Genomic DNA, 144179 nt, shown 5'->3' with positions numbered 1-144179 from the left:
GGGGGGGGGGGGGGGCACACTTGTAGACTAGTCTGCACGGTTAGGGGCAGAGGAGCCAAAACGTGGTCCTGGTGCAGTACCCGGTAGTCTGTTGGTCCAAAATGGTTTTCGGCCTAATGATTCCCTCAGAACTCTTTGTTTCTGTTCCACAGCCCTGGCATAATTCATGGTTGAATCCAAATCTATCGGACCAAGTAATTTTACTTCCAAACGAACCGCCTCAGTCAAGCCCGCATTAAAAATCTGAACATGTAGGTGAGGAGGAACAAATTCACTTGCACGGGCCAACCTTTCTTGAAATGTTTTCTGGTACAATTCTAAGGTGCCAACCTGTTTATAGTTGATCAATTCCCCCACTGGGTTGCTACTAGCTGGAGGTCCAAACCTCATCTGGCAAGCATGTTTAAAATGTAGCCAATCCTGAGTGGAATGGACATTTTGGTAGTGATGGAACCACATGAGCGCTTCATCGAGCAGGTGGTAGGCGGCCAGTGTGACCTTGTCCACATCCACCATTTGTTGATGATAAAAAAATTGCTCACATTTCATGAACCAAAGTAAAGGATCTATAGATCCATCATATGTAGGAAAGTTGAGTTTAAAATACCTGGGAACCGTAGTTGGTCCCTGTGCATGAGCAGCCATGGGGATAGGTTGTTGGTGCAGTGGTGGGGGTGGTGGTGGTGTGAAGTGTGGGTGATGTGCTGCCGGTGCTTGAAAGTTGGTTGCTGGTGGTGGTGCTGGCGATTGAAGTGTAGCAAGTTGGTGGATGACTGTTTGGAGAGATGATTCCAGCATGTGTAATGTATTATGGATGTTAGTAATTTCAGTACCTTGAAGAGTGAACCTTTGTTGAAGATCTGAAAGTACTTGGCGTATGTCCTCTGGAGAAGAGGAGTCGCCGAGGGTGGACCTGTCTGATACCACGTTGTTAGGATCCTCACGAGTCATGGATCTTGTCACCCTCCTCTCTTCTCTTCCTTCCATTGCCTTGTTTGACGTTGAGGTAGATTGATGGAGTGATGAAGAAAGAATTTCGGAAAGGGGAATTGGGGAAAACGGGGCAGAGCTTGAAGGAGCTCTCGACCTATTAACTAATTTACTCTAGGCTAAATTATAACTCAATTGATATCTTTCAATAACCTAGTCGTCCCCTTATATAGGGTTGAGGACACCAAAAACAATTCAGACCCTTGGGTCACTGGTTCAAGCCAAATAAATTCTAAACCAAAACAAACCAAAATCAATTACATGAAAATTGAAAACCACATTAATTAACTCCTACGTCTGCTGGTAACTCGTGATGCTATTGAGTCCATAACATAGTAGTTCGTCCTTATCGGTACCCACACCTACAAATGGATGAAATTGAACATCAATGCAAACTTATGCTGAAACAAGGCCTCATCCAACCGAGTAGGTCCCCTTTCTCCTCTCCCGCTCTTCTGGTGAAGAAAGAGGACAACACTTGGAGGTTTTGTATTGACTACAGAGAATTGAATGCCAAGACGATCAAAGACAAATTTCCAATACCTGTCGTGGATGAGTTACTAGACGAATTACACGGTGCTAAAATTTTCACTAAATTGGATTTGAGGTCGGGTTATCACCAAGTCAGTATGTATTCTCCGGATATTGAGAAGACAACATTCCGCACGGACCATGGCCACTTTGAATTTTTAGTAATGCCTTTCGGTCTATCCAATGCGCCATCCAACTTCCAGGCCTTGATGAATAAGGTATTTAGTGCCTATCTCAGAAAATTCGTTTTAGTCTTCTTTGATGATATTTTAATATTCAGCAAGTCTTGGAACCAGCACTTAGAGCACTTACGTATTATCTTCCAACTTCTTCGAGCACATCATCTGTACTTGAAACGTTCCAAGTGTTCTTTTGGAAGACCTCAGGTGGCATATTTGGGTCACATAATCACAAAAACAGGGGTGACAGTGGATCCGGAAAAAATTCACGCCATCACCAATTGGTCCCAACCGACCGACATTTCAGCACTCTAAGGATTTTTGGGTTTAGCTGGCTATTACCACAAGTTCATTCACAATTATGGTCCATTAGCAGCTCCTTTAACAAGCCTTCTCAGACGTAATGCATTTCGGTGTACTAAAGCTACCAACCAATCATTCAAGGCACTCAAGTAAGCTTTAGCCTCCGCTGCAGTTTTGTAGCTACTAGATTTTGACAATGTATTTGTAGTGGAATGTGACGCTTCAGGAGGAGGTATTGGAGCGGTGCTTCAACAATCACAGCACCCTATTGGCTATTTCAGTCATGAACTAGAAGACCACCATCACAAATTACCAGTGTACGACCGAGAACTCATTGGATTAGCGAAGGCAGTTCAACATTGGAGGCCTTACTTGTGGGGCAGATTTTTTATTATCCGCAGAAATCACTACAACCTGAAATTTTTGTTGGATAAGAGGATTTCCACCTCCCCACATCAGCATTGGATTAGAAAATTAATGGGTTTTGACTTTACAGTGGAATATAAGGTGGGTACCTTGAACAAAGCAGCTGACGCTCTCTCAAGACATTCAGAGGAACCACCACAACTTCATGCCATCAGTCATCCCCAACCTCTCCTACTTGACTCCAACAAAAAGGAAATCCATCACACCCCCAAACTCAAAGACTTGTATCAACAGATTGCTGAAGGGTAAAATAATTCCAAATGGTCAATTCAAGACAAGATCATTTTATATAAGAGGTGCCTTTACCTATCCTCCTCTTCTCATTTGGTTGCAGAGGTCTTATCAGCCTATCACGACAGCACGCATGAGGGCCTTTACAAAACGTTACATCAGATTCAAGGTGATTTTTATTGGGAGGGTATGAAATCAGTAATTGCACAGTATGTGGCTGCTTGTCAAGTTTGTCAAAGGAACAAGGCAGAACATTTAAATCCAGCGGGTGTTCTACAACCACTCAATCTTCCCGCATAGGTATGGTCTCACATATCTATGGATTTCATTGAGGGTCTTCCTAAAACTTTGGGCAAGTCTGTCCTTTTTTTAGTGGTGGACCAATTTTTGAAGTATGCCCATTTTATTCCATTGGAACAGCCGTATATAGCTACAAGTGTGTCACAAGTGTTCTTCGCCACTACTGTTTGTCTCCATGGCATTCCAGAATATATTGTGAGTGATAGGGATGTTGTCTTTACCAACCATTTCTGGCGAGACCTTTTCAGATTATGTGGGACTAAACTCAAATTTTCCTTTACTTATCACCCTCAATCAGATGGCCAAATAGAAGTGGTTAACCACATAGTTGAAATGTATTTGAGGTGTTTTGTTAGTGACCGTCTCAAACGTTGGGTGGAATGGCTTCCTTGGGCAGAGTATTGCTATAATACGTCTTTCCATACTGCCGTACACGCTATCCCCTTCCGGGGTCTTATATGGGTGAGGCCCCCCTCATTTACTCTCCTATGTTCCAAGCTCCACAAGAGTTGATGTTGTAGACGAAGCCCTTGTGGACCGTGATCATGTGTTGCAAAATGTTGTCGAACACCTTCAGAAAGCTCAGGTTCGTATGATAGAATATTATGACCAGGGCCACCGAGATGTTCAATACAATCTTGAGGATATGGTGTGGCTCCCTCTCCAGCCTTACCATCAAAAGTCCATTGCTGATCGTCGCCAATAGTTGTCTCCTTAATATTTTGGTCCATTCACTATTCTTCAGAGTGTCAGGCCGGTTGCCTATAAGTTGCACCTTCCGCCTGATTCCAGGCTTCACAATATTTTTCATGTGTCATTTCTCAAGCCGTTCAAGGGTCCAGCACCACCTCCAGCCCCGTTTTTACCACCAATGGAAGAAGGGGCTGTTCTTCTCACTCCCTCCAAGATATTGGGTACTAGACAGCACCGGAATGGTTGGAAGGTCCTTGTTCAATGGACCAACACCGATGCCACGGAGGCCACTTGGGAGGTTGTGGAAGTCTTCCAACAAGTTTATCCTACTTTCAAGCTTGAGGACAAGCTCCGTATCCAAGGGGGGAGTGATGTTGTGGACTCGATAGCGGGACGAGTCATTTAGAGGCGACACGGATGAGTTATGCGGAGGAGTTAATAACTCAGTACATTTATTTTACTTGGTTTAAGTATAGCGTTAGGAGTATTTTAGCCATTATGGCATTCTTGTAATTTTTTAATTAAACACTCTTGCAATGTAAGGCTCTAAAAGGGCACACGGACTTAATGGAAGGACAAGCAGAATTTCAAACAAAAAACAGGATCGGTGTGCTCCTTCATTGAGGATCGGCGTTCTCCTTGATGAACCCAAGGGTACAGGTGTCCCCTCGACGAGCTGGATCTTCTCATTCTCTTCCATTCCCATTTTCCATGCCCTTCTTGTCATCATAGGTCACCCGGGTAAAGTAGGATGTCCTCGTTTAGCCTATGATCCTCTAAACGACCTCTCCCTTCGCCGAGTCACCAGATCAATGGTCCGGACCATAACACACTTTAAGTGATCAATCAATCAATAGTCTAGTTTTTTGTAAACAGGCATACAACGACTAGTTTAGCTTTGAGAAGTTATAAATACCCCACCAAACCATACATAGAGAAGTTAATGAGCATTTATTTTCAAAACCTTTGTGCATTTATTCTCAAACTTGAAAAACTTCTCGAAAGTGCTTTAGAGTGAAAGAGAAAGGCTTAGCCTTGAAAAATTCACTACTCTTTCTATTGCTTTCCTTGCATTGCATACTAATCAAGTTCCCTCACTCCACATTGTGCATATAAGGAAATGAAGATTGGGTCTCTCAAGGAACTCTTAAAACATGAAAAAACATGGCTTAATCAACGAAGTAAACGTCTAATACAAAAACAAGGAGAAGAAGAAAAAAGACAACAATTAAAATAGGTTGATAGAGAAGAGGGAGTGAGAAAAGAAGAAAGACAAAGAGAGAGGTCCAAAGAGCAGATGTGAGAGAGAAGCTTTGAGAGAGAGGGAACAAGAGAGACAGTGTGAGAGCTTACAAGAGAGGAGAGTTGGAGTTGGTAGAGAGGACAATGAGAGTATATTGAGTGGGGAGGGGGAACAAGGTTATCAAGGAGATCAACTTCACACCAAATGAGGGTAAGCATAAATAGAATTAATGGCGCAGAAGATAATTAATGGGCTTGACAAATGATACACTCAAATGCTCTTAAATTGAAAGTAAAGTAGAAAGTTTAAATTTTGAAAACATGGCAGCATAGGAAATCATTGGAAAAAAGGTGTACCTCTTCAAATCCGAATATTTACAAAATCTGAATCACTAAATTTTGATTCCGTTCCAAAATTACATCAAATAAATTATTGATATCCAAATCTGATAAGACAAAACTAAAATTTTCGGATCCTGGATCGAATCTGGATAATAACTAGATCCACTGAAACTTCTAACACTTTGCTTCATCGAAGAACATTTTTTTACCATCACCCTTCTCTCATCTATCAATCGAAGACCCCCATAATCAAAACCATCATCACCTTATTCGCCATTGCCACAAGGTCAAACCTTTTCTCTTGTTTATCTCTCGTTGCTCCCTCTTCTTCCTCTCTTATTTACTACTCAAATTTCTACCTAGATCTTACTCTTGAACATTCATTTTAGGATTCCTAAAATTCTCCCTTGACCTCGCATTTATTAAAATAGAACAAAGTTGCTTGATTGAAGACCTCCAATCATCATCTCTCTTCCCGTTGTTCTCACACACAGTAGTGTAACGTAATGGAAAACAAAGTTAAATAAGGGCAGAGGCAAATATATATCAGTTTTGGCATTTTTATTTTCACAACTCAAATTTATTTAGCAATGTGTTGTTAAAAACTTAGGACCTATGATCTTTTCAACAAATGTTGAAAGCATGAAATATCATCATATCCAGCAAAATAATATCTCCTAGGAAATTCTTTGTTTGAAGAGGTTGGAAGCCACTCCCCCTGGAAAAATATTGCTTTGAGCCCTCTTCCTCATCCATTCACTCCCCTGAGCCCTCTTCCTCATCCATTCACTTCCCTTCACCCTCCACCACCACCCACCTCCTTCCTTGGCCAACCACAGAAACCCTCCTCCGTGATTGTTGTATTGCATGGCGCGTGCAACCCGCTAGAGCTAAAAGAACAACCTAGAAACCCAACCGAAGCAAGGTCATAGCCGCGAAGGCCACTAGCCCTCCAGTCAACCACCACACTGAATTTAAAAAGTGTGACACTGAGTTCTCTTTCCACCATTGAGCTCCTATGTTAGGTCCCCAACAGTTGCTCGACATTCAAAGCCCATGCCCTCACGGTTCCACTCTTCATCAAGATCATTTTCAAGGTGTCCAATTAGGAGACGGAGTACCTCAAAGAAAACCTCTTTTGCAACATTTCCCCTCTCTTCTCACACTATCTTCAACCTCCAATCACTACACCTGCCTCACCTTCTTAAGAACCCCTCTTCCCTAGCACTTGCAGACACAAGTTTCCCCAGATCTCAAGGTTTTTTCATCAATACAATGTCTCTCTATTACAGAGCTAGAATGATAGCGTTCCTAATCAAAACCCATATTAGTTCAAAGAACTGGTGTGACCAATGGATCTTGATAGTTATAACTCTACAGTCACAAGAATTTCAATGACAATATACAACAATGGCTGCTAGGGGCTAGGAGTGGGCATGGGTCTCGTTGGGTTTGGGTTTCAAAAAACTTGACCCATCCCCGTAAATCAGACCTATCCTTGACTAGCCCCTACCTTTTTTAAAATCTCCATCTCATCTCCTCTGGTTGGGTTTTGAGAAACCTGTCCCTAACCTGAAACCCAATGGGTTTTCTTTTTTGCCTCATCCCACCCCCGCGAGTTGAAACTCAAAATCTATACCTGAGGTTATCGGGTCAGTTGTGGAATTGACTCTGCCCAGTGTTGGGAAAGCATTTAGAACTTTATTTCTTCTTCCAAATAATTGAAATGGAAATAATTATTTTACATGCATATGACTTGACTCATAAATTTTGGGCTAAAGATGTAAGTATAGCTTGCTACATTGTAAATTGTATCACGCCCATTCACAAAAAAATTCATATGAGTTGTATATGGGCACCCTTCCAAATATAAACTTCTTTAGAACCTTTGGATGCAAAGGATACATCTTAGGAAAACCAAAGGAGAAATTAGGGAAGTTTGACTCTATGGTCAATATAGGAATATTCCTAGTTTATTCATCTCATAGCAAAACTTATAGATTTTATAACAAAATATCTCTGAGAGTCATGGAGTTGGTACATGTTGTATTTGATGAGTCAGATTCATCAAGTAACTCATCAAGTACAACACCAACTCCAATTTCCAATGAGGAAGAGGAAGCCTCTCTTGATCCATCAACGGGTTCCCAACCTCAAGACCAAAATCTTGAAGAGAACCCAAAAGACACGATTAACCAAGACGAACCTCCTTCTGAGTCAAAGAACTATAGGTTCATGGTTGATCACCCTTTAGACCAGATAATTGGTGAACCAAAAGAAAATTTCAACTAGAAGGACAACTCATGAAGATATGGCATATAGTGTCTTCTTTTCTCAATTAGGCCCCAAATGCATTGTTGGAGCCGAAAAGGATGATTTCAGGATAAATGGCAACGCAAAAGGAACTAAATAAATTTAAAAGAAACCTAGTTTTGACTCCTCAAAACTCTCTAGTTCACCTTTATCAGTCAACAAAATATAATTCAATGCAAAGGAGTACCTTTGTGGTGGTTTGCTAGTTCTGGTAGATCTCCTGAGTTAAATCAGGGATGTCGTGATTTACTTTTGGAGGTATATTTTTTGGTCTTCCAGAGCAATATCCTCCATCTCAATAACTAGAAGATCTCTCAACTGAATCACTCCAAACTTCTTGGCTTCATCACTTGTGCTCTCAGACTATGTTCTCAACCTGTCTTTATACATGGCACGTTCATTGAAGATCACGTCCTTGCTCCTTATAACTTGACGACTTTGGTCATCCCAAAAGCAATAACAAAATCGGTACCACCATAGAAAATAAAGAAACATATCTTAGATTTAGCATCAACTTTATTTCAAATAGTAGAATCAATATGAATATAAGAAACACAACCAAAAACAATCAAGAAAGAGACCTCTTCTGGTATTCTGCAATCCAATGGTGTTGAGGAACCTTTGTTGATCAAATAGCCAGCGGTGTTAATAGCCTTAAACCAGAACATATTTGGCAATCCTACATGTAATCTCATGCTCCTAGCATGCTCGTTCAAAGTTCTATTCATCCTCTCAGCCACACCATTCTATTGAGATTTTCTAGGCATGGTCTTCTTTATCTTGATTCCATTATCAACACAATACCGCTTGAAATCGTCATCTATGTATTCTCCTCCATTATCTGACTACAGACACTTCACCTTCAAATTTGTCTCATTCTCAACCATTGCTCCCCATCTCTTGAAGGTAACAAAGACATCAAATTTATTTTTTAGGAAATAAACTCTTACCTTTCTGCTTGCATCATCAATAAATGTCACATAGTAGTTAGAACCACCAAGGGAAATAACAGTTGAAGGCCTCACACATCTGTGTGAACCAAATCCAATTTTGCTATCTTTTGCTCCTTTCCAGCCTTAGAAAAGCTAACCCTTTTCTACTTGCTGAAAATACAACTTCCACATAAACTATTATTAATAGTTTTCAACCCTGGTAGTTTCCCTTTGGTCTGCAACACTTTCATTCCCTTCTCACTCATGTGACCAAGCCTATAATCACAAGTAAGAATTAGTAACAACATCAACAATTGCAATTGTGTCTCTACAACTAGAAGTGATGTAAAGAGTTCCAGTTTTAACTCCTCGTGCAACAACCATGGCTCCCTTAGTGACTTTCTAGGAAGCACCATTAAAAGTCACATTATGACCTCCATCATCAAGTTGTCCTACTGAGATCAGATTATGCATCAGTTTTGGCACATGTGTCACCTTGTGAATTTTTCACATTGTCCCATTTGACATCCTCAAACTGACATGACCAATACCGAAAATACCCAAAGGTTCTCCATCAGCAAGATACACCTTCCCGTGATCTCCAACAACATAATTCTCCATGATCTCACGATGTGTGGTGGTCTGAAAAGAAACTCCTAAATTAACACCCAAGAGTCAATAGGGCTATCAACCGACTAGAGTAAAACATCTTGTACTTCTTCAGCCACCACATTTGCAACATCATTTTTTTTTCATCCTTCTTCAGTGCTCTACAGTTTTTCTTTATGTGACCTGACTTGCGACAATTCTAGTACTCCACATTCCTTCTGGATTTGGACTTGTTTCTTCCATTCCTTGACTTTCCTCTACCATGGCCCTTGTTGGAATTACTTTCGAAGTTCCTACCCCTAGTATCGACACTTAGGGCAGAATTAGATGTCGATGATTCTCTAGAGTTCTTTCAATGAACTTCCTCCGCAAGAATGGTATCCCGAATATCATTAAAGATCAACTTCCCACTACCTACAGAGTTGTTGATCGTAGCCCTCATAGGCTCCCAACAATTTGGTAGAGGCACCAAAAGAATTAAAGCAAAAACCTCATCATCAAATTTAATTTGAACGGATGTCAATTGATTGACAATCATGCCAAACTCATTCAAATGTAATGCTACTGATGTGTTTTCTATCATCTTTAAATTGAAGAGTTTTTCCATGAGATGTACCTTATTATTTGCGGAAGGCTTCTCATACAAGTTGGATAGAATTTTCATCATCCCCGCTATGGTTTTCTCCAGCGCCACGTTGTGAGCAACGTTCTTCGACAGTGTTAACCAGACTACTCCCAACACTTGTCTATCGAGGAGATTTCATTCATCATTTTTCATACTTTCTAGTTTCATATCTAGAAATGGTGCATGTAGCTTTTTAATGTACAGATAATCTTTGATCTACATCCTCCATAACACAAAATCCATACCATCGAACTTGTTGATTCCAAGTGTCGATACTTCTTTGCCAAACATTGCTCTCAATCACAAACCAAAGCTCTGATACCATTTGTTAGGAATTAGATGCCATAATTCCAACTAACGAGAGCAATAATAATAATCGTGGAAGAAGGAAAAGCAAGAAACTAAAATTACAACAAGATTTATAGAGGTTCGCCTCAAGTTGAGACTATGTCCTGTCTTCCGCCGCTGCAGTAATCCGCTATAAAGATGAAATAGTTTACAAGAGAAATCGTACACACTTATAGGTGTTTTCTCTAACTTCTCTCGGGCTACAACTCCAACTCCTTTTCGCTGAAGATAATACTCGTCAAGATGATAAAAATCTAATGACGACGCCCCCATATATACAGAGAAAATTAGGGCAACTAGATTACAAGTGTGAAATCCCCACACTACCCTTAATGACACAGCAGTCAACATATCAAGGTCGATCCTCACCAGAGGGTAAGGTGTTAATTAGGTTCAACGACTTAACAATCTTAAGGTACGGGTTGGTCCATGTTAATCCATGTGGATTAGTTGAAGAAGTCAAATGGTAGAGACTTAAACAAGTTTATCTTCAAACTAAGTAGCTCTAATAAGACAATGTTTATTCTTAGAAGGGTGACTGGATGTAGTATTCTTATTGTCTCTATAGATGATATTGTTCTCTCAAGTGATGATTATAAGACATTGCTAGCATAAAGAATCATCTTGGATAGTACTGTCAAATATAATTATGACCATTCTGGTATTTCATACAACACTGGTCTTAATTCTGTCTATATGCAGAAGATTCTGTTAATTTGCGCAGAGACTCAGTAGAACCACCAACAGTCTATTATGGACTCCATAGCATCAAGAGTGGCGAACCGGAGCAGAGGATAGATGGAGTAAACTTGTATTTTAGTATCTTAGGGGTTTAATTATAATTTGAAGTTCATTAAGGGTCTAATTGTAATTATGGAACCTTTGGCGTTTTCCCTAATCTATTTAGGGTGTCAGGTGAATGAAGGGAAACAAGCATTTGTCAATTAGTGTAGACAAGATCGGGTACTCTCTCAAAAGAGGCCTAAGGGTGGAGCTCCTTCAAAAGCTCATGTCCCTTCATCATTGGGCGTTCTAAAACCCCCCAAAGCCTTCCCTTCTTTGTCAGTTAATCTGGAAGCTAGAGGAGATCGCCGGGTGACTCAATCCATGGTGAGAGAACCTAACATCGTGGTATTAACACTATACCTAAAGCCTGCAACAGGCTTACCATTATCCTGCTATTATAATTTTGCGGTGCTTATCTTGTTGTTATCATCGTGATGACATTGGCATTCATCTCCTCATGCAAGGATGTGAATAACAGCATATCTGTTTCAGAAAGGAAGCTCTTCAATTTCACGAATAGCAGAGTATGTTACCTTCTGATTATCATTAGTTGTTATCTGCTGGATCCGTATCAGAATACAGGAACATAAACAACTCTATTTATCCGATGCAACAACTATCTGTTTTGACTTACCTGTTACCTGTTATCTACTTTTGTTCACTACAATGGCTGCATTGCCAACTGTTCTAATAGCATCACTAATCATCCGAGACTGTCTCTGCGGGTATTACCTCTGAGCATTATTGATATCATTATCTTTCAAACCAACTGGTGGATTTCATCTAATTTGGCTTAATCACGATACTGCATTCAAAACTTGCTAGACTTGGCTGAGAAATTTGGTTGATTGATTTCCGAACGCTACTACTTCTCCAAGATTCTCTTCTATCTTCATAATCTCATCGAGAAATCTAATTTCAACAACTGCCATCTATCTTCGGAAGTTTTTTTTTTGTCACAATCTGATTGCCATAAAAATTGCTATCTCTCTACTGGTTTCAAAAATTCCTGTAATTTTCATTGTTGTGGTACTATTTGTGGAGATTTACTGGTAGATTTCCACTATTCTATTTTCGGGAAGATTTATGCTGCTTCTCCGGGTTCGCTGGCCTTTCCTTCTCTAGCTTCAACGACGATGAAGTTGTCCCACTCTATTCGAAATCTTCGTGGGGAGGAAGATGAAGGTATATCTCAGGATTTAATTCCCCAAGTTAGGTAATGTTTTAATCTTGCATGGATTCAGCATAGGACCACTAGCTTGGCCCAATGACAATTCTGCTGACCCGAGGATCACTTGCTCTTGTTCTACCGAGTCAGGCTGACTCAACTCACTTATTTTCTGCCTTGGTTATACGGGTCTGGGTCAAAAGGTTTATACCTATTTTTCCTGTGACTCGGCTATATTAGTCTGATATCTTACTCAGTTCGACTTGGTTCTCTATCTCCAACTGGATTATTATTTTAGATTATTACTCGGTTCCAACATACTATTTGGTGCAACTTTCTTATTTACTGATGAACTCCCTGTAGACTATTTCATGTGTCCTTATTACCCATAAGTACTTCTATTATTTACCGATTATCTGCTACTATACAACTACACATGTGGTGCATATTATTTGGGCAATGGCCCATTTCCGGTACTGTTATTGTGTCTCTTTGATTGAGACTTTATTTTGAAAGAAGAACTCCTTGGTTGCTTGCCTTGGGTTCATTATTCACTGACTATTGTCGACATTGGTTTGTTTGATGTGGATTAGGAATTTCTTAGAAAAATAAAGCACATAGTGCCCTGACATCTTATTTTCCATTACCCATTACCATTTGGCAGTCTTTCTCCTACCATCCTTTATTTGACACTCACTTACCCTTATTGGTCAACCCTGTTAAAGCATTGATTTGGTTGATCCCTTTGATTTATATGGGTGTTTTAAGTCTATTCAGGCTTCTTATATATATATATACCCGTGGGTCTTTTATCACCGTCTTGTGAATGACAAACATTACTCACTTATCACCCTTTTCTACCTTTGAGAGTTGATACTCAGTTTAGGACACCGTGATGGAGGAGCTTGTTGGAAGAAAAGATCAAGCCCAAATGACCAAGGAAGGCCCACATATGTAAGATTATTATATAAGATGGGCCACATGACCAAGGAAGGCCCACAAGATGGGCCCAAACCCATAAGAAGTAGGACCCATAATGATTACCATGAGCTGACATCCTTATCACATCAGTTGGAGGGTCAAGGACTCACAAAAGTATCTTTATCTTAGGGTCACGACCAAGAAGAGTTTTAGTTTGAGTTATGTCTGTCTTTTATCTATATTGAGTTATTTAATTATATTAGGACTTATCTTTAAGTATTAGAGTTTGGGTGTAATTGGGACAAGGGTAGTTTTATTGTAATTGGACTCTACTACCTTTTTCTATTATAAATAGAGGTTCATGTACTTTGATTACAATAAATTATTGATGTCAGTGAAGTATTTCACTTTTCCATAAATTCAACAGAGCTTATTACTACATCTATGTTATTTGGTTCAAACTGGGATCGCTGCCATTACCTTCCAGCTTGAGGGGGAGTGTTGGAATATATAATGTACTTAGGGTGGCACTAATGTAATTAGTTTAAATTTCATGTCTCTTCTTCACTCTTATTAGAGTGAAGGGTATGCTTGTAATATTGGTAGTTTGGATACTTATAAATATGACTTATGGGGGAGGGTTTGGTTAACTCCATAACCTCTTCTTCTTCCTATTTTCTCCCATTGGGTGTCTCTCTCCTTTTCTTCATGACCTAAATCCATGGAGTCTTGAAAATCAACATAAATAAGGGAGAGGACTCTCTAAACCCTAATTTCTCCAATACTTTGCTCCTAAAAGTTTTCACATGGTATCATAGCTGCAATGATTGAGATGGATAAAGAAAATATGGAAAAGAAAAAGAAGAAAAGATAAGTTCTTTCAAAATTTTTCTCATAGATAGTTTATCTATCTCCAATATTCATTTCTCTATTCACAATTCCCTTTCTCTCATTTTTCTTAATGAAACTCAACAGTTGCTATGATCTGCTTCAACTACGCACCACCGATTTTTTGTCATCTTCATCAACTCTAGTCTCATTTCAAAGTATTGAGATTACTATTGTGTTCATCTCAAGCTCTTTACCAGATCGTCTGTCAATCTTTGTCCTCCATTGACCAAGTTTTATAGCAAATACAGAGGTGTGGCAATCTAGACTAGCTCAACCACATACTTCTGTAGTCAGCCCACTAGGCCCAACCATAATCGGCCTGAGGATACCAGTTCTCACACATCCCACTCCATCTAAAGCAGAATTTGGCTCTCCTCTTCTTGTCATCATGCTAGTGATTCTCTTGGCCTAGCAGTGAGCTTGTCATGGGAAAAAGTGTATTTTCAGATATCTTGCATCCATTGGTGATCAAATATAGTCAGGCACTGTCATGCACACTCAGTGCACAACAAGAAGAACAACATCTTTGTTGCCCTATCCTTGCCAAATCAATTTCGAAGATTTCAGTAGCTTTTTTTCTCTTACTCATCTTATTCTTCCTTGAGTTCATCATTAAAATATAAAAAAAGTCTCATCCAGTCTTCCAAGGTCCAGTTTTGATGAAACAACCACCGTAAACCAAGTGAATCTCTCAGAGCTTCAGATATGAGAGAACTTCTTATGTCCTCGGATGGGAAACAATTAACCTTTCACATGGCAGTAGTAGCCACGCCCCTGTCTACTCCATGGCAGCCAGCTCTTTCGTATTAGAGCTTCAAACTGGTCCCACAATTAATGGTCTCTAGAGGTGGATTGTTGTAGCTGCTATTGACAAGTTTTGCTTGAATGAATCAGGTGGAAATTTTTGTGCTATAGCTGTTCCAAGCGTGGGAAGAAGAATGAAAAATAGAGCTTGAGCTTGTTCCCTCAAGTCAAAAGCAAAATCAGCAATCACCATGTCAACTCCATTGGCCATGGAGTTGCACTAGACAATTCCAGCTCCTTATTTTCCCTCAAAGTTCTTTGTCCACATAGTTGAATCTCTCATGGTGCTGCCATGCAGAAGCAAACACCCCTGCCAACAATCCAAAGATTTTAAGAGGAAGAGGACATTCAAAAGTTGGTGCTGGGGTTTGTCTTAACCCATGTCAAATATCTTGAACAGATTTCATGGTCAATTTTTATTCCGCTTAATGGTCAATGTTCTACTCAATTCTGTGGTCAGTTCTTTGCTGGTAAAATTTTGTGATTAGTTTTTTGGTCAATTTGGACTTTCTCTTGGTGATTCAACTATTGTGGACTTATATTATTAACCACTTTGGATTAGTCCTGTTGCCATCTCAAACTGTGAAGATAGCTCTCTCTTATTTATTAAGATCAACTCCAAACTGGGGATTTCTTTTTCATGATGCACGACTCGGGGAATCACAATCCCCTCCCATGGTGGACGAAGGCCAATGCCGACTTCCGGTGACCTTGCCGGAACTTCAGATGCCGCTCAGGCAAGGTATTCCAAAAGAAAGGAGATAGTCAGGGGTGATGATTCCTTGTCTCCTCCCTGCCTTTCCCTTTTCTACTCTTAGGGAGGATCTCGAGAATCGTCTTGAGAAGGGGAAGACCAGCACATGAGCCCCGTGTCCCAGTGTCCCGGCCCACAAGCTCTCAATGGGAATTGGTCTCCCCTGAGACGATGCTAGTTGGTGATCTCTCCTACGACTCTAGACTTGATGGAAATAGCGATGGAAAGGGAAGGAGGAAGGTGTAGGCAAAGAAAAACATAAGGGGTCGCATTTCTGGGGGTTTGGGCACCTACCCCTGCCCCTTGGTCAGCTCTGCCATGAGGCTCAGTCCACAACCAATCTTCACTAAGCCAAACCCTCAACCTCATCTTTTCACGACACTTTTACAACACCAGTCCCACCAATTCTCCCAAACCCCCCAGCTTCACATCTTTCTCTTTCTTAAATCGTACCCACAATTTTTTTTTTAAAATGAGTACCCACGAATGTTGAAAGCATGAATACTCATCATTTCCAACAAAAGAACATCTCCTAGGAATTCTTCCCTTGAAAAGGCTGGAAGCCACTACCCCAAGAAAAATATTGCTTCGAGCCCTCTTCCTCATCCATTCACTCCCCTTCCCTCTCCACCACCACCAACCTGCTTGGCCAACCACAGTAACCCGCTTCCATGACTGTTGTATTGCATGACTCGAGAAACCCGCGAGAGCAGAAAGAACAACCTAGAAACCCAACCAAACCAAAACCATACACAGGGGGGGAGGCTAGCCCTCCTGTCAACCACCTCACCGACTTTAAAAAGTGTGACACTGAGTGCTCTAGCTACCATCGAGCGCCTAAGTTGGACAGTTGCTCGACATTTGAAGCCCATGACCTCACGGTTCCACTCCTCATCAAGATTATCCTCAAGGTGTTCAATCAGGAGACATAGTCTGGCATCAATGCCCTCCTCTCGCTCTACTCCCATCTCAAAGAAATCCTCTTCTGCAACCTCTAGTCCCTACACCTGCGTCACATTTTAAGAACCCCTCTTTCCTAGCACTTGCTATCACAAGTTTCCCTAGCTCTCAAGACCTTATCATAGATATGGCGAGCTCTCTCTTCCAGAGGTAGAACAATAGAGTTCCCGATCGAAACCCATATTAGTTGAAAAATTGGTGTGGCTGATGGGTCTTGATAGTTTTAACTCTACAATCACAAGAGGTTTGATGACAATCTGCAACAACGACTTCTAGGGGTGGGCATGGGTCACGTTGGGTTTGGGTTTCAAATACCTAACTAGAACCCGGAGTCCAAAACTAGAAACCTAAAAAATTCAAAAAAATCAAAACATCAAACCTGATCCTGGTCCAATCAATGTCCTTGTCTCATTCCCGTAAAACCTAATACAACCCATCGACACCCTGTCCCTATAAACTTGACCCATCCCCATAAATCCAACCTATCCTTGACCAGCCCCTACCCTATTTTAAATCTCCATTTCATCCCCTCAGGTTGGGTTTGAGAAAACCCATCCCCAACCTGGTTAGAAGATGCGCTCAAGCCCACACGAGTATGGAGAAGGTCCACACGTCCAAGAGAGGTGGCATGATGGTAAATAAGAAGTCATCTCATAAAGATGTCATAAGGGTTTAATTAGTCAAGGAGAACATGTCTACTTATGTCTTTTCTTATGTAAAGCTTGTAGCCCTAAGGGCATTATAGACATTGTAACATCCTCTCAAAAACTATAAATAGAGGCCCTTGGCTTGGGCTAGAGCATCAAACTCTCTCCTCTTCTCTCAATTCGTCAAAGCTCTCTCTCTCGCTCTCTCTCTCTCTCTCTCTCTCTCTCTCTCTCTCTCTCTCTCTCTCTCTCTCTCTCCTTTTCTCTCTTTTCTACCCGAGTTCTCTCTTTGCCTTCTCTTCCCTTCTTCTCTTATCTTCTCTTTTTCTTTTCCTCTTCCTCTCTAACTTTACTCGAGGTTTTAATCATAGAGTCCTAAATTCAATATGGTATTAGAGCATTGGATATAGGATCCCCATGTCAAGAAGATGCTCTAAAGGGTTTATTATCAAACCTACTCATGAAAGGCTCTTTGTGAAGCAAGATTGAAGCTTGTTGAGATAAGTTTTTCGTTCTTTTTATTATCACCTATTTATGGCTTCATGCTCTTGGATTTTTATCTTTGGAAGATGATTCTCATTATCCTATGAAAGTATTGAGATTTATATATCTCGGATTGGAAGAAGATTGTCAAAAGATGGAATTTTCAGTTGGTTTGCAAGTTTTTTTTACTGAAAATTGGTTTATGTTGAAATATTTTGCATGGGAAGTTATTGTTTGTTTTAATGAAGAGAAATTCTCTTGCATATTATGAGTTTAGATTCATTGGATTTCTAAAATTTAATCACCTTGGTTACTATGCTGCTCTTTTCACTAACCGATTCTTTAATATTTGAGGAGATGGAACTCCACTCGGCTTAAGTTTTTGAATGAGAATATTTTTCTTCATGGTCTCGGATTTCTTATGAGTTTATAGTGATATTAATAAGCTCATGCATGAATGATTTATCATGCCAAGATTCATCAGTTCTTTTGATAGGAGGATAAGTTGAAAGAAGAAGTAATTTTGAAAGTTCAACAATGGAACGTCCTTTGGCTTCTTGTTGGGGATTTCAATGCCACCCTTCGTTGCTCCGAAAAAAGCCTTGCAACGAAAAAATCACCCCCACTATCAGAGCTTTTTCATAGTTGATTAGCTGCCTTGAGCTCCTTGAAATTCTGCTATCGGGAAAAAAATTTACTTGGTCCAACGGACAAAGCCCCCATTCTTTACAAATTAGATCATTTTTTGGCAAATGATGACTAGATGCACCTCTTCCACAACACTTCTGGCCAAGTCCTCATCAAAATTGTCTCTGACCACTGGCCAATCCTAATTAATTCTCACCCCCCAACTTGGGGACACTCTCCAATCAAATTATAAAACTCTTGGTTCTTCAATCATTCTTTTACCCCCCCCAACTTAAGAATTGGTGGGAAGATTTCTATCATCGCCCAACCCCTGGGTGGTCTTTCCCACTAAAGCTCTAAAGGTAATGATCGAGCCCTGGGCTTGTAGCCTCAATGTTGTTGCTGCATCTGTGAAAAACTCTATCTGGCACCGCCTTTCTAAGATTGATCTCCTCGAAGAGCAAAGGTCATTATGTTCTGTCATTGCCTCAACATGTAGGAGAACTAACCGTATATGCTCCATTCTCAATGAAGGTGAGGAGATTACGTATATCGTCTCCATTTCTAATGTGTTTGTGAAGTTTTTTACAAATCTCTATACAGAGGAGTGTTTCAATAGCCCAATCCTAGACCAGATAGAATTCAATCGTATTTCTGCGTCTGATGTTACTCAGTTGGAGAGACGTTTCTCTCAAGAAGAAATTGATGAGGCTGCTCTTAGTCTTCCAAAGGATAAGAGCCCCAGGGCCGGACTAGTTCATCGGTGAATTTTATCTAAAGTCTTGGGACAATATTAGAAATGATGTACATGCCTTTGTAAACAATTTTCATCCAGTAGGTATCACCCATAAATCCATTGGTGCCTCTTTCATTGCCCTCATCCCAAAAAAAACCCAACTCAGCCCTCCCTCCAGACAGACCCATCAACCTGACCACAAGCTTGTACAAAATTTTAGCCCGCATCTTCTCCAAACGTCTCAAGGCTGTTCTCCCTAGTGTTATCAACCCATGTCAAAGTGCTTTTATATCTGACCGCAATATTTTGGATTCAACTATGGCAACCCATGAAATTCTTCATTCCTTTAAAAAATCGAACCAACCGAGAGTTGTCATCAAATTAGGTTTCGAGAAGGCCTTTCACAGGGTCAACCGAAAGGTGATTGACCACCTTTTCGGTGAAATGGACTTCACCACACACTAGAGATTCTGGATGAGAAGTTGCATCTCAAATGCTTCATATTCTATTCTAGTTAATGGCAAGCCATGCGGGTACTTCATAGACACAAGTGGAATCATGCAAGGAGATCCTCTCTCTCCTTTTATCTTCACGCTCATTGGGGAGCACTTAGCTACCATGGTCCGACTGGTTAAATGGGCAGGATGGCTTAGGCATACCTGCTTCGATCCGGCTCAAGACATTGGCCTCCTTCAATACGCAGATGACACAATTATTTTCTGTGAAGGCTCCCTTAGCCAAATTCACAACATAAGTGCCTTGCTTAGCTTATTTGAAATCTCATTGGGACAAAAAAAAGAGTTGGGCAAAATTATCCATTTCTGGATTCATCATCGAGCCAAGTTTGCTTAGCTCAATGGCAAGCTATCTTGGGTGCAAAATAAAGATGTTTGTTGGAACATATCTGGGACTCCCCCTGACCCCTCAGCTCCCTTCTAAGGCTTATTGGCACCCTATCATTGAGCGATTGGAAGGGCGTTTGGTCTCCTAGGGGAGAAATTCCTTTCAAAAGCTGGTAAACTGGTTCTGATTAAATCTTGTTTACTTGGAATTCCCAACTACATTTTTTACATGTTTTGTTGTCCTGCTTCAATCAAGAAAAATAATTGAGCTTCTCAAAAGAAGATTCCTTAGGGGAGGGCCAAATGGGGAGAAAAATTATCATCTAGTAAAATGGGAGGAGGTTTACAAACCAAAATTTCTTGGTGGTTTGGGTATTCAGGTTACTAGCACTACAAATTTTGCACTTCTCCTTAAATGGATCTAGAAATACAATCTATATCCAGCCTTAATTTGGAGAGCTCTTGTTGTGGCAAAAGCTAACAAGCATTCATGCTGGTGGACTAAGGGGGGATGATTCTATTCTCTCTCCCCTGCTTGGAAAAAAATTGTCAGACTTCTTCCTGAATTCAAAAAGGCAGTAAAGTGCTACACCAGAAATGGTAACTCAACCAAATTCTGGAATGATTGGTGGAATGGCCAATCCTGCCTCAAAATTAGCCATGAAACAATCTCTAACCTTTCAGTTAATTCTAATGCCTTCATCTCTAACATTTGGTCAGACAGTGGGGATTGGAATTTAAACCTCAGAAGACATCTCTCTAATCCAGAAGCCATTTTGACCTCCAATCTCCTTGAAAGCCTTCCCAAAATGAAGCCCAACAACACAGATGATACTTTAATTTGGACACCATGCTCAAAAGGGTATTTTCTCCACTACCTCTGCCTACAACTTCCTATGCAACACATCCACAACCCATCCAAAACACCTGTGGCCTCAGTCTAGAACCTCCTCGCCCCACCACATGCAAAAAATTTTCATTTGGACCGCTTGCAAAAATAAAATCCTTACCTCTAATTCTTTAATCCAAAGGGGTACCCAAATCCAAGAACTACTTTGCCCTTTCTGTAAAGTTGGTCTTGAAACAACTAACCACATTCTTCTATCATGCCAGTTTGCCATTCGGTTTGGACCTCTCTTTTAAATAAAATTGGGCTCCAATACTCTGTTGTTGCAAATCTATCAGCTACTATCCTCTCACTTATTGATTCCAGGCTCCCAAAGTTAGGAAAGATGATTATCATGTTGTATTGGTCATATCCTATGGATACTATGGAAAGAAAGAAATAGGAGGAAATTAAAATTCAAATCCTCCCCAGTTGGAGTTCTGACTGAGAATCGGGCCAAGTGTCTATTTGGCTCCGTCACCGAAACGAATTCAAAAACTTTAGCGGCACCAACTTCACAGAAAATTGACAGTTAGTTGCAAGTCTCTCTCTGCCCTCTCGCCCACTGATCATGACTATTTGGACCGCACCACCACTGGGATACTTCAAGCTTAACTTTGATGGGAGTTCTCTCGGTTGCCCTGGTCTTGCGGGCTATGGAGGAGTTTTACACAATGCAAACGGTGATCTCCTCTTCTCTTATACGGGCCCCCTTGGAAATTCTGATTTCACAATAGTTGAATTATCGGGACTGCTAAACAGAATCAATTTTTTTTGAAATCTCGGATCCACTCTGCATTGAAGGCGACTCAAAGGTGGTCATCAACTGGTGTGCCAAATCCATCAAGCCCCCGTGGCATCACTAGGATATACATTCGAGATAATAATGATAAAATTATTAAAAGGCATTAAAAATTATAAAAATGTTAACAAATCATATAACCATATACAAAAATTATATTTTTATATAGACATGGAAACTTACTAAATAAATTACAGGATATAGAATTCTGCAATTAGATAGCAAATACATGAAGAAAAAAACCCTCCCTTCTTTCATATGCATGTAGAAGCTCTTTTATGGTTTACAAGAATCTCCATTGCATGAGAGTATTTTGCCCAAACGGATGATGAGTTGTAACTCAACCACCCATGAGGTCACTCACTATTGTCGATTAAATTGGAAAACTTTGTCGAGTCAACAAGGTTTTGACCATTGTTTTGGTGTTGCAAACCCGTAACCCGAAGAAGTGATCAAGTCTTCAATTGGTCAGGTGTGTATTAGGGCTGTAAATAGTCTGAATTCGGTATGGATATTGTAAATATGGAACCGATATGTTTGTAGATATCTAGATATCTGAAAAATTATCCAAACTTATATTTTCTAGTTTTGTTCTATTAGATAATTTTTGAATTCAGATAATATTTGGATAAAAAATTTAAATAACAAAAACAAAAAATTAAAAAACGTAGTTCTTTGAAAGGAAAAAAAAGCTTAATAAAAAAGTAAACCTTAATGAGAAAAAAATAGAGATCAAACGCTAAGGAAAAATGGGGGACAAATAGAGAAATACAAGAAGAAAATTACAACAAAGAAGAAAAGAAACAAAAATAAAATAAAATAAGAAAAGGCTAACATGGAAGAGAGAATTAGAAAAGAAGAATGCTGACAAAGAGAGGGATCCACACAAGGGATGTGAGAGAAGCTTTTTAGTAAGGGGGAACAAGAGAGAGGGTGTGAAAGCTTACTAGAGAAGAGAGAATGAGATTTTATCGAGAGGGAAGAGGAAAGGGCTATCAAGGAGACAAACTTCACACCCAAAGAGGAAAAGCATAGATAGAATTAATGGGGCTGAAGATAATTAATGGGGTTGACAAATGATACATTAAAACACTTAAAATTGAAAGTAAAACAAAAATTTTAAGGGGTGTCATGTGAAGGGAAAGTGACGAGAGAAAACGGATTCTCTACAGAAAGTGACACATAAGTGTTAAGGTTTTTTTTGGAACCCCTAGAAAAGAAAAGAAAAGAAAGAAAAAGAAAAGGACAAAGAAAGTGATTTTTTTATTATTTGGCTGCAAAGAATCGTGGAGAGAAAAGAAAAGAAGATGGAAAACTATTTTCTCTTTTAGTTAAAAAAAATCTCTCAAAGAATCAACGAATTCAGAGAGAAAAAAATGAAATAGAAAGTGGGGAGGAAATTATGTCAGGGTCATTTGGGATCTCCGACATTTCATCCGTCCACTTTGCCCTATTTCATCCTCATTCCCTCGGACGAGCACGAGAAAACGCCATACCTCCAATGAGCACTCCTCTCCTTCGGCGATCTATAGGTATCTACCTCTCCTTCTTTCCCTTTCTCTTGTCTCTCTCCTCTCTCCCTTCCTCTTTTTCTCTCGCCTCTCTCCTTTCTTTTCTTTCTCTCGCCTCTCTCCTTCCCTTCGTTCATGTTTCAAATGACGTTATATGGTTTACTGATGGCTATTCGTTCATTGAAAAAGTTTAAATGGATTGATAAAGACAATTGTTCATCTTTTCTTCATATGTTTTCATGTTCTACTTGAAATACAAAGACCGTTTGGTTTTTTTCAATTGTTTTTAAATAGTGATACACAACTCCCTAAAGAAGTTAGATGATAAATACAATTTTTTCTTCAATTGTTCAATTATTCTTCGATTCGCAAAGATTGATTTTTGTTTTCTGCTCTCTCCTTCTGTGTGTGTTGGTTTCATCTCTATTCCTCATTTGGATTTCTCAATTTTTATGATTTTTAGACTGTGCATCTCTTGAAGATTTTTATTTTTCATGTACACAGGTTCTTGTCTGTGTTTGTGGTCTCTACATTTCTGTGTGATTATCTCTACTTCCATCAAGTAAGTTTCGTCTTAGTTCCTCATTTTGATTTCTTTACTTCTCTGATTTTCAATACTTTGAGAAAGATTATCTTACTTTTATATTATTCTATAATATTCTCTTATATTTGTTATAGTTTATTAGTTTTATTTGTTTATTTCCACTTCCATTAGGTAAGTTTTGTCTTTGTTCCTCATTTTGGATTTCTTTGTTTCTTTGATTTTCAATACTCAAAGAAACGTGCCTTTATTTCTCTATTATTTGTGTAGGACTCTATATTTGTTTCAGATTTAAGCTATTTAGGCATTCAATACATGTACTCTCCTATTTCCCATTTAGATATCTCTATTTTTGGACTTTGTTATGTTTGTTTTCGAGACTGAATGATTTTTCTCTATTTTATATTTTCTAAGAAATCAAGCAAAAAATGAGAACGATTTCTAATAATATGCATATAATCAAATCTAAAAACCATTCCTTGTACATTTTGATTTTCTTTTTGGTTGTTGACAACAAAACACCAAAGCAACAAATGAAATCAATCGAATTTCTTCTTCCCTAGTGAAAATCATTCATAGACTGCGGTCATTTTGTATTCCATCCTCCAACCATCTGTTTTTGCCCCAAAGTGGAGCCCCAAAGTAGATCTATTCTTATTACATATGCTAATCATATGAATATGTTAATGGGCCAGGTTTACGGCAACAATCCAAGGATGGGTTAAGTTTAAGTTGGGTTTACAAGAGCATGAGGTTTTAGGGATGGTGATCAGGTTGGGGTGAGGTTTTAACGTTTCGAGTTTTTTCGGGTTTGGGTTTTGTGATCAGGGATCGAGGTCGTGTTCAGATTGTGAGAAACTAGCACTAGAATGATCGATTAGCCTCTGCCAATGATCAATCATCTAGGAGTGTGCATGCCAAGACTATAAAGCATGAACGATCAACCATAGTCGATTGATCAACCATCTAGAACATGGCCATATCATCCCATTTGGATTGATCGATCATCCCATTTGAATTGATCCATGACTATCCAGGCAAGTGAAATTCACGTGGAATGATCAATCATCCCACATGATTGATCGATCAAACAAAAGCCTACCAGTCAGGGACATAAAAAATGATCAATTATAGGAAGTTCAACGATCGATCATACTTGCATTGCACAACCAGAGGAAATACTGATTGATCGATCATCCCATGGCAATGATTGATCAACTTAACTTTTCAAGACCAACAGTAACATATTGATCGATTAGTCCGTCGATCAGTAAGTCACATCCTAACACAAAAATAATCGTTATGATTGATTGATTGATCAATCACTTTAAGTGATCAATCAATCAACAATCTGATTTTTAAAAACGGGCAAAAAACAACTTGTTTAGCTTCAGAAGTTATAAATACCCAAACAAACCATACATAGAGAAGTTAATGAGCATTTATTTGCAAAACCTTTGAGAATTTATTCTCAAACTTGATAAACTTCTCAAAAGTGCTTTAAAGTGAAAGAGAAAGCCTTAGCCTTGAAAAATTCACTACTTTTTCTGTTCCTTCCCTTGCATTGCATACTACACAAGTTTCCCCACTCCACATTGTGCATCTAAAGAAGTGGAAGGTTGGATCTATCAAGGAAGGAATTTTTAAAACATGAAAAAAAACACGATTATTTGAGACACAAAAATGCTTAATCAGTGAGGTAAACCTCTAATACAAAAACAAGGCTGACAAAGAAAAGGGAGTGAGAAAAAAAGAAAGACAAAGACAGGGTTTCAAAGAGCTGATGTGAGGGAGAAGCTTTGAGAGAGAGGGAACAAGAGAGAAGGCGTGAGAGTTTACAAGAGAGGAGAGCTAGAGCTGCAACGGAGGAGAATGAGAGTTTATTGAGAGAGGAGAGGAAAGGGTTATCAAGGAGAAAAAATTCACACTAAATGATGGTAAGCATAAATAGAATTAATGGGGATGAAGATAATTAATGGGCTTGAAATATGATACACTCAAATACTCTTAATTTGAAAGTAAAGTAGAACTTTAAAATTTGAAAACTTGGTGGCATAGGAAATCTTTCGCAATAAAAGTGTAACTCTTCGAATCCGAATATTTACCAAATCTGAATCAATAAATTTTGATTCCATTCCAAAATCTCATCAAATAAGTTATTGATATCCGAATTTGATACGATTAAACGGAAAATTTTGGATCTTGGGTCAAATTTGGATAATATCTACATCCATTGACACTTCTAATGCGATGCTTGATCGATGAACATTTTTTTACCTTCACCCGTCTCTCTTCTATCAATCGAAGAAACCCTTGATCAGAACCATCATCACGTTATTCACCACTGCCACAAGGTACGGCCTTTTCTCTCGTTTCTCTCTTGTTGCTCCCTCTTCTTCCTCTCTTATTTTCTACTCAAATTTCTACTTAGATCTTATTCTTGAACATTCATTTTAGGATTCCTTCGATTCTCCCTCGACCTCCCATTTATTAAAATAGAACAAAGATGCTTGATCGAATACCATATTGATTATGCTGTTAGAAATAAACTTGATGCTAAATCTAAGATATGTTTCTTTATTGGCTATGGTAGTACCGAGTTTGGTTATCGATTCTGGGATAACCAAAGTCGTAAGGTTATCAGGATCAAGGATGAGATCTTCAATGAAGGTACCTTGTATAATGACAAGTTGAGAATAGAGTCTGAGAGCACAAGTGATGAATCCACGAAGTTAGTAGTGATTCAATTGAGATATCTTCCAGTTATTGAGGTGGAGAATATTTCTCAAGAAGACCAAGAAAACATACCCCGAGAAGTAAATACAAACATTCCTGTGATTGAACTCATGAGATCTACTAGAACTAGCATACCACCACAAAGGTACTCCCCTGCACTGTATTATATTTTATTAAGTGATAAAGGTGAAGCAGAGAGTTATGAGGAAGCCTTGCAAGTTAATGAATCAACCAAGTGGGAGTTGGCCATCGGGGATGAGATAGACTCACTGTTATCCAATCAGACATGGATGTTGACTGAGCTGCCAAAAATGGAAGAAGGCCTTGAAGAATAAATAGGTGTAACGTGTAAAAGAAGAAAATGATGGTAGCAAGCAATGCGAGGCAAGACTGGTTGTAAATGGATTTCAACAAAAAGAAGGCATTGACTACACTGAGATTTTCTCTCCAGTAGTGAAATTGACTACTATTAGAACAATGTTTGCACTAGTGCCAAATGAAGATTTGAACTTAGAGCAGTTGGATGTAAAGATAACCTTTCTTCATGGTGATTTGGAAGAAGAAGTTTACATGATGCAGCCATATGGTTTCAAAGTACAAGGAAATGAGAAAATGGTGTGCAAACTTTGAAAGACCTAGTATAGTCTTAAACATGCTCCAAGACAATGGTATAAGAAGTTTGACACCTTTATGAGTAATAATGGTTTCTTGAGGTGCAGGGCGGATCATTGCTATTATGTGAAGAAGCTTGATGAGTCCTACATCACTCTACTGTTATATGTTGATGAGATGTTGATAGCAAGTGCTCGCAAATAGGAAATAGATAAGTTGAAAAGGGAGTTGACCTTGAAGTTTGCAATGAAGGATTTGGATGTTGAAAAGCAAATCCTTGGGATGAGGATTACTAGAGATACTGATGTCTTGAAACCGTCGCAAGAAGAATATGTGAAGAAGGTGCTGAGTAGATTCAACATGAATGATACAAAAGTAGTGAGTACTCCTTTGTCTAGTCACTTTAGGCTATCAAAGGAGCAGTCACCTTCTACAGAGCGGAAGCGAGTCTACATGGCCAATGTGCCCTATGCTTCTGCTATTGGCCGTCTCATGTATGCCATGGTGTGCACTAGACCAGACATAGTTCATGTAGTGGGAGTTGTGAGAAGATATATGAGTAATGCAGGTAAACAACATTGGGAAGCAGTTAAGTGGATTCTCAGGTATTTGAGAGGCACGACAAACTCAGCCTTATGTTTCAAAAAGTCAAACCTGGGATTTCGGGGTATATAGATGTTGACATGGTTGGTGACATTGATGGCACACACGGTCAGTGAACTCCTATGGATCAGATCTCTTCTTACTGAACTAGGATTCTACAAAGAAGCTCATATGGTCCTATATTGTGATAATTAGACCGCAATACACATAACATTGAATCCAGTATTTCATGAGAGAACATAACATATTGAAATAGATTGCCACATCATCCCAGAAAAAATCACTACTAGAATCTTATCTCTCAAGCATACATCTTCTCAGAACTAGGTTGCAGATATTCTCCAAACCAGTCACTCAAAAATTTTTATCCACCATCTACAACAAGTTGGACATCTACGATGTTTTCTCACCCCCAGCTTGAGGGGGAGTGTTATAATGTGGGACCCACCATGGTTGCATGAGCTGGTGGGACCCACCATGAGGATGTGAGAAGTCAAGAGTAGTCATCACACACACAAACTGGCACGAGTTGGTAGAATTGAGGATCTAGTGGGACCCTCAAAAGATACCTCGAGCTGATATCTTTGATATATGAGCTGGAAGATTACATGGGATCCACAAAATATATTACACAAGCTGGAAAATCTAGCTCACGTCCTTATGGAAGACTTAGAATTTAAGTAAGTCACAACTTAAGGAAGTTAGAATTTGGGTAAGTTCTAAATTGAGTTGAATTATATTAGGAAAGTGTACATAAATTCTATTACTCCTCCACTATAAATAGAGGAGATTGTATTCATAATAAATAATCAAGGCAAGGAGTTCTCTCCTCTCCCGTTCTACCTGAGAGTGTACTTTCTCCTTCTTGGTTTTTCCCTTCTCTCTCTCCTAGCTCGAGATATTATTTATGGGGTCCTAAATTCAACAAGTTGTGTTTGTTAAAAACTATAAAAATGGTGTTTGTCATTATTTTGACATGAGGAAACTTCTTCTCTGGTGGCCAAACTTTATTTTTTTTCTCTCTCTCTCTCTCTTTTGGCAAAAATTTTGCAAAAACCTCATCCTCTCAACATCAAAAATACATTCCTAAATGGTAACCTACATGAGTAAGTTTGTATGAATCAACCATCTGGTTTTTCAATTGAGAGGCAAATGTATGAAAGTTAGAAAAGCCTATATATGGCTAGAAACATCATGTGCTTCAATTTGGTTTCAAGAGGTTGTAGTGGATCATTCTTATGTTTTTGGTTTTGATGGTTGTGTATGAGGCCTACATTATCCCCACTGGTTGTGGATCACTGATGTCAAGGCTACTATAATCAGCATATTTGCTATCATAAGAGAAAATATCCCCATCCCTAGGCTTTGCCATTTGATTCTCAAATACAGGTGATCCAATATGCCCACCGTCAATTAATTTGAGACAATCAAACTAACGGCCTATACCATTTCATTGCTCTTCTATGTGTTTTCCCTTTCGGCACTTGTTTCTTTTCTTTGGATGATAAAGTTTGCAAAGGGGTCCTAGTGGACAAACACCCTTTTCTTCGAAGTGTGGACATACACCCTTTGCTTCTTCCGACACAGAGAAAAATATAATTTGCAAAAATTTTGTACATAAGTTGCCAAAAATCTAGTTACCAGGATTACAAACTAATGACAAGCCGACATTCTCAACTATAGAATAAAATACAGTGAACCAAGTTCTACTTTTCTTCTCGACCTTCATATTGTGAACAAAGAGAGTTTAAGGGCAAATAATCATAGCAACCCAAAGAAAAACAAAAACTTCAACTAACACAATGAAACAACGAAAGATAACAATAAGGTCCTAATTCTTTCAGTGGGGAATCTACCACCAAGTACATCATAAAGAATCATGGCATCTGATGTAGTACATGTCTTACTAGTGGAAGACGAAATTCATCTAAAAAAAATTGAAAATATGTAAAAGATGGAAGAATGATTTCTATTTTTGGAAAGTTACTGTTTTAGGAAAGCATTCTATTTTGGTACATTCTATATGATTTTTTTCTCATGAGCTAGCTACTACTAGTTACAAAAGACAATTGAACATTCATGTCCTCCCTTAGGTACTAGAAAACCAGGAATTCCTTGAATTGAGAAGATAATGGATGGTTCCATGTTTCCAGCTTAGCATCCAACAGCCCCGAACTAGCTAGCTTGGGGAAGTTATCTGCCACCATCTAGGACAGATCTTGCACCCACCCTTATTTGGACACTAGACAGTTCATTGAATTGCAATGGAGGCATGATCTTTTGCACTGTCTCTTTCATCACATGTATCATTTCACAGCAGTCATCATCATGGAGGGGGACTCTAATGTGGTGATTTCAAGGGTAAAGGGAACTGCACTCCCTCCATAGCAGTTTCTTCGTCTCTCTATCTAGCCACATTTCTCTCTTTCATGGTTGCATGTGTATCATTTGGCTAATTTGATTGCAGATTGCTTGATAAAGAGGTCTGCTTTGATGCACACCTTGTTCTTGATCTCTTAACGGTGCCAACATAGCACATTTTGTTCCTAAATTCCATTTAATAAAATTTTCTCATTATTCAAAAACAAACCAAAATGACAATAAGCCTTGAACAATTCGATAACAACACTCCCCCCCCTCCCCCCCCCCCCCCCCCCCCCCCCCCCCCCCCCCTCCACACACACACACCCCTTCACCAGTTCAACAATAATAGTTATGCATTAAAACTTCTTACACATCAAATATTTAATTAAGGTTAACATCAGCCCATATACCATTATCAAGTGGTACAAATGCAAGTAAATGTACCTGATTCTCAGCTACCGATTTATGTTGAGGGTAGTATGGTAATTCTAACCCCATGTAATATAGTTTAATTACATTTCTTTACTTTAAACATGAGCTATTGTCTAAGATATGTAGTTATAGATTATTTTTGCCCTTAATGAAATACCCATTATTCTAAAAAAAAAAGTTAGTAGTGGGAATAAATTACATATAGGTTATTGTAAGAAAAAGTCATATAGTTATTAGTTGGGATAAGAAACCTCCAAACTTCGGCCAATCATTTTGGGATGATCCAACACCTAACTTTAACATGGTATTAGAGCAAGACCCTGCATTATCGGGTCTAGTTTATGCCTCATCTAGTTTTCACCACATCTCACTTGAGTAGGTTCAAACATGAAGGGGAGAATTAGGCGGAATAATTCCACACAGTTTAATTTTAGCAAAGGTTATGTGGTTAGTAGTTGAGATTTTTTGGAAAAGTCATTTTAGGATGGCCCTAGACCATCTTTAAAGAGTTATAAATTCATTAATTTATATTTATTAAATATTTTTATATTTTTATAAGTTAACAATAATAGTAGATTTCTAAAGTTATTTCTTACACTATTAACTATACATGTTTATCCACAACTTATCGGATAAATAGATTGGTAACGAAACACCTTTTAGCCATTCCAAACGAATCAAATAATAGAACACATAAAGGTAAACTGAATGGGTAACTAAACAACCATTACCTTTACAAGATTTAACCCATTTAGGACCATGCATGACAGACATCCACAAAAAAATGCAGTAGATCTTTATAGTTATGAAATAGAATGTGTTGGAAGATAGGGCCCAAGCCCGCATGACCAAAGAAGGACCACATATTTAAGAGTATTATAAGATGGGCCACATGACCAAAAAAGACCCACAAGATGGGCCCAAACACATAAGAAGTAGGACCTACAATGATTACCATGAGCTGTCATCCTTATCACATCAGTTGGAAGATCAAGAAGGACTCACAAAAGTATCTTTATGTTAGGGTCACGACCAAGAAGAGTTTTAGTTTGAGTTATTTTTGTCTTTTATCTATATTGAGTTATTTAAATAAGCTAGGACTTATCTTTAAGTTTTAGAGTTTGGGTGTAATTGGGACAAATGTATTTTTATTGTAATTGGACTCTACTACCTTCCTCTATTATAAATAGAGGTTCATGTGCTCTGATTATAAAAATTCAATGAAGTATTTTTCTTTTGCATAAATTTAACATGGTATCAGAGGGGATTCTATGAGTTGACGTGGTCAACCCACAGAGGTAATATGATCCTTTTCTCTAAACCCTAAACCCTAGGTCTAGGTTCGTAGTTTGCTTTGCATTTTTTTACCTCTATAAGGAGTTTTTAATATTGAAAATTATATATTTATGAAAATATATTTGAGTCTAATTTCCAAATAAAAATGATTTGATCCAATCGGAGTTATCTATAGAGAGATATCAATATTTGAATGAGTGAAGGTCAAATTGCAAAAAGGTTCGAGCAGCAACAACAATCTTCAGATTCTGTATTTTTTCTATCAAGAACTAGACTTCATATGGAAAAATATATACCAAAAGAAATATTTGTAATTCTATTCTTTTACCTATTCAACCAATTTTTTATCTGAGTTATCTACAAAGATAAATCGATATTTGAAGCGACAAATGTCAGATTGAGAAAGAGGTTCGTGCGACAGCAGAAAGCTTCAAATTCAGAGGTATTGTATGCTATCAAGAAATAGACTTTACATGGAGAATTATATATCAAAAGAAATATATGTAATTCTATTTTCTTACCTATTCAACCAGTTATTGGTATGATTTTTTTATAAGGAGATATTGATCTTGGAAGAGTCAATGGTCATTCTGGAAAAAAAAAGGAGAAACAGTACTTAGTTCGGCTAGATGACAGAAGCAGAAATATATCAGATTATTTATCTTCTGATAATTATATTTTATGAATTGAAGTTATACTTGGATTAAATTTTTTCAAGTCTATTTTCGTAAGGAGAAAATTTCATGTCCATCTGATCTATATTTAAAGAAATATTCGCATTGGTAGAATCAAAGGTCATGTTAGTATTCTGTTGTATTGAAAAATCTGAATTTATGCCCATTGTTTTGCGTCACTTTTTGAGTTAATATATCAAAGAATATCTCACTTCACCCTGGTTTGAGGGCTTATTTATACATCTATTATATTTGGTTCAAGCTGGGATCACTACCATTACCTCCCAACTTGAGGGGGGAGAAGTACAAGAAAGAAGTATTTTATTCCATATGTTGTGGATAAGTTTATGTGACCAAAATATTCAAGAAAAGGGGAACACAAAAGATGAAGCTTCTACATCTAATAAAAAAATATTTATATCGAATTATGATTATTTCATGGGTCCTTCTACAAGGATTATTATTTTGGTTCGTGTTATATGAGTTGAAAGATGGTCGTGTTCTATTCAGCTGCAACTATTATGTCTCATTGAGGACATTATTATTAAAGAAGAGGTGGCCTCATAACATCATTTATTTTACCCCATCAAAAAATATCACAGTTAGGAAACCATGACGGAGGATACCCTGTCAAAAAATATCACGATTGGGAAACCATGATGGGCCCTGTAAAAAAATATCATGGTTGGGAAACCATGATGGGCCCTGTCAAAAAATATCATGATTGGGAAACCATGACGGAAGATACCCTGTCAAAAAATATCACGGTTGGGAAATCATGATGGGCCCCGTAAAAAAAAATATATATATATATATATATCACGGTTGGGAAACCATGACGGAGGATACCCTGTCAAAAAAAATCACGCTTGGGAAACCATGATGGTCCCTGTAAAAAAATATCACGATTGGGAGTCCATGACAGAGGAATTTAATATTATATTTATGTTACTTCCCCCCCCCCCCCCCCCCCCCCCCCCCCACATTAATATCATATATTAGTACTCTACCACTTGAGAGTCGTTGTCCTGTGGATGGACACAGTGGTGGAGATGGACACTTCAGAGCAATGTCTTAGTGGCTAGGAGTGATTTACTCTCACTGATATTATACTAGCTGGACCTCATGAACGAGAGCACCAGCGTGAGGGGGAATGTTGGAAGATCTGCCACATTATACAAAAAAAAAAACTAAGATTCTATATATCATTTGCAACAAGTTGGGAGTTCTTGATGTTCTCTCACCCCAGCTTGAGGGGGAGTGTTGGAAGATAAGGCCCATGCCCACACGACAAAATAAGGCCGACATATCTAACAGTATTATAAGATGAGCCACGCGACCAAAAAAGGCCCACAATATGGGCCCAAGCATCCTTATCACATCAGTTGGAAGATCAAGAAGGATTCACAAAAGTATCTTTATGTTAGGGTCACGACCAAGAAGAGTTTTTATTTGAGTTATGTTTGTCTTTTATCTACATTGAGTTATTTAATTAAGCTAGGACTTACCTTTAAGTGTTAGAGTTTGGGTGTAATTGGGACAAATGTAGTTTTATTGTAATTGGATTCTACCACCTTCCTCTATTATAAATAGAGATTCATGTACTCTGATTATAAAAAGTCAATGAAGTATTTTTCTTTTCCATAAATTCAACATAATGGAAATGTCCCATATCAACCTAAAGAACTACCAGAAAGTGGCTCTAGGATGGTTAAGGTCACATAAACTATTGCATAATTGTTTGCCTTCTCTATGTTTGGGATTTAGGGATTTATGCACCTTATGTGCATCCAATGGGTTATATTCCAAAAGACTCTAGAGTGTGCACCTCCACCACCTCTAAGGACAACAACTCTCAAGTGGTAGAGTAATATATGATATTAATGGGGGTAGTAACATAAATATAACAATAAGTTCCGCCGTCATGGACTTCCAACCATGTTGGAAGATAAGATCAAGCCCAAACGACCAAGGAAGGCCCACATATGTAAGATTATTATAAGATGGGCCACATGACCAAGGAAGGCCACAAGATGGGCCCAAGCCCATAAGAAGTAGGGCCCACAATGATTACCAAGAGCTGGCATCCTTATCACATCAGTTGGAAGATCAAGAAGGACTCACAAAAGTATCTTTATCTTAGGGTCACGACCAAGAAGAGTTTTAGTTTAAGTTATATTTGTCTTTTATCAATATTGAGTTACCTAATTATGTTAGGACTTACCTTAAGTATTAGAGTTTGGGTGTAATTGGGACAAGGGTAGTTTTATTGTAATTGGACTCTACTACCTTCCTCTATTATAAATAGAGGTCCATGTACTCTGATTACAAAAAGTTATTGATGTCAATGAAGTATTTTACTTTTCCATAAATTCAACAAATCATAAAAACATCGAACCATAAAAAATTTGATATTTTTGACGGGGATGAAGTTCTTCCGTCATGGACTCCCAGCCACAAAACTTTGATATTTTTTACAGGGATAAAGTTCCTCCATCATGGACTCCCAACCACAAATAAATTTGATATTTTTTACGGGGATGAAGTTCCTCTGTCCCAACCACAAATAAAGTTGATATTTTTTACGGGGATGAAGTTCCTCCGTCATGGACTCCCAACCACAAATAAATTTGATATTTTTTACGGGGTTGACAATAAATATAATAATAAGTTGCTCCGTCATGGACTCCCAACCAAAAAAAATCTGATATTTTTTACGGGGTTGACAATAAATAATGGTATGAGGCTACCTCTTCTTCAATAATACTGTCTCATCAAAAGAGACACAATAGCAGCAGCTTAAATGGGCTTGGCTTGGGCCCACTTAACATGACCCACAATAATTCTTGTAAAATAACCCATGAAATAGTCCAATGCACATATCTAGACCAAATAATATGCTGACCAAGGAATAATCTGTCAATTCATCAAATAATAATCCAACCAGAGAAAAAAAAATTACCGAGTCACGCTGAAATCTTGGGCATGCATCCCGAGGCAGAAATTAAGAGGCCAGTGTCAGGTTGACTCGGTCCAGGTTAGTCCAACTTGACTACACCATGATATTTTGCATGAATTATTACATGAGCTTCATTGTCTTTCCAGGACAAAAGATTCTCCGACTTGGTTCAATTCACTATAAGATGGATGCATCTAATAAGAAACATGATAGAATCTCCGGAAGGATTTACTTGTAACAAAGCTCAAAGCTTCTTCATCATCATTATCGTCTTCTTCTTCTTCTTTTTTTCATGTCCACATGGATTAAAGCATTTCCCATACATGTTATGTTCTTGTATTTTCATTGATGGCCAATTTGGATTTACTTATATAAATCATACTAAGGCTCTAAATCTGCCGATGGCATCGAGTGGGATTAACTCGTAATAGAACTTGTATTTTCTTTTCTTTGTGTCCTCATAGTGTAAAACATTTCCCTTGGAAGATCATGTTGTTGTGTTCTTGTTGATGGTCAATGTGGATATTCTTGCTTAATCATACTAAGGATCTAAAATAACTTGTGTTGTAGTAGATGATGTTTCCATTTGTTTTCCCATTTGATGTTTTGTGATTGAAGTAGCTGATTGTGAAATGTAGTTTCAAGGCTTTTAAAATTGTACTATATGCATAAGAGAAAATGTCAATTGTCATTGATATTGCAGTTGGAAGTGACTCCACAAAATGCTTTGAGCCAAGAAGGTTGTTAATCGGCAAGGATGTGTATGTGAAGAAAATCCATATGTTTACTTTCAAATTCATATGTATATAAATTTACGAGAGAGAGAGATATGAAATCATTATGTAACTACTGCCATTATACTATGAAGACTTGAAACATATGGATGCTAGTTCTCGCATGTGTTTGCATGTACTCTTGTACAACCTTTGCTTTATATGCTGCATGTAATAGTTTATGTGAATTAATATTTTGTAACATATAAATTCGTACTGGTAAGGGAAACAAGCTTGTTAGGGATACAAGAAATTTGAAAGACATATTGGCAAGTGAGAAGGTCAGATGGAGCCTGGATACCATAAGATTGAAGTTGGCAAACAAGCAAGAGTACTGCCAATTTTTTACTAGATTTGGGAAGTGCAACAAGGAAAATAGGAAATGTCCATATATTAATGATCCAAATAAGATTGTAGTGTGCACAAAATTTCTTAAGGGAGTGTGTTTGGATCTTAAATGCAAGTTGAACCATAAGGTAGGATACTTATTTTTTAGGCAATTTGGTCATGATAGGCAAGCCTTCCACCCGCCTATTCTGGTCATGGGTGTACATAAGATCGGAAGGCCAATAAATGTATGTCCAAAATCTTGAATATGCTCCATTGTGCCCATAGTTTCCCTATAGTTGGTATCATTACATTCTAAATTGAAGGTTGATAGTGTGTTTATTGTCTTCTTGATAACCATTGAGTAGATTCTTAAGTCGTGTTGTCACGATGTTCTCTGTCCTCTCTCCTCTCCACACCCACTCACCTACTTAAACCCTTAAAATCATGGGCCTAGAATATGGATGGAGGAGATGTTGTGTAGATTTACTGAAAGCTACTCAGTGCCTTATATCTGTTTTGCTTTGTTGGGAATTATCAATTTATTTTCCTTGGTAACCTATGTGATGAGTTTTGTTTTGTAGGTCATTCCAGAAAGAATGCAAGATTGCTCTTATTTTTTGCAAGATAAGTAAGCACTCTCCACTGCTTCATACTGTGTGCCAATCATTGTTGAAGTTTCTATATGCAAGCTAGTTTGACACTTTCTTTACAGGGTTATGTGCTAATGGGAATTGTCCGTATAGACATGTAAATGTAAACCCCAGGGCTATTGTTTGTGAAGGTTTCCTTAGTGGTTACTTTCTTTACACATGAGTTTTTTGATTGTCACAACTTTGTTTAAGCTTATTATGAACTTTGCCATCAACACAGTAGCCCTTAAGGAAACCTTCAAAAACAGTAGCCCCGAGGTTTACATTTACATGCCTAATATGGACAATTTTCATTTGTACATAACCCTGTAAAGAAAGTGTCAAACTAGCCTGCATATAGAAAATTCAACAATGATTGGCACACAATATGAAGCAGTGGACAATGCTTACTTATCTTGCAAAAAATAAGACGAATCTTACAGTCTTTCTGGAATGAACTACAAAATAAAACTCATCACATAAGTTACCAAGGAAAATAAATTGAAAATTCCCAACAAAGAAAAACAGATATAAGGCACTGAGGAGCTTTCAGAAAATCTACACAACAACTCCTCCATCCAGATTCCAGGCCCATGATTTTAAAGGTTTAAGTAGGTGAGTGGGAGTGAAGAAGACAGACGAGAGAGAACATCGTGACAACACGACCTAAGAATCTACTCAATGATTATCAAGTAGACATTAAACACACTATCAACGTTCATTTTAGAATGTAATGATACCAACTATAGGGAAACTATGGGCACAATGGAGCATATTCAAGATTTTGAACAAACATTTATTGTCCTTCCAATCTTATGTACACCCATGACCAGAATAGGTTGGTGGAAGGCTTGCCTATCATGACCAAATTGCCTAAAAAATAAGTATTGTACCTTATGGGTCTACTTGCCATTAAGACCCAAACACATGCCCTTAAGAAATTTTGTGCACACTACAATCTTATTTGGATCATTAATATATGGACACTTCCCATTTTCCTTGTTGAACTTCCCAAATCTAGGAAAAAATAGGCAGTTCTCCTACTTTTATTGCCAACTTTAATCTTGCGGTATCCAAGCTCCATATGACCTTCTCACTTGCCAATATGTCATTCAGCTTTCTTGTATACCTAACATGCTTGTTTCCCAGTACGAATTTATATGTTACAAAACATTAATTCACATAAACTATTACATGCAGCATATAGAGCAAAGGTTGTACAAGAGTACATGTAAACACAAGAGAGAACTGGCAGCCATATGTTTCAAGCCTTCAAAGTAAAATGTCAATAGTTACTTATTGATTTCATATCTCTCCTAAATGTATAAACATATGAATTTGAAAATAAACATATGGATTTTCTTATAATACTCATCCTTGCCATTCAATAGCTTCTTAGCGCAAAAGATTTTGTGGAGTCACTTCCTGTTCCAATATCATTGGCAGTTAACATTTTCTCGCCTGCATATAGAACAACTATAAAAACCTCAAAACAAAATTTCACAATCAGCTACTTCAATCACAAAACATCAAATGGGAAAACAAAGGACAACATCATCTACTACAACGCAAGTTATTTTAGAGCCTTAGTATGATTAAGTAAGAATATCCACATTGACCATCAACAAGAACACAACAACATGATCTTTCAAGTGAAATGTTTTACACTATGTGGACACAAAGAAAAGAAAATTAAAGTTCAATTATGAGTTAATCCCACTTGATTCCATAGATAGATTTGGAGCCTTAGTATGATTTATGAGAGTAAATCCAAATTGGTCAACAATAAAAATATAGGAACATAACATGTATGGGAAATGCTTAAATCCACAAGGACATAAAAATAAAAAATAAAAAAAGATAATAATGATGATGAAGAAGGTTCGAGCTCTGTTACAAGTTAATCCTACCTGAGATCCTAAAGTGTCTTATTAGATGCATCCATCTTATAATGATTGAACCAAGGCGAAGGATCCTTTCTCTTGAAAAACAATGAAGCACGGGTAATAATGCATGTAAGAACACACGATGTAACAAATAATTAAGCCAATAAGCTATCACTTCTATTCCTTTGTATCCATAGTTTTTTATAGAAAAACAATTGAGGCCCAATATCAAAAGCCAAAGCCACACAAGCTTGTAAAAATAGCCTAATGATCCCTGCTCCAAATCTCTTTTTGTAGGAATATTACTTTACCAAAACATAACTAGCTAAATTGGTCATACAAGGATAGCAGGATAATCCCACCTGTAATCATCATGTCATGCATTTACGTGAAAGTTTTTAGAACTGCCAAAAGAAGAGGTAATACAAACAAAACCACAAGGGATGTTGCTTATGTTGATGGTTTTACCTTGCCATAAATTAATACCATGGGCAGAGTTACCAGTGGAACAATTTCCTTCAACTGTATATGAAACTATGGAAGCCACACCACTCTTCCATCACTTTTTCTGCTCTGATGCAACAAATGCATTGTAGCTTCCTACAAAGCAAAAAGTAGGGCAAAATCAGTATAATAACATAACACTCTCAAGTCATAATGCAAATATGAATCGGATGCCAACTAAAAATAAAGCAGCAACTCTCAATTTAAACACCCCAAAGTGATAACTTAGCAAGACCCATCTCCGTTTGGTAAATACTCTAAGAGTCATCATATAAATCCTTTATAGATGTAGACAATTCTCACTAAAAGGTCATACACTCCTAACTACAACATTCTAAGAGCTTTATATCAACTATACAAGTCCTCTTTCAATCAGCTTTCATTCTGTTTTCTCATAAGTCATCCAACCAGTACTGGAGAAAGCTTTCTCAATCCTACATTTCACCTCTATCAAATATGTTCACACCATCTTCAATGATAAAATTGTACTATCTCATATATTGACCCCATTTTAAGGGCTCTAATATGTTTGCATTTAATTTGTGTATATTCCAGACTCTCCACCTTTTTTGTTTTGAGAAGGTGAAAATTTTGGTCTTATATTGCTTTAAGAGATAATCAAATGCATAGAAGAGGGAGAGGAAATCCACAAACCTTAAATAGAATAGAAAGAGTTTCCGACAAAGAGAGAAGATCTTTCTATATCCTCTCTAGCTGAAGTATCTAAAATATTATTGTCAATGCATACCTCCATTTTGCATTTATGTGGGAGAAAATATCAATAATTTCATCAAATATGTAAGAGATCCTTCAAGAAGAGGAAGGGTTTCTCTTCATCTAGCCAATGGCATTAAATGAATCCCCTTCTACAATCAATGGTGATAGAAGTGCTTAGAAAAGATCTCAATTCTTTGAAAAAGGCCAGGTTTTTTCTTTGAATAAGTCACACACACCAAAGGGGCTTAGAAAAATGAGGAGCATCCGGCAAAGTGGTCTTTGATCTATGTACCAATACCAGTTGAGCATGGATTGCCCAAAGAACCCTCGTCAACAATAAGTTTAACTCATCCAACTGCTGGAGGGGTCTATGAAATGATTCTCTAAGGAGTGGAAATTGTAAAGGTAGAGAATAACTTCCAGTGTTTGCAAATGAAGGAGGTGGGAAATAGGTACAACCTCCCATTGGTGGTGGCTGAAGCAAATGTATTGTGAAACAGGCTTCAATCACACTATCTATGCTGCGGGACCTCCCTTCAATTAGCTTCTTATTTATCTCTTGCTATAAATGTTAAATATAAGTCTAGGGGTATTTTAGTCATTTACCATATTTTCATCATTAAATTTTTTCTCTTATAGTATGGCTATTAGATATAGAATGTCTAATTTTATCTCTAGTTAAACTTTCATTCAATTTAGACATGTATTTTAGGAGATATGTAATTTTGAGTATTGAGGGGCATTTTTATCCTTTTATAAATTTTTACTTAAACCCTGATTATAAAGAAGCATGAAAGGCCATTTGTCAACATTGCTACTCAAGTTGCATGAGAAACCTTTGGATATATGTTCACTATAATATAACACCCTATATCGAAACCATCCATCATCATTGCTACTCAAGTTGCAAGAGAAACCTTAGGAAGCATTTAGGTTGTTTAGAGAGATACGTTCCCTAGCTATGGTGAACCTTGACGGGGTTGCCATAATTACATTCTTCAAGCTTGTAGTTATACTGAAAATAAAGATCAAGACATGTCAATCCACGGCCTAGAAATATCGAGAGGTGTGAATCTGATACATTTGTAGATAATGTCCTAATTGATATGTATTGTAAGTGTCTTGATATTGATTGTGCTTATGAGGTCTTCAACAACATGCATCACAACAGCAATGTCCCTAGAAATTCTCTCCTCTGGATTAGTTCATGATGAGAGGTATGCAGAAGGGTTGCACTTATTAAATTTGATGCACAGATTAGGGTTAGGGGCAGATGCTATGACATTAGTGGATCTCCTTAAAGTGTGTAAGAATCTTGGTGAAGCAATTCAGTTCAAATGCATCCTATCTATTGTACTTCAAATGGGGCTTGATATTAGCATACTTGTGCGGTATTCCTTATTGGGTGGATATTCAAAATGTGAAAAGGTTGATTTTTCTTGAAAACTGTTTCAAGAAATTGGGCAAAGGATTTTGATCTCTTGGAGTATAATGATCCAAGGTGTGGCCCAATGTTGTATGCATGATGAAGCCATGAGGCTCTTCATAGAGATGATACTATCAGTGGAGAAGCCTAGTTCAGTTACAATTTCAAGCCTTATATAGGCTCGATCAGTCTCAGTTGTAGTGGAAAGGTCAAGTTGGTCTCTTGCTAAGGTGATCAAAACCAGGTTCCTAATTGATGTGGCAATTGGGACTGCCATTGTGGAGATGTATGGCAAATGTGGAGATATAAACTCATCCAGAATAATGTTTGAGGAAATGAATCAAAAGAAAAAAGTAGTATCATGGAGTGTAAAACTATTTTGTCTTTTACTTAAAAAAAAAATTCTCTCAAAGAATCAAAGAATTCAGAGAGAAAAGAAAAGAAATAGTAAGTGGGGAGGAAATTATGTTGGGGTCACTTGGGATCTCCGACATTTCATCCGTCCCCTTTCCCCTATTTCATCCTCATTTCTTCCGACGAGCGAGAGAAACCTCTGTCGAGAAAATCCCCTCCCCTCCGACGAGTGGGGGAAAACCCCTTCCCTCCAACGAGCGCTCCTTCCCTTCGGCAATTTGTAGGTATTTACCTCTCCTTCTCTCCCTTTCTTTGGTCTCTCTCCTTCCCTTCGATCATGTTTCAAATGACGTTATTTTGTTTACTGATGTTTATTCGTCTATTGAAAAAGCTTAAATGGAAGGATAAAGACAATTGTTCTTCTTATCTTTGTATGTTTTCCTGTTCTACTTGAAATACAAAGACCGTTTGGTTTTTCTTCAATTGATTTTAAGTAGTGATACACAACTCCCGAAATAAGTCAGATGATAAATACAATTTTTTCTTCAGTTGTTCAATTATTCTTCAATGTGCAAAGATTGATTTTTTTTTGTTGCTCTCTCCTTCCATGTTTGTTGGTTTCATCTTTATTCCTCATTTGGATTTCTCAACTTTTATGATTTTTAGACTATGCATCTCTGGAAGATTTTTTTTTTCTTCTACACAAGCTCTTGTTCATGTTTGTGGGTATCTACATTTCTGTGTGCTGGTCTCTACTTCCATGGAGTAAGTTTTGTCTCCTCATTTAGATTTCTTTACTTCTCTGATTTTCAATACTTTGACAAAGATTATTTTACTTGTCTATTATTTTGTAAGATTCTCTTATATTTGTTATGATTTATTAGTTGAGTTTGTCTATCTCCACTTCCAATAGGTAAGTTTTGTCTATGTTCCTCATTTTGGATTTCATTGTTTCTTGAATTTTCAATAATCAAAGAATCATGCCTTTATTTCTCTATTATTTGTGCACGACTCTCTATATTTGTTCCTGATTTAAGCTATTTAAACATTCAATACATGTACTCTTATGTTTCCCATTTAGATATCTCTATTTTTGGACTTTGTTATGTTTGTTTTTGAGACTGAATGCTTTTTCTTTATTTTATATTTTCTAAGAAAATCAAGCAACAATTGAGAACGATTTCTAATAATATGCTATAGAGGGACGGTCAGTGGATAGGTTAAGCTTAACTTGGGTTTACAAGAGCATGGGGGACAGGGTTGCAGGGATGGTGATCAGGTTGGGGTCGAGTTTTGGCTTTTTGAGTTTTTTCGGGTTTGGGTTTTGGAATCAGGGATCGAGGTCGTGTTCGAGTTTTGAAAAATTGGCACTGGAATGACCGATTAGCCTCGAGTGTGTTGGACAAGACTATAAAATAATGATCAATCAACCTGAGTCGATTGATCGATCATCCAGAATATGGCCATATCATGCTATAAGGGATTGTCAATCATCCCATTTGGATTGATCGATCATCCCATTTGAATTGATCGATCAATATAGTTCAAGCAAGTGAAATTCCCATGGAATGATTGATCATCCTACACGATTGATCGATCAGAGAGAATCTTGCTAGTTAGGGACATAAAACATGATCGATCATACTTGCATTGTACAACCAGAAAGAATTTTGATTGATTGATCATCCCTGGGCAATGATTGATAACCTTAACTTTTTAGGACCAGCGATAACATATTGATCGATTAGTCCATCGATCAATAAGTCACATCCTAACACAAAAAGAATCGTTATGATCGATCAATTAATAGTCTGGTTTTTGCAAAAGGGCAAAAAATGACTAGTTTAGCTTTGAGAAGTTATAAATACCCCACCAAACCATACATAGAGAAGTTAATGAGTATTTATTTTCAAAGCCTTTGAGCATTTTTTCTCAAACTTGAAAAACTTCTCGAAACTGCTTTAGAGTGAAAGAGAAAGCCTTAGACTTCAAAATTTCAATACTCTTTCTATTGCTTTCCTTGCATTGCATACTAGTCAAGTTCCCTCACTCCACATTGTGCATCTAAGGAAATGAAGATTGGATCTCTCAAGGAACTCTTAAAGCATGAAAAAACACGACGTAATCAACGACGTAAACCTCTAATACAAATATGAGGAAAAGAAAAAAGAAAAAAATTAAAATAGGCTGATAGAGAAGGAGTCAGAAAAGAAGAAAGACAAAGAGAGGGGTCCAAAGAGCAGATGTGAGAGAGAAGCTTTGAGAGAGAGGGAACAAGAGAGACGATGTGAGAGCTTATAAGAGAGGAGAGTTGGAGCTGTCAGGGAGGAGAATGAGAGTATATTGAGAGGGAGGGGCCAGGGCTATCAAGGAGACCAACTTCTCACCAAATGAGGGTAAGCATAAATAGAATTAATGGGCTTGACAAATGATACACTAAAACACTCTTAAATTGAAAGTAAAGTAGAAAGTTTAAATTTTGAAAACATGGCATCATAGGAAATTTTTGGCAATAAAGGTGTACCTCTTCGAATCCAAATATTTACAAAATCTGAATCACTAAATTTTGAATCCGTTCCAAAATTACATCAAATAAAATATTGATATCCAATCTGATATGATAAAACTAAAATTTTTGGATCCTGGATCGAATCTGGAAAATGACTAGATCCACTAACACTTCTAACGCTTTGCTTCATCGAAGAACGTTTTTTACCTTCACCCTTCTCTCATCTATCAATCGAAGACCACCTTGATCAAAACCATCACCACCTTATTCACCATTGCCACAAGGTACGGCCTTTTCTCTCGTTTCTCTCTCGCCTGCTCCCTCTTCTTCCTCACTTATTTACTACTCAAATTTCTACCTAAATCTTACTCTTGAACATTCATTTTAGGATTCCTTAGATTCTCCCTTGATCTCCCATTTATTAAATTTGAACAAAGATGCTTGATCGAAGACCTCCAATTGTCATCACTCTTCCCACTGTTCTCACACGCAGTAGTGTAAGGTAATGGAAAACAAAGTTAAATAAGGGAAGAGGCAAATATCTATTAGATTTTGCATCGTTGTTTTCACAAATTGTTTTAGCAATGTGTTGTGAAAGACTTAGGACCTGTGCTCTTTCCAACAAATGTTGAAAGCATGAATTCACATCATTTCCAGCAAAATAATATCTACTTGGGAATTCTTCTCTTGAAGAGACTAGAAGCCACTCCCCCTAGAAAAATATTGCTTTGAGCCCTCTTCCTCATCCATTCACTCCCCTTCCCCCTCCACCACCACCCACCTCCTTCCTCGGCCAACCACAGTAACCCGCCTCCGTGACTGTTGTATTGCATGGCCCGTGCAACTGGCTAGAGCAAAAAGAACAACCTAGAAACCCAACCGAAGCAAGGCCATAGCCGTGGGGCACACTAGCCCTCCCGTCAACCACCTCACTAATTTTAAAAAGTGTGACACTGAGTTCTCTTGCCACCATTGAGCTCCTATGTTGAGTCCCCAACAGTTTCTCGACATTCGAAGCCCATGCCCTCACGGTTCCACTCCTCATAAAGATTATCTTCAAGGTGTCCAATCAGGAGACGAAGTACGCCATCGGTGTCCTCCTTTCGCTCTACTCCCACCTCAAAGAAAACCTCTTCTGCAGCATTTCCCCTCTCTTCTCACATTGTTTTCAACCTCCAATCACTACACCTGTCTCACCTTCTTAAGAACCCCTCTTCCCTGGCACTTACAGACACAAGTTTCCCCAGCTCTCAAGACCTTTTCATAGATACAACGACTCTCTATTCCAGAGCTAGAACGATAGCATTCCTAATCAAAACCCATATTTGTTCAAAGAACTGGCGCGACCGATGGGTCTTGATAACTCTACAGTCACAAGAGGTTCAATGACAATCTGCAATAGCGTCTTCTAGGGGCTAGGAGTGGGCATGGGTCACTTTGGGTTTGGGTTTGAAAAAACTTGACCCATCCCCATAAATCCGACCTATCCTTGACTACCCCTACCTTTTTTAAATCTCCATCTCATCCCCTCGGGTTGGGTTTTGGGAAACATATCCCTGACCTGAAACCCAGTGGGTTTTCTTTTCCACCTCATCCCCAATGCGCGAGGTGAAACTCAAAATCTAAACCTGAGGTTATTGGGTCGGGTGTGGAATTGGCACTACCCAGTGTCGGGCAAGCATTTAGAAATTTATTTCTTCTTCCAAGGCAAGCCTTGTTGTCCTTCAGGAGACAAAGGTCTCTTCATTAGCTCATACAACTGTTCGGGACTTCTGGTTGTTTCATGATTTTGAGTGGTTGCAGTTTGACGCTATTGGCTCCTTTGGTGGTATCCTTCTTATCTGGGACACTCGGGTTCTTAAGGTTTCCGATTATGTTCAAGGGACTTTCTCCATCGGTGTCAAGGTCCTTGAAATATGTACGAGAAGCAATTGGTGTCTTTTCGAAGTTTATGGTCCAACCCGTTTTCATGACCATCAGTTCTTCTGGATACTGCCACGAGAATACCCCCCCCCCCCCCCCCGGTCGAATCAATACCTCTATGCGGCAATTTGCTGATTTCATCAGTGCTTGTGATCTTAATGAAATTTCTCTCACTGGGAAGTCCTTTACTTGGTCTAATGGTCGCCATCTACCACTTTTATCTAAATTGGATTGTTTCCTAGCTAATGAAGAATGGATACAACTTTATGACAATGTGACTGTAGAGTTCTTGGGTGCACGCTCACTGATCACTAGCCCATCATGGTCAACACTCATTTCAGTCATTAGGGCCCCTCCCCATTCATTTAGTCAACTCGTGGCTTAGTGACAGTAGCTTTCCACATTGGTTTCAAATGGCTGGAGTGACTTCAATGTTCATTGGCCTCATAGCGTCCCTCAAGAGCTCAAGGTTCTAAGGCAGCATCTCAAATCCTTGGGGAGTGCCGGTCTCGGTAGATTGATGAAAGAGCTCTCTCCTCAACCAACTTGCTACCCTAGACACAACCGAGGAAACCTAGTGTCTCTCTTCCAGTGAGTTGGCTCATCGTTTTTCCATTCAAAACCAACTTGAAACTTTTTCTCACAATTAGTTCATCCGGGGGAAACAACTGGCTCATTTCCGATGTCTCTTTGAGGGGACGCCAACACAAAGTTTTTCCATGTTGTGGCCTCTGCCAAGCATCGGGGTAAGCAGATTACGTCATTTTGTGTGATCGGTGAGGCAACTTCCCATCAATCCTCCATTACTAACTCTTTGGTGAGTTTCTTTGCAGATTTCTTCCAGTTCCCTTTCTCTGTGCATGAAATCGAAAAGGCTACCCTAGGACTACCTTGTGATCGTGCACCCAATCCTAATGGTTATTATGGCGAGTCTATCACCACTACTGGCCTACCATTCAAGAAGATGTTGTTGTCATGGTTCATGACTTCTACCGTGGAGGGATTAAGTATCATAGCATTAGGACCTTATTCATAGCCCTCATCCCCAAAAAATATAATGTTGAGCAACCCTCAAACTTTCGGCCAATAAGTCTCACCACAAGCACTTCCAAGATCCTTGCCAGACTGTTTGCCAACTGGTTTATAGTTGTCATGCCCTTGGACATTCATCACAAGCAAAGAGATTTCATCAAGGCCTAAAACATCCTCAACTTTGCCATATCGAACCATGAGCTACTTCACTATTTCAAGACGATGAAGCTCCCTTGGTTTATCCTTACATTGGATTATAAAAAGGCGTTTGATAAGGTCAACTAAAGGCTTCTTGATCACCTCCTCACCACAATGGGTTGGTGTTATTGCCTCTAGTCTTGTAACAGGTGCATATGTTACCTCAAAGTCTATTCCTTCTTCTTGGTTAATTTTTTTGCAACTAACATAGCTTCTTTTCTTACAATCTTGTTTTCTTTATTTGCTTTGTTCCTAAAAACTCATTTAGTTCCTATCACTTGTTGATCTTGGGATCTAGGTACTGGAGTCCAAACTAGGTTTCTTTCAAATTGATTTAGTTCCTCTTGCATTGCCATTTATCCTGAAATCATCTTTTTCAACTCCGACAATGCATTTAGGGCCTAATTGAGGAAAGAAGAAACTATTTGCCATATCTTCATGAGTTGTCCTTCTAGTTGAAACATTCTTTTGGTTGACCAATTATTTGGTCTAAAGGGTGATCAGCCATGAACCTAAAGTTCTTTGACTCAGTAGGAGGTTCCTCTTGGTTAATCGTGTCTTTTGGGTTCTCTTCAAGATTTTGGTCTTGAGGTTGGGAACCCGTTGATGGATCAAGAGGGGCTTCCTCTTCATCATTGGAAATTAGAGTTGGTGTTGTACTTGATGGATCTGACTCATCAAATACAACATGTACCAACTCCATGACTCTCAGAGATATTTTGTTATAAAATCTATAAGTTTTGCTATGAGATGAATAAACTAGGAATATTCCTATATCCGCCATAGAGTCAAACTTCCATAATTTCTCCTTTGGTTCTATTAAGATGTATCATTTGCATCCAAAGGTTCTAAAGTAGTTTATATTGGGAAGGGTGCCTGTATACAACTCATATGAATTTTGTTGTGAATGGGCATTATACTTGCACAATTTACAATGTAGTAAGCTATATATACATCTTCAACCCAAAATTTATGAGGCAAGTCATATGCATGTAAAATAATTATTGCGATTTCAATTAGTGTCCTATTCTTTCTCTCAACAACACCATTTTGTTGAGTTCGAGGAGCCAAAAAAGGTATGGTTTATACCTTGTAGAGTAGAAGAGTCCTTGAGAAATCTCAAATTCTCCTCTATGGTGACTCATAATTTTAACCATGCCACAACCTTGTTCCTTTTATATTTTTTCACATAATTTCACAACGGCTGACAATTCATCATCCTTGTTTGTTAGGAAATTTAACCATGTCAATCTAGAATAGTCATCCACAACCACTAGGGTGAGACGCCCTAATTCCAAACTAATGAGAGTAATAATAATAATCGTGGAAGAAGGAAAAGCAAGCAATTAAAGGGGGAGTTAGTCAACTTGACCCAGGAGATGAACTTCTGCCGCATTACTCAGTTCATCTCATGAGATCGTTAGTGGAGAGTCGGACTTCAAGTCATGTAGATGACTAAGATGACTTCAAAAATCATCTCCAAGGTGTAAGCGACAAAATTTGGTTTCTACCCATATTTTTCCTTCATCCGAATGAAGCGATCGTCGGGGTTCGAACCCTCGACGATTTTATTCCCCTCCCCCTCTTCTCTCTCCCGCACACCCTCTCACACTCTCTTCTCATTTCGTTTTTTTCGCCCTATCTCCCGCACCCCCTCTCTCATCTCCCTCCGGCCCCCAAGCTCTCTGCTCCCTCTCTCGTCTCCACCGTCTCTATCTGGTCTCCCTCTCTACGACCTCCATTTCTTGCTATGAGCGTCCTTTTGGCATCCTTCTCTCCATCTCGGACTCACTCTCCCTCTGAACCTCCCGCTCGCGTCTCCCCCTCTTATCCCTCTCGGCCTCCCGCTCTTCTCTCTCTCTCTCTTATCCCTCTCTTCTCCCTTTCGGCCTCTCACTCCCTTCTCCCTCTCGCTATTCTCTTTTACCCCAAAATACCTTTCAATTTCATTCGATTTCCCCTATTTCGGTTTCGCTTTTCTTCGATTTTAACATTTGGGCTTCGATATCTTAATTTCTACTTCGATTCGGCATCGATTTTCCCAAAATTTCAAAAGGCATGACTAAACCCTAATTTTTTCCGATTAAATTAGTGTTGTATTTGATTTAATTTTAGTTTCAATGCCTAAATTGGGGTTATTTGTACATAATTGTGGGATTTAGGGTTACGATTTAGGGTCTAAATTCTTGATTATGGTTAGGGTTTAGTGTTTTTAGGTTGTTAAAAATAAAATAGTAAAGAATTGGCCCCTTTTTTTACCATAATCACAAATTTATTCTGGATGTTCTTACATGCAGGTCAAGGCAATGCAGATGATGTAACAATTGTAGTATTGAAGGACTTGCCTCCTCTACAAGAGAAAGATCAATCAAGGGGAAGATTTGGAGATCAGTTCATATGGGGAAATGGGCGAGGAGGTAGATTGAGTGGTGGTCGAGGTGGCTCATTTGACAGAAGAGGACATAGTGGTGGCTCTTTTGATAGAAGAGGAAATAGTGCTAGCGGGAGGTTTTCCAGTGGGCTGTAGCAGTTAATAAAACTCAGTTAATCTGATTTATTTGTTTCCTTTACTCAATTCATATAAAACTCAAAGTTGAGTGTTAAATTTTGTAGTTCTATTTGGAAGTAATGCACAAGGCTTGTATTATTTGACAAGAGCATAAGTGTTTTCTTATATTTCTATGTAAGAAAAAAAAAATTTCCTGATAAACTATTTCCTAGCATGGAGCAAAATTTCTAGTTGTTGAAGTTATTTGCTTGGGTAGCAATAATACAGAGGTAGACAAACAATTAAACTAAACAAATTTAAATATGGGATACTTGGTGCAAACCAAAACTTGACAGCAATTGCTCACCTAATTACTGTATTAATGCACAATATAATGTAATAATTAAATAATATAATATCTAATTCAATTAATGAATATATTAATATATTTTAATTATACATTAAATTAGTTATTTGTGTAGTAATAATACATGTTTTACCTAATTTGGGGTTTAAGGATTATATTTTAATTAAGTGTACCGTAAGGGTTTAGGGATTCTCTTGCTTTTGATATTTTTCTCATGTTGGGGTACTAACACTGGAAATTGTTTTCCAGTGCACATAAAGTCGTCTACACTAACACCAAGTGTGAAGATGAAGTTCCTATAGATGAATGAAATGGAGTTCATCTTGGAGATGAAGATGAACTTCAAATTTCCGTTTTGTTGACTAACCCCCCCAAAAATAACAAGAAGATTTATACAGGCTCGCCTCAAGGTGAGATTACGTTCTGTCTTCCGCTATTGCAGTAATCCACTATAAAGGTGAAATAGTTTACAGAGAAATCGAATACACTTGCAGGTGTTTCCTCTGATCTCTCTCGGGCTACAATTCCAACTCCTTTTCGGTGATGATAGTACTCGTCAAGGTGAAAAAACCCAAACGATGGCACCTCCATATATAAAGAAAAAATTAGGGAACCCGAATTACAAGTGTGAAATCTCCACACCCCCCTTAATGACACAACAATCAATATATCAAGATCGATCCACGCCAGAGGGTAAGGTGTTAATAAGATTCCACAACTTAACAATCTCTCACTTGGAGACTAATCCATTATCAATATCTCCTCTACTATGGCAATAACTTTTCAATCCTTAAAGAGAAGTCCAACTGAAGTTGCACACAACTTCAGTTTCTCAATCATAAAAGTCTTTGTCAACATATCAGATAGATTTTGACTACGTTGAATCTTCTCGTGCTAAGACTCCATCCTTCAAAGCCGAGCTGATGAAGTGATAACGCACCGGTATGTGTTTTGTTCTGGCATGATAAACAGGATTTTTTGCTAAATGAATAACACTCTGACTATCACAATACAACACATTATTTCTATGTTTGAGACCTAATTCTTCCCAAAAGGACTGCAGCCATACCTTCTCTTTGTTGGCTTCAGTCACAACGACATATTTTGTCGTAGAGACCCAACTCATTATTGTACCACCCAAAGTGTACTCTTACTGTCATCAATGTCTCCAGCCATGTCAGCATCTACATAACCTTGTAATCCCAAGTCTGACTTTCTGAAACAAAAGGCTGAATTTACTGTAGCTCTCAAATACCTGAGAATCCACTTCACTGCTTCCCAATGTTGTTTACCCGGATTATTCATATATCTCACATATCTGCTCACAACTCCCACTACATGAGTTATGTCTGGCCTAGTGCACACCATGGCTTACATGAGACTACCAAAAGTAGAAGCATAAGGCACATTTACCATTTTGGCTCTCTCCTGCTCTGTAGAAGGTGACTACTCCTTATATAGCCTAAAGTGACTAGCCAAAGGAGTACTCACTCGTTTTGCATTATTCATGTTGAATCTACTCAACACCTTATTCACATATTCTTCTTGTGATAGTTTCAAGACATCAATGTCCATCGATTTGTTTTGCACTACTTAAATCCTTCATTGCAAAATTCTTGGACAACTCCCTTTTCAACTTTTCTATTTCTTGTTTACAAACACCTACTATCAACATGTCATCAACATATAGTAGTAGAATGGTATAAAAGTCATCAAGCTTCTTCACATAACAACAATGATCTGCCTAGCACTTCAAGAAACCATTACTACTCATAAAGGTGTCAAACTTCTAATACCAATGTTTTGGAGTTTGTGACCATACAAGCTCTTTTGAAGTTTGCACACCATTTTCTCTTTTCCTTGTGCTTTGAAACCATATGACTGCATCATGTAAATTTCTTCCTCCAAATCACCGTGAAAAAAACTTGTGTTTTTACATCCAACTGCTCGAAGTGCAAGTCTTAATTTGCCACTAGTCCAAGTATTGTTCTAATAGTAATCAATTTCACTACTAGAGAGAAATCTCTGTGTAATCAATGCCTTACTTTTGTTTAAAGCCATTTTACAACTAGTCTTGTCTTGTACCGTTTGCTGCCATCATGTTCGTTTTTTATTCGGTACACCCATTTATTCTGCAATGTCTTCTTCCCTTTTGGTAACTCGGTATGCTACCATGTCTAATTGGATAACAGTGAATCTATCTCGTCCTTCATGGCCAACTCCCACTTGGTTGATTCATCAACTTGCACGGCTTCCTCATAACTCTCTGGTTCACCTTTATCAATCAACAAAATATAATTCAATGTAGGGGAGTACTTTTGTGGTGGTCTGCTAGTTCTAGCAGATCTCCTGAGTTCAATCACAGGAATGTTCTGATTTACTTTTGGGGGTATATTTTTTTGGTCTTCTTGAGCGATATTCTCCATCTCAATAACTGAAAGATCTCTCAACTGAATCACTCCAGACTTCTTGGCTTCATCACTTGTGCTCTCAGACTCTGTTTTCAACCTATCTTTATACATGACATATTCATTGAAGATCACGTCCTTGCTCCTTATAACCTTACAACTTTGGTCATCCTAGAAGCAATAACCAAACTCGGTACCACTATAGCCAATAAAGAAACATATCTTAGATTCAGCATCAAGTTTATTTCAAACAACAAAATCAATATGAATATAAGAAACACAACCAAAAACATTCAAGAAAGAGACCTCTTATGGTATTCTGCAATCCAATGGTATTGAGGAACCTCTATTGATCAAATAGCCAGCGGTGCTAATAGCCTCAGACCAGAACATCTTTGGCAATCTTGCATGTAATCTCATGTTCGTTCAAAGTTTTATTTATCCTCTCAACCACACCATTATGTTGAGGTTTTTCAGGAATGATCTTCTTCATCTTGATTCCATTATCAGCACAATACCGCTTGAAATCATCATCTATGTATACTCCCCCATTATCTTACTACAAACACTTCATCTTCAAATTTATCTCATTGTCAACCATTGTTTTCCATCTCTTGAAGGTATCAAAGATATCATATTCTTTTTTTAGGAAATAAACCCATACCTTTCTGCTTGCATCATCAATAAATATCACATAGTAGCTAGAATCACCAAGAGAAGTAACAGTTGAAAACCCCCACACATCTGTTTGAACCAATTTCAATTTTGTTGTCTTTTGCTCCTTTCTAGCCTTAGAAAAACAAACCCTTTTTTGCTTGCTAAAAATACAACCTTCACATAAACTGTTATTATAGTTTTCAACCCTGATAGCTTCCCTTTGGTCTACAGCACTTTCATTCCCTTCTCACTCATGTGACCGAGCTTATAATGCCATAAGTAAGAATCAGTAACAACATCAGCAACTGCAACTGGAAGTGAAGTAAAGAATTCCAATTTTAACTCCTTGTGCAACAACCATGGCTCCCTTAGTGAATTTTCAGGCAGCACCATTAAAAGTCACATTATGACCTTCATCATCAAGCTGCCCTACAGATATCAGATTACGCATCAGTTTTGGCATATGTGTCACCATGTGAATTTTCCACACTATCCCATTTGACATCCTCAAACTGACATTACCAATACCGACAATATCCAAAGGTTCTCCATCAGCAAGATACACCTTCCCATGATCTCCAACAACATAATTCTTCATGATCTCACGATGTGCAGTGGTGTGAAAAGAAGCTCTTAAATCTAACACCCATGAGTCAATAAGGCTATCAACCGACAAGAGTAAAGCATCTTGTACTTCTTCAATCACCATATTTCCAGCCTCGTTTTTCTTTTCATCCTTCTTCGGTGCTCTGCAATTTTTCTTTATATGACCTGATTTGCCAAAATTCTAATACTCCACATTCCTTCCGAATTTGGATTTTTTCTTCCATTCCTTCACTTCCTTCTACCATTGTCCTTGTTAGAATTTCTCTCAAAGTTTTTGCCCTTAGTATCGACACTTAGTGCAGAATTAGATGTCGACGATTCTCCGAAATTCTTTCTACGAATATCCTCTACAAGAATGATATCCCGAACATCATTAAATATCAACTTCTCATTGCCTACAAAGTTGTTGACCTTAGCCCTCATAAGCTCCCAACAATTTGGTAGAGACGCCAAAAGAATTAAAGCACAAACCTCATCATCAAATTTAATTTGAACAGATGTCAATTGATTGACAATCGTGCTAAACTCATTCAAATGCAATGTTTCAATCATCTTTAAACTGAAGAGTTTTTTCATGAGATGTACCTTATTATTTACGGAAGGCTTCTCATACATGTTAGACAGAATTTTCATCATCCCCACTCTGGTTTTCTCCAGTGCCACGTTGTGAGTAACATTCTTCGACAGTGTTAACCGAACTACTCCCAACATCTGTCTATCAAAGAGATTTCATTCATCATTTTTCACACTTTCTTGTTTCATATCTAGAAGTGGTGCATGCAACTTTTTACTATACAGATAATCTTCGATCTGCATCCTCTAAAACGCAAAATCCATACCATTGAACTTGTTGATTCCAAGAGTCAATCCTTTTCTGCTAACCATTGCTCTCAATCACAAGAAAGCCAAAGCTCTAATACCACTTGTTAGGAATTAGACGCCCTAATTCCCAACTATCGAGAGTACTAATAATAATCGTGAAAGAAGAAAAAGCAAACAACTACAAAATAACAAATAGATTTATACAAGTTCGCCTCAAGGTGACACTACGTCTTGTCTTCCGCCGCTGCAGTAATCTACTATAAAGATGAAATAGTTTACAAGAGAAATCACACACACTTACATGTGTTTTCTCTAACCTCTCTCAGGCTACAACTCATAACTGTTTTTCGAGGATGATAACACTCGTCAAGGTAATAAAACCCTATCGACGGCACCCCCCATATATAAAGAGAAAATTAGGGCAACCGAATTTCAAGTATGAAATCCCCACACTACCCTTAATGAAACAACAGTCAATATATCACGGTCAATCCTCGCCAGAAGGTAAAGTGTTAATTATACTCCACAACTTAACAAGTTTAAGGTACGGGTTGGTCCACATAAATTCATGTGGATTAGTTGAAAAAGTCGAATAGTGATGATAATACTCGTCAAGGTTATAAAACCCTAACGACGGCACCCCCCATATATAAAGAGAAAATTAAGGCAACCAGATTTCAAGTGTGAAATCCCCACACTATCCTTACTAACACAACAGTCAATATATCACGGTCGATCCTCGCCAGAAGGTAATGTGTTAATTAAATTCTACAACTTAACAAGCTTAAGGTACGGGTTGGTCCACATAAATTCAGGTGGATTAGGTGAAGAAGTCGAATGGTAGAGACTTACACAAGTTTATCTTCAAACTGAGTAGCTCTAATAAGTGATGTAAAATTTAATTACATCGGCTTTAATACCTCGCAAGCGTACGAATCGTTCATGTAATTTAGCGGGAAGCGAAGGTCATATCCACAGGGAGGACTGAATTTTGTGTATTCTTCAGTCAACTAGCCTAACCAAATATGATGAATTAATATGAATTAAACACTAATTATATCCTAAATTATCAAGCAATCATCTGGTTAACTACTTGCACAACAGGAAACGTCAACTCTGGATTTTACGGTGATTCGTGCCTCTCTCGAGCGTCACGTAACCATGGATCCGATTTCTCAATCCTTGCGTCTAGACCCTCTCGGGCGCATAGAGTGAAAGACAAAAATCGGATTAAAATACCAAAATCCAACCTCAATTATAATCCTACCCTAATTAGCTAATTTAATCAAATATCCAGAAAACAAATCTTAAATAAACATTAATTATCAAATCAGATTCAATTAACATTCAAAACCTAAGTTCAAACTATATAAAAAATTAAATTCAATAATGACGAATTACTCCCCTTCTTCTTCCTCTCGCTCGGGCAGCAACTCGTTCTCACGGGTGCTGCAATTTCCAGAAATTAATGGCTTCAGGTAACAAGAGTGAGTAGCCGGAAGTGAAGACGACGCCGGCGACGAAGGTTGGAAGCCGACGGACGGAGGGAACATCCGACGAAGAACGAAACAGAGCTGACGTTCTCTAACCGGCTCTCTTGAGTCTCGATCGGAGTCGGAATAGCTCCAGGAATGGTCGGAAATCTATATTAGACACCGGAGGATAGTCGGAAAGAAGAAGTAGCACCGGAGAAGCCCTCTCGGATCCCCTCCCGGCCTAGCGAGCAAAAAATAGCACTGTCGAAATCACCTCGACGGAGACTCTCTCGAGCTCTCCTCGGGGTTGTTCTCGGTTGCTGGACGGCGGTGGACAACGGTGGCGCGGCGAAAGGCAATGGCCCGACGAACGACGGTGGGGAACTCCTCTCGGGTCCTCCCCTGTTTCCGGTCAAAGTCCTCTGTTTTGGTCTCTGTTTCTGTTCTCTTCACGCTCCTCTCCTCCTTTCGTTCGACGCTCCCCTTTGCTTTAAATATGATTTTTCTTATTTTAAAACGATTTGCCCTAGAAATTACCTCTATTTCACTAAGGGCATTTTGGTAAACATCTTCTTCTCCACCCAAATTCTCCTGAAATTCCATAATTGAATCTATAAAAAGCATTTCAGGAAGAAATAAAACTAAAAAATAATGAAATATAATTTAGGAGAGAGAAATATGCAATATCGACAGTGATTAATACCAAATTCAATAAATGCTCATTTCATTTGAAAACCCATAAATAACCCACCTATAACACAATTATAAAGGTTATTCTATTATAATTAACCTAGTTCTTGTCAGAATATGGCATCTATCAATAAACCAATGTTTATTCTTAGAAGGGTAACTAGATGTAGTGTTCGTATTGTCTCTATAGATGATATTGTTCTCTCAAGTGATGATTATAAGACATAGCTAACTTAAAGAATCATCTTGGATAGTACTGTCAAACATAATTAGGACCATTCTGATATTTCATACAACACAGGTCTTAATTCTATCTATATACAGAAGATTCTATTAATTTGCCCAGAGCCTCAGCCACGAACAGTCCTAGTGAATGACAGGACATCAAAATCCATTCTAGCCATATTTACTCAAAAGAAATATTTTCAGTTTACCCTTCAAAGACTAGTTGTTTCTTTTCCTGCAACCTTGGAATTGTGTTTTCCATCACAAATCTCACTGTCCTGAGGACCCACAAAAAGAATGAAAATGCTACCTGAAGAGAAGGACGAGCACTAATAAAACAAAAAGCCTAGACATAACCTCATGGGCTTATACTGTCCTATCCTGTGAATTCGATCTTGAGCATGTTGCTCCACTGCTGGATTCCACCAAGGGTCCGTTAAGAAGACCTGATATCAACTCCAAATTACAACAACATCACTAAAATGAACTAATGACAAGTCCAAATGATATAAAACAATAAGGGGGCACATTTGTGGAGTGGTAACATTAATAGGATAGACATCAGTAGCTAAATTGCTCACATTAATTCAGGGTCACGCCACTAGCTGTCAAGCTCATAAGTCAATGCACTAATGAGGTCAATGCACTAATGCAAACAACATATATATGAACGTTTCCACTACCAGTAACATCAATAACAACTTGAACCTTTTGAATGGAATAGTTAATCAAATCCATGAATGAAATGAACTGGCTGAACACTTCCTTTAGCAGAACCATCACTTTCAACCATGAATCTGATCTCCTCCCTCTGCACAAAACTTAACATTATATGATTGATGGGAAGAAATGAATTAATTGAAACAAAAAAAATGGAGAGACTAGAGTCGAATGACCAGAGAAAATGTCCATTAAAATACTAGGAGAAATAGCTTTCAAGATACAATAGTTACCAGAGCTTCAATCTTTGTGCTAGTATGAAAATCTTCAAGACAAATTTTGTTTAGGATACTTGAACATTTAAAACCCTTAACGGTCAAAGCACCCTGTTCTGGACTCTTCTTTGCAGTGAAATTAACAGTTAAGAGGTTTTGAACATGATGGACAAGCAACCTGTCCTAAGCCTGTTGAGTATTCCATTAAACAGGCCTTACAGAAACAATGCTCACATGCAGTGACCTGAGGTAAGTAAGATAAATAGGAGAACCAAGTTGGTCAAAAGTGGAGCTGATAACTTTAACAATCTCTTTTTTGCACAGAAGCAAAGAGTAAGAAAATGTTACATCATGATTTTTCTCACCACTGGATCCTCTGCTTCCTCATGGCAAATCCCACAATCCTGTGCTTGTAGAACATTGGACTTAGCAGTATTCATATTTGCAGTTTTAGAATAGATAATAAGGTATGGACGATCAACAGCCTGGGTAAAGTAAGTAAGGTTAATCAGTACCATTTAACAAAATTTGTTAAAAACATGAATGAATTGTATAGACAGATTAAGGAGCGACTCCAAATTATCCAAAATCCAGTTAAAAGAACCTCCATGAAACCCTTCTCTTTCATTTTATCAGCTTTACATCGTTGATAAGAAAGATAAATTTTTCTTATTGGAGTTAAAAGAGTACTAAGCTATGATGTAAGTCTCGATGAACTTGATAGCGAAGAACTTCCAGAAAGAAAAGGGAGATGCATGCAACCTCCTTGTATGATGAAAAAAGAAGACCCACCCATTCAATGAAAGAGACTATATACTTGCTAAGTGAGATTGGTGGGGGTGGGGGGGCTTTCTAGCAACATTGTTACTGTGGCATGTAAGCAAGTACACTGTAAATAATACACCATATTAGTGCGGTTAGCACTGATTCTAGGAATATCTCGTTCTTCAAAGTGCACACCTACTTTCCCAGTTAATATTTGAATGAAATCCTTTTCTAACTAATGGAGTTGATATTTTGCAATTTATGAACATTTCTAAGAGATCATGGCCGGGATCCTAAACTTGGATTCAACAGGATGATGAATTCAAAGATACAGCCAAAAAAACCAGGTTCATTATTCACACGGATGAATCCAGTAAATTTGGGAAAAGGCATACAAGACTTTCAAGAATTTATTGCAAAAACATCTAATTCTATCTCCACTAAGTGCCCTTTCTCTTACATCCATGAAGACAAAATATACAACTGGTGTCAGCAGTTCATTTCAGAAGAAAGGACTCATTGAACTGGGATCATTAACTAATGTAGAGTTTGGATCTAGCTTCATCCCCAAATGACCAGCCACTTAGGAGGTGATTATCCAACCTTACAAACCAACAAAATCTCAAGCCATTTTAGATGTGGGAATTTTACTCACACTAACAGCCCTCATCACATCCACGCCCAATAGAACATGCAGGCAGACAAGCCTGTGGAATGAATTTGGCACAAAACAGACAGACAAATTAGGTTGGGCTTAGACCTACCTCTGATAAAGTTTAGGCCCTGTTTATTCCAAATCACAAGCCAAAGGTCTATTGTCCAACCTTATAAATCAACAAAACCCCAAGCCTTGTTAAGAAGTGGGAGTTTTTACCCACTTTCACAACTGCAATAATAGAAATAATAGAAAGAGCTACATTTTTGTATATCTCCCAGCTTTTGTTTCTATCCATCGACTGGTAAATCAGAATCCCGTGGAAGAGCAGCACGAAAGCCTTACGCTATTGAAATTCATAACTCAGCGAGTTCTGTTTACCGATGATCATAGCTCTCTGCTGCTATCGGTATTGGCATCTCTCTATCCTTTCTCTCTGTTTACCAATGTCTCTCTGGTATTGATAAGATTTCTCGATTTCTCTGCCATTTGAAGCTCCCGCTTTTTTCTGCTATATCATGTTTTGAAAAATGAGAGGGAAGCATCAGCTCCTCTTTGTCTCTGGAAAACAGAATGGGGATTGTCTCCAGACCATAATTTCTTTGGCTCCAGCCGTCATGATTTTCTCTTGAAAGCATAAAACTTAAAGATGAAAAAAAAAAAAAAACTAGATTTTTCAAGCAAAGAACAGACGTGCAAGCTTGATGAATTCGGGTGGCTATACCTGAAGCCTGCAACAGGCTTACCTTGCTGTTATAATTGTGCGGTGCTTATCTTGTTGTTATCATCGTGATGACATTGGTATTCATCTCCTCGTGCAAGGATGTGAATAGCAGCATATCTGTTTTAGAAAGGAAGCTCTTTGATTTCATGAATAGCAGAGTATGTTACCTTCTGATTATCATTAGTTGTTATCTGCTTGATTCATATGAGAATACAGAATCATAAACAACTCTATTATCCGATACAACAGCTATCTGTTCCGAGTTACCTGTTATCTGTTATCTACTTTTGTTCACTACAACGGTTGCATTGCCAACTGTTCTGATAGCATCACTAATCATCCGAGACAGTCTCTGTCGGTATTATCTCCAAGTGCTATTGGTATCATTATCTTCCGAACCAGCTGGTGGATTACATCTGATCTAGCTTAATCACGATACTGCATTCGAAACTTGCTAGACTTGGCTGAGAAATTTGGCTGATTGATTTCCAAACGCTACTGCTTATCCAAGATTCTCTTCTATCTTCGTAATCTCATTCAAGAAATCTAATTTCGACAACTGCCATCTATCTCCGGAAGTTTATTTTCGTCGCCATTTGATTGCCGTAAAAATCGCTATCTCTCTGCTGGTTTCAGAAATTCCCGTAATCTTCATTGTTGTGTTGCTATTTTTGGAGATTTGCTGGAAGATTTCCACTATTCTATTTTCGGGAAGATTTTTGTTGCTTCTCCAAGTTCACTGGCCTTTCCTTCTCCAGCTTCGGCGACGATGAAGTTGTCCCGCTCTATTTGAAATCGTCGCAGGGAGGAAGACGAAGGTATATTTTGGGATTTAATTCCCCAAGTTAGGTAATGTTTTAATCATGCACAGATTCAGCACAGGACCACCAGGTGGTTGACCCAACAACGATTCTGCTGACCCGAGGATCACTTGCTCTTGCTCTGCCGAGTTAACTCGGGTCAACTCAGGTCCGAGTCAGCCTGACTCAGCCCACTTATTTTCTACCTCGGTTATACGGGTCCGGGTTAGAAGGTTTATACTTATTTTTCCTGTGACTCGGCTATATTGGTCTGATCTTACTCGGTTCGACTTAGTTCTCTATCTCCGGCTGGATTATTATCTTAGATCATTACTCAATTCCAACATACTATTTGATGCAACTACCTTATTTACTGATGGACTCGCTATGGACTATTTCATGTGTCCTTATCACCCTTAAGGACTTCTATTATTTATCGGTTATCCGCTACTATACAACTGCATATTTGGTGCATGTTATTTGGGCATTGGCCCATTTCCGCTACTGCTATTGTGTCTCTTTGATTGAGACTTTATTTCTGAAGAAGAACTCCTTGGTCGCTTGCCTTGGGTCCATCATGGATTCAGCACAGGACCACCGGGTGGTTGACCCAACGACAATTCTGCTGACCCGAGGATCACTTGCTCTTGCTCTGTCGAGTTAACTCGGGTCAACTCAGGTCCGAGTCAGCCTGACTCAGCCCACTTATTTTCTACCTCGGTTATACGGGTCCGGGTCAGAAGGTTTATATTTAATTTTCTTGTGACTCAGCTATATTGGTCTGATATCTTACTCGGTTCGACTTAGTTCTCTATCTCCGGCTGGATTATTATCTTAGATCATTACTCAGTTCCAACATACTATTTGGTGCAACTACCTTATTTACTGATGGACTCGCTATGGACTATTTCATGTGTCCTTATTACCCTTAAGGACTTCTATTATTTACTGGTTATCCGCTACTATACAACTGCATATGTGGTGCATGTTATTTGGGCATTGGCCCATTTCCGCTACTGCTATTGTGTCTCTTTGATTGAGACTTTATTTCTGAAGAAGAACTCCTTGGTCGCTTGCCTTGGGTCCATTATTTACTGATTGTTGTCGGCATTGGTTCCTCTAATGCGGATTTTGAATTTCTTAGAAAAATAAAGCACATAGTGCCCTCGGCATCTTATTTTCCATTACCCATTACCCTTTGGTAGTCTTTCTCCTGCCATCCTTTATTTGACTCTCACTTACCCGTATTGGCTAACCCTGTTAAAGCATTGCTTTGGTTGGTCCCTTTGATTTATTTGGGTGTTTTAAGTCTACTCAGACTTCTTATATATATACCCATGGGTCTTTTATTGTCGTCTTGTGAATGACAAGCCTTACCCACTTATCACCCATTTCTACCTTTGAGAGTCGATGCTTGGGTTGGGACACCGTGATGGAGGAGTTTATTACTACATATATGTTATTTGGTTCAAACTGGGATCACTACCATTACCTCCCAGCTTGAGGAGTATTGGAATATATGATGTAATTAGGGAGGCACTAATGTAATTAGTTAAAAAAAAATTTCTTCTTCATTCTTATTAGGGTGAAGGGTATGCTTGTAATATTGGTAATTTTGATACCTATAAATATGACTTATGGGGGAGGGTTTGGTTAAGTCCATAACCTCTTCTTCCTCCTGTTTTCTCCCTTTGGGTCTCTCTCTTTTCTCCATGAGCTAAATCCATGGAGTCTTAAAAATTAACATAAATAAGGGAGAGGACTCTCTAAACCCTAATCTCTCCAACACTTTTCTCCTACAAATTTTCACATGGTATCATAGCAGCAATGATTGAGATGGAGAAAGAAAATATGGAAAAGAAAAAGAAGAATACATGGGGAATCAGGCAGGGAGATCCTCTCTCTCCTTTTATCTTCACGCTCATTGGGGAGCACTTGGCTGCCATGGTCGGACTAGCTAAACAGGCAAGATGGCTAAGGCCTACCTCCTCTGATCCAGCTCAAGACATTGGCCTCCTTCAATACACAAATGACACAATTATTTTCTGTGAAGGCTCCCTTAGCCAAATTCACAACAAAAGTACCCTGCTTAGTTTATTTGAGATCTCATTGGGACAAACAATCAGTTGGGTAAAATTATCCATTTCTGGATTCAACATTGAGCCAAGTTTGCTTAGCTCAATGGCAAGCTATCTTGGGTGCAAAATCGAGATGTTTGCTAGAACATATCTGGGACTCCCCCTAACTCCTCGGCTCCCTTCTAAGGCTTCTTGGCACCCTATCATTGAGCGATTGGAAGGGCGTTTGGCCTCCTAGAGGGGGAAATTCCTTTCAAAAGCTGTGAAACTGGTTCTGATTAAATCCTGTTTACATGGAATTCCCAACTACTTTTTGTCCATGTTCCGTTGTCCTGCTTCAGTCAGGAAAATAATTGAGCTTCTAAAAAGAAGATTCCTTTGGGGAGGGCCAAATGGGGAGAAAAAATATCATCTAGTAAAATGGGAGGAGGTTTGCAAACCAAAATCTCTCGGTGGTTTGGGTATTCATGTTACTACCACTACAAATTCTGCACTTCTCCTTAAATGGATATGGAAATTCAATCTCTATCCTGCCTTAATTTGGAGAGCTCTTGTTGCGGCAAAAGCTAACAAGCATTCAGGTTGGTGGATTGAGGGGGGACGATTCTATTCTCTCTCCCCTGCTTGGAAAAAAATCGTCAGACTTCTTCCTAAATTCAAAAAGGCAGTAAAGTGCTACATCAAAAATGGTAGCTCAACAAAATTCTGGAATGATTAGTAGATTGGCCAATCCTGTCTCAAAATTAGCCATGAAACAATCTCTAACATTTCAGTTAATTATAATGCCTTCATCTCTGACATCTGGTCAAACAGTGGGGATTGGAATTTAAACCTCAGAAAACATCTCTCTAATCCTGTAGCCATTCTAGCATCCAATCTCCTCGAAAGCCTTCCGCAATGAAGCCCAACAACACAAGCGATACTTTAATTTGGACACCATGCTCAAAAAGGTATTTTCTCCACTGCCTCTGCCTACAACTTCCTATGCAACACATTCACAGCCCATCCAAAACACCTTGCGGCCTCAGCCTAGAACCTCCTCGCCCCGCCACATGCAAAAATTTTCATTTGGACCGCCTGCAGAAATAAAATCTGATTCTTTAATCTGGAGGGGTAGCCAAATCCAAGACCCACTTTGCCCTTTCTATAAAGTTGCTCTAGAAATAGCCAAAATTCTCCTATCATGCCAGTTTGCCCATTTGGTTTGGACCTCTCTTTAAAATAAAATTGGGCTCCAATGCTATATTGCTGCAAATCTATCAGCTACTATCCTCTCATTTATAGGTTCCAGACTCCCAAAGTTAGGAAAGATAATTATATCATGTTGTATTGGTCACATTCTATGGGTACTATAGAAAGAAAGAAACAGGAGGAAATTCAAATTCAAATCCTCCCCAGTTGAAGTTCTGACTAAGCAAATATCATGCCAAGTATCTATTTGGCTCCTTCACCGAAAAGAATTCAGAAACTTTAGCGACACCAACTTCAGGGAAAATTGGCAGTTAGTTGCAAGTCTCTATCAGCCCTATTGCCCACCGGTCCATGGCTATTTGGACCCCACCACAGCTAGGACACTTCAAGCTTAACTTTGATGGGAGTGCTCTCAGATGCCCTGGTCTTGCAGGCTACAGTGGAGTTATACACAATGCAAACGCCGATCTCCTCTTCTCTTATGCGGGCCCCCTTGGAAATTTTGATTCCACAATAGCTGAATTATCGGGACTACTAAACGGAATCAAAAAAATTTCAAATCATCTCTTGGGTCCACTCTGCATCAAAGGCGACTCAAAGGTGGTCAGCAACTGGTGTGCAAAATCCATCAAGCCCCCGTGGCGTCACTGGGATATGCATTCGGAAATTTGTAATTTAATTTTCATTTGAATTGTAATTTGAAGCATATTCCTCGCTCTGCCAATCACTTGGCAGACACCTAGGCCGAGGCGGGCATTTCACTCCAACACCTTGTTGTGGAGGAAAGTCCTCCGACCTAGGTTTGTTTGTACTTACTCTTCTCTTTTAATCAATTAAACACTTCTTCAAAAAAAAAAAAAAAAAAAAACAGAAAAAAGCTACGAGTTGGCTCCTTCTTCTTTCATGAATCTCCACATGAAATCAAGGTTGGAAAATTCTTTTCCAAAAGAAGAAGCAAGAAAAAATGAATTAAGGAAGTAGTTTTTTGAAAAGTCAAGGTGGCGCCAACGTATTTGAGGAAAGTTTCTCTTTTTTTAGAGATCAAACCACCTCAAGATCTCCTTAATTAGGCTTGATTTATTTATCCTCAATTATTCATATCTTGCCTAAATAAAAAAAGGACTGAATCTAGACTGGTTTTTGTAAGTTAGTGTCAACAATTATTTTTGGAAAGATCTTGAACATCTTAATCTATCAACAAGAAAGAGGAAATTGATTCCTTAATGTTTTGGTGTTCTTGATTAATTTTTTCCTCGTAATCTAAAAGGAAGATAAGAGGTCTGATTAAAGTATCTTTTGGCCAGCACTCCTTGCCTAGTGGATATGTTACTTGCTTAAAGGGCTAGTTATGCTCGGGTACTTCCTCATTTTACCCAAGCTGGTTTACCTTGTCAAGGATATTGATTTTTGACTAGGCTTGATTCTCGATTAGTGAAGCTTATTCCTTAGGCTATATCATCTCTTTTGTTGAGTAAATTATCATTCTCGACTTGTCTCTAATGGCTGAAGAACACATTGGTAATGTTGGAATATGGGCCCAAACCCACACGACCAAGGAAGGCTCATACGTCCAAGTGTGTTAGAAGATGGGCTCAGGCCCACACAACCAAGGAGAGCCCACACAACCAAGGAGAGCCCACACATCCAAGAGAGGTGGAAGATGGGCTAAAGCCCACAGACCAAGGAGAAGGCTCACACAATGGTGGTATAATGGTAAATAAAGTATCATCTCATAAAGATGCATTGATGTAATTAGTTTAAGTTTCAAAGGCATAATTATATTATTGTAATTTTACTCATCTATAAATAAAGCTTCAAGGGGAGGTTTAGGACACAAATCCATAACCTCTTTCTTCCTCCTATTTTCAAACATATTTGCATCTTCTACTCAACTTCAAAGAAACCAGAAAAACTGGCCAGAGTTGCTGAATGTGGCCCAGTTTTCATACAATCTGTAGTAGACTGAGTCAACCGGACATAGTCTATTTGAACTCACAACCGGGCGCTAACCGTGTGTGCTAATGAGCATCATTCCAGACGTATCTGGAAAGAGCCCAGCAGCACACCAATTTTCCAAACGCCGGAGGGAGAAGCAAGAGATGGCCAAGGTCTTTCTTTACCGCGTAGCACGGAAGATGAAGAAGTATGCAGATTTAAAAAGGCGGGCAGTAGAGTTCAAGGTAGGCAACCTTGTCTTGATCAAGATACAAACAAAACAGTTCTGATCTTTACGCACCAAGAACAAAGGCCTCATCAAAAGGTATGAAGGGCCTTTACCCATTACCAAATGGTAAGCTTGCATACCAAGACCAACTACCAGACGGGTTTAGGATACATAATGTCTTTCATGTAAGCAATCTTAAGCCCTATAACAAGGACCCTAACCCTGGACGTATTGTACCTCCCTGACCACCCATTGATGTAACTACAACCTTTGAGCGTCACGTAGATTACATTATAGCGGACCGTTAGGTAAGCCAAAGGGGGAGACCTCAGCTGACAGAGTACCTGGTCAAGTAGAGGGGCCTTCCTGAAAGCGAGGCAACCTAGCATGAGGTAGCTGAGCTATGGCAGTTTGAACCAGCAGTAATGGCATACCTTGATGGCACGCAAACGAGGTCGTCTGCATTATGGCGGTGGGAGTATGAAACAAGGGGCAACCAGCCGAGTCTAGACAGCATACCTACATGCCCACCACACAGCTCCAGCACAAGGGAAGGCTACGCGCATATGGCAAAGGAAGCGTGTATGGCAGCCATACGAGTGTGGGACGCGACATCGGCAAGCCTAGCACACCCACAAGCCCTTGGCGCAACGCACGCAAGGCTGGGCAAGTCGCACACACGGCAAAAGCAACGTGCGCGCCAGCACCACACGGCCAGCACCACGCGGGCAGGATGGGGCATGGCTGGCCAAGAAGGGGCGTGCGCCAGGCCAAGATGGGGTTGCCACCAAGATGGGGCGTCCAACAGCACCGCAGGCACACCTTCGCTGCAGATGGGGTTGCGGCCAAGATGGGGCGTGCGCCAGCCCTGCGCACCCCAACAGACGTGTGCACGCAAGCGCATCCACGCGGCATGCGGCAAAAGGGGTTGAGGCCAGAATGGGGTTGCGGCAAGAGATAAGACCCGACGCCAGAATTCAAAATTTCGAAAACTGGCAGGTTTCTGGGCATTTCTAGAGCCTTCTAAAGGCCAGAGATGGGGCTTATAAATAGGACGAGCCTCCCCCTTTGTCAAGGTAATCTTAGCATACTTTGTTTTTCAATTATATAGAGAGTTTTAGCCTTTGGCATTCAAGAGTGTTTGGCCACCCTTTGTAACTTTGTTTTCTCAATACAAAGTTAGCATTCTTCTTCCATTTCTTTGGTCTTTCCGTTGTTCTTCTGTGTTGCAACATCGAGTGTGGAGGTTGACTAGTTCTTGGAAGGGCTAGGCCACACGAGGTAGATATTCCTCTTGGTTAGACGGACTTAGCCGAATCTAACCGCGTGACAAATGGTATCAGAGCAAGCATTCTATCCATGGCATTCACAAGTGGTGATGTAGCAGCAAGAGGTAAGGAGTCACTCTCTGAAAATGATTTACGATTTGGTGATTTCAAGTCCAAGCTTGTTAGCATGGAGAATCAGTTTTCAAGACTGAAGGAGTTCGTAAACGACATTGCACATGCATGGCTACCTGTCCCTGACTGGTTCCAAGGATTTGAGGACGACATACACAGTGCAATGGCCGTAATGCGAGCTGAAATCGGGAGAGTTGACGGAAATGTAAAGACCATTGCGGAAGAAGTTCGGGCAAGACTCACCCTATGCGAAAGAGCCCTTGCGAATGGAGGAGGTTTACAAGGAGGTGCCAAGATCAAGATTCCAGAGCCAAAAGCCTTAACTGGAAAACGCGACCCAAAGGTAATAGACAACTTCCTTTGGTAAGTAGAGCAGTATTTCAATGCTTCTAAGTTGACCAGTGAAGAAGCCAAAGTTAGTACTGCATCTATGTTCCTTGCGGAAGATGTTGGGCTATGGTGGAGGAGAAGGACTTCGGATGAGCAAGGAGATGAAGCCCCAGTAGAGACATGGGAGGACTTCAAGAGTGAACTCCGACGCCATTTATTTTTGAAGGACGTGGACTATCAGGCTCGAAAGGAGTTGCGTGCCCTTAGACAAAAAGGTACGATTCGAGAATTGTCCAAGCCTTCACTTCTCTCATGCTATGCATTCCTCGTATGTCCGACGAGGATAGACTCTTTGCATTTCTGGTTGAGCTAAAGCCTTAGGCAGAGACCGAACTTCATAGAAGGGAGGTAAAGTCCTTGGCTGCAGCCATAGCCACGACTGAAAAGTTGACCGAGTTTGAGCGAAAGTCGGAGGACAATGCTACTCGGCCACACAAGGACAACAACTTCAACGGTAGGAAGAAGAAGAGGCCAGAGAAGGAAAAGGCTAGGACCGAAACCATCAACACTCGCCACACCAACAGCAAAAAGAAGGACGATAGAGGTAAGCCCTTCAAACGCCCTCTAAAATGCTTCATTTGTGAAGGGGGAACACATGGCAAGAGATTGCCCCAAGAAGAGATTGTTAAATGTTGCACAACCTGAGAGCAAAGAAGAGGAACCACGGATGGGGGCTCTATCCATGCTTCATGTTGTTCGTTCGAAAGAGGCAAAGACGATTACCAAGGAGGTAAGACAAAACCGTAATCTTCGCAACTTGGATATCCTTATCAATGGGTTCCAAGTCAAAGCTATGGTAGATACGGGAGCTACACATAACTTCGTTTCGGAAGAGGAAGCGAGACGTTTGAAGCTCAAAGCTACAAAAGATAACAGCCGGATGAAGGCCGTAAATTCTGCTGCGAGAAAAGTCTCGGGTGTAGCCAAAGCCGTTTCTACCAACGCTAGAAATTGGGTTGGGAAGCTTCACCATTGTACCCATGGATGACTTCAAAGTCATTATAGGCATAAATTTCCTCACAACTTGTAAGGCCTTTATTTTACCATCACTAGGCGTAGGAGGCATCCTTGATGAGGGAGGGGCTTGTATGATCAATGGTTTTAAGAACAATGTAACTGAATATGTAGACTCAATCAACGCCCTCCAACTTAAGCGTGGTCTTAAGCAGAGTTGTTCCACCTATTTAGCTGCCTTTTGTGATGTAAAAGGAGGACATGGCCCAAGTGATACCGAAGGAAATGACGGGGGTCCTGAACGAGTTCAAGGACGTCATGCCAAAGGAGTTACCCCATTGTTTGCCACCAAGAAGGGGAATAAATCATAAGATCGAGTTGGAATCTGGAGTGAAGCCCCCCTCAAAAGCCCCTCTTACCACATGGCGCCTAAGGACTTGGAGGAGTTGAGGAAACAACTGGGCGAGCTACTCGAAGCGGGGTTCAATAAGCCATCCAAGGCTCCTTATGGGGCACTGGTCTTATTTCAGCGCAAGAAAGATGGTTCTATGCGCTTACGCATCGATTACAGAGCTTTGAACAAGATCACCGTCAAGAACAAGTATCCTATATCGTTGATTGCTTATCTGTTCAACCAACTAAGAGATGCTCGAGTCTTTACAAAACTTGACTTGAGGAGCGGTTACTATCAAGTCAGAATTGCAGAAGGAGATGAACCAAAGACTGGTTGTGTCACCAGGTACGGATCAAATGAGTTCCTTGTGATGCCATTTGGTTTAACTAACGCTCCAGCCACGTTTTGTACGCTTATAAATGAGGTTTTCAAAGCTTTTCTAGACAAGTTCATGGTGGTGTATTTGGATGACATTGTCATCTATAGCCGCACAATGGAGGAGCACCTACAACACTTGCGAGAAGTGTTTCGAGTCTTGCGGGAAAACTCCTTGTTCGTGAAAAAGGAGAAGTGCTCCTTTGACCTAAAGGAGGTATCTTTCCTTGGCCAGTGGATTGCAAGAGGTCGCATTTGGATGGACGAGTCAAAGCTGCAAGCTATTCGTAAGTGGACCGAGCCAACCAAGGTAAAAGAACTTCGTAGTTTTCTTGGTTTGGCCAACTACTATCGCAGGTTCATCAAGGGGCTCTTGACCTTAGCGGCTCCCCTAACGGACCTCCTGAAGAAGGCGCAAAAGTGGCACTGGACAGACAAGTGCCAACATGCTTTCGAATCGCTCAAGCAAGCCATGATAGAGGGACTTGTCTCACAGCTTGCGGATTTCAGCAAATTGTTCGAAGTGCACACGAACGCATCCGACTTCGCAATTGGGGGCGTCTTGGAGCAAGATGGTTATCCGATTGCCTATGAAAGTCGAAAGCTGAACGAGACAGAGCAGCAATACACAATTCAAGAAAGAGAGATGACTGTTGTGGTACATTGCTTGCGCACCTGGCGCCACTACTTGCTCGGGTCAAAGTTCGCTGTTCGAACGGACAATGTGGCGTCAAGCTATTTTCTCACGCAGAAGAAGTTATCCCCCAAGCAAGCAAGATGGCAAGATTTCCTTGCCGAATTCGATTTTGAGATATTGTACAAGTCTAGAAAGACGAACGCAATGGCGGACGCCTTGAGCCGGAGGACAGACCATACAATAACTATGGAGACAAGCACGGCGCTTGGTGATGAATCTAACTCTCTTTCTCGTTTGCAAGGTGTTGCAGCTATCAGCCAAGTAAGCATCCCTATTCTTGATCGAATTCGAGTTTGCAGGCCTACAATCTTGTGCAATCAGCAGTACTTGACGAAACTCGGCGGTTTGGCTAGAGGACGGCCTACTCAAAACAAAAATTGGCAGGCTATATGTTCCAAAGCACGACAATCTGCGGAGGGACTTATTGCGGGAGTGCCATGATACTCTTTGGGCCAAAAACGAACCTTAGCACTGGTGTCTAGGCAATATTTTTGGCCAAACATGGATCAAGACGTGGAAGAGTTCGTTCGCACTTGCCTGGTGTGCCAACAGGACATGGTGGAACAAAGAAGACATGGAGGACTTCTAGACCCGTTGCCGATACCTAAGCGACCATGGGTATCTGTCTCTAAGGATTTCATTTCTGGCCTTCGAAAGAGAAAAGGCCTAGGATTGATTCTCGTCGTGGTAGACCGGTTCAGCAAATACGGGACGCTCATCCCAGTCACCAACAATTGCACCGCCGAGGAAGCTGTTCAAGCCTACATGGCCAATGTGGTCAAGCATTGGGGAGTGTCGACCACAATTATCAGTGACCGAGATCCACGATTCACAAGTAAGTGCTGGACTGAATTATTCAAGTTGCTTGGAACAACTCTGAATTTTTCTACTAGCTTTCACCCTCAGACCGACGGACAGACTGAGCGTGTGAATGCCTTGTTGGAGCAATATTTGCGTCATTTTGTTGATGCAAACCAGAAAAATTGGCCAGAGTTGCTGGATGTGGCCCAGTTTTCATACAATCTGTAACAGAGTGAGTCAACCGAACATAGTCCATTTGAACTCGCAACCGGGCACCAACCGTGTGTGCCAATGAGCATCATTCCAGACGTATCCAAAAAGAGCCCAACGGCACACCAATTTGCCAAACGCTGGAAGGAGAAGCAAAAGATGGCCAGGGTCTTTCTTCACCGCGCAGCACGGAAAATGAAGAAATATGCAGATTTAAAAAGGCGGGCAGTAGAGTTCAAGGTAGGCGACCTTGTCTTGATCAAGATGTGAACAAAATAGTTCCAATCTTTGTGCACCAAGAACAAAGGCCTCATCAACAGGTATGAAGGGCTTTTTCCAAATACCAAACGCATTGGTAAGCTTGCATACCAAGTCCAACTACCAGCCAGGCTTAGGATACATAATGTCTTTCATGTAAGCAATTTTAAGTCATATAACAAGGACCCTGACCCTAGACGTATTGTACCTTCCCGACCACCCATTGATATAACTACAACCTTTGATCGTTACGTAGATTACATTATAGCGGACCGTCAGGTAAGCCAAAAGGGGAGACCTCGGCTGACGGAGTACCTGGTCAAGTGGAAGGGCCTTCCAGAGAGCAAGGCAACTTGGCATGAGGTAGCTAAGTTATGGCACTTTCAACCAGTGGTAATGGCATACCTTGATGGCACGTAGACGAGGTCGTCTGCATTATGGCGGTGGGAGTATGAGACAAGGGGCAATCTTAGCATAGTGGCATACCTTGATGGCACGTAGACGAGGTCGTCTGCATTATGGCGGTGGGAGTATGAGACAAGGGGCAATCTTAGCATAGTAGCGGTGGGAGTATGAGACAAGGGGCAATCTTAGCATAGTCAAGTTGAAGGCCAAAGGCTCAAACTCTATATACAATTGAAAAGCAAAGTATGCTAAGATTGCCCCTCGTCTCATACTCCCACCGCCATAATGCAGACGACCTCGTCTGCATGCCATCAAGGTATGCCATTACCACTGGTTCTAACTGCCATAGCTCAGCTGCCTCATGTCAGGTTGCCTCGCTCTCTAGAAGGCCCCTCCACTTGACCAGGTACTCCGTCAGCTGAGGTCTCCCTCTTTGTCTTACCTGACGGTCCGCTATAATGTAATCTACGTGATGCTCAAAGGTTGTAGTTACATCAATAGGTGGTCGAGGAGGTACAATACGTCCAAGGTCAGGGTCCTTGTTATAGGGCTTAAGATTGCTTATATGAAAGACATTATGTATCCTAAGCCTGGCTGGCAGTTGGACTTGGTATGCAAGCTTACCAATGCGTTTGGTAATGGGAAAAGGCCCTTCAAACCTTTTGATGAGGCCTTTGTTCTTGGTGTGTAAAGATTGGAACTATTTTGTTCGCATCTTGATCAAGACAAGGTCGCCTACCTCGAACTCTACTACCTGCCTTTTTAAATCTGCATATTTCTTCATCTTCTGTGTTGCGCGGTGAAGAAAGACCTTGGCCATCTCTTGCTTCTCCCTCCAACGTTTGGCAAATTGGTGTGCCGCTGGACTCTTTCCGGATACGTCTGGAATGATGCTCATTGGCACACACGGTTGGCGCCCTGTTGCGAGTTCAAATGGACTATGTCCGGTTGACGCACTCTGTTGCAGATTGTATGAAAACTGGGCCACATCCAGCAAGTCTAGCCAATTTTTTCTGGTTTGCATCAACAAAATGACGCAAATATTGCTCCAACAAGGCATTCACACGCTCAGTCTGTCCGTCGGTTTGAGGGTGAACTTGAAGAATTCAGTCCAGAACTTACCTGTGAACCGTGGATCTCGGTCATTGATAATTGTGATCAACACTCCCCAATGCTTCACCGCATTTGCCATGTAGGCCTGAGCAGCTTCCTCGGCGGTGCAATTGTTGGCGACTGGGATGAACGTCCCATATTTGTTGAACCAAGCAACTTGAATAATTCAGTCCAGAACTTACCTGTGAACCGTGGATCTCGGTCATTGATAATTGTGATCAACACTCCCCAATGCTTCACCGCATTTGCCATGTAGGCCTGAGCAGCTTCCTCGGCGGTGCAATTGTTGGCGATTGGGATGAACGTCCCATATTTGTTGAACCAGTCTACCAACACGAGAATCAATCCTAGGCCTTTTCTCTTTCGAAGGCCAGAAATGAAATCCATAGAGACGGATTCCCATGGTTGCTCAGGTATCGACAACGGGTCTAGAAGTCCTCCGGGTCTTCTTTGTTCCACTTTGTCCTATTGGCACACCAAGCAAGTGCGAACGAACTCTTCCACGTCTTGATCCATGTCTGGCCAGAAATATTGCCTAGAAACTAGTGCTAAGGTTCGTTTTTGGCCCGGATGGCCAGCCCAAAGAGTATCATGGCACTCTCGCAATAAGTCCCTCTGCAGATTGTCATGCTTTGGAACATATAGCCTGCCTCCTTTTGTTTTGAGTAAGCCATCCTCTAGCCAAAACCACCAAGTTTCGCCAAGTATTGCTGATTGCACAAGATTGTAGGCCTGCGCGTCCGTCCGTAGGCCAGCTCAAATTCGATCAAGAATAGGGATGCATACTTGGCTGATAGTTGCAACACCTTGCAAACGAGAAGGAGAGTTGGATTCATCACCAAGCGTCGTTCTTGTCTCCATAGTTATTGTATGGTCTGCCCTCCGGCTCAAGGCGTCCGTCACCGCGTTCGTCTTTCCAGACTTGAACAACATCTCAAAATCGAATTTGGCAAGAAAATCTTGCCATCTTGCTTGCTTGGGGGATAGCTTCTTCTGCGTGAGAAAATAGCTTGACGCCACATTGTCCGTTCGAACAACAAACTTTGACCCGAGCAAGTAGTGGCGCCAGGTGCGCAAGCAATGCACCACAACGGTCATCTCTCTTTCTTGAATTGTGTACCACTGCTCCATCTCGTTCAGCTTTCGACTTTCATAGGCAATCGGATGACCATCTTGCTCCAAGACGCCCCCAATTGCGAAGTCGGATGCGTCCGTGTGCACTTCGAACAATTTGCTGAAATCCGCAAAGCTGTAAGACAAGTCCCTCTATCATGGCTTGCTTGAGCGATTCGAAAGCATGTTGGCACTTGTCTGTTTAGTGCCGCTTTTGCGCCTTCTTCAGGAGGTCTGTTAGGGGAGCCGCTAAGGCCGAGAACCCCTTGATGAACCTGTGATCGTAGTTAGCCAAACCAAGAAAACTACAAAGTTCTTTTACCTTGGTTGGCTCGGTCCACTCACGGATGGCTTGCAGCTTTGACTCATCTATCCAAATGCGACCTCCTCCAATCCAATGGCCAAGGAAAGATACCTCCTTTAGGCCAAAGGAACACTTCTCCTTTTTCACGAACAAGGAGTTTTCCCGCAAGACTCGAAACACTTCTCGCAAGTGTTGTAGGTGCTCCTCCATTGTGCGGCTATAGATGACAATGTCATCCAAATACACCACCACGTAGGGGTGGCTTCGAACCGAGCCGGTTCGCGAGCCGCTCGAGTTCTGCTCGGTTCGATTAGTTTTATATCGAGCTCGAGCTGAGCTCGAGCTCAGAAATAGGTTCGTTTATATTAACGAGCCGAACCCGAGTAGAGCCAAGTTCGGCTCGTCGGCTCGCGAACCGGCTCGTTTTAACGAGCGGCGATTCGGGAATCGGGGGAGTTCTAAAAATTTTTTCGGGACAGAGAGTCCCTTCCCTTCCGTCCTACCCGTCTGGAACCATACTTCTCTGCCATTTCCTCCCATTTCCATACCGTTTCAACATGATTTTCTCGCAAAAATCACTGTCCGTCGGCGGGTATTCATGGGAAACGGGGGATTTTGGTCTTCAAATCCCTCATTCTCCCTCTCCCTCTTGGATTCCTCAATCTCTATCAAAGACTACGATTTTTTCGTCTTCCTCTGCGATTTCTTCCTGTTCTATCTTCTTCCTCTTCGATTTATTCATCCGAAGTTCTTCCTCGCCGACGAACGAAAGCCACGGTCCAACGGGAGGTAAGATTTTTATTTAATTTTATTTTTTTTTGCGTCGCCGACCTATCCCTACAAAATCTCTAAATCTTGTTTCGTTTAAGCAGTGATTCTTCATTCTTTGAAAGGTTTTGGAGATATCCCCGAACGGCGAACACTCTCTATTTCTGTAAGTGTTGATTTTTATTTTTTTTTCATTTTTATCTTCTGTATGTTTTCTTCCTCAGCAATTTCGGAGTTGATTTTTGTTTTTCATTTTTATCTTCTGTACGTTTTCATATGAAATACCAGCCCCGATAAAAGAAATATCATATGAGCCAACCATAAAAAAAAATTATCCTATAAGCTAGAACTAATATGTTTGCCATCCACTTCTTGTGTAACTAGTTGCATTTACTATGTCTAGGAAACAATTTCTCATCAGAAATCCAGTTGACCAGTTGTATATAATTCTTTGAATTACCACTAAATCACTCACACTGAATACTTTGGACAGGTTAAAAGCTGTGGCAGCAAGTAAATAAAAGTAAAATTCAATATGAAAACAAAAATCAGTTAACTCATAAAACTATCACAATATACTTAAGTCTGTCCACTTCTGGCAGGGTAACAAGCAAGACTCACGTGTGCACTATTCATAAAACAAATGAGTAATCATGTTCTTGTAGAAAATAGTTATGGTAAAGCAAGGGATCACAAATGAAACCTCATGAAAGATCATAACTACACTGCCTTCAACCACCTGAAAGTTAGATGAATAGCTCTAAAAATGAAAGTTGCTTACACTCAAAACTTGATACTGATACTTAATTAGCAAATTCACAGTCACATCAGTCTTTGATGAAGAACAAAGAAACTGCATTTGGCTGCTTACATCCATGCACACTAAGAATATTACAGGAAGATGATAAAGCTAAACACAACATTTCTTCCATCAATAAAGTATATTTTCTTAATATTGACCATATAACAAGCAACCCTTCTCCTTTCCAACAAAAGTTTGCTCCAGAGTAAGCATTGAAGTTTCAGCAATGTTAATAACCACTATCTTTGAACGTTCAGAAGAAAAAACAAGACAGATAGTAATTGAAAGGGAGTCTCCCAAAGGAAAGACCTAACCTCTGTGCGACAAATAGGTTGCTGGAGATCCATTTGGAAAGGAAGTACCATTAGATAAGACTCTTTTTTTTTCAGCACGTTTTTTTCCTCTGTGATTTCAGTGTTGATTTTTTTTTTCATTTTTATCTTTTGTAAGTCTAGTTAGCCTTTGGTTGACAGGACTCTGGGGTTCGTTGTATATGCTCCAGATAAAGTTAAATACATCATTTTAATCATTTTTTTACCTTTTTTCCTCAATCAATAAGTTTATCTCGTATCGTTTTCTATCATGTGGTTTTTTTTAAGCACGAAGAAAATTTAGCAGACCATGTAGTTGATTATTATCTTATTACTCACAGGCCTAAACTTTGACCTTCCAATTTCCATCTATATTGCTATCAGCGGTATTGGTTTTAAATGCATAAAATTTTTGTTCTCTCTTAAGAATCTGTTTAAGTTGAAAAGGATCATTCATCCTTTGCTCGACATTGCATTCTGTACAGTCGTCATTCATATGTTGTCCTACATTTGGTATCCTATACGATTTTCCTGTGGACAAAGTCTCAAAACCCTTCTTCTAGTCACAATATATGGATTATCAACATTTTCAATGTACAATGCACATCTACTTTTGCTAGTTCACTACTTATATTGATCTTTGTTCATATAGATTGTGTCCATATTAATTATATTTTATCTGGTAGTGGACTTTTTTTATCCAAAATGCAATGATTAGTCTTTACCTTTTTTTTGCAGCTTCTATTGTGACTTGGTTCTGTTTTTTTTTTTTTTTCAATAACTTGAGAGAATTAAAATTACGATAACATGCTCTTTGAATCAATTGTGTAGACAAAAATCATGTCCTAACTGCAAAATTGTAAAAAAAAAACCCTATCTGGTGTGATCAGAGCTTGTTCTGTCTTCATGTGTCTTTTTCTTATTCCTATGGAACTCTTCCTCTTCCTAAATATAATATTGTGGTCCATAAAACAACCATAATAATTAAATTGTTGTTCACCAAAACAAAACTTTTTTTATGCATATGGAACTCAACCCAATTATGTTATGTTAGACTAGTAACAAGTCTAGTAAGTATGTATTCATCATACATATTAGATCAGAACATTTCAGAATACAGTACATAATTTTTATTTTTAGACCCAATATTTCGTTGAATTGATACGTTAGATACAGACCGATGTAAATTATATCTCTTTTTTGCAATCGATTTTTATCCTTCCTCTTCAATTTCTTCATCCAAAGTTCTTCCTCGCTGACGAGACGAAAGCGACGGTCCGACGGGAGGTAAGATTTTTATTTAATGTTCTATTTAAGTTTTTCATCATGGTAATTTTAATATTTTTAACGACATTAAGTAACTAGTAGTGGAAGAGTATTTTTTTTTATCTGACAATAACTAATTTATTTATTTTTTTGTCATAGGTGGAGATTTTGCTCATGCAAGGACGCATATTATTTTCTAGCATTAAGAGAAACAACTATAGTTTGTAATTTTATAATGGATTTATAGTTTTTACTTAGGTGATTGTAAATTGATAGTGATATTTCATTTAATTTTGTTGTGTTTGATTATTTTATGGAGCTTATTTATAATGTTATGCAATGTATGAAGTGTTTAAACTAGTTTATGGAGTGTGTAAATAATTTCATAGAGTGTTTATGGAATGTATAGATAATTTGATGGAGTGTTTATGGAATGTATAGATAATTTGATGAAGTGTTTATGGAGGTATTATGCAGGTATTATGCAGGTTGTATGTATATTGATTATGCCTAATTTTAAGTAGAGGTCATGTCGAATTTTATATTGGTATTATATACATAGATTATGCTTAATTTTAAGAAAAAGCTATGCCCAATCTTATATATGTATTATATATATATATATAGGTTATGTTTAATTTTATGTAGAGGTTATGTCCAATTTTATGTAAAATGTATGTATAATTTTATATATAATTTATTTAATATATATTTTTTGAAAATTTTTAAATATATGTGGAGGCTCAAGTTCGGCTCGAAGCTCGGCTCGAGCTCGGTTAAAATTTTTGGGCTCGAGCTCGATAACAATTTTAAGCTCGAGACGAGGCTCGGCTCGAAGCTCGGCTCGAACATAGGCAGGTTTGGGCTCGGCTCGGCTCGATGCCACCCCTACCACCACAAACTTGTCCAGAAAAGCTTTGAAGACCTCATTCATAAGCGTACAAAACGTGGCTGGAGCGTTAGTTAAACCAAATGGCATCACAAGGAACTCATTTGATCCGTACCTGGTGACACAACCAGTCTTTGGTTCATCTCCTTCTGCAATTCTGACTTGATAGTAACCGCTCCTCAAGTCAAGTTTTGTAAAGACTCGAGCATCTCTTAGTTGGTTGAACAGATAAGCAATCAACGATATAGGATACTTGTTCTTGACGGTGATCTTGTTCAAAGCTCTGTAATCGATGCGTAAGCGCATAGAACCATCTTTCTTGTGCTGAAATAAGACCGGTGCCCCATAAGGAGCCTTGGATGGCTTAATGAACCCCACTTCGAGTAGCTCGCCCCAGTTGTTGCCTCAACTCCTCCAACTCCTTAGGTGCCATGCGGTAAGGGGCTTTTGAGGGGGGCTTCACTCCAGGTTCCAACTCGATCTTATGATCTACTCTCCTTCTTGGTGGCAAACAAGGGGGTAACTCCTTTGGCATGACGTCCTTGAACTCGTTCAGGACCCCCGTCATCTCCTTGGGTATCACTTGGGTCATGTCCTCTTTTACATCACAAAAGGCAGCTAAGTAGGTGGAACAGCCCTGCTTAAGCCCACGCTTAAGTTGGAGGGCGCTGATTGTTCTACATTTTTAGTTACATTGGTCTTAAAACCATTGATTATACAAGCCCCTCCCTAATCAAGGATGCTTACTACACCTAGTGATGGTAAAATAAAGGCCTTACAAGTTGTGAGGAAATCCATGCCTAGAATGACTTTGAAGTCATCCATGGGTACAAGGGTGAAGTCTAACTACCCAACCCAATTTCCAACGCTGGTAGAAACGGATTTGGCTACACCCGAGACTTTTCTCGCAGTAGAATTTACGGCCTTCATCCGGCTGTTATCTTTTGTAGCTTTGAGCTTCAAATGCCTCGCTTCCTCTTCCGAAACGAAGTTATATGTACCTCCCGTATCTACCATGGCTTTGACTTGGAACCCACATATAAGGATATCCAAGTAGAGAAAATTACGGTTTGGCCTTACCTCCTTGGCACTCGTCTTTGCCTCCTTCGAACGAACAGCATTAAGCAGGGATAGAGCCCCCATCCATGGTTCCTCTTCTTTGCTCTCGGATTGTGTAGCATTTAACAATCTATTCTTGGAGCAATCTCTTATCATGTGTTCCCCTTCACAAATGAAGCATTTTAGAGGGCATTTGAAGGGCTTACCTCTATCGTCCTTCTTTTTGTTGTTGGTGTGGCGAGTGTCGATAGCTTCGGTCCTAGCCTTTTCCTTCTCTAGCCTCTTCTTCTTCCTGTCGTTGAAGTTGTTGTCCTTGTGTGGCCGAGTAGCATTGTCTTCCGACTTTTGCTCAAACTCGGTCAACGTTTCAGTCGTGGCTATGGCTGCAGCCAAGGACTTCACCTCCCTTCTACGAAGTTCGGTCTCGGCCCAAGGCTTTAGCCCAGCCAGATATGAAAAGAGTCTATCCTCGTCGGACAAACGAGGAATGCATAGCATGAAAGAAGTGAAGGCTCTGACATATTCTCGAATCATACCTTTTTTGTCTAAGGGCACGCAACTCCTTTCGAGCTTGATAGTCCACGTCCTCCGGAAAGAAATGGCATCGGAGTTCTCTCTTGAAGTCCTCCCATGTCTCTACCGGGCTTCATCTCCTTACTCATCCGAAGTCCTTCTCCTCCACCATAGCACAGCATCTTCTGCAAGGAACATAGATGCAGTACTAACTTTGGCTCTTTCACTGGTCAACTTAGAAGCATTGAAATATTGCTCTACTTGCCAAAGGAAGTTGTCTATTACCTTTGGGTCGCGTTTTCCAATGAAGGTTTTTGGCTCCGGAATCTTGATCTTGGCACCTCTTTGCGAACCTCCTCCATTCGCAAGGGCTCTTTCGCATAGGGTGAGTCTTGCTCAAACTTCTTCCGCAAAGGTCTTTACATCTCTGTCAACTCTCCCGATTTCAGCTCGCATGACGGCCATAGCACTGTGTACGTCGTCCTCAAATCCTTGGAACCAGTCAGGGACAGGTAGCCGTGCATGTGCAATGTAATTTACAAACTCCTCCAGTCTTGAAAACTGATTCTCCATGCTAACAAGCCTGGACTCGAACTCACCAAATCGTAAATCGTTTTCAGAGAGTGACTCCTTACCTCTTGCTACTACATCACCACTTGTGGACGCCATGGATGGAATGCTTGCTCTGATACCAGTTGTCACGCGATTAGATTCGGCTAAGTCCATCTAGCCAAGCGGAATATCTACCCCGTGCGGCCTAGCCCTTCCCAAGAACTAGTCAGCCTCCTCGCTCCTTGGATCACACACTCAACCTCCACACTCGATGTTGCAACACAGAAGAACAACGGAAAGACCAAATAAATGGAAGAAGAATTCTAACTTTGTATTGAGAAAACAAAGTTACAAAGGGTGGTCAAACACTCTTGAAGGGCAAAGGCTAAAACTCTCTATACAATTGAAAAACAAAGTATGCTAAGATTGCTTTTACAAAGGGGGAGGCTCCTCCTATTTATAAGGCCCATCCCTAGCCTTTAGAAGGCTCTAGAAATGCCCAGAAACCCGCCAGTATTTGAAATTTTGAATTATGGCGCCGGGTCTTATCTCTGGCCGTAACCCCTTTTGCCACGGGCCACATCCTGCAACTCTGGCCAGTTTAGGACACTAATCCATAACCTCTTTCTTCCTCCTATTTTCAAACATATTTGCATCTTCTACTCAACTTCCAGGCTATGTATAGTTACTAGAGCATGGTATCAAAAAGTGCAATAGAAACATATATAGTCATAGGAAATGTTAAGCAAAGTTGTAAAAAATGTAAAAAAAAAAAAACTTAGCAAGACGAGATTGGATCCTTACCTATTTCAGCTTCTTCCACACCGACATCAAGGCTAACATAATCAGCACATTGTCTATCAGAAAAGAAAATATCCTCACCCCCAGGCTCTGCCATTTGATTCTCAGATACAGGTGACCTAATACCCCCACCATCAATCAACTTGAGACAATCAAAGTAACAGTCTCTGCCATTTCTCTGCTCTTCTACGCGTTTTCGCTTTCCACACTTGCTTCTTTTGTTTTCTTTGTGATGGACAAATATGCTGATTTAATTAGCCTAGTGGACAAATACCCTTTTCTTCGAAGTACAGACAGACGTAAGTATGCTTCTTCCTACACTAAATTTGCCAAAAAAATGTACATAAGTTGCCCAAAATCTAGTTACCAAGAAACCAAACTAATGATATGCCAACATTCTCAACTACAGAATAAAATACAATCAACCAAGTTCTATTTTCTTCACGACCTTGATAATGGCAACAAAGAGAGTTTAAGAATGAATAATCATAGCAACCCACAAAAAAGCAAAAACTTCAAGAAACACAATGAAACAACAAAAGATAACAATAAGGTTCTGATTCTTTTAGAGTGGAATCTACCGCCAAGTACATCATAAAAACTCATGGCATCTGATGCAGTACATTGATTACTAGTGGAAGAAGAAAGTCATCTAAAAAAATTGAAGATATGTAAAAGATGGAAGAAAAATTTCTATATTTGTAAAGTTACTATTTTAGGAAAGTATTCTATCTTGGTACTTTCTATATGATTTTTTTCTCTTGGGCTAGCTACTACTTGTTACAAAAGACACCTAAACATTCAAGTCCTCCCTTAGGTACTAGAAAACCATGAATTCCTTGAGTTGAGAAGATAATGGATGGTTACACGTTTCCAGCTTTCTCTACCAACTTTATTTCTACGTTTAGTGATGTTAGCATCCAACAGCCCTGGACCTATTAGGTTGGGGAAGTTATCCGCCACCATCTGGGGCAGATCCTGTACCCTTATTTGGATGCTAGACAATTCATTCAATTGCAATGGAGGCATGATCTTTTGCACGGTCTCTTTCATCACATGGATCATTTCACAGCAGCCATCATCATGGAGGACTCTAAGGTGGTGATTTCATGGGTAAAGGGGATTGCACTCCCTCCATAGCTCTTTTATTAGCAGTTGTCCTAAGAACATTTTCCAATCCTAGTCTTTTGTAAATGGTAGTTTCTTTCCTACTCAATAAAACATGTCTGATCCAATAGCTATCTTGTAGAATCTTTCCTTCCCCCCGCTCATATGCCAACTCTAGATATCAATATAGATTCAGCCATCCAGCAATTAAACAAGCCAAGGTCATCTTGGTAGTGTCATATTGATTATCTTTTCTATTACAAGTCAAGATATCAGAATACCAAGGTCATCTTAGTATTCACTCTGACATAAACACCCTATATCGAACCCATCCGTCATCATTACTACTCAAGTTGCATGAGAAACCTTAGGAAGCATTTAGGTTGTTTAGAGAGATACGTTCACTATTACATAAACACCCTATATCGAAACCATTCATCATCATTGCTACTCAAATTGCATGAGAAACCTTAGGAAGCATTTAGGTTGTTTGGAGAGATACGTTCCCCGGGTGTGGTGAATCTCGATGGGGTTGCCATAATTACATTCTTCAAGCTTGTAGTTATACTGAAAGTAAAGATCAAGGCATGTCAATCCACGGCCTAGATATATCGAGAGGTTTGAATCTGATACATTTGTAGATAATTCACTAATTGATATGTATTGTAAATGTCTTGATATGGATTGAGCTTATAGGTCTTCAACGACATGCATCACAGCAGCAATGTCACTAGAAATTCTCTCATCTAGATTAGTTCATGATGAGAGATATGCAGAAAGGTTGCACTTATTAAATTTGATGCACAGAGCGGGGTCTGGGGCAGATACTATGACATTATTGGATCTCCTTCAGGTGTGTCGGAGTCTTGGTGAAACAATATGGTTCAAATGCATCCTATCTATTGTACTTCGAATGGGGCCAGATATGAACATACTTGTGTGGCATTCCTTATTGGGTGCATATTCAAAATGTGAAAAGGTCGATTTTTCTTGGAAACTGTTTCAAGAAATTGGGCAAAGGATTTTGATCTCTTGGAGTATAATGATCCAAGGCTTGGCCCAATGTGGTATGCCTGATGAAGCCATGAGCCTCTTCATAGAGAAGTTACTATCAGTGGAGAAGCCTAGTTCAGCTACAATTTCAAGCCTTATAAAGGCTTGATCAGTCTCAGCTGTAGTGGAAAGGTCAAGTTGGTCTCATGCTAAGGTGATCAAAACCAGGCTCCTAAATGATCTGGCAATTGGGACTGCCATTGTAGAGATGTATGGCAAATGTGGAGATATAAATTCATGAAGAATAATGTTCGAGGAAATGAATGAAAAAAAAAAGCAGTATCATGGAGTGCAAAGATAGCAGCCTGTGGTAGGAATGGCCAGGCACAGGAAGCCATTTCTTTGTTCAATGAAATGTTACCTGGTGGCATTTGCCCTAACAAAGTGATAGTTCTTTCAGTACTATCAGCTTGTAGTCATGGGGGGTTGGGGGAGGAAGGATGGTCTATTTCTAAACAAATGATTCAAGATCATGGTTTTGAGACTGAATCTGACATTACTCGTGCATGGTCGACATCTAAATTATAATCTGAAGAAGCCTGATGAATAAAGAAACCGAATTTTGTTATGCTCATAACCATTTTTGACAAAGTTTTCTGCTAGCAAGAACCTAGATTTCGTAAAAGAGAAATGGAACCATAAAGATGTTAATAAGTTGGACATGCTACTTACTAATCTTTCAGTATCTTTCACCCGAGGCCGATCACCCAAGATTGTGTTATTTCCTTTCAAAGAAGCCGTCAACGGTCCCGAGACGGAGGGATTGCCTTTCGCCTTCTTGCTAGGGTTAATTGTTTGGTTCCTAAAGGGGGGAGTGACGAAGCCTGGGACGAGGCTCGACTTTCGTTGTTTTAAAGAATTAAAAAAAGCAACAATTTATAAAGGGAGTTTTTTATTATTTATTATGCATAACTTGTAATTATTCACATTTGTTTATGTTATTAATACATTTTCTTACCCTAATTCCTATTGCTCAATCGTAAACAGCAAAACGAGATAATAATGATAAAATTATTAAAATGCATTTAAAATTATAAAAATGTTAACAAATCATATAACCATATTCAGAAATTATATATATATATATATATATATATATATATACATGGAAACTTACTAAATAAATTGCAGGATATAGAACTCTGCAATTAGATAGCAAATAAATGAAGAAAAAAATCCACCCTTCTTTCATATGCATGTAGAAGCTCTTTTATGGTTGACGAGAAGCACCATTGCATGAGAGTATTTTGCCCACACTTATGATGACTTGTGACTCAACCACCCACGAGGTCGCTCACTATTGTCGATTTTATTGGAAAACTTCATCGAGTCAACAACGTTTTGACCATTGTTTTGGTGTTGCAAACCCGTAACCCGAAGAAGGGATCAAGGCTTCACTTGGTCAGGTGTGTATTAGGGCTATAAATAATCTAAATTCGGTATGGATATTGTAATTATGAAACCGATGTGTCTATAGATATCTAGATATCTGAAAAAATATCCAAACTTATATTTTCTAGTATTGTTCTGTTAGATAATTTTTGAATTCAGATAAATTTTTGGATAAAAAATTAAAATAACAACAACAAAAAAATGCAAAAACATAGTTCTTTGAGACACAAAAAAGCTTAATAAAATAAGTAAACCTTAATGAGAAAAAAAATAGAGATCAAACGCTAAGCAAAAATGGAGGACAAAGAGAGAAATACAAGAAGAAAATTAAAACAAAGAGGAAAATAAAATAAATAAATAAATAAGAAAAGGCTAACACGGAAGAGAGAATTAGAAAAGAAGAATGATGACAAAGAGAGGGATCCACACAAAGGATGTGAGAGAAGCTTTTGAGTGAGAGGGAACAAGAGAGAGGGTGTGAGAGCTTACTAGAGAAGAGAGAATGAGTAAACCTTAACTTCTTAATAAAATAAGTAAACCTTAATGAGAAAAAAAATAGAGATCAAACGCTAAGCAAAAATGGAGGACAAAGAGAGAAATACAAGAAGAAAATTAAAACAAAGAGGAAAATAAAATAAATAAATAAATAAGAAAAGGCTAACATGGAAGAGAGAATTAGAAAAGAAGAATGATGACAAAGAGAGGGATCCACACAAAGGATGTGAGAGAAGCTTTTGAGTGAGAGGGAACAAGAGAGAGGGTGTGAGAGCTTACTAGAGAAGAGAGAATGAGAGTTTATCCAGGGGGAAGAGGAAAGGGCTATCAAGGAGACAAACTTCACAGCCAAATAGGAAAAGCATAGATAGAATTAATGGGACTGAAGATAATTAATGGGGTTGACAAATGATACATTAAAACACTTAAAATTGAAAGTAAAGCAGAAAGTTTAAGAGGTGTTAGTGTGAAGGGAAAGTGACGAGAGAAAGTAGATTCTCTACAGAAAGTGACACATAAGTGTTAAGGGTTTGTTTGGAACCCCTAGAAAAGAAAATAAAGGAAAAGAAAAGGATAAAGAAAGTGATATTTTGTTGTTTGGTTACAAAGAATCGTGGAGAGACAAGAAAACAAGATGGAAAAGTATTTTCTCTTTTAGTTAAAAAAAATCCCTCAAAGAATCAAAGAATTTAGAGAGAAAAGAAGGAAACTATGTCAGGGTCATTTGGGATCTCAGACATTTTATCCGTCCCTTTTGCCCTATTTCATCCTCATTCCTTTCGATGAGCGACATAAACCTCTGTCTAGAAAAGCCCCTCCACTCGGACGAGCGGGAGAAAACTCCTTCCCTCCAACGAGCGCTCCTTCCCTTCGGTGATCTATAGGTGTCTACCTCTCCTTCTCTCCCTTTCTCTCGCCTCTCTCTTCTCTCCCTTTCTTTCGCCTCTCTCCTCTCTCCCTTCCCCCTTTCTCTCGCCTCTCTCCTCTCTTCTCTCTCCCTTCCACCCTTTCTCTCACCTCTCTCCTCTCTCCTCTCTCCCTTCCTCCCATTCTCTGGCCTCTCTCCTTTCCTCTCTTTCTCTAGCCTCTCTCCTTCCCTTCGTGCATGTTTCAATTGATGTTATTTAGTTTACTGATGTTTATTCGTCCATTGAAAAAGTTTAAATGGAAAGATAAAGACAATTGTTCCTCTTTTCTTCATATGTTTTCATGTTCTACTTGAAATACAAAGACCCTTTTTTTTTTCAATTGCTTTTAAATAGTGATACACTGCTCCTGAAATAAGTTAGATGATAAATACAATTTTTTTCTTCAATTGTTCGATTATTCTTCGATTTGCAAAGATTAATTTTTGTTCGCAGCTCTCTCCTTCCGTGTTTGTTGGTTTCATCTCTATTCCTCATCTAGATTTCTCAATTTTTATGATTTTTGGACTATGTATCTCTTAAAGATTTTTATTTTTCATGTACATAGGTTCTTGTCTGTGTTTGTGGTCTCTATATTTTTGTGTGCTGGTCTCTACTTCCATCAAGAAAGTTTCATTTTAGTTCCTCATTTAGATTTCTTTACTTCTTTGATTTTCAATACTTTGAGAAAGATTATCTTACTTCTCTATTATTCTATAAGATTTTCTTATAGTTTATTGGTTATAGTTTATTGGTTGTGTTTGTCTCTTATAAGATTCTCTTATATTGGTTATAGTTTATTGGTTGTGTTTGTCTATTTCCACTTCCATTAGGTAAGTTTTGTCTTTGTTCCTCATTTTGGATTTCTTTGTTTCTTTGATTGTCAATACTCAAAGAAACGTGCGTTTATTTCTCTATTATTTGTGTAGGACTATATTTGTTTCTGATTTAAGCTTTTTAGACATTCTAGACATTCAATACATGTACTCTCCTATTTTCCATTTAGATATCTCTATTTTTGGACTTTGTTATGTTTGCTTTCGAGACTGAATGTTTTTTCTTTATTTTATATTTTCTAATAAACCAAGCAACAAATGAGAACGATTTCTAATAATATGCATATAATCAAATCTAAAAACCATTCTTTGTACATTTTTACTTTCTTTTTGCTTGTTGACAACAAAACACCAAAGCAACAATTGAAATCAATCGAGTTTCTTCTTCACTAGTGAAAATCATTCATAGATTGCGGTCATTTTGTATTTCTTCCTCCAACCATCTGTCTTTGCCCCAAAGTGGAGCCCCGAAGTAGATCTATTCGTATTACATATGCTAATCATATGAATGTGTTAATGGGACGGTCCGAGGATGAGTTAAGTTTAAGTTGGGTTTACAAGAGCATGGGGAACAAGGTTGTAGGGATGGTGATCAGGTTGGACTCAGGTTTTGACGTTTCGAGTTTTTTCGGGTTTGGGTTTTGTGATCAAGGATCGAGGTTGTGTTCAGGTTGTGAGAAACTAGCACTGGAATAATCGATTAGCCTTTGCCAATGATTGATCATCCAGGAGTGTTCGGGCCAAGACTATAAAGCATGAATGATCAGCCTTAGTCGATTGATCGATCATCCAAAACATGGCCATATCATCCCATTTGGATTGATCGATCATCCCATTTGGATTGATCGATCATCCCATTTGAATTGATCGATCATCCCATTTGAATTGATCGATCACTGTCCAGGCAAGTGAAATTCACATGGAATGATCAATCATCCCATGTGATTGATCGATTAGACAGAATCCTACCGGTCAGGGACATAAAAAATGATCTATTATAGGAAGTTCACCAATCAATCATACCTATACTGCACAACCAGAGGAAATACTGATTGATCGATCATCCCTTGGCAATGATCGATCAACTTAACTTTTCAGGACCAACAGTAACATATTGATCGATTAGTCCATCAATCAATAAGTCACATCCTAATACAAAAAGAATCGTTATGATCGATTGATTGATCAATCACTTTAAGTGTTCAATCAATCAACGATCTGATTTTTGCAAACGGGCAAAAAACAACTAGTTTAGCTTCAGAAGTTATAAATACCCAATCAAACCATGCATAGAGAAGTTAATGAGCATTTATTTTCAAAACCTTTAAGCATTTAGTCTCAAACTTGAAAAACTTCTCAAAAGTGTTTTAGAGTGAAAGAGAAAGTCTTAGCCTTGAAAAATTCACTACTCTTTCTATTACTTTCCTTGCATTGCATACTACACAAGTTTCCCCACTCCACATTGTGCATCTAAAGAAGTGGAAGGTTGGATCTCTCAAGGAAGGAACTCTTAAAACATAAAAAAAAACACGATTCTTTGAGACACAAAAAAGCTTAAGCAACGAGGTAAACCTCTAATACAAAAACAAGGAGGAGAAGAAAAAAGAAAAAAAAAGAAAAATAGGCTAACAAAGAAGAGGGAGTGAGAAAAGAAGCACGACAAAGAGAGGCTTCCAAAGAGCAGATGTGAGAGAGAAGCTTTGAGAGAGAGGGAACAAGAGAGAAGGTGCGAGAGTTTACGAGAGAGGAGCTGCTAGGGAGGAGAATGAGAGTTTATTGAGAGGGGAGAGGAAAGGACTATAAAGGAGACAAACTTCACTAAATGAAGGTAAGCATAAATAGAATTAATGGGGTTGAAGATAATTAATGGGCTTGAAATATGATACACTCAAATACTCTTAATTTGAAAGTAAAGTAGAAGTTTAAAATTTGAAAACTTGGCAGCATAGGAAATCTTTGGCAATAAAAGTGTAACTCTTCGAATCCGAATATTTACCAAATCTGAATCACTAAATTTTTATTCCATTCCAAAATTTCATCAAATAAGTTATTCATATCCGAATCTGATATGATTAAACCAAATTTTTTGGATCTTGGGTCAAATTTGGATAATATATACATCCACTGACACTTCTAATGCTATGCTTGATCGATGAACATTTTTTACCTTCACCCTTCTCTCTTCTATCAATCGAAGAAACCCTTGATCAAAACCATCATCACCTTATTCACCACTGCCACAAGGTACAACCTTTTCTCTCTCATTTCTCTCTTGCTATTCCCTCTTCTTCCTCTCTTAAATTCTACTCAAATTTCTACTTAGATCTTACTCTTGAACATTCATTTTGGGATTTCTTAGATTCTCCCTCGACCTCCCGTTTATTAAAATAGAACAAAGATGGTTGATTGAAGACCATATTGATTATATTGTTAGAAATAAACTTGATCCTAAATCTAAGATATGTTTCTTTATTGGCTATGGTGGTACCAAGTTTGGTTATCGCTTATGGGATAACCAAAGTCGTAAGGTTATCGGTAGCAAGGACGAGATCTTCAATGAAGGTGCCTTGTATAAAGACAGGTTGAGAACAGAATCTGAGAGCACAAGTGATGAATCTAAGAAGTCAGAAGTGATTCAGTTGAGAGATCTTCTAGTTATTGAGATGGAGAATATTTCTCAAGAAGACCAGGAAAACATACCCCCAAAAGTAAATCAAAACATTCTTGTGACTGAAGTCATGAGATTTGCCAAAACTAGCAGACCACCACAAAGGTACTCCCCTGCACTGAATTATATTTTATTGACTGATAAAGGTGAACCAGAGAGTTATGATGAAGCCTTGCAAGTTAATGAATCAACCAAGTGGGAGTTGGCCATGAGGGATGAGATAGACTCACCGTTATCCAATCAGACATGGAAGTTGATTGAGCTGATAAAAAGGGAAGAAGGCCTTACAGAATAAATAGGTGTACCGAATAAAAGAAGAACATGATGGCAGCAAGCGGTGCAAGGCATGACTGGTTGTAAAGGGCTTTCAACAAAAAGAAGGCATTGACGACATTGAGATTTTCTCTCTAGTAGTGAAATTGACTACTATTAGAACAATATTTGCATTAGTGCCAAATGAAGACTTGAACTTAGAACAATTGGATGTAAAGACAACCTTTCTTCATGGTGATTTGGAGGAAGAAATTTACATGATGCAACCACAATGCTTCAAAGTACAAGGAAGGGAGAAAATGGTGTGCAAACTTTGAAAGACCTTGTATGGTCTTAAACATGCTCCAAGACAATGGTATAAGAAGTTTGACATCTTTATGAGTAGTAATGGTTTCTTGAGGTGTCGGGCAGATCATTACTGTTATGTGAAGAAGCTTGATGAGTCCTACATCATTCTACTGCTATATGTTGATGAGATGTTGATAGCAAGTGCTTGCAAACAGGAGCAGTCACCTTCAATAGAGCAGGAGCAAGCCAACATGGCTAATGTGCCCTATGCTTCTACTATTGGCAGTCTCATGTATGCCATGGTGTGCACTCGAACAAACATAGGTCATGTAGTGGGAGTTGTGAGCAGATATATGAGTAATTTGGGTAAACAACACTAGGAAGCAGTTAAGTGAATTCTCATGTATTTGATAGGCATGACAAACTCAGCCTTATGTTTCAGAAAGTCAGACTTGGGATTTCAGGGTAGATAGATGTTGACATGGCTTGTGACATTGACGGCAAGAAGAGTACCACTGGATACGTATACACATCGGGTGGTACAATAGTTATGATGCGAACAAAGTTTGGTTTTACGGTGTTATATTGTGGGACCACCATGAAGTAACAAGCTAGTGGGACCCACCATGGAGGCACAAGCTAGTGGGACCCACCACGAAGACATGGGCAAGATTTACTCTACTACAATGTGGGACCGACCATGGAGGCACAAGCTGGTGGGACCCACCATGAGATTTCGTGGGACCCATAAAGATAGCTACGAGTTGGCAACATATCTTGGAAGATCTCATTTGCATTATATTAGGACTCTATTAACACCAAGTTACCGTAAGTAGTTTTCTTTAATTAAATGTAATTAGGGAATGGGTTTATTCAATCTACATTCTACCACGTCCTCCATTATAAATAGAGGACATGTACATGGAGTTAAGAAAAACCTTTGATCATTATTGAAATTGAGAGTTATTCTTCTTGAGTTCTTGAAAGAACTTTTTGAACTTATCAAGGATTTCCTTGTGGCGTTCAATATCGATTTATCAAACGGATTGTCCATCCCCGTTTGTGGCGTCTTCACTATACCAAGGTTCTTGCTTTGCTAAGCAACGGGTCGCGGTTTCCATCCAAACTTGAAAGGTCTTGGGGACGATTACTAGATTTGGTATCGGGTTTTGTCATTGGTTGACATGGTTCAGATAGGGAATGATGTAAACAAAAGCTGGTTATACACTGTTATATTATGGGATCCACCATGGAGACACAAGCTAGTGGGACCCACCATGAGGATGTGGGCTGAATTTACTCTATTACAACGTGGGACCGACCATAGAGGCACAAGATGGTGGGACCCACCATGAGAGCGTGGGATGAAGAGAAGAGTCCTTATGAGTTACAATTTTAGTTATATTAGAACTCTAGTAGATTATGTTATCTTTTCAAGATATGGTTATCTTAGAGAGATAGAGTTAGAATTTTAGTTTACATTGATTTATCTTATTATGATAGCTTTATCTTTAAGAGTTAGAAGTTGAATGGAATTAGGACTCTACCACATCCTCCATTATAAATAGAGGACTTGTAAACGGATTTGGGACTTTTGATCATTATTGAAATTGAGAGTTTATTCTTCTTGAGTTCTTGAGGAACTTTTTGAACTTATCAGGGTTTATTCCTTGTGGCGTTCAATCCGACTTAGCAGACAGATTTCCATCCCCGTTTGTGGCGTCTTCACTATACCAAGGTTCTTGCTTTGCTAAGCAACGGGTCGCGGTTTCCATCTAAACTTGAAAGGTCTTGGGGATGATTATTGGTGTGACATTTAATTACGCCGACTTTTATACTTCGCAAGCATACAAATCATTCATGTAATCTGGCGGTAAGCGAGGGTCATATCCACAGGGAGGATTGAATTTTGTGCATTCTTCAGTCAACTAGCCTAACCAAATATGATGAATTAATCTGAACTAAGCATTGATTATATCCTAAATTATCAAGCAATTATCTAATTAACTACTTGCACAACAGGAAACATCAACTCTGGATTTTATCGTGATTCGTGCCTCTCTCGAGCGTCACGTAACCACGAGTCTGGATTCTCAATCTTTGCGTCTAGCCCCTCTTGGGCGCCTAGAGTTAATGACAGAGATCAGATTACAATAGAATACAGAGAATCAATTTCCTAGATGCTAAAATTACAAAATAGGGCAGAAGTGTAATTCAGGTTTCCTATTCAATGCACTTAAAACTTTAATCCAAACATTCCCACAACAAATCATTCTCTTAATTTAAATCATGGATAAGAGATTGGAGTTAAGATTCCAGAATCCAACCTAAATTATAATCCTGCCCTAACTAGCTAATTACTCAAAAATTCGGAAAACAAATATTCAATAAACATCCATTCTCAAATCAAATTTAATAAGCATTCAAAACCTAAGTTCAAACTATAGGAAACTAATTAAATTATAAAAATGATGGATTACTCCCCTTCTTCTTCCTTGCACTTGGGCAGCAATTTCGTTCTCACGGTTGCTGCGATTTCTAGAAATTAAGGGCTTCGGATTGCAAGAGCGAGCAGCTGGAGGTGGAGACGACACCGGCGAAGAAGAATAGAAATCCATCGAGGGAGGTGGTGCGGCGAAAGATGGAATGGAGCTGAAATCCTCTGATCGGTTCTCTTGAGTCATGGTCAGAAGTGCGGAATCGACACCGGAGGGTGGTCGAAATCTGGAATCGGCGCAAGAGGAGCCCTCTCGGGTCACCTCTCGGCCTGGCGAGCAGAAAACGACAGTGTGGAACTTGCCGCGATGAAGACTCTCTCAAGGTCTCCTCGGGACTGTTCTCAGTTGCCAAACGGCGGTAGACAAAGGTGGAGCGCTGCGGACAGCGGCTGGAGGGAGCCCCCTCTCGGGTCTTCCCTTCGACCGGTCGGCGGTAGCTTGAGAGAATCTCTCGAGCTCTCTCTTAACACCCCCCCCCGTTCGCCTAGGTCTCAAATCAATTTTTCCTTAAAATTCCCGTAGCCCTTTGACTAATGGCATTTTCTATAAATATCTCCTTCTCCACACAAAATTCTCCTGAAATTCTATAATTAAATCCATAAAAATCATTAAAAGCAATGAAATAAACCCTAAAAGCAATGAAATATAATTCACGAGAGAGACAATATGCAATATAAGCAGTGATTAATGCCAAATTCAATAAATACATGTTTCATTTGAAAACCGATAAATAACCACCTATAACACAATTATAAGGGCTATTCTATTTTAATTAACCTAGTTCTCATGTCAAAATTTGGCATCTATCACACCCCCAAACCTAAGTCTTTGCTAGTCCCTAGCAACACAACAACAGAACAAAAATTAAGCCTAGGAAAACAAAATGCCGCTTTCGTAGGGAACACGATTGCATTTAGTGTATGCAACAAGTTGTTAAACCCCTACTTTACAGTAGTGGATGAGTTGTGTCTCGTGAGGGTTTGCATGGAATTTACCCACAAAATTCATCTAAATCAACAATATAAAAAGAAAACTGAAGAAAATCTACTCCTCATTAGCATATGACTAACACTTAGTATCGTAAAATGTTTGAAAATCCTTTGAAGTCCTGCTCAATTTGAAAACCCGTGTAAAATAGAATACATTATCAATCCAAATACACTCACTGTTACTCCACCTGAACCAATGTGACCCATAAGCAATTACTTCAACAGAACGAAGAGGCAACAAATAACAATAAAATCCTAGTCACATCACAATTAAGAGAGAATAGTAGAGTAAGCCTGTTGTCTGACAATCTCACAAAAGAAGTATATATATTTCAACCCGCAACTTCTTTCAACTTAAAATTCATCATCAAAGTTAAGGAAACTCATTGCTTCTAGATTTAAACCCATTTTTCGCTATTACCAGCATAATTTTCTTTTCATTGAATACTTTTGGTATTACCACCATTTTGTAGTCGTCCTCACTGCACATGCACTAATTTTTTAAGTAACCGACTGTTCCGGTGCTTGCCCGTGGGTTTGCCCAGGCTATTTATGAGGTTATCTGCCTTTTTCAAGCAAGAGCATTTCCATTTGCATTCCTACATTACAACAAAGAATTTAACTAAGATATAAAAAAAAGAATAAGATCAAATAAGCATACAAGACTATTCGGACTAACATAGATCAACACTAGATTTACATGTTCTCTTTTGCAACTGAGTTGCAAGTCTAATGCACTAGTAAGTTATCCCACTGAATTCTCATGGATCACAACAAATGATATCAGAATTCTAATATGCATATTCTACACTATTTTACAAAAAAATTTGAAACACATTTGAGCAACTAATTTTAAATCTACTAAAACTAACCACATACTAAGAGGAGTAATTTGAAAACCACGAACAAAAATCAAAAGAAAATCATTGCTAAGACATAAAAGAGCTATTCCTCCCCCCCCCCCCCCCCCCCCCCCCCCCAAGAGAATCACCATCACCTCCTCCGGTGTTGGAACATTCTCAAGATACGGTTTGAGCCTCTGACCGTTAACTTTGAAGACCGACCCGTCTCTGTGATTGCGGATCTCAACAGCGCCATGAGGAAACACCTATGTAACCTCAAATGGACCTGACCACCTGGATCTCAGCTTCCCTGGAAACAAATGCAATCGGGAGTTATAAAGTAAAACATTCTGCCCAACAGTAAAAGACTTGCGAAAAATAGATTTATCATGTAAAAGCTTTGTTTACTCCTTATACAGTTTGGCATTCTCATAAGCATCATGACGTATCTCCTCCAACTCATTCAATTGCAATTTCCTCTCCTCACCCGCTTGAGCCAAATCAAAATTCAAAGCCTTAATGGCCCAATAAGCTCTATGCTCAAGCTCAACAGGTAGATGACATGCTTTGCTGAACACTAGGCAAAATGGAGACATCCCAATAGGAGTCTTCTAAACGGTTCGATAGGCCCAAAGCATCGTCCAATCGAGTGGACCAATCTTTCCTATCAAAGCAAACCAACTTCTCCAAAATCCGTTTGATCTCCCTATTAGAGATTTCCACGTGACCACAAGTTTGCGGGTGGTACGGAGTGGACACCCGATGAGTGATGGAGTATTTCTTCAACAAGGTCTCAAATGCTCTGTTAAAAAACTGAGATCCCCCATCACTGATGATCGCTCTCGGGGTACCAAACCTATTAAAGATGTTTTCTTTTAAAAACTTTACCACGACTTTGTGATCATTTGTCTTACATGCAATAGCTTCAATCCATCGAGAGACATATTCAACAGAAACAATGATGTATTGATAGCCGAACGAGACAGGAAAAGGACCCATGAAGTCAATACCCCACACATCAAACAATTCAACAATAAGAATGGGGTTAAGAGGATCATGTTCTTCCTAGACAAACAACCAGTCCGTTGGCATCTATCACACACACGAAAAAAACTCATGAGCATCTCTAAATAATGAAGGCCAATAGAAACCACATTGCAAGACTTTAGCCGCGGTCCTTCTAGCACCAAAATGTCCACCACATGTGTGGGAATGACAAAATTCAAGAATGTTGGCAAAGTCTTGCTCAGGTACACAACGCCTAATGACTTGGTATGGTCACACCTTGAACAAATAAGGGTCATCCCAAAAAAATGTTTGACTTGGGAAAAGAATTTCAACCGATCTTGTTTACTCCAATAATCAAGAATCTTACGAGTTACAAGATAGTCGACTATGTCAGAAAACCAAGGCAACTGGGATACTTGGAGAAGTTGTTCATCACGGAAGGAATCATTTAAAGGAAGGGATCCTTCCTGAGGTGCTACACAGATCCTAGATAGATGATCAACAACAACATTCTCACAACCCTTCTTATCTCGAATCTCAAGGTCAAATTCTTGCAATTGCAAGATCCATCTAATCAAGTGAGGTTTAGTGTCCTTGATGGATAATAAGTACTTCAAAGCAGAATGATCAGTGAACACTATAACATTTAACCCTAACAGATATGATCTGAATTTGTTCATGAAAAACACAACAGCTAGCAACTCCTTCTTAGTGGTAGTGTAATTCAATTGAGCATCATGAAGAGTGCGACTAGCATACTGAATGACATAGGGAATTTTATCTGCCTTTTGCCCCAAAATAGCCCCCAATGCAAAATCAGAGGCATCACACATCAACTCAAAAGGCAAAGACCAAGTAGGGGGTTGGACAATGGGTGCAGTGGACAAACATTTCTTCAGTGTCTCAAAAGCATGAATACATGCATTATCAAAGGCAAAAGCAACATCTTGAGCAAGAAAATTTGTCAAAGGACGAGAAATTTTGCTGAAGTCCTTAATGAAGCGCCTATAGAACCCAACATGGCCAAGGAAAGAACGCACCCCCTTCACAGAAGTAGGTGGTGACAGATTGACAATTAGGTCAACCTTGGCTTTGTCCACTTCTATACTCCATTCAGACACTACATGTCCTAAAACAATTCCTTCTTTTACCATGAAGTGACATTTCTCCCAATTCAAGACTAAATTGGACTTAATGCAACGGGACATTACGAGTGAAAGATTGTGCAGACATGTCTCAAAGCTAGAGCCAAACACAGAAAAGTCATCCATAAAGACCTCTAAAAAGTCACCAATCATGTCAGAAAAGATACTCATCATGCACAGTTGGAAAGTGGCGGGCGCATTGCATAAACCAAAAGGCATGCGTCTATAAGCAAAGGTGCCAAACGGACACATGAATGTGGTCTTTTCCTGGTCTTCTGGAGCAATGGGAATTTGATTGTAGCCAGAGTATCCATCTAAGAAGCAGTAAAAACTATGGCCGGCCAATCGCTCTAGCATCTGATCAATGAAAGGTAGTGGGAAGTGATCCTTCCTAGTGGCGGAATTAAGTTTTCTATAGTCAATGCAAACACGCCACTTGGTGGTAGTTCTAGTGGGAACCAATTCACCACTCTCATTTTTCATTATCGTTATCCCCCCTTTCTTATGGACAACTTGAATTGGACTCACCCAGGTGCTATAAGAAATAGGGTAAATGATGCCTGACACAAGCAACTTGATGACTTCTTCTCTTACAACCTCCTGCATATGGGGATTTAACCTACATTGCATCTCACGTGAGGCTTTAGTCCTCTACTCCAAATGAATACGATGCATGCATATAGAGGGGCTAATCCCTTTTAAGTCATCAAGAGTCTACCCCAATGCATCTCTGTGTGCTTGTAAAACTTCAGTCAATTGTTCCTCCTGCTCAGTACTCAAATTAGAGGCAATAATGACTGACAAGGAGTTCATGGGCCCCAAGAACGCATACTTCAATGTGGGAGGAAGTGGCTTAAAATCTAGCTTGGGAGTTTCAAGAGGTTTGTCCAAGTCAAGATGAAGATCCTGTGGATGATCAGTTGTAACAACCTCATAAGCTTCCTCCAACAGAGGTACAAAACTGAGTAAAGAGTCAACCTCTCGGAAATATGCTTCCTTATCAAAATAGTCCATGTCTAAAGATGTTATGTAAGACTCATAAGAGTCAAGAGTGGATTCATCATCAAGCATAACAGTCTCTATCCTAAATGCAGGACTTAGATCATTAGACTCATGTGGATGGTGCCCGACATTAAACACATTGAACTTTACCTTAAAATTTCCAAAAGACAACTCCAACTCACCACTTTTACAATGAATAACAACATTCGATGTGGCTAAGAAGGGACGTCCTAGGATGACAGGAATTTGGTTGGTCACATTGACTACTAGTTCTGTATCAAGAATAATGAAATCAACCAGGAACAAAAATATTTCCACTTTTATCAAAACATCTTCAACCATTCCTCGTGGTATCTTGACAGAACGACCAGCTACTTGAAGTGTGATGGGGGTAGGCTTCAATTCCCACAAACCTAATTGCTGGTACACAGAGAAAGGAAGCAAATTCACACTTGCCCATAAGTCAAGAAGAGCTCTCTGGATGGTGTGTTCACCAATGACACATGAAATTGTGGGCATCCAGGATCTTTAACTTTAGGAGGAGTGTTGTGCTTCAGAATTGAGCTTACATTCTCAGTAAGAAAAACCTTTTTGTTAACATGTTGTTGTCTCTTCTGTGTACAAAGGTCTTTCAAAAATCGGGCATAAGCAGGGACTTGCCTAATAGCATCAAGAAGTGGAATGTTAATGTTAACCTTACTAAACAGTTCCAATGTTTCATGCATGCTATCTCCTTTCCTAGGTGGGCCCGATAATCTCTATGGATAAGGAGCTGGTGGGACTTGGTTAGGGATCTGCATGGCTGTTGGTGGAGAACTTGGAGGTTCTTCACTCAATGATGTGTCCTCATTGTCATCCTTTGACTCCTTAGACTTAGTGGTCCCTACCCCATTGTTCAACTCACAACCACTCCTAAGGGTGGTTATGGCTTTGCTCGCTTGTGGTAGGGATTGGAACTCGACCCACTCGCATGTGTGCTTTTGGGGTTAGGAATGGTTTGACTCGGGAGTTTATTTTGTGCCTGTTCACTCATGTGGCTGGCCAAATGACTCACTTGCATTTCATGTTTAGCAATGGAGGACTGTGTATTCTGCATTAATAATTGCAGTGTATCCTCAAGTGAAGCTTTTTGTGGAATCAATGGTTGTTAAGTGAAGTGTGGGCATGGAGCTTGGGGTTGAATAAACCCTGAAGGTTCCCCAACCTGTGGGCCCTTGGACCATGAGAAATTTGGGTGCCTAGCCCAACCTGGATTATATGTTTCCGAAAATGGCTTGTTTCGGTTTGGTCTATGAAAATTCTGGACTGTATTCAAGTCCTCAATGAGCTCTGGGTAGGATGAACTAGACGGACACATTTGTGTGGGATGAGATGAACTAGAGCATATGGCACAGACAGTAGATGGGTTAGGAGTAGGTGAACTCTTGGACACCATAAGGGCATCAATTTTTCTAGTCAACCCCTCAATCTTGGCCATGAGCATGGGTGTTTCACTAACCTCGTAGGGACCCCCTCTTTTGGCTTCGCGGGATCTCCTATCAACATTAAATGATGAACCCCATTGCTGAGATTGATCACTCAACGTTTCAAAGAAGTCCCACGCCTCACTAGCACTCTTACCCATCAAACTCCCACCACTCGTTGCATCTACCATGGATCTAAATTGGGGTGTAAGACCTTGATAAAAGTATAACACTAAGTGCCATTTCTCAAACCCATGATGCGGACACCTACGGATCAAATCCTTCCATCTCTCCCAAGCCTCATAAAAGTGTTCACCCTCCTGCTGCATAAAGTTGGAGATTTCTCTCCTGAGGGCTGTAGTTCTCTGAATGGGAAAGTACTTGGACAAAATTTTTGTGACTAATGTGTCCCATGAAGTGATGCTACCCACCTCTAAGGAATTAAGCCAAGACTTGGCCTTATCCTTAAGTGAAAATGGAAAAAGTCTTAACTGGATAGAGTCATCTGAGAAATTCTGGAATTTGAAAGTCGCACAGATATCTAAGAACTCCTTGATGTAAGAATAAGGGTCCTCCTTCTCCAACCAATAGAATGTAGGGAAGAGTTGGATCACACCCGGTTTCAACTCATACTGGTGGCAGTAGTGGGTGGCAATATAATGCAAGAAGGTGATGTGAAGTGGGATGAGATAGAATAATCCCTCAGGGCTCTAAGGTCACCTGTTGCAGGTAACTGTGATGGTTCACCCTGATTGGCCATGGTAGCTCCTAACTTGACTTTTGGTGTTTTCCTACAACTATGTTCTACCTCTTCAACAAAGGGAGCCAATGGTTCACCTAAGGAGCGGCACCCGTGCATAAAAACACAAAAAGAAACAAAACTAATTATCAAATTATGCAAACAAACTAAATACTGAAAATACAAACTAACTAGAAGAAATAAAAATAACTCCACACAAAATCATCAAGATAAAACAAAAACATAAAATTAAGAAAGCAAAAAAAGAAATCTAACTTGAGACCATGGAGAACAAAGAAATACACTTTATACGTGCCTCCTCAACAACGACGCCAAAAACTTGGTGTGACATTTAATTACGTCGACTTTTATACCTTGCAAGCGTACGAATCGTTCATGTAATCTAGCTGTAAGCGTCATATCCATAGGGAGGACTGAATTTTTTATATTCTTTAGTCAACTAGCCTAACCAAATATGATGAATTAATTTGAACTAAACATTGATTATATCCTAAATTATCAAGCAAAAAAACTTAAAAGAGCTTACAATCCGTAAAAATTACAGACACTCTTTGGAATTATCTCTCTCTACATTTGTGGATTGTGCATCTCCATTTTAGATGTATACTTTTTTCTTAAGTCAAAACTCTGGCTCATCGCTCTCCATTCGTCCTGTAAACTAAAAATGGCAAATAGATCACAACACAATGAAGATTTAAGAGTTTATGTAAGGAAAAAATTTAAAACAATAACAAATGTAAGTAAAGAATATTTACTCACACACCACAAATGAACACAAAAGTTTTTTTATCCAAGTTTGGGAGATTACACTAGTTTAACCCTAATAGCTTGGAATTTTACAAGAAAGAGATTTTTTCTACACGTGTTCTAAAAATGGATATGCAGGCTTGAAACATGTTAAAGATGCAAATGACTTATGGATCCAAAGCTTTTAAAGAGAATAACAAACGCTCATTAAATTCTCAAGTGAACGTGCGGTAGGATATTTACCCGAGCCAAACAAGCCATTATTTTGCCCGTTTGCAAAAAGCTGACCTAACAATCATAGATGATTCCAAAGTGATTTATCATGAGTAACGGGTTATATTTTTGTAAGAAATGACTTATGGATTGGAAGTCAACTCTCAGTTAAAAATCCCCTGCCTCCCCCTTTTTCCGACGATTGCAAAACCAAAGATATAAAAACTAAAAAGAGCTTACAATCCCAAAAAATTACAGACACTCTTTGGAATTATCTCTCTCTACATTTGTGCTTTGTGTACTTCCATTTTAGATGTACACTTTTTTCGTTAAGCAAAACTTTGAATTTTCTCTCTTCCTTCATCCCGTCAACAAGAAAAGGCAAATAGATCACAACAAAATGAAAATTTTAGAGTTTATGTATGGAAAATTTTTTAAAAAATAACAAATGTAAGTAAATAAAATTTATTCACACACCAAAAATGAACACAAAAGTTTTGCTATCCAAGTTTGGGAAATTCCACTAGTTCAACCCTAATAACTTGGAATTTTACAAGAAAGAGATTTCTTCTAGACATGTTTTAAAAATGGATAGGCATGCTTGAAACATGTTAAAGAAGAAAATGACCTATGGATCCAACGGTTTTAAAGAGAATAGCAAACGATCATTAAATTCTCAAGTGAAAGTGCGGTGGGATATTTACCCGAGTCAAACAAGCCATTATTTTGCCCGTTTGCAAAAAGCTGACCTAACAATTATAAATGATAATAAAGTGATATATCATGCGTAACGGGTTATATTTTTGTAAGAAATGACTTATCGATTGGGAGTCAACACTTAGTTAAAAAACCCTCGCTTCCCCCATTTCCCGACGATTGCAAAACCTGAGATATAAAAACTAAAAAGATCATACAATCCCTAAAAATTACACACACACTTTGGAATTATCTCTCTATGCATTTGTGCATTGTGCGTCTCCATTTTAGATGTATACTTTTTTCTTAAGTAAAAATTTTGAGTTTTTGCTCTCCCTTCATCCCGTAAACAAAAAAAGGCAAATAGATCACAAAAAAATGAAAATTTTAGAGTTTATGTAAGGTAAAAATTTAAAAATATAACACTGCTCTCCCTTCATCCCGTAAACAAAAAAAGGCAAATAGATCACAAAAAAATGAAAATTTTAGTGTTTAAGGTAAAAATTTAAAAATATAACAAATGTAAGTAAAGAAAACTTATTCACACACCCCAAATGAACACAAAAGTTTTGTTATCCAAGTTAGGGAAATTCTACTTGTTCAACCCTAATAGCTTGAAATTTGACAAGAAAGAGATTTCTTCTACACATGTTTTAAAAATGGAATGCATGCTTAAAACATGTTAAAGATGAAAATGACCTATGGATCCAAAGCTCTTAAAGAGAATAAAAATGCTCATTAAATTCTCAAGTGAACGTGTGGTAGGATATTTACCAGAGTCAAACAAGCCATTATTTTGCCCATTTGCAAAAAGCTGAGGGAACAAACATAGATGATTGTAAAGTGATTTATCATGTGTAATGGTTTTTTTTTTTATCATAAATGACCTATGGATTGGGAGTCAACCCTCAGTTAAAAATCCCCGCCTCCCCCTTTTCTCGACTATTGCAAAACCTGAGATATAAAAACTAAAAAGAGCTTACAATCCCTAAAAATTACAAACTCGCTTTGGAATTATCTATCACTACTTTTGTGCATTGTACATCTCCATTTTATCTATATACTTTTTTCTTGAAAAAAAACTTTAAGTTTTCGCTCTCCCTTCATCCCGTAAACTAAACAAGGCAAAAAGATCACAACAAAATGAAAATTTTAGAGTTTATGTATGAAAATAATTTAAAACAATAACGAATGTAAGTAAAGAAAACTTATTCACACACCACAATCGAAAACCAAAGTTTTGTTATCCAAGTTTGGGAAATCCAACTAGTTCAACACGAATAGCTTGGAATTTGACAAGAAAGAGGTTTCTTCTACACGTGTTATAAAATGGATAAGCATGCGTTAAAGATGCAAATGACCTATGGATCCAAAGCTTTTACAGAGAATAACAAACGCTCATTAAATTCTCAAGAGAACGTGGGGTGGGATATTTACCCGAGTGAAACAAGCCATAATTTTTCCCATTTGCAAATCGAAGATGATAATAAAGTGATTTATCATACATAACGGGATATATTTTTTTAAGAAATGACTAATGGATTGGGAGTCAACACTCAGTTAAAAATCCCCCGCCTCCCCCTTTTCCCAACATTTGCAAAACCTGAGATATAAAAATTAAAAAACAACTTACAATCCCTAAAAATTACAGACACTCTTTGGAATTATCTCTATCTACATTTTTGCATTGTGCATCTCCATTTTAGTTGTACTCTTTTTTCTTAAATCAAAACTTTGAGTTTTCGCTCTTCCTTCATCCCTTAAACAAAAAAAGGCAATTAGATCACACCAAAATGAAAATTTTAGAGTTTATCTATGGAAAAAATTTAGAACAATAACAAATGTAAGTGAAGAAAATTTATTCACACACCACAAATGAACACAAAATTTTTGTTATCCAAGTTTTGGAAATTTCACTTGTTCAACCCTAATAGCTTGGAATTTTACAGGAAAGAGATTTCTTCTACACATGTTTTAAAAATGGATATGCATGATTGAAACATGTAAAAGATGCAAACGATCTATGGATCCAAAGCTTTTAAGAGAATAAAAAACGCTCATTAAATTCTCAAGTTAACGTGCGGTGGGATATTTACCCGAGTCAAACAAGCCATTATTTAGCCCATTTGCAAAAAGCTGACCTAACAATCATAGATGATAATAAAGTGATATATCATGCGTAATGGGCTTTATTTTTGTAATAAATGACTTATGGTTTGGGAGTCAACACTCAGTTAAAAATCCCCTGCCTCCCCCTTTTCCCGACGATTGCAAAACCTGAGATATAAAAACTAAAAAGAGCTTACAATCCCAAAAAATTACAGACACTCTTCGGAATTATCTCTCTCTAAATTTGTGGATTGTGCTTCTCCATTTTAGATGTATACTTTTTTCTTAAGTCAAAACTTTGATTTTTCACTCTCCCTTCATCTTGTAAACAAAAAATGGCAAATAGATCACAACAAAATGAAGATTTAAGAGTTTATGAAAGGAAAAAATTTAGAACAATAACTAATGTAAGTAAAGAAAATTTATTCACACACCGCAAATGAACACAAGATTTTTTATCCAAGTTTGGGAAATTCCACTAGTTTAACCCTAATAGCTTGGAATTTTACAAGAAAGAGATTTCTTCTACACGTGTTCGAAGAATGGATATGCAAGCTTGAAACATGTTAAAGATGCAAATGACCTATGGATCCAAAGTTTTCAAAGAGAATAACAAACACTCATCAAATTCTCAAGTGAACGTGCGGTAGGATATTTACCCGAGTCAAACAAGCCATTATTTTGCCTGTTTGCAAAAGGCTGACGTAACAATGATAGATGATTGCAAAGTGATTTATCATGCGTAATGGGCTATATGGATTGGGAGTCAACACTCAGATAGAAATCCCCCGCCTCCCCCTTTCCCAACAATTGCAAAACCTGAGATAAAAAAACTAAAAAGAGCTTACAATCCCTAAAAATTACAGACACTGTTTGTAATTATCTCTCACTACATTTGTGCACTGTGCATCTCCATTTTAGCTGTATATTTTTTTATTAAATCAAAACTTTGATTTTTCGCTCTCCCTTCATCGCGTAAGCAAAAAAAGGCAATTAGATCACAACAAAATGCAAATTTTAGAGTTTATGTATGGAAAAAATTTAAAACAATAATAAATGTAAGTAAAGAAAATTTATTCACACAGCACAAATGAACACAAAAGTTTTCTTATCCAAGTTTGGGAAATTCTACTAGTTCAACCCTAATATCTTTGTATTTTACAAGAAAGATATTTCTTCTACCCGTGTTTTAAAAATGGATATGCATGCTTAAAACATGTTAATGATGAAAATGGCCTATAATAACAAACCGCTCATTAATTTCTCAAGTCAATGTACGGTGGTGTATTTACCCGAGTCAAACAAGCCATTATTTTGCCCATTTGAAAAAAACTGACCTCACAATCATAGATGATTGTAAAGTAATTTATCATGCGTAACGGGCTATATTTTTGTAAGAAATGACTTATGGATTGGGAGTCAACACTCAGTTAAAAATCCCCCGCCTCCCCCTTTTCCCGACGATTACATAACCTGAGATATAAAAACTAAAAAGAGCTTACAATCCCTAAAAATTACAGACACTCTTTGGAATTATCTCTCTCTACATTAGTGCTTTGAGTTTCTCCATTTTAGATGTACACTTTTTTCTTAAATTAAAACTTTGAGTTTACGCTCTCCCTTCTTCCCGTAAACAAAAAAAAAGGAAAATCGATCACAACAAAATGAAAATTTTAGAGTTTATGTATGGAAGTAATTTAAAACAATAACAAATGTAAGTAAAGAAAATTTATTCACACCCCACAAATGAACACAAAAGTTTTGTTAACCGAGTTTGGAAAATTCCACTAGTTCAACCCTAATAGCTTTGTGTTTTACAAGAAAGAGTTTTCTTCTACACGTGTTTTAAAAATGGATATGCATGCATGAAACATGTTAAAGATGCAAATGACCTTTGGATCCAAAGCTTTTAAAGAGAACAACAAACGCTCATTAAATTCTCAAGTGAACGTGCGGTGGGATATTTACTAGAGTCAAACAAGCTATTATTTTGCCCGTTTGCAAAAAGCTGACCTAACAATGATAGATGATTGTAAAGTGATTTATCATGCGTAACGGACTATATTTTTGTAAGAAATGACTTATGGATTGGGAGTCAACAATATGTTAAAAATCCCCGCCTCCCCCTTTTCCCTACGATTGTAAAACCTAAGATATAAAAACTAAAATGATCTTACAATCCCTAAAAATTATAGACACTCTTTGGAATTATCACTCTCTATATGTGTGCATTGTGCGTCTCCTTTTAGATGTATATTTTTTTCTTAAGTCAAAACTTTAAGTTTTCGCTCTCCCTTCATCCCTTAAAAAGGAAAACGCAAATAGATTACAACAAAATGAAATTTTTAGACTTTATGTATGAAAAAAATTGAAAACAATAACAAATGCAAGTAAATAAAATTTATTCACACACCACAAATGAACCCAAAAGTTTTGTTATCCAAGTTTGGGAAATTCCACAAGTTCAACCCTAATAACTTCGAATTTTTCAAGAAAGAGATTTCTTCTACACGTGTTTTAAAAATGGATATTCATGGATGAAACATGTTAAAGATGCAAATGACCTTTGGATCCAAACCTTTTAAAGAGAACAAAAAACGCTTATTAAATTCTCAAGTGAACGTGTAGTGGGATATTTACTCGAGTCAAACAAGCCATTATTTTGCCCGTTTTCAAAAAGCAGACCTAACAATCATAGATGATAATAAAGTGATATATCATGCTTAACGGGCTATATTCTTGTAAGAAATAACTTATGGATTGGGAGTGAACACTTAGTTAAAAAGCCCCCGCCTCCCCCTTTTCCAGACGATTGCAAAAACCTGAGATATAAAAACTGAAAAGATCTTACAATCCCTAAAAATTGTAGACACACTTTGGAATTATCTCTCTCGACATTTGTGCATTGTGCGTCTCCATTTTAGATGTATATTTTTTTCTTAAGTCAAAACTTTGATTTTTCACTCTCCCTTCATCCCGTAAAAAGGAAAACGTAAATAGATCACGACAAAATGAATATTTTAGAGTTTATGTATGGAAAAAATTTAAAACAATAACAAATGCAAGTAAATAAAATTAATTCACACACCACAAATGAACACAAAAGTTTTGTTATCCAAGTTTTGGAAATTCCACTAATTAAACCCTAATAACTTCGAATTTTAGAAGAAAGAGATTTCATCTACACGTGTTTTAAAAATGGATATGCATGCTTGAAACATGTTAAAGATGCAAATGACCTTTGGATCCAAAGCTTTAAAAGATAACAAGAAACGCTCATTAAATTCTGAAGTGAACGTGCGGTGGGATATTTAGTCGAGTAAAACAAGCCATTATTTTGCCCGTTTTCAAAAAGCTGACCTAACAATGATAGATGATTGTAAAGTGATTTATCTTGCGTAACGGGCTATATTTACGTAAGAAATGACTTATGGATTGGGAGTCAACACTCAATTAAAAATCCCACACCTCTCCCTTTTCCCGACGATTGCAAAAAAAAAGATATAAAAACTAAAAGAGCTTACAATCCCTAAAAATTACAGACACTCTTTGGAATTATCTCTCTCTAAATTTGTGCATTGTGCCTCTCCATTTTAGATGTAGAGTGTTTTCTTAAATAAACAATTTTAGTTTTCACACTCCCTTCTTCCTGTAAAGAAAAAAAAGGCAATTAGATCACTACAAATGAAAATTTTAGAGTTTATGTGTGGAAAAAATTTAAAACAATAACATATGTAAGTAAAGAATATTTATTAACACACCACAAATGAACACTAAAGTTTTTTTATCCAAGTTTGGAAATTCCACTAGTTAAACACTAAGAGCTTTGTATTTTACAAGAAAGAGATTTCTTCTACACGTGTTTTAAAAATGGATATGTATGTTTGAAACATGTTAAAGATGAAATGACCCATTGACCCAAAACTTTTAAAGAGAATAACACACGCTCACTAAATTCTCAACTGAACGTACGATGGGATATTTGCCCGAGTCAAACAAGCCATTATTTTGCCCGTTTGCAAAAAGCTTACCTAACAATGACAGATGATTGTAAAGCTACTTATAATGCGTAACGGGCTATAGTTTTTTAAGAAATGACTTATGGAATGGGAGTCAACACTCAGTTAAAAATCCTTCGCAAAACCTGAGATATAAAAACTAAAAAGAGCTAACAGTCCCTAAAAATTACATACACACTTTTGGAATTATCTCTCACTACATTTGTGCATTGTGCATCTCCATTTAAGCTGTATACATTTTTCTTAAATCAAAACATTGAGTTTTCGCTCTCCCTTCATCCCGTAAACAAAAAAAGGCAAATAGATCACAACAAAATGAAAATTTTAGAGTTTATGTATGGAAAAAATTTAATACAATAACAAATGTAAGTAAAGAAAATTTATTCACACACCACAAATGAACACAAAAGTTTTTTTATCCAAGTTTGGGAAATTCCACTAGTTCAACCCTAATAACTTTGTATTTTATGACAAACAGATTTCTTCTACACATGTTTTAAAAATGGATATGCATGCTTAAAACATGTTAAAGATGAAAATGGCCTATGGATCCAAATATTTTAAAGAGAATAACTAACCGCTCATTAAATTCTCAAGTGAACATACAGTGGGATATTTACCCGAGTCAAAGAAGCCATTATTTTGCTCGTTTGCAAAAAGCTGACCTCACAATCACAGATGATTGTAAGGTGATTTATCATGTGTAACGGGCTATATTTTTGTAAGAAATGACTTATGGATTGGGAGTCAACACTCAGTTAAAAATTCCCCGACTCCCCCTTTTCTCGACGATTGCAAAACCTGAGATATAAAAACTAAAAAGAGCTTACAATCCCTAAAAATTACAGACACTCTTTGGAATTATCTCTCTCTACATTTGTGCATTTTGCATCTCCATTTTAGAAGTACACTTTTTTCTTAAATCAAAACTTTGAGTTTTCGCTCTCCCTTCTTCCTGTAAACAAAAAAAGGCAAATAGATCACAACACAATGAAAATTTTAGAGTTTATGTATGGAAAATATTAAAAACAATAACAAATGTAAGTAAAGAAAATTTATTCACATACTACAAATGAATGCACAAATTTTGTTAACCAAGTTTGGAAAATTCCACTAGTTCAACCCTAATAGCTTTGTATTTTACAAAAAAGAGATTTCTTCTACACGTGTTTTAAAAATGGATATGCATGCTTGAAACATCTTAAAGATGCAAATGACTTCTGGATCCAAAGCTTTTAAAGAGAATAACAAACGCTCATTAAATTCTCAAGTAAACGTGCGGTAGGATATTTACCCGAGTCAAACAAGCCATTATTTTGCCTGTTTGCAAAACGCTGACCTAAAAATCATAGATGATAATAAAGTGATATATCATACGTAAAGAGGTATATTTTTTTAAGAAATAACTTATGAATTTGGAGTCAACACTCGGTTAAAAATCCCCCGCCTCCGCATTTTCCCTATGATAGAAAAACCTGACATTTAAAAACTAAAATGATCTTACAATCGCTAAAAATTATAGACACTCTTTTGAATTATCTCTCTCCACATTTGTGCATTGTGCATCTCCATTTTAGATGTATATTTTTTTCTTAAGTCAAAACTTTGAGTTTTCGCTCTCCCTTCATCCCGTAAACAAGAAAACGCGAATAGATCACAACAAAATGAAATTGTTAGAGTTTATGTATGGAAAAAATTGAAAAAATAACAAATTTAAGTAAATAAAATTTATTCACACACCACAAATGAACACAAAATTTTTGTTATCCAAGTTTGGGAAATTCCACTAGTTCAACCCTAATAACTTGGAATTTTACAAGAAAGAGATTTCTTCTATACGTGTTTTAAAAATGGATATGCATGCTTGAAACATGTTAAAGATGCAAATGACTTATGGATCCAATGCTTTTAAAGTGAACAACAAACGATCATTAAATTCTCAAGTGAACGTGCAGTGGGATATTTACCCGAGTCAAACAAGCCATTATTTTCCCCGTTTGCAAAAAGCTGACCTAACAATCCTAGATGATAATAAAGTGATATATCATGCATAACGGCCTATATTTTTGTAAGAATAACTTAAGGATTGGGAGTCAACACTCAGTTAAAAACCCCCGCCTCCCCCTTTTCCTGACGATTGCAAAACTTGAGATATAAAGACTAAAAAGATTTTACAATCCCTAAAAATAATAGACACTCTATGGAATTATCTTTCTCTACATTTGAGCATTCTACGTCTCCATTTTAGATGTATATTTTAGTCAAAACTTTGAGTTTTCGCTCTCCCTTCTTCCCGTAAAAAGGAAAACGCAAATCGATCACAACAAAATGAAATTTTTAGAGTTTATGTATGGAAAAAATTGAAAACAATAACAAATGTAAGTAAATAAAATTTATTCACACACCACAAATGAGCACAAAAGATTTGTTATCCAAGTTTGGAAAATTCCACGAGTTCAACCCTAATAACTTGGAATTTTACAAGAAAGAGATTTCTTCTACATGTGTTTTAAAAATGGATATGGATGCTTAAAACATGTTAAAGATGCAAATGACCTCTGGATCCAAAGCTTTTAAAGAGAACAACAAACACTCATTAAATTCTCAAGTGAACGTGCGGCGGGATATTTACTCGAGTCAAACAAGCTATTATTTTGCCCGTTCGCAAAAAGCTGACCTAACAATGATAGTGATTTATCATGCGTAACGGGCTATATTTTTGTAAGAAATGAATTATGGATTGGGAGTCAACACTCAATTAAAAATCCCCCGCCTCCCCATTTTCCCAACGATTGCAAAACCTAAGCTTTAAAAACTAAAAAGAGCTTACAATCCCTAAAAATTACCGACACTCTTTGGAATTATCTCTCTCTACATTTGTGCAATGTGCTTCTCCATTTTAGATGTACACTTTTTTCATAAATAAAAACTTCTTGTGTTCTCTCTCCCTTCTTCCCGTAAACAAAAGAAAGGCAAATAGATCACAAAAAAATTAAAATTTTAGAGTTTATGTATGGAAAAAAATGAAAACAATAACAAATGTAAGTAAAGAAAATTTATTCACACACCACAAATGAACACAAAAGTTTTGTTAAGCAAGTTTGGGAAATTCCACTAGTTCAACCTTAATAGCTTTGTATTTTGCAAGAAAGAGATTTCTTCTACACGTGTTTTAAAAATGGATATGCATGCTTGAAACATGTTAAAGATGCAAATGACCTATGGATCCAAAACTTTCAAAGAGAATAACAAACGCTCATTAAATTCTCAAGTGAACATGCGGTGAGATATTTACCCGTGTCAAACAAGCCACTATTTTGCCTGTTTGCAAAAAGCGGACCTAACAATCATAGATGATAATAAAGTGACATATCATGCATAACGGGCTATATTTTTGTACGAAATAACTTATGGATTGGGAGTCAACACTCAGTTAAAAAGCCCCCGCCTCCCCCTTTTCCGACGATTGCAAAACCTGAGATATAAAAACTGAAAAGAGCTTACAATCCCTAAAAATTACAGACACTCTTTTGGAATTATCTCTCACTACATTTGTGCATTGTGCATCTCCATTTTAGCTGTATACATTTTTCTTAAATCAAAACTTTGACTTTCGCTCTCCCTTCCTCCAGTAAAGAAAAAAAGGCAAATAGATCACAACAAAATGAAAATTTTAGAGTTTATGTATGGAAAAAATTTAAAACAATAACAAATTTAAGTAAAGAAAATTTATTAACACACCATAAATGAACACAAAAGTTTTTTTATCCAAGTTTGGGAAATTCCACTAGTTCAACCCTAATAGCTTTATATTTTAAGAGAAAAAGATTTCTTCTACATGTGTTTTAAAAATGGATATGCATGCTTGAAACATGTTAAAGATGCAAATGGCCTATGGAACTAAAGGTTTTCAAGAGAATAACAAACGTTCTTTAAATTCTCATGTGAACGTACGGTGGGATATTTACCCGGGTCAAACAAGCCATTATTTTGCCCGTTTGCAAAAAACTGACCTCACAATCATAGATAATTGTAAAGTGATTTATCATGCGTAACGGGCTATATTTTCGTAAGAAATGAATTATGGATTGGGAGTCAACACTCAGTTAAAAATCACCCGCCTCCCCATTTTCCCGACGATTGCAAAACCAAAGATATAAAAACTAAAAACAGCTTACAATCCCTAAAAATTACAGACACTCTTTGGAATTATCTCTCTCTACATTTGTCCATTGTGCTTCTCCATTTTAGATGTACACTATTTTTTTAAATCAAAACTTAGTTTTTTCTCTCCCTTCTTCCCGTAAACAAAAAAAAGGCAAATAGATCACAACAAAATGAAAATTTTGGAGTTTATGTATGGAAAAAATTTAAAAAAAAACAAATGCAAGTAAATAAAATTTATTCGCACACCAAATGAACACAAAAGTTTATTTATCCAAGTTTGGGAAATTCCACTACTTCAACCCTAATAGCTTTGTATTTTAAGAGAAAGAGAACAAAAAATGCTCATTAAATTCTCAAGTGAAGGTGTAGTGGGATATTTACTCAAGTCAAACAAGCCATTATTTTCCCCTTTTCCAAAAAGCTGACCTAAAAATCATAGATGATAATAAAGTGATATATCATGCTTAACGGGCTATATTTTTGTAAGAAATACCTTATGGATTGGCTGTCAACACTTAGTTAAAAAGCTCCCGCCTCCCCCTTTTCCAGACGATTGCAAAACCTGAGATATGAAAACGAAAAACATCTTACAATCCCTAAAAATTGTAGACACTCTTTGGAATTATCTCTCTCTACATTTGTGCATTGTGCGTCTCCATTTTAAATGTTTATCTTAAGTCAAAACTTTGAGTTTTTGCTCTCCCTTCATCCTGTAAAAAGGAAAACGCAAATAGATCACAACAAAATGAAATTTTTAGAGTTTATGTCTGGAAAAAATTTAAAACAATAAAAAATGCAAGTAAATAAAATTTATTCATACGCCACAAATGAACACAAAAGTTTTGTTATCCAAGTTTGGGAAATTCCACTAGTTCAACCCTAATAGCTTGGAATTTTAAAAATGGATATGCAAGCTTGAAATATGTTAAAGATGCAAATGACCTATGGATCCAAAGCTTTTAAAGAGAATTAAAAATGCTCATTAAATTCTCAAGTGAACGTGCGGTGGGATATTTAGCCGAGTCAAACAAGCCGTTATTTTGCCCATTTGCAAAAAGCTGACCTAACAATTATAGATGATTGTAAAGTGATTTATAATGCGTAACGGGCTATATTTTTGTAAGAAATGACTTATGGATTGGGAGTCAACACTCAATTAAAAATCCCTCGGCTCCCCCTTTTCCAGACGATTGCGAAACATGAGATATAAAAACTAAAAAGAGCTTACAATCCCTAACAATTACAGACACTCTTTTGGAATCATCTCTCACTACATTTGTGCATTGTACATCTCCATTTTAGCTGTATACATTTTTCTTAAATCAAAACATTGAGTTTTCGCTCTCCCTTCATCCTGTAAACAAAAAAACGCAAATAGATCACAACAAAATGAAAATTTTAGAGTTTATGTTTGGAAAAAATTTAAAACAATAACAAATGCAAGTAAAAAAATTTATTCACACGCCACAAATGAATACAAAAGTTTTTTTATCCAAGTTTGGGAAATTTCACTAGTTCAATCTAATTACTTTGTATTTTAATAGAAAGAGATTTCTTCGACACATGTTTTAAAAATGTATATGCATGCTTAAAACATGTTAAAGATGAAAATGGCCTATGGATCCAAAGCTTTTAAAGAGAATAACAAACCGCTCATTAAATTCTCAAGTGAACGTACAGTGGGATATTTACCCGAGTCAAACAAGCCATTATTTTGCCCGTTTGCAAAAAACTGACCTCACAATCTTAGATGATTGTAAAGTGATTTATCATGCGTAACGGGCTATATTTTTGTAAGAAATGACTTAAGGATTGGGAGTCAACGCTCAGTTAAAAATCCCCCGCTTCCCCTTTTCCCGTCGATTGCAAAACCTGAGGTATAAAAACTAAAAAGAGCTTACAATCCCTAAAAATTACTGATACTCTTTGGAATTATCTCTCTCTAAATTTGTCCATTGTGCGTCTCTATTTTAGATGTACACTTATTTCGTTAATCAAAACTTTGAGTTTTCGCTCTCCCTTCATCCCTTAATCAAAAAAAGGCAAATAGATCACAACTGAATGAAAATTTTAGTGTTTATGTATGGAAAAAATATAAAACAATAACAAATATAACTAAAGAAAATTTATTCACACACCACAAATGAACACAAAAGTTTTGTTATCAATGTTTGGGAAATTCCACTAGTTCAACCTTAATAGCTTTGTATTTTACAAGAAAGGGATTTCTTCTACACGTGTTTTAAAAATGGATATGTATGCATGAAACATGTTAAAGATGCAAATGACCTATGGATCCAAAGAATTTAAAGAGAATAACAAATGCTCATTAAAGTCTCAAGTGAACGTACGGTGGGATCTTTATCTGAGTCAAACAAGCTATTATTTTGCCCATTTGCAAAAAACTGATTTCACGATAATAGATGATTGTAAAGTGATTTATCATGCGTAATGGGCTATATTTTTGTAAGAAATGACTGATGGATTTGGAGTCAACACTCAGTTAAAGATCCCCCGCCTCCCCCTTTTCCCGACGATTGCAAAACCTGAGATATAAACACTAAAAAGAACTTACAATCCCCAAAAATTATAGACACTCTTTGGAATTATCTCTCTCTAAATTGGTGCATTGTGCGTCTCATTTTTAGATATATACTTTTTTCTTCAGTCAAAACTTTGAGTTTTCGCTCTCCTTTCATCTCATAAACAAAAAAAGGCAAATAGATCACAACAAAATGAAGATTTTAGAGTTTATGTAATAAAAAAATTTAAAACTATAACAAATGTAAGTAAAGAAAATTTATTTACACACCCCAAATGAACACAAACTTTTTTTTATCTAAGTTTGGGAAATCCAACTAGTTCAACCCTAATAGCTTCGAATTTTACAAGAAAGAGATTTCTTCTACACGTGTTTTAAAAATTGATATGCATGCTTGAAACATGTTAAAGATGCAAATGACCTAAGGATCCAAAGCTTTTAAGGAGAATAACAAACGCTCATTAAATTCTCAATTGAATGTGCGGGGGGATATTTACCCGAGTCAAACAAGCCATTATTTTGCCAGTTTGCAGAAAAGCTGACCTAACAATCATAGATGATTGTAAAGTGATTTATCACGTGTAACGGGCTATATTTTTTTAAGAAATGACTTATTAATTGGGTGTCAACACTCAATTAAAAATCACCCGCCTCCCCCTTTTCCCGACGATTACAAAACCTGAGATAGGAAAACAAAAAAAAGCTTACAATCCCTTACAATTACAAACATTCTTTGGCATTATCTCTCTCTACATTTGTGCATCATTTTAGAAGTACACTTTTTTCTTAAATCAAAACTTTGATTTTTCGCTCTCCCTTCATCCTGTAAACAAAAAAGGCAAATAGATCACAAGAAAATGAAAATTTTAGAGTTCAGGTATGGAAAAAATTTAAGACAATAACAAATGTAACTAAATAAAATTTATTCACACACCACAAATGAACGAAAAAGTTTTGTAATCCAAGTTTAGGAAATTCCACTAGTTCAACCCTAATAGCTTAGAATTTTACAAGAAAGATATTTCTTCTACACGTATTTTAAAAATGGATATGCATGCTTGAAACATGTTAAAGATGCAAATGACCTATGGATTCAAAGCTTTTAAAGAGAATAACAATTAAATTCTCAAATGAATGTCCGGTGGGATATTTACCCGAGTCAAACAAGCCATTATTTTGCCAGTTTGCAAAAAGTTGACCAAACAATCATAGATGATAATAAAGTGATATATTATGTGTAACGGGCTATATTTTTTTAAGAAATAACTTATGAATTGGGAGTCACCACTTAGTTAAAAAGCCTCCGACGATTACAAAACCATAGATATAAAAACTAAACAGAGCTTACAATCCCTAAAAATTACTGACACTCTTTGGAAATATCTCTCTCTAAATTTATGCATTGTGCGTCTCCATTTTAGATGTACATTTTTTTCTTAAATCGAAACTTTGAGTTTTCGCTCTGCCTTCATCCCGTAAACAAAAAAAGACAAATAGATCACAACAAAATGAAAATTTTAGAGTTGAGATATGGAAAAAATATAAAACAATAACAAATTTAAGTAAAGAAAATTTTTTCACACTCCACAAATCAACACAAAAGTTTTGTTATCCAAGTTTGTAAAATATTACTAGTTCAACCCTAATAGCTTTGAATTTGACAAGAAAGAGATTTCTTGGACATGTGTTTTAAAAATGGATTTGCATGCTTGAAACATGTTATAGATGCAAATGACCTATGGATCCAAATGTTTTAAAGAGAATAACAAACGCAGATTAAATTCTCAAGTAAATGTGCGTTGGGATATTAACCCGAGTCAAACAAACCATTATTTTGCCCGTTTGCAAAAAGTTGACCTAACAATCATAGATGGTCGTAGAGTGATTTATCATGTGTAACGGGCTATATTTTTGTAAGAAATGACTTATGGATAGGGAGTCAACACAGATAAAGATCCCCCACCTCCCCCTTTTCCCGACGATTGCAAAACATGAGATATAAAAACTAAAAAGAGATAACAATCCCTAAAAATTAAAGACACTCTTATGAATTATCTCTCTCTATATTTGGGCATTGTGCGTCTCCATTTAAGACGTACACTTTTTTCTCAAATCAAAACTTTGAGTTTTCGCTCTCCCTTCATCCCGTAGACAAAAAAAGGCAAATAGATCACAAAAGAATAAAATTTTTAGAGTTTATGTTTGGAAAAAATTTAAAACAATAACAAATGTAACTAAAGAAAATTTATTCACACACCACAAATGAACACAAAAGTTTTGTTATCCAAGTTTGGGAAATTCCACTAGTTCAACCCTAATAGATTGGAATTTTAAAAGAAAGAGATTTCTTCTACACGTGTTTTAAAAATGGATATGCATGCTTGAAACAAGTTAAAGATGCAAATGACCTATGGATCCAAAGCTTTTAAAGAGAACAACAAACGCTCATTAAATTCTCAAGTGAACTTGCGTGGAATGTTTAGCTCAGTCAAACAAGCCATTATTTTGCCCATTTGTAAAAAGTTGACCTCACAATCATAGATGATTGTAAAGTGATTTATCATGCGTAACGGACTATATTTTTGTAAGAAATGACTTATGGATTGGGAGTCAACACTCAATTAAAAATCCCCTGCCTCCCCCTTTTCCCGACGATTGCAAAACCTGAGATATAAAAACTAAAAAGAGCTTACCATCCCTAAAAATTATAGACACTCTTTGGAATTATCTCTCTCTACATTTGTGCATTGTGAGTCTCCATTTTAGATGTTCACTTTTTTCTTAAATCAAAACTTTGTGTTTTCTCTCTCCCTTCCCGTAAACAAAAAAAGACAAATAGATCACAACAAAATGAAAATTTTGGAGTTTATTTATAAAAACAAATTCAAACAATAAAAAATGTAAGTAAAAAAATTATTTCACACACCACAAATGAACACAAAAGTTTTGTTATCCAAGTTTGGGAAATTCTACAACCTCAACCCTAATTGCTTGGAATTTTACAAGAAAGAGATGTCTTCTACACGTGTTTTAAAAATGGATATCCATGCTTGAAATATGTTAAAGATGCAAATGACCTATGGATCAAAAGCTTTTAAAGAGAATTCCAAACACTCATTAAATTCTCAAGTGAACGTGCGGTGGGACATTTACCCGAGTCAAACAAGCCATTATTTTGGTCGTTTGCAAAAAGCAGACCTAACAATAATAGATGATAATAAAGTGATATATCATGCTTAACGGGCTATATTTTTTTAAGAAATAACTTATGGATTGGGAGTCAACACTCAGTTAAAAAGCCCCCACCTCCCCCTTTTCGTGACGATTGCAAAACCTGAGATATAAAAATTAAAAAGATCTTACAATCCCTAAAAATTACAGAAACTCTTTGGAATTATCTCTCTCTACATTTGTGCATTGTGCGTCTCAATTTTAGATGTATACTTTTTCTTAAGTCAAAACTTGAGTTTTCGCTCTCCCTTCATCCGGTAAACAAAAAAAGGCCTATAGATAACAACAAAATGATTTTTTTAGAGATTATGTACGGAAAAAATTGAAAACAATAAAAAATTTTGGTAAATAAAATTTATTCATACACCACGAATGAACACAAAATTTTTGTTTCCAAGTTTGGGAAATTCCACTAGTTCAACACTAATAACTTGGAATTTTACAAGAAAAAGATTTCTTCTACACGTGTTTTAAAAATGGATATGCATGCTTGAAATATGTTAAAGATGCAAATGACCTATGGATCCAACACTTTTAAAGAGAACAACAAACGATTATTAAATTCTCAAGTGAACGTGCGGTGGGATATTTACCCCAGTCAAACAAGACATTATTTTGACCGTTTGCAAAAAGCTGACATAACAATCATAGATGAATGTAAAGTGATTTATCATGCGTAACGGGCTATATTTTTGTAAGAAATGACTTATGGATTTGGAGTCAACACTCAGTTAAAAATCCCCAGCCTCTCCCTTTTCCCGAGGATTGCAAAACCTGGGATATAAAAACAAAAAAGAGCTTACAATCCCTAAAAATTACAGACTCTCTATAGAATTATATCTCTCTACATTTGTGGATTGTGCGTCTCCATTTTGGATGTATAATTTTTTCTTAAGTCAAAACTTTAAGTTTTCGTTATCCCTTCATCCTGTAAACAAAAAAAGGCAAATAGATGAGAACAAAATGAAAATTTAAGAGTTTATGAATGGAAAAAATTTAGAACAATAACAAAAGTATGTAAAAAAAATTTATTCACACCACAAATGAACAAAAAAGTTTTGTTATCCAATTTTGGGAAATTCCACTTGTTCAACCCTAATAGCTTGAAATTTTACAAGAAAGAGATTTCTTCTACATATGTTTTAAAAATGGATATGCATGCTTGAAACATATTAAAGATGCAAATGACCTAAGGTTCCAAATTTTTTAAAGAGAATAAAAAATGCTAATTAAATTCTCAAGTGAACGTGCGGTGGGATATTTACCCGACTCAAACAAGCCATTATTTTACCTGTTTGCAAAAAGCTGACCTAACAATCATAGATGTTAATAAAGTGATATTTCATGCGAAAGAGGCTATATTTTTTTAAGAAATGACTTATGGATTGGGAGTCAACACAGAGTTAAAAATCCCCCGCCTCCCCCTTTTCTCGACGATTGCAAAACTTGAGATATAAAAACTAGAAAGAGCTTACAATCCCTCAAAATTATAGACATTCTTTGGAATTATCGCTCCCTACATTGGTGCATTGTGTGTCTCCATTTTAGATGGATACTTTTTTGTTAAGTCAAAACTTTAAGTTTTCGCTCTACCTTCATCTCGTAAATTAAAAAAGGCATATAGATCACGACAAAATGAAGATTTTAGAGTTTATGTACGGAAAAAATTTAAAACTATAACAAACGTAAGTAAAGAAAATTTATTCACACACCACAAATGAACAAAATTTTTTTATTATCCAAGTTTGGAAAATCTAACTAGTTCAACAATAATAGCTTTGAATTTTACAAGAAAGAGATTTCTTCTACACGTGTTTTAAAAATGGATATGCATGCTTGAAACATGTTTAAGATGCAAATGACCGATGGATCCAAAGCTTTTAAAGAGAATAACAAACTCTCATTAATTTTCAAGTGAACGTGCGGTGGGATATTTACCCGAGTCAAACAAGCCATTATTTTGCCCGTTTGCAAAAAGCTGATCTAATAATCATAGATGATTGTAAAGTTATTTATCATGCGTAACGGGCTATATTTTAGTAAGAAATGACTTATGGATTGGGAGTCAACACTCAGTTAAAAATCCCCCGCCTCCCCCTTGTCCCGACGACTGCAAAGCCTGAGATATAAAAACTAAAAAGAGTTTACAATCCCTAAAAATTACAGAGACTCTTAGGAATTATCTCTCTCTACATTTGTGCATTGTGCTTCTCCATTTTAGATGTACACTTTTTTATTAAATCAAAACTTTGAATTTTCGCTCTCCCTTCATCCCGTAAACAAAAAAAGGCAAATAGATCACAACAAAAAGAAAATTTTAGAGTTTATGTATTGAAAAAATTGAAAAAAATATCAAATGTAAGTAAAGAAAATTTATTCACACACCACAAATGAACACAAAAGTTCTGTGATCCAAGTTTGGGAAATTCTACTAGTTTAACCCAAATAGCTTGGAATTTTACAAGAAAGAGATTTCTTCTACACGTGTTTTAAAAATGGATATGCTTGCTAGAAACATGTTAAAGATGAAAATGACCTAAGGATCCAAAGCATTTAAAGAGAATAAAAAATGCTCATTAAATTCTCAAGTGAACGTGCGGTGGGATATTAACCCGAGTCAAACAAGCCATTATTTTGCCCATTTGCAAATAACTGACCTAAAAATCATAGATGATTGTAAAGATATTTATCATGAGTAACGGGCTATATTTTTCTAAGAAATGACTTATTGATTGGGAGTCTACACTCAGTTAAAAATCCTCCGCCTCCCCCATTTCCCAACGATTGCGAAACTTGAGATATAAAAACTAAAAAGAGCTTACAATTCCTAAAAATTACAGACACTCTTTGGAATTATCTCTCTCTACATTTGTGCATTGTGCGTCTCCATTTTAGATGTATACTTTTTTCTTATGTCAAACCTTTGAGTTTCAGCACTCCCTTCATCCTGTAAATAAAAAAAGGAAATCCAACTAGTTTTGTTATCCAAGTTTTGGAAATCCAACTAGTTCAACCCTAATAGCTTGGAATTTGACAAGAAAGAGATTTCTTCTACACGTGTTTTAAAAATGGATTTGCATGCTTGAAACAAGTTAAAGATGCAAATGACCTATGGATCCAAAGCTTTTAAAAAGAACAACAAACGCTCATTAAATTCTCAAGTGAACTTGCGGTGGGATGATTATGTGAGCCAAACAAGCCATTATTTTGCCCGTTTGGAAAAAGCTGACCTAACAATCATAGATGATTGTAAAGTGATTTATCATGCATAACGGGCTATATTTTTGTAAGAAATGACTTAAGGATTGGGAGTCAACACTCAGTAAAGAAATGCCCTGCCTCCCCCTTTTCTTGACGATTGCAAAAACTATAGATGTACACTTTGAGTTTTCGCTCTCCCTTCTTCCTGTAAACAAAAACAGGCAAGAAGATCACAACAAAATGAAAATTTTCGTGTTTATTTATAAATTTTTTTAAATCAATAAAAAATGTAAGTAAAGAAAATTTATTCACACACCACTAATGAACCCAAAAGTTTTGTTATCCCAGTTTGGGAAATTCCACTACTTCAACACTAATGGCTTTGTATTTTACAAGAAAGAGATTTCTTCTACATGTGTTTTAAAAATGGATATGCATGCTTGAAACATGTTAAAGATGCAAATAACCTATGGATGCAAAGCTTTTTAAGCGAATTACAAACGCTCATTAAATTCTCAAGTGAACGTGCGGTGGGATATTTACCTGAGTCAAACAAGCCATTATTTTGGTCGTTTGCAAAAAGCTGACCTAACAATCATAGATGATAATAAAGTGATATATCATATGCAACGGGCTATATTTTTGTAAGAAATAACTTATGGATTGGGAGTCAACACTCAGATAAAAAGCCCCCGCCTCCTCCTTTTCCCGACGATTGCAAAATCGAGAGATAAAAAACTAAAAAGATCTTACAATCCATAAAAATTATGGACACTCTATGGAATTATCTCTCTCTACATTTGTGCATTGTGCGTCTCCATTTTAGATGTATACTTTTTTCTTAAGTCAAAACTTTGAGATTTCGCTCACCCTTCATCCCGAAAAAAAAAGGCAAATCGATAACAACAAAATGAAATTTTTAGAGTTTATGTTTGGAAAATATTGAAAACAATAACAAATGTAAGTAAGAAAAATTACTTAGATCCAAAACTTTTAAAGAGAATAACAAACGCTCCTTAAATTCTGAAGTGAACGTGCGGTAAGATATTTACCCAACCCAAACAAGCCTTTATTTTGCCCGTTTGCAAAAAGCTGACCTAACAACCATAGATGATTCCAAAGTGATTTATCATGAGTAACGGGCTATATTTTTGTAAGAAATGACTTATGGATTGGGAGTCAACTCTCAGTTAAAAATCCCTTGCCTCCCCCTTTTCCCGACGATTGGAAAACCAAATGTATAAAAAATAAAAAGAGCTTACAATCCCAAAAAATTACAGACACTCTTTGGAATTATCTCTCTCTACATTTGTGCATTGTGCACTTCCATTTTAGATGTACACCTTTTTCGTTAAGGAAAACTTTGAGTTTTCTCTCTCCCTTCATCCCGTCAACAAGAAAAGGCAAATAGATCACAACAAAATGAAAATTTTAGATTCTATGTATGGAAAAAATTTAAAACAATAACAAATGTAAGTAAATAAAATTTATTTACACACCACAAATGAACACAAAAGTTTTGTTATCCAAGATTGGGAAATTCCATTAGTTCAACCCTAATAACTTGGAATTTTACAAGAAAGAGATTTCTTCTACATGTGTTTTAAAAATGGATAGGCATGCTTGAAACATGTTAAAGAAGAAAATGAGCTATGGATCCAATGCTTTTAAAGAGAATTCTCAAGTGAACGTGCGGTGGGATATTTCCCCGTGTCGAACAAGCCATTATTTTGCCCATTTGCAAAAAGCTGACCTAACAATCATAAATGATAATAAAGTGATATATCATGCGTAATGGGCTATATTTTTGTAAGAAATGACTTATCGATTGGGAGTCAACACTCAGTTAGAAAACCCTCGCCTCCCCATTTCCCGACGATTGCAAAGCATGAGATATAAAAACTAAAAAGATCATACAATCCCTAAAAATTACACACACTCTTTGGAATTATCTCTCTATGCATTTGTGCATTGTGCGTCTCCATTTTAGATGTATACTTTTTTATTAAGTCAAAATTTTGAGTTTTCGCTCTCCCTTCATCCCGTAAACAAAGAAAGGCAAATAGATCACAAAAAAAATGAAAATTTTAGAGTTTATGTAAGGTAAAAATTTAAAAATATAAAAAATGTAAGTAAAGAAAACTTATTCACACACCCCAAATGAACACAAAAGTTATGTTATCCAAGTTAGGGAAATCCTACTTGTTCAACCCTAATAGCTTGAAATTTGACAAGAAAGAGATTTCTTCTACACATGTTTTAAAAATGGATATGCATGCTTGAAACATGTTAAAGAGGAAAATGACCTATGGATCCAAAGCTTTTAAAGAGAATAAAAAATGCTCATTAAATTCTGAAGTGAACGTGCGGTAGGATATTTACCCGAGTCAAACAAGCCATTATTTTGCCCATTTGAAAAAAGCTGACCGAACAAACATAGATGATTGTAAAGTGATTTATCATGTGTAATGGGTTTTTTTTTATCAGAAATGACCTATTGATTGGGAGTCAATGCTCAGTTAAAAATCCCCGCCTCCCCCTTTTCTCGACTATTGCAAAACCTGAGATATAAAAACTAAAAAGAGCTTACAATCCCTAAAAATTAAAAACTCGCTTTGGAATTATCTATCACTACTTTTGTGCATTGTGCATCTCCATTTTAGCTGTATAATTTTTTCTTAAAAAAAAACTTTGAGTTTTCGCTCTCCCATCATCCCGTAAACTAAAAAAAGGCAAAAAGATCACAACAAAATGAAAATTTTAGAGTTTATGTATGGAAAAAATTTAAAACAATAACAAATGTAAGTAAAGAAAACTTAGTCACACACCAGAATTGAACACCAAAGTTTTGTTATCCAAGTTTGGGAAATCCAACTAGTTCAACCCTAATAGCTTGGAATTTGACAAGAAAGTGGTTTCTTCTGTGTTATAAAATGGATATGCATGATTGAAACATGTTAAAGATGCAATTGACCTATGGATCCAAAGCTTTTAAAGAGAATCACAAACGCTCATTAAATTCTTAAGAGAACGTGGGTGGGATATTTACCCGAGTCAAACAAGCCATTATTTTGCCCGTTTGCAAAAAGCTGATCTAACATTCATAGATGATAATAAAGTGATTTATCATACACAACGGGATATATTTTTTTAAGAAACGACTTATGGATTGGGAGTCAACACTCAGTTAAAAATCCCCCGCCTCCCCCTTTTCCCGACAATTGCAAAACCTGGGATATAAGAATTAAAAAAACAACTTACAATCCCTAAAAATTACAGACACTCTTTGGAATTATCTCTCTCTACATTTTTGCATTGTTCATCTCCATTTTAGTTGTACTCTTTTTTCTTAAATCAAAACTTTGAGTTTTCGCTCTTCCTTCATCCCGTAAACAAAAAAAGGCAATTAGATCACACCAAAAGGAAAATTTTAGAGTTTATCTATGGAAAAAATTTAGAACAATAACAAATGTAAGTGAAAAAAATTTATTCACACACCACAAATGAACAAAAAAATTTTGTTATCTATGTTTGGGAAATTTCACTAGTTCAACCCTAATAGTTTGGAATTTTACAGGAAAGAGATTTCTTCTACACATGTCTTAAAAATGGATATGCATGCTCGAAACATGTTAAAGATGCAAACGATCTATGGATCCAAAACTTTTAATGAGAATAAAAAATGCTCATTAAATTTTCAAGTTAATGTGCGGTGGGATATTTACCCAAGTCAAACAAGATATTATTTAGCCTGTTTGCAAAAAGCTGATCTAACAATCATAGATGATAATAAAGTGATATATCATGCATAATAGTCTATATTTTTGTAAGAAATGACTTATGGTTTGGGAGTCAACACTAAGTTAAAAATCCCCAGCCTCCCCCTTTTCCCGACAATTGCAAAACCTGAGATAAAAAAAATAAAAAGAACTTACAATCCCTAAAAATTATAGACACTATTTGTAATTATCTCTCACTAAATTTTTGCATTGTGCATCTTCATTTTAGTTGTATAATTTTTTTTTAAATCAAAACTTTGATTTTTCGCTCTCCCTTCATCCCGTAAGCAAAAAAAGGCAAATAGATCACAACAAAATGCAAATTTTAGAGTTTATGTATGGAAAATATTTAAAACAATAACAAATGCAAAATTTAGAGTTTATGTATGGAAAATATTTAAAACAATAACAAATGTAAGTAAAGAAAATTCTTTCACACAGCACAAATGAACACAAAAGTTTTCTTATCCAATTTTGGGAAATTCTACTGGTTCAACACTAATAGCTTTGTATTTTACAAGAAAGAGATTTCTTCTACACGTGTTTTAAAAATGGATATGCATGCTTTAAACATGTTAAAGATGAAAATGGCCTATAAAAACAAACCGCTCATTAAATTCTCAAGTGAACGTACGGTGGTGTATTTACCCGAGTCAAACAAGCCATTATTTTGCCCGTTTGCAAAAAACTGACCACACAATCATAGATGATTGTAAAGTAATTTGTCATGCATACGGGCTATATTTTTGTAAGAAATGACTTATGGATTGGGAGTCAACACTCAATTAAAAATCCCCCGCTTCCCCCTTTTCCCGACGATTGCAAAACCTGAGATATAAAAACTAAAAAGAGCTTACAATCCCTAAAAATTATAGATACTCTTTGGAATTATCTCTCTCTACATTTGTGCATTGTGTATCTCCATTTTAGATGTACACTTTTTTCTTAAATCAAAACTTTGAGTTTTCGCTCTCCCATCTTCCCGTAAATAAAAAAAAGGAAAATCGATCACAACAAAATGAAAATTTTAGAGTTTATGTATGGAAATAATTTAAAACAATAACAAATGTAAGTAAAGAAAATTTATTCACACACCACAAATGAACATAAAAGTTTTGTTAACCAAGTTAGGAAAATTCCACTAGTTCAACCCTAATAGCTTTGTATTTTACAAGAAAGAGATTTCTTCTACACGTGTTTTAAAAATGGATATGCATGCATGAAACATGTTAAAGATGCAAATGACCTCTGGATCCAAAGCTTTTAAAGAGAACAACAAACGCTCATTAAATTCTCACGTGAACGTGCTGTGGGATATTTACTCGAGTCAAATAAGCTATTATTTTGCCCATTTGCAAAAAGCTGACCTAACAATGATACATGATTATAAAGTCATTTATCATGCGTAACGGACAATATTTTTGTAAGAAATGACTTATGGATTGGGAGTCAACACTAGGTTAAAATGCCCCACCTCCCCCTTTTCCCTACGATTGTAAAACCTGAGATATAAAAACTAAAATGAACTGACAATCCCTAAAAATTATAGACACTCTTTCGAATTTTCTCTCTCTATATTTGTGCATTGTGCGTCTCCTTTTTAGATGAATATTTTTTTCTTAAGTCAAAACTTTGAGTTTTCGCTCTCCCTTAATCCCTTAAAAAGGAAAACGCAAATAGATTACAGCAAAATGAAATTTTTAGACTTTATGTGTGAAAAAAATTGAAAACAATAACAAATGGAAGTAAATAAAATTTATTCATAGTCCACAAATGAGCACAAAAGTTTTGTTATCCAAGTTTGGGAAATTCCACAAGTTCAACCCTAATAACTTCGAATTTTACAAGAAAGAGATTTCTTCAACAAGTATTTTAAAAATGGATATTCATGGATGAAACATGTTAAAGATGCAAATGACCTTTGGATCCAAACCTTTTAAAGAGAACAAAAAACACTTATTAAATTCTCAAGTGAACGTGCAGTGGGATATTTACTTGAGTCAAACAAGCCATTATTTTACCCGTTTGCAAAAAACTGACCTAACAATCATGGATAATAATAAAGTGATATATCATGAGTAACGGGCTATATTCTTGTAAGAAATAACTTATGGATTGGGAGTTAACACTTAGTTAAAAAGCCCCCGCCTCCCCCTTTCCAGACGATTGCAAAAACCTGAGATATAAACACTGAAAAGATCTTACAATCCCTAAAAATTGTAGACACACTTTGGAATTATCTCTCTCCACATTTGTGCATTGTGCGTCTCCATTTTAGATATATATTTTTTTCTTAAGTCAAAACTTTGAGTTTTCGCTCTCCCTTCATCCCTTAAAAAGGAAAACACAAATAGATCACAAAAAAAAGAATATTTTAGAGTTTATGTATGGAAAAAATTGAAAAAAATAACAAATTCAAGTAAATAAAATTAATTCACACACCACAAATGAACACAAAAGTTTTGTTATCCAAGTTTTGGAAATTCCACTAGTTCAACCCTAATAACTTCGAATTTTACAAGAATGAGAGTTCATCTACACGTGTTTTAAAAATGGATATGCATGCTTGAAACATGTTAAAGATGCAAATGACCTTTGGAACCAAAGCTTTTAAAGATAACAAGAAACACTCATTAAATTCTGAAGTGAACGTGCGGTAGGATATTTACTCAAGTCAAACAAGCCATTATTTTGCCCATTTTCAAAAAGCTGACCTAACAATGACAGATGATTGTAAAGTGATTTATCTTGCGTAATGGGCTATATTTATGTAAGAAATGACTTATGGATTGGGAGTCAACACTCAGTTAAAAATCCCCCGCCAATCCCATTTCCCGACAATTGCAAAAAAAAAAGATATAAAAACTAAAAGAGCTTACAATCCCTAAAAAATAGAGACACTCTTCGGAATTATCTCTCTCTAAATTTGTGCATTGTGCATCTCCATTTTAGATGTACAGTGTTTTCTTAAATAAAAAATTTGAGTTTTCACACTCCCTTCTTCCCGTAAACTAAAAAAAGGCAATTAGATCACTACAAATGAAAATTTAAGAGTTTATGTGTGGAAAAAATTTAAAACAATAACATATGTAAGTAAAGAAAATTTATTAACACACCACAAATGAACACAATCTTTTTTTATCCAAGTTTGGGAAATTCCACTAGTTCAACCCTAATAGCTTTGTATTTTTCAAGAAAGAGATTTCTTCTACACGTGTTTTAAAAATGGGTATGCATGCTTGAAACATGTTAAAGATGAAAATGACCCATGGATCCAAAGCTTTTAAAGAGAATAACAAACGCTCACTAAATTCTCAACTAAATGTACAGTGGGATATTTACCCGAGTGAAACAAGCCATTATTTTGCCCGTTTGCAAAAAGCTGACCTAACAATGACAAATGATTGTAAAGCTACTTATAATGTGTAACGGGGTATATGTTTTTAAGAAATGACTTATGGAATGGGAGTCAACACTCAGTTAAAAATCCCTCGCCTCCCCCTTCTTCCGATGATTGCAAAACCTGAGATATAAAAACTAAAAAGAGCTAAAATTCCCTAAAAATTACAGACACACTTTTGGAACTATCTCTCACTACATTTGTGCATTGTGCATCTGCATTTTAGCTGTATACATTTTTCTTAAATCAAAACATTGAGTTTTTGCTCTCCCTTCATCCCGTAAACAAAAAAAGGCCAATAGATCACAATAAAATGAAAATTTTAGAGTTTATGCATGGAAAAAATTTAAAACAATAACAAATGTTAGTAAAGAAAATTTATTCACACACCGCAAATGAACACAAAAGTTTTTTTATCGAAGTTTGGAAAATTCCACTAGTTCAACCCTAATAACTTTGTATTTTACAAGAAAGAGATTTCTTCTACACATGTTTTAAAAATGGATATGCATGCTTAAAACATGTTAAATATGAAAATGGCCTATGGATCCAAAGATTTTAAAGAGAATTACTAATCGCTCATTAAATTCTCAAGTTAACGTACGGTGGGATATTTACCCGAGTCAAAGAAACCATTATTTTGCCTCAATGCGAAAAACTGACCTCACAATCATAGATGATTGTAAAGTGATTTATCATGCGTAACGGGCTATATTTTTGTAAGAAATGACTTATGGAGTGGGAGTCAACACTCAATTAAAAATTCCCCGCCTCCCCCTTTTCCGAACGATTGCAAAACCTGAGATATAAAAACTAAAAAGAGCTTACAATCCCTTAAAATTACAGACACTCCTTGGAATTATCTCTCTCTATATTTGTGCATTGTGCATCTCCATTTTAGATGTACACTTTTTTCTTCAATCAAAACCTTGAGTTTTCGCTCTACCTTCTTCCTGTAAACAAAAAAAGGCAAAAAGATCACAACAAAATGAAAATTTTAGAGTTTATGTATGGAAAAAATTTAAAACAATAACAAATGTAAGTAAAGAAAATTTATTCACAGACTACAAATGAACACACAAATTTTGTTAACCAAGTTTGGAAAATTCCACTAGTTCAACCCTAATAGCTTTGTATTTTACAAGAAAGAGATTTTTCCTACATGTGTTTTAAAAATGGATATGCATGCTTGAAACATGTTAAAGATGCAAATGACCTATGCATCCAAAGCTTTTAAAGAGAATAACAAATGCTCATTAAATTCTCAAGTAAATGTGCGGTAGGATATTTACCCGAGTCAAACAAGCCATTATTTTGCCCGTTTGCAAAAAGCTGACGTAAAAATCATAGATGATAATAAAGTGATATATCATGCGTAAAGGGCTAAATTTTTGTAAGAAATAACTTATGGATTGGGATTCAACACTCGGTTAAAAATCCCCCGTCTCCCCCTTTTCCCCACGATAGCAAAACCTGACATTTAAAAACTAAAACGATATTACAATCCCTAAAAATTATGTACACTCTTTGGAATTATCTCTCTCCACATTTGTGCATTGTGTGTCCATTTTAGATGTATATTTTTTTCTTAAGTCAAAACTTTGAGTTTTTGCTCTCCCTTCATCCTGAAAACAAGAAAACGCAAATAGATCACAACAAAATGAAATTTATTGAGTTTATGTATGAAAAAAATAGAAAAAAATAACAAATTTAAGTAAATAAAATTTATTCACACACCAAAAATGAACACAAAAGTTTTGTTATCCAAGTTTGGGAAATTCCACTATTTCAACCCTAATAACTTGGAATTTTACAAGAAAAAGATTTCTTCTACACGTGTTTTTAAAATGGATATGCATGCTTGAAACATGTTAAAGATGCAAATGACCTATGGATCCAATGCTTTTAAAGAGAACAACAAACGATCATTAAATTCTTAAGTGAACGTGCGGTGGGATATTTACCCGAGTCAAACAAGCCATTATTTTGCCCGTTTGCAAAAAGCTGACCTAACAATCCTAGATGATAATAAAGTGATATATCATGCATAATGGCCTATATTTGTGAAAGAAATAATTTATGGATTGGGAGTCAACACTCAGTTAAAAAGCCCCTGCCTCCCCCTTTTCCCGACGATTGCATAACCTAAGATTTAAAAACTAAAAAGATTTTACAATCCCTAAAAATAATAGAGACTCTTTGGAATTATCTTTCTCTACATTTGTGCATTCTACGTCTCCATTTTAGATGCATATTTTAGTCAAGACTTTGAGTTTTCGCTCTCCCTTCTTCCCGTAAAAAGGAAAACGCAAATCGATCACAATAAAATGAAATTTTTAGAGTTTATGTATGGAAAAAATTGAAAACAATAACAAATGTAAGTAAATAAAATTTATTCACACACTACAAATGAACACAAAAGATTTGTTATCCAAGTTTGGAAAATTCCACGAGTTCAACCCTAATAACTTGGAATTTTACAAGAAAGTAATTTCTTCTACACGTGTTTTAAAAATGGATATGCACGTTTAAAAGATATTAAAGATGCAAATGACCCCTGGATCCAAAGCTTTCAAAGAGAACAACAAACGCTCAATAAATACTCAAGTGAACGTGCGGTGGGATATTTACTCGAGTCAAACAAGCTATTATTTTGCCTGTTTGCAAAAAGCTGACCTAACAATGATAGATGATTGTAAAGTGATTTATCATGCGTAACGGGCTATATTTTTGTAAGAAATGACTTATGGATTGGGAGTCAACACTCAATTAAAAATCCGCCGCCTCCCCCTTTTCCCGACGATTGCAAAACCTGAGATATAAAAACTAAAAAGAGCTTACAATCCCTAAAAATTACCGACACTCTTTGGAATTATCTCTCCATACATTTGTGCAATGTGCATCTCCATTTTAGATGTACACATTTTTCTTAAATCAAAACTTTTAGTTTTCTCTCTCCCTTCTGCCCGTAAACAAAAAAAAAGGCAAATAGATCACAACAAAATGAAATTTTTTTAGTTTATGTATGAAAAAAATTAAAAACAATAACAAATTTAAGTAAATAAAATTTATTCACACACCACAAATGAACATAAAATTTTTGTTATCCAAGTATGGGAAATTCCACTAGTTCAACCCTAATAACTCTGAATTTTACAAGAAAGAGATTTCTTCTACACGTGTTTTAAAAATGGATATGCATGCTTGAAACATGTTAAAGATGCAAATGACCTATGGATCCAAAGCTTTTAAAAAGAATAACAAATGCTCATTAAATTCTCAAGTGAATGTGCGGTGAGATATTTACCCGAGTCAAACAAGCCACTATTTTGCCTGTTTGCAAAAAGCTGACCTAACAATCATAGATGATATTAATGTGATATATCATGCATAACGGGCTATATTTTTGTAAGAAATAACTGATGGATTGGGTGTCAACACTCAGTTAAAAAGCCCCTGCCTCCACCTTTTCCCGATGATTGCAAAACCTGAGATATAAAGACCAAAAATATTTTACAATCTCTAAATATTATAGACACTCTTTGGAATTATCTCTCTCTACATTGCTGCATTGTGCATATCCATTTTAGATGTATATTTTTTCTTAAGTCAAAACTTTGAGTTTTCGCTCTCCCTTCTTCCCGTGGAAAGGAAAATGCAAATCGATCACAACAAAATGAAAATTTTAGAGTTTATGTATGGAAAATATTGAAAACAATAACAAATGTAGGTAAATAAAATTTATTCACATACCACAAATGAACACAAAATTTTGTTATCCAAGTTTTAGAAATTCCACTAATTCAACCCTAATAACTTGGAATTTTACAAGAAAGAGATTTCTTCTACTCGTGTTTTAAAAATGGATATGCATGCTTGAAACATGTTAAAGATGCAAATGACCTATGGATCCAATGCTTTTAAAGAGAACAACAAACGCTCATTAAATTCTTAAGTGAACGTGCGGTGGGATATTTACTCGAGTCAAACAAGCTATTATTTTGCCCGTTTGCAAAAAGCTGACCTAACAATGATAGATGATTGTAAAGTGATTTATAATGTGTAACGGGCTATATTTTTGTAAGAAATGACTTATGGATTGGGAGTCAACACTCAGTTAAATATCCCCCGCCTCCCACTTTTCCCAACGATTGCAAAACCTGAGATATAAAAAGTAAAAAGAGCTTACAATCCCTAAAAATTACCGACACTCTTTGGAATTATCTCTCTCTACATTTGTGCAATGTGCATCTCCATTTTAGATGTACACTTTTTTCTTAAATCAAAACTTTGAATCTTCTCTCTCCCTTCTTCCCGTAAACAAAAAAAAGGCAAATAGATCACTACAAAATGAAAATTTTTGAGTTTATGTATGGAAAAAATTTAAAATAATAAAAAATGTAAGTAAAGAAAATTCATTCACACACCACAAATGAACACAAAAGCTTTGTTATCCAAGTTTTGGAATTTCCACTTGTTCATCCCTAATAGCTTTGTATTTTACAAGAAAGAGATTTCTTCTACACGTGTTTTAAAAATGGATATTTATGCTTGAAACATGTTAAAGATGCAAATGACCCACGGATCCAATGCTTTTAAAGAGAATAACAAGCGCTCATTAAATTCTCAAGTGAACGTGCGGTGGGATATTTACCCCAGTCAAACAAGCCATTATTTTGCCCGTTTGCAAAAAACTGACCTCACAATCATAGATGATTGTAAAGTGATTTATCATGCATAACGGGCTATATTTTTGTAAGAAATGACTTATGGATTGGGATTCAAAATCAGTTAAAAATCCCCCGCCTTCCCTTTTTCCCGATGATTGCAAAACCTGAGAAATAAAGACTAAAAAGAGCTTACAATCCCTAAAAATTACACACACTCTTTGGAATTATTTCTCTCTACATTTGTGCATTGTGCATCTCCATTTTAGATGTACACTTTTTTCTTAATCAAACCTTGAGTTTTCGCTCTCCCATCTTCCCGTAAAACAAAAAAAGGTAAATAGATCACAACAAAATGAAAATTTTAGAGTTTTTATCTATGGAAAAAAATTATAACAATAACAAATGTAAGTAAAGAAAATTTATTCACAGACTACAAATGAACACAAAAGCTTTGTTAACCAAGTTTGGAAAATATCACTAGTACAACCCTAATAGCTTTGTATTTTACAAGAAAGAGATTTCTTCTACACGTGTTTTAAAAATGGATATGCATGCTTGAAACATGTTAAAGATGCAAATGACCTATGGATCCAAAGCTTTTAAAGAGAGTAACAAACGCTCATTAAATTTTCAAGTAAACGTGCGGTGGGATATTTACTCGCCTCCCCCTTTTCCCGACGATTGCAAAACCTAACAATTAAAAACTAAAATGATCTTACTATCCCTAATTATTATAGACACTCTTTAGAATTATCTCTCTCTACATTTGTGCATTGTGCGTCTCAATTTTAAATGTATATTTTTTTCTTAGGTTAAAACTTTGAGTTTTCGTTCTCCCTTCATCCCGTAAACAAGAAAACGCAAATAGATCACTACAAAATGAAATTTTTAGAGTTTTATTACTACAAAATAAAATTTTTAGAGTTTATGTATGGAAAAAATTGAAAACAATAACAAATGATAGTAAATAAAATTTATTCACACACCACAAATGAACACAAAAGTTTTGTTATCCAAGTTGGGGAAATTTCACTAGTTCAACCCTAATAACTTGGAATTTTACAAGAAAGAGATTTCTTCTACACGTGTTTTAAAAATGGATATGCATGCTTGAAACATTTTAAAGATGCAAATGACCTATGGATCCAATGCTTTTAAAGGAGAACAACAAACGATCTTTAAATTCTCAAGTGAACGTGCGGTGGGATATTTACCCGAGTCAAACATGCCATTATTTTGACCGTTTGCAAAAAGCTGACCTAACTATCATAGATGACAATAAAGTGATATATCATGCATAACGGGCTATATTTTTGTAAGAAATAACTTATGTATTGGGAGTCAACACTTAGTTAAAAAGCCTTCGCCTGCCCCTTTTCCCGACGATTGTAAAATCTGAGATATAAAAACTAAAAAGATTTTACAATCCCTAAAAATAATAGATACTCTTTGGAATTATCTCTCTCTACATTTGTGCATTGTGCGTCTCCATTTTAGATGTATATTTTTTTCTTAAGCCAAAACTTTGAGTTTTCGCTCTTCATTCTTCCTGTAAAAAGGAAACACGCAAATCGATCACAATAAAATGAAATTTTTAGAGTTTATGTATGGAAAAAATTGAAAACAATAACAAATGTAAGTAAATAAAATTTATTCACACACCACCAATGAACACAAAAGTTTGGTTATCCAAGTTTGGGAAATTCCACTTGTTCAACCCTAATAACTTGGAATTTTACAAGAAAGAGATTTTTTCTACACGTGTTTTAAAAATGGATATGCATGCTTGGAACATGTTAAATATGCAAACGACCTCTGGATCCAATGCTTTTAAAGAGAACAACAAACGCTCATTAAATTCTCAAGTGAACGTACGATGGGATATTAACTCGAGTCAAACAAGCTATTTTTTTGCCCGTTTGCAAAAAGCTAACCTAACAATGATAGATGATTGTAAAGTGATTTATCATGTGTAACGGGCTATAGTTTTGAAAGAAATGACTTATGGATTGGGAGTCAACACTCAGTTAAAAATCCCCCGCCTCCCCCTTTTCCCGACGATTGAAATAACTGAGATATAAAAACTAAAAAGAGCTTACAATCCCTAAAAATTACTGCCACTCTTTGGAATTATCTCTCTCTACATTTGTGCAATGTGCATCTCCATTTTAGATGTACACTTTTTTCTTAAATCAAAACTTTGAGTTTTCTCTCTCCCTACTTCCCGTAAAAAAAAAAAAAAAGGCAAATAGATCACAACAAAATGAAAAGTTTAGAGTTTATGTATGGAAAAAATTTAAAACAATAACAAATGTAAGTAAAGAAAATTTATTCACACACCACAAATGAACACAAAAGTTTTGTTAAGGAAGTTTGGGAAATTCCACTAGTTCAACCTTAATAGTTTTGTATTTTACTAGAAAGAGATTTCTTTTACACATGTTTTAAAAAAGGATATGCATGCTTGAAACATGTTAAAGATGCAAATGACCTACGGATCCAAAGCTTTTAAAGAGAATAACAAACGCTCATTAAATTCTCAAGTGAACATGCGGTGAGATATTTACCCGAGTCAAACAAGCCATTATTTTGCCTGTTTGCAAAAAGCTGACCTAACAATCATAGATGATAATAAAGGGATATATCATGCATAACGGGCTATATTTCTGTAAGAAATAAGTTATGGATTGGGAGTCAACACTCAGTTAAAAAGCCCCTACCTGCCCCTTTTCCCGACGATTGAAAAACCAGAGATATAAAAACTAAAAAGATTTTACAATCCCTAAAAATAATAGACACTCTTTGGAATTATCGATCTCTACATTTGTGCATTGTGTGTCTCCATTTTAGATGAATATTTTTTTCTTAAGTCATAACTTTGAGTTTTCGCTCTCCCTTCTTCACGTAAAAAGGAAAATGCAAATCGATCACAACAAAATGAAATTTTTAGAGTTTATGTATGGAAAAAATTGAAAACAATAACAAATTTTAAGTAAATATAATTTATTCACACACCACAAATGAACACAAAAGTTTTGATATCCAAATTTGGAAAATTTCACTAGTTCAACCCTAATAACTTGGAATTTTACAAGAAAGAGATTTCTTCTACACGTGTTTCAAAAATGGATTTGCATGCTTGAAACATGTTAAAGATGCAAATGACCTCTGGATCAAAAGCTTTTAAAGAGAACAACAAACGCTCATTAAATTCTCAAGTGAACGTACGGTGGGATATTTGCTCGAGTCAAACATGCTATTATTTTGCCTGTTTGCAAAAAGCTGACCTAACAATGATAGGTGATTTTAAAGTGATTTATCATGTGTAACAGGCTATATTTTTGTAAGAAATGACTTATGGATTAGGAGTAAACATTCAGTTAAAAATCTCCCGCCTCCCCCTTTTCCCGACGATTGCAAAACCTGAGATATAAAAACTAAAAAGAGCTTACAATCCCTAAAAATTACCGACACTCTTTGGAATTATCTCTCTCTACATTTGTGCAATGTGCATCTCCACTTTAGATGTACACTTTTTTCTTAAATCAAAACTTTGAGTTTTCGCTCACCCTTCTTCCCGTAAACAAAAAAAGGCAAATAGATCACAACAAAATGAAAATTTTAGAGTTTATGTATGGAAAAAAATTTTAAACAATAAAAAATGTAACTAAAGAAAATTTATTCACAGACTACAAATGAACACAAAAGTTTTGTTAACCAAGTTTGGAAAATTCCACTAGTTCAACCCTAATAGCTTTGTATTTTACAAGAAAGAGATTTCTTCTACACATGTTTTAAAAATGGATATGCATGCTTGAAACATGTTAAAGATGCAAAAGACCTATGGATCCAAAGCTTTTGAAGAGAATAACAAATGCACAATAAATTCTCAAGTGAATGTGCGGTGGGATATTTACCGAGTCAAACAAGCCATTATTTTGCCCGTTTGCAAAAAGTTAACCTAATAATCATAGATGATAATAAATTGATATATCATGCGTAACGGCTATATTTTTGTAAGAAATAACTTATGGATTGGGAGTCAACACTCGGTTAAAAATCCCCCACCTCCCCTTTTTCCCGACGATTGCAAAACCATAGATATAAAAACTAAAAAGAGCTTACAATCCCTAAAAATTATAGACACTCTTTGGAATTATTTCTCTCTACATTTTTGCACTGTGCGTCTCCATTTTAGATGTACACTTTTTTCTTAAATCAAAACTTAGAGTTTTTGCTCTCCCTTCATCTTGTAAAAAAAAAAAAAGGCAAATAGATCACAACAAAATTAAAATTTATTCGCACACCACAAATGAACACAAAAGTTTTGTTATCCTAGTTTGGGAAATTCCACTAGTTCAACCCTAATAGCTGAGAATTTTACTAGAAAGTGATTTCTTCAACACATGTTTTAAAAATGGATATGGATGCTTGAAACATGTTAAAGATGCAAATGACCTAAGGATCCAAAGCTTTTAAAGAAAATAACAAACGCTCATTAAATTCTTAAGTGAATGTGCGGCAGGATATTTACCCGAGTCGAACAAGCCATTATTTTGCCCGTTTGGAAAAAGCTGACCTAACAATCATAGATGATTGTAAAGTGAATATCATGCGTAACGGGTATATTTTTGTTAGAAATGACTTATGGATTGGGATTCAACACTCAGTTAAAAATCCGTCGCTTCCCCTTTTTCCCGACGATTGCAAAACCTGAGATATAAAACTAAAAAGAGCTTAGAATCTCTAAAAAATATAGACACTCTTTTGGAATTATCTCTCACTACATTTGTGCCTTGTGCATCTCCATTTTAGCTATATACATTTTTCTTCAATCAAAACTTTGAGTTTTCGCTCTCCCTTCATCCCGTAAATAAAAAAAGGCAAACAGATCACAACAAAATGAAAATTTTAAAGTTTATGTATGGAAAAAATTTGAAACAATAACAAATTTAAGTAAAGAAAATTTATTAACACACCACAAATGAACACAAAAGTTTTTTTATCCAAGTTTGGGAAATTCCACTAGTTCAACCCTAATAGCTTTGTATTTTAAGAGAGAAATTTCTTCTGCATGTGTTTTAAAAATGGATATGCATGCTTGAAACATGTTAAAGATGCAAATGCCCTATGGAACTAAAAATTTTCAAGTGAATAACAAACGTTCCTTAAATTCTCATGTCAACGTACGGTGGGATATTTACTCGAGTCAAACAAGCCCTTATTTTGCCCGTTTGCAAAAAACTGACCTCACAATCAGAGATAATAGTAAAGTGATTTATCATGCATAACGGGCTATATTTTTGTAAGAAATGACTTATGGATTGGGAGTCAACACTCAGTTAAAAATCACCCACCTCCCCATTTTCCTGACGATTGCAAAACCGGAGATATAAAAGCTAAAAATAGCTTACAATCCCTAAAGATTACAGACTTTCTTTGGAATTATCTCTCTCTACATTTGCGTATTGTGCATCTCCATTTTAGATGTACACTGTTTTCTTAAATCAAAACTTTGAGTTTTCGCTCTCCCTTCTTCCCGTATACAAAAAAAAGGCAAATAGATCACAACAAAATGAAAATTTTAGAGTTTATGTATGGAAAAAAATTAAAACAAAAACAAATGTAAGTAAATAAAATTTATTCACACACCAAATGAACACAAAAGTTTATTTATCCAAGTTTGGGAAATTCCACTAGTTAACCTTAATAGCTTTGTATTTTACACGAAAGAGATTTCTTCTATACGTGTTTTGAAAATGGATATGCAAGCTTGAAACATGTTAAAGATGCAAAAGACCTATGACTCCAAAGCTTTTAAAGAGAATAACTAACGCTCATTAAATTCTGAAGTGAACGTGCGGTGGGATATTTACCCAAGTCAATCAAGCCATTATTTGGCCCGTTTGCAAAAAGCTGACCTAATAATCATAGATGATTGTAAAGTGATTTATCATGCGTAACGGGTTATATTTTTTGTATGAAATGACTTATGGATCTGGAGTCAACACTCAGTTAAAAATCCCGCGCCTCCCCATTTTCCCGACGATTGCAAAACCTGAGATATAAAAACTAAAAATAGCTTACAATCCCAAATAATTATAGACACTCTTTGGAATTATCACTCTCTACATTTGTGCATTGGGCATCTCCATTTTAGATGTACACTTTTTTCGTTAATCAAAACTATGAGTTTTCGCTCTCCCTTTATCCCGTAAACAAAAAAAGGCAAATAGATCACAACCGAATGAAAATTTTAGAGTTTATAAACGGAAAAAATTGAAAAAATAACAAATATAAGTAAAGAAAATTTATTCACACTCCACAAATGAACACAAAAGTTTTGTTATCCTAGTTTGGGAAATTCCACTAGTTCAACCCTAATAGCTTGGAATTTTACAAGAAAGAGATTTCTTCTACACGTGTTTTAAAAATGGATATGCATGCTTGAAACATGTTAAAGATGCAAATGACCAATCGATCCAAAGCTTTTAAAGAGAATTACAAATGCTCATTAAATTCTCAAGTGAACATCCGGTGGGATATTTACCCCAGTAAAAAAAGCCATTATTTTGCCCGTTTGCAAAAAGTTGACCAAACAATGATAGATGATTGTAAAATGATTTATAATGCGTAACGGGCTATATTTTTGTAAGAAATAACTTATGGATTGGGAGTCAACACTCAGTTAAAAATCCCTCGCCTCCCCCTTTTCCCGACGATTGAAAACATGAGATATAAAAACTAAAAAGAGCTTACAATCCCTAACAATTACAGACACTCTTTTGGAATTATCTCTCACTACTTTTTCGCATTGTGCATCTCCATTTTAGTTGTATATATTTTTCTTAAATCAAAACATTGAGTTTTCACTCTCCCTTCATCCCGTAAACAAAAAAACGCAAATAGATCACAACAAAATGAAAATTTTAGAGTTTATGTTTGGAAAAAATGTAAAACAATAAGTAAATAAAATTTATTCACACACCACAAATGAACACAAAAGTTTTTTTTATCCAAGTTTGGGAAATTCCACTAGTTCAACCTAATAACTTTATGTTTTAAGAGAAAGAGATTTCTTCGACACATGTTTTAAAATTGGATATGCATGCTTAAAACATGTTAAAGATGAAAATGACCTATGGTTCCAAAGCTTTTAAAGAGAATAACAAACCGCTCATTAAATTCTCAAGTGAACGTACGGTGGGATATTTACCCGAGTCAAACAAGCCTTTATTTTGCCTGTTTGCAAAAAACTGACCTCACAATCATTGATGATTGTCAAGTGATTTATCATGCATAACGGACTCTATTTTTGTAAGAAATAACTTATGGATTGGGAGTCAACACTCAGTTAAAAATCCCCCGTCTACCCCTTTTACTGATGATTGCAAAATCTGAGATATAAAAACTAAAAAGAGCTTACAATCCCTAAAAATTACAGACCTTCTTCGGAATTATCTCTCTCTACATTTGTGCATTGCACATCTCCATTTTAGATGTACACTTTTTTCTGAAATCAAAACTTTGAGTTTTCGCTCTCCCTTCTTCCCGTAAAAAAAAGGGCAAATAGATCACAACAAAATGAAAATTTTAGAGTTTATTTGTGGAAAAAATTTAAAACAATAACAAATGTAAGTAAAGAAAATATATTCATACACCACAAATGAACACAAAAGTTTTGTTAACCAAGTTTGGAAAATTTCACTAGTTCAACCCTAATAACTTTGTATTTTACAAGAAAGAGATTTCTTCTACACATGTTTTAAAAATGGATATGCAAGCTTGAAACATGTTAAAGATGCACATGACCTATGGATCCAAAGCTTTTAAAGAGAATAACAAACGCTCATTAAATTCTCAAGTGAACGAGCGGTGGGATATTTACCCAAGTCAAACAAGCCTTTATTTTGCCCGTTTACAAAAAGCTGACCTAACAATCATAGATGATAATAAAGTGATATATCATGCTTAACGGGCTATATTTTTGTAAGAAATAACTTATGGATTGGGAGTCTATACTAGGTTAAAAAGCCCCCGCCTCCCCCTTTTCCCGACGATTGCAGAACCTGAGATATAAAAACTAAAATGATCTTACAATCCCTAAAAATTATAGACACTCTTTGGAATTATCTCTCTCTACATTTGTGCATTGTGCGTCTCCTTTTTAGATGTATATTTTTTTCTTAATGTTGAAACTTTAAGTTTTCGCTCACCCTTCATCCATTAAAAAGGAAAACACAAATAGATCACAACAAAATGAAATTTTTAGAGTTTATGTATGGAAAAAATTGAAAACAATAACAAATGCATGTAAATAAAATTTATTAACCCACCACAAATGAACACAAAAGTTTTGTTATCCAAGTTTGGGAAATTCCACAAGTTCAACCCTAATAACTTGGAATTTTACAAGAAAGAGATTTCTTCTACACGTGTTTTAAAAATGGATATGCATGCTTGAAACATGTTAAAGATGCAAATGACCTTTGGATCCAAACCTTTTCAAGAGAACAAAAAATGCTCATTAAATTCTCAAGTGAATGTGCGGTGGGATATTTACTCGAGTCAAATAAGCCATTATTTTGCACGTTTGCAAAAAGCTGACCTAAAAATCATAGATGTTAAGAAAGTGATATATCATGCATAACGGGCTATATTTTTGTAAGAAATACCTTATGGATTGGGTGCCAACACTTAGTTAAAAAGCCCCCGCCTCCCCCTTTTCCAAACGATTGCAAAACTTGAGATATAAAAACTAAAAACATCTTACAATCCCTAAAAATTGTAGACACTCTTTGGAATTATCTCACTCTAAATTTGTGCATTGTGCGTCTCCATTTTAGATGTATATTTTTTTCTTAAGTCAAAACTTAGAGTTTTTGCTCTCCCTTCATCCCGTAAAAAGGAAAACGCAAATAGATCACAACAAAATGAAATTTTTAGAGTTTAAGTATGGAAAAAATTGAAAATAATAACAAATGCAAGTAAATAAAATTTATTCACACACCACAAATGAACACAAAAGTTTTGTCAGCCAAGTTTGGGAAATTCCACTAGTTCAACCCTAATAGCTTGGAATTTTACAAGAAAGAGATTTCTTCTTCACGTGTTTTAAAAATGGATATACATGCTTGAAACATGTTAAAGATGCAAATGACCTATGGATCCAAAGCTTTTAAAGAGAATTACAAATGCTCATTAAATTCTCAAGTGAACGTGCGGTGGGATATTTAGCCGAGTCAAACAAGCCATTATTTTGCCCGTTTGCAAAAAGCTGACATAACAATGATAGATGATTGTAAGTGATTTATAATGCGTAACGGGCTACATTTTTGTAAAAAATGACTTATGGTTTGGGAGTCAACACTCAGTTAAAAATCCCTCGCCTCCCCCTTTTCCTGACAATTGCAAAACGTGAGATATAAAAACTAAAAAGAGCTTATAATCCCTAACAATTACAGACACTCATTTGGAATCATCTCTCATTACATTTGTGCGTTGTGCATCTCCATTTTAGCTGTATACATTTTTCTTAAATCAAAACATTGAGTTTTCGCTCTCCCTTCATCTCGTAAACAAAAAAAGGCAAATAGATCACAACAAAATGAAAATTTTAGAGTTTATGCTTGGAAAAAATTTAAAACAATAACAAATTCAAGTAAATAAAATTTATTCACATGCCACAAATGAAGACAAAAGTTGTTTTATCCAAGTTTGGGAAATTCCACTAGTTCAATCTAATAACTTTGTATTTTAATAGAAAGAGATTTCTTCGACACATGTTTTAAAAATGGATATGCATGCTTAAAACATGTTAAAAATGAAAATGACCTATGGATCCAAAGCTTTAAAGAGAATAACAAACCGCTCATTAAATTCTCAAGTGAACGTTCGGTGGGATATTTACCCGAGTCAAACAAGCCATTATTTTTCCCATTTGCAAAAAACTGACCTTACAATCTTAGATGATTATAAAGTGATTTATCATGCGTAACCGGCTATATTTTTGTAAGAAATAACTTATGGATTGGGAGTCAACACTCAGTTAAAAATCCCTCACCTCCCCCTTTTCCCGACGATTGCAAAACATGAGATATAAAAACTAAAAAGAGATAACAATCCCTAAAAATTAAAGACACTCTTTGGAATTATCTCTCTCTACATTTGTGCATTGTGCGTCTCCATTTAAGACGTACACTTTTTTCTTGAATCAAAACTTTGAGTTTTCGCTCTTTCTTCATCCCGTAGATAAAAAAAGGCAAATAGATCACAATAGAATAAAATTTTTAGAGTTTATATTTGGAAAAAAATTTAAAAAACAAAAAATGTAACTAAAGAAAATTTATTCACACACCACAAATGAACACAAAAGTTTTGTTATCTGAGTTTGGGAAATTCCACTAACCCTCTTAGATTGGAATTTTAAAAGAAAGAGATTTCTTCTACACGTGTTTTAAAAATGGATATGCATGCTCGAAACAAGTTAAAGATGCAAATGACCTATGGATCCAAAGCTTTTGAAGAGAATAACAAACACTCATTAAATTCTCAAGTGAACTTGCGGTGGGATGTTTAGCTCAGTCAAACAAGCCATTATTTTGCCCGTTTGTAAAAAGCGGACCCAACAATCATAGATGATTGTAAAGTGATTTATCATGCTTAACGGACTATATTTTTGTAAGAAATGACTTATGGATTGGGAGTCAACACTCAGTTAAAAATCTCCTCCCTCCCCCTTTTCCCGACGATTGCGAAACCTGAGATATAAAAACTAAAAAGAGCTTACCATCCATAAAAATTATAGACACACTTTGGAATTATCTCTCTCTACATTTGTGCATTGTGCGTTTCCATTTTAGATGTAAACTTTTTT

The 144179-nt window shown here is 37.1% G+C and overlaps 1 protein-coding gene and 1 non-coding gene across 2 annotated transcripts; one reads left to right on the top strand and one right to left on the bottom strand.

The window, feature by feature from the left end:
* Positions 1 to 56849: 56849 nt before the first annotated feature.
* Positions 56850 to 84798, bottom strand: LOC137946148 (uncharacterized). The gene is made up of 4 exons (XM_068792351.1): positions 84638 to 84798; positions 58402 to 58538; positions 57827 to 57929; positions 56850 to 57564 (listed from the first exon to the last, which is right to left on the bottom strand). The coding sequence occupies exons 2-4, from the start codon at positions 58491 to 58493 to the stop codon at positions 57448 to 57450; spliced, it is 312 nt and encodes a 103-aa protein (XP_068648452.1). The 5' UTR covers positions 58494 to 58538; positions 84638 to 84798; the 3' UTR covers positions 56850 to 57447.
* A 15220-nt stretch (positions 84799 to 100018) lies between these two features.
* On the top strand, positions 100019 to 100125 carry LOC137947129 (small nucleolar RNA R71). Its single transcript, XR_011111176.1, has one exon. It is a non-coding gene; the product is annotated as a small nucleolar RNA R71 (small nucleolar RNA).
* Positions 100126 to 144179: the final 44054 nt, after the last annotated feature.

Source organism: Aristolochia californica, unplaced genomic scaffold (genome assembly GCF_029961685.1).
Source record: "Aristolochia californica isolate CCGP_79_NKW_82.1479 unplaced genomic scaffold, dmAriCali1.0.hap1 SCAF_12, whole genome shotgun sequence".
Lineage (NCBI taxonomy): Eukaryota > Viridiplantae > Streptophyta > Magnoliopsida > Piperales > Aristolochiaceae > Aristolochia > Aristolochia californica.
The sequence above is the reverse complement of the archived record's forward strand: the minus strand, read 5'-3'. Positions and strand labels throughout refer to the sequence as shown.

Excerpts from the sequence above, each read along its gene's own strand:
- LOC137946148 (XM_068792351.1), bottom strand. The coding sequence starts at position 58,493 with ATGAATACTGCTAAGTCCAATGTTCTACAAGCACAGGATTGTGGGATT. Across the intron at positions 57,930-58,401 it reads GTGGTGAGAAAAATCATGAT|AGGGAGGAGATCAGATTCAT; the intron begins GTAACATTTTCT and ends AGTTTTGTGCAG. Across the intron at positions 57,565-57,826 it reads TTAACTATTCCATTCAAAAG|GTCTTCTTAACGGACCCTTG; the intron begins GTTCAAGTTGTT and ends AGTTGATATCAG.